The sequence below is a fragment of the Podarcis vaucheri genome, assembly GCF_965113315.1.
Source record: "Podarcis vaucheri genome assembly, chromosome: 13".
Taxonomy (NCBI): Eukaryota; Metazoa; Chordata; class Lepidosauria; order Squamata; family Lacertidae; genus Podarcis; species Podarcis vaucheri.
In genome coordinates this window covers 37,809,687-37,953,070 of record NC_138751.1, presented here as the reverse complement: position 1 = coordinate 37,953,070, position 143,384 = coordinate 37,809,687, and the positions used below count along the sequence as shown (strand labels likewise).

General features: G+C 45.7%; 3 protein-coding genes across 22 annotated transcripts in view; all 3 read right to left on the bottom strand.

Annotated features, from left to right (window-relative positions):
* FBXO47 (F-box protein 47) overlaps positions 1–21,918 on the bottom strand; it is a 22,775-nt gene extending 857 nt beyond the window's left edge. The window contains exons 1-12 of one of the 16 annotated variants that reach the window (XM_082194431.1): positions 21,582–21,916; positions 19,861–19,929; positions 19,631–19,741; positions 16,484–16,691; positions 13,972–14,142; positions 11,071–11,147; positions 10,876–10,953; positions 9,463–9,571; positions 8,807–8,983; positions 5,154–5,300; positions 3,961–4,103; positions 1,813–1,972 (exon numbers count right to left, since the gene is read on the bottom strand). In XM_082194431.1, the coding sequence (XP_082050557.1) occupies positions 1,813–1,972; positions 3,961–4,103; positions 5,154–5,300; positions 8,807–8,983; positions 9,463–9,571; positions 10,876–10,953; positions 11,071–11,147; positions 13,972–14,142; positions 16,484–16,691; positions 19,631–19,690 (1,330 nt within the window). In that variant the 5' untranslated portion in view covers positions 19,691–19,741; positions 19,861–19,929; positions 21,582–21,916. Of the gene's footprint in view, positions 1–1,812; positions 1,973–3,960; positions 4,104–5,153; positions 5,301–8,806; positions 8,984–9,462; positions 9,572–10,875; positions 10,954–11,070; positions 11,148–13,971; positions 14,143–16,483; positions 16,692–19,606; positions 19,742–19,860; positions 19,930–20,226; positions 20,248–20,300; positions 20,365–20,393; positions 20,736–21,391; positions 21,536–21,581 lie in introns of those variants that run through there. The other 15 variants (XM_082194436.1, XM_082194429.1, XM_082194421.1 and 12 more) reach the window with 15 other exon arrangements.
* Positions 21,919–41,992: 20,074 nt separating this feature from the next.
* On the bottom strand, positions 41,993–116,025 carry PLXDC1 (plexin domain containing 1). 5 transcript variants are annotated; one of them, XM_082194414.1, is made up of 16 exons: positions 115,908–116,022; positions 113,082–113,202; positions 111,506–111,808; positions 91,186–91,349; positions 74,714–74,857; positions 71,772–71,841; positions 66,880–67,002; positions 66,059–66,177; positions 65,067–65,166; positions 63,952–64,047; positions 59,915–59,996; positions 55,267–55,327; positions 53,807–53,945; positions 50,081–50,113; positions 48,360–48,520; positions 41,993–46,516 (listed from the first exon to the last, which is right to left on the bottom strand). In XM_082194414.1, exons 3-16 carry the CDS (start codon positions 111,603–111,605, stop codon positions 46,406–46,408), a joined length of 1,503 nt encoding a protein of 500 aa, XP_082050540.1. In that variant the 5' UTR covers positions 111,606–111,808; positions 113,082–113,202; positions 115,908–116,022; the 3' UTR covers positions 41,993–46,405. The 5 variants fall into 5 exon arrangements, with proteins under 5 accessions (XP_082050540.1, XP_082050543.1, XP_082050544.1 ...); XM_082194417.1 differs by lacking the exon at positions 111,506–111,808; XM_082194418.1 differs by lacking the exons at positions 111,506–111,808; positions 113,082–113,202 and having other exon boundaries at positions 115,908–116,025.
* Positions 116,026–119,259: 3,234 nt separating this feature from the next.
* Positions 119,260–141,497, bottom strand: ARL5C (ARF like GTPase 5C). The gene is made up of 6 exons (XM_082194563.1): positions 141,391–141,497; positions 133,202–133,262; positions 129,939–130,086; positions 125,736–125,819; positions 122,420–122,571; positions 119,260–121,123 (listed from the first exon to the last, which is right to left on the bottom strand). The coding sequence occupies exons 1-6, from the start codon at positions 141,434–141,436 to the stop codon at positions 121,075–121,077; spliced, it is 540 nt and encodes a 179-aa protein (XP_082050689.1). The 5' UTR covers positions 141,437–141,497; the 3' UTR covers positions 119,260–121,074.
* Between the last annotated feature and the right edge of the window lie 1,887 nt (positions 141,498–143,384).

Below are 143,384 nucleotides of genomic sequence, written 5' to 3'. Positions count from 1 at the left end.
CAACTTCAATATTTTGAATAAAAACCCAGTGATGATCAAGGATGAATTTGTTTTTCAAAAAGACAAGGAAGTAGAACAGAAGAGAATACAATCACAAATCCCAAGCACAAAAACAAATATATGTTCTGTTAGCTGCCCTGAGGGCCAGACAACACAATGTATGAAACACATTGCTGTGGTTCTGCCCCCCACCCCCAGTAAAGTAATAACTATGAGCTCAGGATTGGGAACACTGAAGGTGCAGAGAGGGTTTTAGATTTTCACAATGCAGCCCTGATAAAAATCACTCCCTGGAGATTGTTCGCTATTTGCCCTTGCTATTGTCACTCCATGACAGCCCTGTGCACAAGTCAAATAGCAGCCTCCATGGGGTTTTTTCTCCTAGACTGTGGTGTGTGTAAGAGAGAGGGGTGGGAGGGAGAATTAACCCTTGCTCACAGGTTCCTAATCCTGAGCCTCCTCGTCATGGCTGCTATTTAATTCCCCACTCCCTGAAAATCAGGTATGCTAAATGCATTATACATTTAATGTTTTGTCTGATTTAGCCTGTAACACTGAAGGGCAGGATACAAATGAGGCTCTTAATCACAGGTCTGTGGGTTCGAGCCCCATGTTGGGCAAAATATTCCTGCATTGCAAGGGGTTGGACTAGATGACCCTCAGGGTCCCTTCCAAATCCACAATTCTATGATCTATTATTAATTCCTAAATAATATATTGTCATAGGTGAAAGACAGTTTAGGTCTCTAGAACAAAGATAGGGAACCTCTAGCTTTCCAGGTGTTGCTGGTCTACAACTCCCATCAATCCAGCCAACATGGCCAATGGTCAGGGAATATAGGAGCTGCAATCCAGCAATATCTGGAGGGCCAGAGAGTCCCTATGCTCATTCTAAACTATTGCAAATACTACTTCCTATTTTATTTATTTGTTTCTTTGTTAAGAGATTTCTGTACCACCATTCCCCAGAAATGGGCACAGTGTGGTTTACAAAAATAAGATAATATGAATTGTTGTTGTTGGCACCCGTCTTTCTCGAGAGACAATGGAGTGCACCTACACGGGTGAAGTCAAACCTCTGCGTTAGGCTCCCTAGTGGCCTCCCTAGGGTGCAAGCCTGAGACCCCCCCTTCTTGGCCTCACTAATGTGGTCCAAAGGAAAGCAGAGCAAGATGTTTGGCACCAGCTTGGCTGCAGGAGTTGCCAGAAGGAGGCGTACAAAAACATTACAATTATTATCATTAATTGCATTATTAAGAACATAAAAATGACTTTAAATGATATTTTGGAGTATGCGAAAGAGGAACCCTAAACTCAGGAGGATGTTTGAATCACAGAGTTAGAGAGTTGAGGAAGACTTTGAAGGGCACCTCACACACACACACACACACAAAAAAAAACACCTGGAAATTTGCTGCTACAGCATCCCTTACAGGGGGCCATCCAACCTCTGCTTAAAACCATACATCCTGATTACTGGTTTTTCCTGTAAAACAATTATAGCTCAACAACCTTCAGGGTGTCCTGGTTTTTACTTTTGGCAACTCTAAAAACCTCTTATGTCTATGATCTAGCAAACCTGCTACGTGTGCTATCTGTCTGACAGAGCTCTCGCTTCAGAGCTCAGCCATTGAGACAATGCATTCAATGAAACTATTTCCTGTACCTAGGCTATCTAATTTGTGTGAAAGGCTATCCAGGCATTTGTGAATTTACATGGAGCAGAGGCAACCAGTGAAACTAGCCGACAGAGACAAGCAGCAATTAAAGAAATGAGCAGGTGACGGTTCTGCTACCTGTAGGATTTCTTACCAGATATCACAGACTGCAGTGCGTCCATGATAATGTGTGCAAAAGAATTCTCCACGCCTTGCAGGAAGTTGTTCCTTTCGCCCGGAGTACTGAAAACCTTGCAGACTTTCTGCATCATTTTAACAGCCCAATCCATGCAGTAGAGGTCCTTCTCACATACCTGGAACAAGAACAGAAAATATTAATGACCATTCCATTGATGGGACGGACAGCAGTTGTTGATCTTTGCTTCCTCCCTTTTCACTTCAAAACATCAGTGATGGGGAATCTATGGCCTGCAGATTGGCCCATCAGCCTGTTTTGCAAAACCATGTCCACCTTTCCTGTGCTTGACGTCATATATGACATCAGGCACAGGAAAGTTCAAGCCATGGCTAAAAGGAAGATGTGTGCTCTAAGTGTACTGCCAATTCTTCCTTTGCAGGCAAAGGTCAGCACTTTCTGTAATTTTAGTAATATTATACCCAGCATACAGTGCTTTCAAATGTTCAAAGTGATTTACATAATCTTTACAACAACCCTGGGAGGTAGACTGGTATGATTATCTTCATGTCGTAGAATAAAGGGCCACTGAGTGAGGTCATGACAGAAGTGAGACCTGAACCAAGAGCTTTCTGATTCATAGCCCAGTTTTTTAGCCACTGTACCATGCTAGCTCTAAGCAGGGATTGGTTTGCTCATTCTTGCATGAAAAGCGGTATCTACCCTCTTCTCCTGTGCAACAATTGAAGGTACAGGAGCCTGTCATCCCCTCACCCCGCTGCATTTGCTTGCCTGACAGTAAAAAGCAGAAAGATGCACTTGTTATCTGTACTAATTTGCCAGACATCACAGAGTAGCTCTGACACATATTGTAATGCAGGCAAAATGTGTTAGATGCAGGGCATTTTGACACATTTTTCGTGTGTGTGTATGTTGGTTGTGTGTGTGTCTGGCGTGCAGATTCCAACTAGCCTAAATGGGAACCAGGCTATTAAGAGAGTAAAATGTAGCTGCAAAACCCAAATGAATTATTTCTCCAAAGAGTGTTGTACAAAACAAATGCTTTCCCTACTTCAGAGCAAAATCGTGCAGTGGGCAATACACAAAGCGACATACTTGGATGCTGCCATAGAAACACCCTAAGGCAGGATAATTAGTCTTGCAGTATTCACAGAGATAATATTAAACTGTCTCCTTCAAAACTTTGCTGTAATTTTGTTAATTTTGGCAAGAAGCCTGAACACTGTAATAGAAAAGCTGGTGCAAAAGGGCCAAATTAAGATGACATTAAACGTCTCTAGTTTCTTCTTCTTCTAAATAACAGCCAACAGAGAAAGAGAAGATAGTAATTAGGATCAATACTGTAGGTCATAAGGAAGAAGTTATCCCACCTGCTGTGGTCTTGATAGAAATATCTCTCTCTCACACCCACACCCACACACCCTGAGCTATTAGGCCTGGGAGGCAGCTTCCTTTGATACCATCTCCTTCCCATGCCAAACAACAGTTTCAAGGAAGAGGTGTTTAATCAAGACTGTGGTGGAGTGCAAAGTGTTGGCTCCTCCTCCCCAAATGCTATTGTGTCAATCATTTCTCCCCATCCCTGGCCATTCATAGCGGCCAGCTCCTAGGGTCCAAGGTCCCTTCGCTCCCCCCTAAAAGATCTGAGGGGGCCGCCCCCTCTGAAGTTGATGGCCATTCCCATTAAAATTCTGTGTGTGTGTTATGTCATGTGATTGATTGTGTGGGGTACGGCTTACCTGCCGCCCCCCTCCAATATTTTATTCAAGTTGGCACCCCTGGCACCCATTATTTTAAAGAAAATGTAGCCATTAAATGCAATGGTCCATTTAACACCATGATTAACAACTGCAGCTCAGTGGTAGAGCATATGTTTTGCATGCAGAAGTTTCCCCCACTCCAGGTTCAATCTTTGGTATCTTGAGGAAGGGCTGGGTAAAAAAACCAAAAACCCAAAAAGACTGGAACTCTGGAGAACTTCTGCCAGCCACTGTCAACAATACCGGGGTATGTGAATGTTCTGACTTGGTATAAGGCAGCTTGCTGTCATGTTTCTATGGACAATGAGTTTGGCTCTTTGATATGCCTTAATTTTTGAAAAAGGTACTACAAGAGAAGGAAAGTTGCCTGTTCATTGCTACTCACCAAAGCCAGGAAAACCACCAGCCTCGCCAGTTCGACAGCTCGACCGTTCACAGCTTTACTAGCCATAAAAGTGAAGCAGATATTGTTTCCACACAAGATAAGGAGCCGGGCACTGTTTTCCAGAAGCCAGTCACGGGGAACCACTGTTATAAAAATAAGATTATTTTTTTAAGATATTCAAAGTATTTTAAAAATACGTCTTCAACTTTTTTTTTTTAAACTGCCTTTGTTAGTTGTATTTCCTCAAGATACAATACAGCACCAATAAAGCACATCTAACCAACAAATCAGATAATAAAAATATGATCTACAAAACCAACCAGCTTCTCAGCCAAGCAATAAAATGCCAAAATCCCAAAAAACCTGGAACAACCTACTGCAGAGAGTAAATAGAATCCAGCACCTCTCTGTCTCCTTTTACAGTCGTACCTCGGGTTGAAGTTGCTTCAGGTTGAGCGCTTTCGGGTTGCGCTCCGCGCTGACCCGGAAGTAATGGAATGCATTACTTCTGGGTTTCGCCGCTCGCGCATACGGTCAAAATGACGTCATGCGCATGCGCGGAACCAGTGAATCGCAACCCGCGCAGACTCAGATTGCATTCGCTTCAGGATGTGAACGGGGCTCCGGAACGGATCCCATTCGTATCCAGAGGTACCACTGTACTATTAAATAAGGCAGACTTCCTCAACCTGGAGTTCTCTAGATGCTTTCCTACATCTTCCAGCCAGCATCTCCTGCTTTATCTGTGTCCAGATCCTCATCTCCCCCTGTGAATGGAGAAAACACATGGTGGCCCCATTGCATCTAGTTTGGCCCTCAGAGCCAATCTGCGTAGTCAGCGAGTCATTCTGAATTGTGAGAAGCATGTATCTTGGCTGAGTGTGTGCACATTGCAAGATGGCTGTGTTATTGCTTCACCTTGTGCCGACATTTTAAGTTTCCCAGTTTGTGGCCACAGCTTATTGAACCACTGCCAAGTAATTGGGGGGGCATGCCAAACTATAGGTCTGGGCACATACTGAAATGTCATGTTCAGTGAAATTATCCTGCCATCCAAGCAAAACACTCAGTCTAGACAGAGTCAGTTCACAATTCATCACCAGCCCTGAGTCATGTGAACTGGCTCTGAATGTGGCTATGTCATAATATTCCGGATTCTTAGGAGAATGAGTAGAAGAAAGGCAGTACTGTACCTGAAAGTTCATCCAACAAACTGATGACATCATCTGCCGTCCACTCTTTTGCTTCTGTGTCATACAGTAGTTTAATGGCATCTGCCAACCCTTTCAAACTGGTTTCGTCTGCTGGACCGTCAGTTGTTTTCTGCCAAACCACATGCCCTGAATTACATTAAGGACAACAGTAACTCAGTAGAGGTGACTGCACAGCACCCTACAAACAGACACACACACATCGACATTGTGGGGTTAGGACTGTGGCAAAATTACCACAACTCTTTTAAAAGTTAAGTAGTATTATAACTAATATTTTAATTCACCCCAAATGGATTGGAAATATAGAAGATAAATGTTGAATTAGGGAAAGGTATGTGGGTTACATGGGTGGTGCTGTGGTCTAAACCATTGAGCTTGCCGATCGGAAGGTCAGTGGTTTGAATCCCCGCAATGAGGTGAGCTCCCGTTGCTCAGTCCCAGCTCCTGCCAACCTAGCAGTTCGAAAGCACGTCAAAGTGCAAGTAGATAAATAGGAACCACTCCGGTGGGAAGGTAACCGATGTTTCCATGCACTGCTCTGGTTCACCAGAAGAGGCTTAGTCCTGCTGGCCACATGACCCGGAAAAACTGTCTGCAGACAAACGCCGGCTCCCTCAGCCAGTAAAGCGAGATGAGCGCCGCAACCCCAGAGTTGTTCACGACTGGACTTAATTGCCAGGGGTCCTTTACCTTTACCTATGTGGGTTACTAAACTGAAAGTGACTGGAAAAGGTTTTTCTTCAAAGTCAGTGTTAATGTATTATAGTGCTCCAGTCCTATTTTGTTCAAGCAGCATTTTGCTAATATTTTAATATTAAAAGATATGTAGCCAGATATGCTCCATATTGCTAATCAGAAGATTGATGGAAAAATTAATGAGGATATGACATGCCTACCAGGAAGGATATATTGAGTGCTGAGTTACAATAGAGTCACCTGACAGTCTACATAACTGTCTACATCAGAACTCTGCCTCCTTAAAAGATGGAAGTGTAGCATTAAGGGCATTTAAACCTGTGTAGGAGATCATGTTACTCTTCTGAACTTCTCAAAAAGAGTCAGACTTTCTTCAGAAGAAAAGGCAAAAGCACTGGGAAAACATGAGAGGGCTACAAGTGGATGAGGATGCCATGTAACCCCCCCACCCATAAAATGTGAGTGAATGAGTCACACTAAGTGCCTACCAATGCTTTGGTGTCAGGTACAATTGACAGCACTTGCTTTTTCACGCGAGGTGACTTTGTTAAGTTTCCTGCAAAACTGACATGAGGGAGCAGTAGTCTATGGGCATGGAGAAGCACTGCTGTAAACGAGACATTGTATTTTGGAAAAAAGAAACATAGCTGTGTAAGAAGACACAGATGGAAAATAATATGGTGGAGGGGTGAAATGACAGGAAAACGAATCTTTCCTCACACTAAACTGTGAAAATCTGTCAAGCACTTTCTTTACTAGCTGAGGCAGGCCACGTCTGGGGGCAATGTGTAAGATGGTGCCTCCCTTGCAAATGCCAAGGTTCATCAATCAAATTGTGCCTTTCTCTTCTCCTAAGGAGAGGGCATGAAACAATTACAATGCCTCTCTACTGCAGCATAAAAGGTCAGAAGCTGGTTCCACACCTAACAAGGAGAGTCTCTTCAACAAGAATGATGTAAATCAGAATACTTTCATGATGCTTTCCCTAATACAGTGGTACCTCGGGTTACATACGCTTCAGGTTACATACGCTTCAGGTTACAGACTCCGCTAACCCAGAAATAGTACCTCGGGTTAAGTACTTTGCTTCAGGATGAGAACAGAAATTGTGCTCCGGCAGCAGCAGGAGGCCCCATTAGGTAAAGTGGTGCTTCAGGTTAAGAACGGTTTTAGGTTAAGAACGGACCTCTGGAACGGATTAAGTACGTAACCAGAGGTACCACTGTACAGTGAGGACTTCTTGCAATTGCTATAAAATTTTAGGGTGCACACACACACGCACACACATGCACACGCGCGCGCACACACACACACACACAATCCACATGTCAGGGAACTGCCATCAGAGGGAAGAGGAGAGGAAAGTCGCTCCAGTGATGCAGGGGAGGGAATTAGCAAGGAGAGAGAGAGAGAGCTTCCCCTGGGGAAAGAAATCCAGGGGACACCAGGGAGAAAGGGGAAGCTGAGAGTAAGGCGGAGGGGAGGCTCCGAGACTCTTCCAGTGAAATCAGCGGAGAGAGCACAGGACCTCCGCTTGGCACGCCCATGCTGCGCAGAAGGCTTCCACGCAGAGAATCTAGGAGGAGACTTGGAGTCAAACAACTTTTATGTTGGAAGAAATTTAGGTCCCGCCCACTGATGGATTCTGCCAGTGACTAAGATAGTCCGTTTCAAGGGCTGTCAAACCAGGGAAAGTTTTAGCTATACGGCTAGCTTGAAGCAGTTTGCAGTTTAAGCACAAGGAACCCCAATTCCCATTACACCACAGAAAACGAATCCTTCTCCCTCCAAAATTTAGGAAATATTCCCTGAAAAAAATTACACATTATTTTAGCACACAGAACAATCTTGGTTCTCCGAATGACTCTAAATATTTCCTCCGCAGAAGAGAAACCTTTCCCAATAATTCTTTCTCTTCTAAATACTTCAAATCCTGCCTTAAGCGCATATTTTGTATATGAATAGGGTGGTCCTGTGACCTGGGCTCAAGAACTAAAGTATTTACCATCTCAAAAGAATAGCCAGACTGCCCAGGTAATGCAATCACTAAAACATTATCAGGTATCCTGGCAGACAGGAGAGAAGCCACACTCAAATTTCTGTGGTAGACCTGCCTCTTTCTGTGATGTATGCATGATGCTTTTTGGGTGGTCTTTGGCTAAGGGGTTGGACAATGTCTAATGTCTTAAAAGGGGCTTGCACATCTTTGTTCTGGGTCTCTCACCTCCTTGCAAGGGGTGGGGGAGGGACTTTGTTGCAACAGAAAAATAAAGATCTACTGTGCTTTCCCTGAATCCTGCCTCCATCCGTTATTCTCTGTCAGGGAACTGCCATCACAGTCAGGAGTGGAGGAAGGGCTCCTGAGCGATGCCGGAGAAGGTCCCAGCAGGAAAGGAGGGGACTTAGTGACCGGGGAAGGAAATCAGCGTTACACTGGGGAGAAAGGCGGGCGGAGGCGGGCTTCGGAGGGATGGCTCCAGGACTCTTCGCCAGAGACCAGCGGGGAGAGCATTGGTCCTCCACTGCCCACACCCACCCTGCGCAGAAGACTTCCGCGCAGGGAGGCTAGGCAGAGACTATCCGCCAAGGAACTTTTATGTTGGAAGAAGTTCAGGAAACGCCCACTGACGGATTCTGCCAGTGACTGAGACAGACGCAGAATCAGGACTGTCCAGCGAGGGAAAGGTTTTTCCAGGCAACCTCACCGAGAGTGGCGGCAACTTACGCACAAGCAACCCCTAATTCCCATTACATTCTCTGACCCATCATGGACTTCGGGGAATCAAAGTTCCTTGGGGAGCTGAACAGCAAAGGCCAACCCCAATTCTTTCTGCAACAAAACATTTGGAATTGCATAGGCAGAATTTACAGGTAGCCTACCCATATATTTCTACCTATGTTATAGATTCTGTGCCTTATTACTTAAAACAGCTTACCATCCAAGTTAGAGGCAGGCCCAAACAGTATATATAGTAGCCGGGCTTGATTTACCATAGGCCATGGCTTTAAAATACGTGTCAGCCAAAATGCCGAATCACTCCGATGAATCCAATGGGTCAAAAGAACACTGCGGTAAAAGATCCTTATCCTCAGCTCCAGTTTTCGGGCACTTCCTAAGACATTAAATCAACATGTAGGAATCAGCCTTGGTACAGAATAGCCCGGTTTTACATTGCTGCAAATAATAGCAGAAAGTGAATTCTGCAGACTCAGGCTACAAGAATATTACTGGCTTAAAACACAGCTAGGTCACAAAATCATAGAATCGTAGAGTAGAAAGGGATCGCAAGGGTCATCCAGTCCACCCCCCCTGCAATGCAACCTCAGTTTCGATTGAAGCTGGCTTGGGGAAAAGGCAGGAAAAGGCAGCATTTTGTAAGAAGCAAGAGGGCTAATGCAGATAGATATGGTTTGTGGCTAATGTTGTGTATACACCGCTTCCTAAAACAGTGGGGGGGAGCACACTGGATGCAAAATAAATGGGAGTGTGTATACAGTCTCAGAGTCAAGGATCTTGCCCTTGCCTCGATGCCTTCTGAATTCAGAACAAAAGGGTTGTAGGACACCATTCTCCCTCACACAGTGTATTTACCAGGTTTGCTGCCGACAACTGTCTGCACTCTCCGGGGTAAATTACTCAACTCACAGAGGAAGTTATAAACCCGATGACATTCTAATTCATCCCAACCTGCTGTTAAAGTCTGAAAACGTTACAGAGAAAAACAAAAACAAAAGTAGACACATAAAGATCACCAAATCACTTTGATAGGTCCAACATCTCTTAGCTGTGTATATATTTTTTGTGTACAGTATTCAAATATTACTCAGTACTGAGCTCTAGTTGCCTGACTCTAATGTCCTTGGGAGGGAGGCAATGAAATTAATGCAAGCAGCCAGGGGAAAGTAGCAGAAGTAGAGGGCTGACAGGGGAGTCAGATACTAATCCTCCAAAGATGAAGAGCTGCATCAAATACCTGGGAGGCAGTGAAAGAGTTATAGCTCTGCCTTTACCAACAACAGGAAGAGAATGAAACCTCAAACAGTAAAAGTATTATGCCATAGAGTGAACTCTTTGCTGCAGAGAGAATATCATACCTTCAAAAGGGAGTTGAGGCTCCTACAAGTAATTTGAGAGCTAGGGACAAGGCAAAGGTAAAGGAACCCCTGACCATTAGGTCCAGTCGTGGCCGACTCTGGGGTTGAGGCGCTCATCTTGCTTTATTGGCCGAGGGAGCCAGCATACAGCTTCCAGGTCATGTGGCCAGCATGACTAAGCCGCTTCTGGCGAACCAGAGCAGCGCACGGAAACAGCGTTTACCTTCCCACCAGAGAGGTACCTATTTATCTACTTGCACTTTGACGTGCTTTCGAACTGCTAAGTTGGCAGGAGCAGGGACCGAGCAACGGGACCTCACCCCGTCGCAGGGATTCGAACCGCGACCTTCTGATTGGCAAGTCCTAGGCTCTGTGGTTTAACCCACAGCGCCACCCGCGTCCCACGGGAACAAGGTAGGGGGTCCATATATCTACACAGTAATACAGGTGGGAAAATTAAGATTCCCAGGACAGATGGAGGCATATTTTTTGTCCATTCCAGAACCTCAGTCATAAATTCAGGTCAGAAGGATTCCCTCAGAAGGATTTTGTAGCGACACTCATTTAAAGCAAATTTTAAAGTTTGCACCAATATTTCCAAAATTACTTCTTGAAAAACAAAGTATCAGGTATTTTCCCCATGGGAGCATCCTCAGTGATCTCTAACAATCCAGTTCTCCTTCTTTCTGTCACACAGTGATTCGGAGAAATGAATGGAATAACACTGACTTCTGATTATGATTTCTATGACACATCAGTGCAATTAGCATTTTGGAAAATAACAGACAACCTCTCTGCTAACTCATATTTTTATCTGTGAAAACAGGTGAAAACCAAGTCCCCAAAACTTTGTTTTCTTTCAAAGCAACCACAGAACCCAAATGCTTTTCTCCCTTAAAGTATCCTTTACCTGTAAAAATACTCCGTAACACTGTAGTCCGAAACAATGAAATGGATCTGAGCAGCCACTAAATTTAAAACAGGAAATCTATAAAGATAAAAGAGGGGTGGAACCTTCAATTTACTAGGCATTTTAGGTAGCATAAGGCAATTTGCATGTGCACATGTACAAAGGTGGGTTTTTTTAAAAAGCTGTTATGCTTACCTCTGAAAGTATCTTGTGTATGTACTTCAATCTCTCCTTTGTAGGTAGCAATAAAGTACACCTTTTTAACAACAGGCCTGCAAAGAAAGAAAAAAGCACACAGGAATGTTTTGAAATATAATATTCTGAATTGTACCGTATTGCCAAACCCTGCACGCCTGTGCTGTTAGGAGCCAGAAGCCCATTTATTTAATAAACTAAATAATAGGCTACACACTGTTAATAGACAGCTAGTTAGGATAGTCAGATGACAATAACTTTCCTTCTTCTGTTTCCAGTAAATCATTTCCTGAACTACCCTTCCCCCTCTAAGCTTCCTTGCTTTTCTGCTGTCACTATACTTCCTTCTTTCTTTCTGATCCTCCTACTTACTCAAATTTTCTAATCCTACTACTCACTGAGAACTGTGTCTTTCTTTCAGGATTGAAGTTTTTGAGCTTTTTTTAGTATTTAAGTTTTTGAGCTTTTTTGGGATTGAACTGCCATAGGGTGGGCCAGATTAGGCCCCCAAAAAGGACTTTGGACATGCCTGACTTAGGCCCTCTAAACAGGACAGCACTGACTGCTCCATACAGCCCTCTGGCACACAACAGGTATTACACAAATGTTTATTATTAGCATTGCTAGTTGTAAATTGATTTAGTTTCATTTACTTAAAATGACTGTTTGGACTTAAAGCCACATCAGCTGGATAAAATGAAAGTGCTCCAGATTAATTGGTTTATAGATCAGTCTATAAGGCTGAAATCCTTTGAGGCCTCTGCCAACTTTGGCTCCTTGTGTTGAGACTTGCATATCAAAGCACCTCAGAAATGGTTGTTGTTTTTAAAAGGTCATGTAAATAGCATTTCAAGCCTTGCAAGAAAGGTTGTGTCAACTGTAATGTGACAGTTACTAAAAATATTTATATTAAAAAGAAATACAATAGAATCTGAAAGTACACTGGGGGAAGCTCAGCTAGCCTTGTCCATCATGGAAAGAAGAGCTTTTGACTTTCTTCCAAGCCATGTTAGAGGATATATTATTCTGAATTATTATGGCATAGCACACAAGGAAGCAACAACAGAGTTGTTTTTTGATGTAGAATTTGGAACAGCTTGTTTGTAGTAGGGGAAAATATTTCTCAGCCAGTGGAAACTTATGGTTTGAATTTTTATTTTAAAAAACTAGGTCAACAGTGTATTGTTCAGGAAAACTGGTAGCGAATTCTGAGTGGGAATGCTGGAAATATATTTGGGGGACAGGCAAAGAAGGCTGAGGGATGAAACTGTAACAGAGCTTTTTTGCTCATTCAGCTGCTGAAACAGAGAACTAGTGCCACGTAAGGGCTAAGGACTTGGAACATAGTCCTTTGTCCTGTGTTCATATCCCTGCTTAGCTATAAAACTCACTTGGTGACCATTTGCTATTCCAGAAGGAGCAACACATTTTGATCATTTTGTAGTGTTGTTTCCCCTGGCCGCCAGCCACGCTGCCTGGGGCTGATGGGAGTTGGAGTCCAACAACATCTGGACGGCCCAGATAACTGTAACTTTTTGTGTACAGTTCTGGTTGCCTTATCTGAAGAAGGGTATTGTAGAGCTGCAAAGGTTTCAGAAAACAGCAACGAAAACAACACTTAGGGATTTTTAGTTAGTTTTTTTTTTTTTTAAGGCAAGTAAGAGAGGACATGATAAAGGTGTATAATATTATGCATATTGTGGAGAAAGTAGCTAGAAACTCTTCTCTCTCTAACATAGGAATGGAACCCAGGGCCATTCAGTGAAGTTGAATGTTGGAAGACAAAAGAAAGTACACCACACATTGTAAAGTATGGAAATTACTCCCACAAGTTATAGTGGTGGTCACCAATTTGGAGGGCTTTAAGAGACGATTAGCAAATTCATGGTGTATGAGGCTATGTTCTACCTCCACTGGGACTCACAAACAAGGGAGAGCACCATTATATTCATGCCCTGCCCTGCTTATGGGCTTCTCACATAGGCATCTGGTCAGTCACAGTGAGAACAGATTGCAGAACTAGATGGGCCTTGGGCTTGATCCAGCAAGGCTCTCCTTGTGTTCCTTTTGTAAAGCCATCTTTCAAAAGTGGGAAACTTGGGTTGCTGTGACCATCAAAGACTTGCTGAACTACATGGGCATTATTCAATTCCTAACTTTGTACATGGAACTGATTTCCCCTTTTGCAGGATGCAGCAAGTGTATGTTACAACTAATGATGTAGAGGCCATCTTGGCTCTGGTCTGGGCCTGACTGACTCCAGCTACAAAAGCTGAGGCTGCGGAAAAAATTCTTGGACTGAGGTGTTGTTGCATGGGTGCTGTTGCAGATGGGCAGGGGGAGGTTGTTGCTTTTACTGATTTTTTTTTGTATCTTTATTTTAGATCTCATAATTAATGTGGAAATTGTTCGATTTGATGTTTTATTTATTGTTTGTGACTACTTTTGTTATGTTGTCATTATCTGTTTTTTCATGTTGTAAGCCACCTTGAGCTTGGCTTGAAGTATGGAAAGGTGGCATACAAATAAAATTATGTATGTATGCATGTATTGTATGTAGTAGAAAGTATTAAAAAGAACTACTGTTCTCCTTTTTTTGGTCTTTCATTGTAAACCAAATAAATTTCCAGCAAAAGTCTTTGAGACTTGAGACTTATGCTCATCTGTTGAGAAATGAACCCTTGTTCACTATATGACTGAAACTGGACCTGGATTAATTGCCATAGAGAAATTACCCTCCTATCCTGCTCAATAATATTTCCGTGTTATTTTAAAAGGATCCAATTTGTATGTATGTTCTTATTCTCCAGTTAACCAGGATCTTGAATCCTGGCTTCTTTTTATTTGATTGAAATCTATTTTTGTGTCCCTAGAATAAAAAAAAATTGTGGTTGTTGTCACCTAAGGATTTGTAGTGTTCTAGCATGGAGTATCCTTTCCTACAGCCAGATAGCTCAGGATTATGAAAGTCCTGCCGCAAAAGCCTTCGGTTTCCTGTAGGAGTTGAGATGTAATTAATAAGGCGGCTGCTGATAGTCTTTGATACCATGCTTAGCATGCTGATATCCTTCACTGAATAAAAGGAGGAAAAGGAAAAGAAAAACACACACAACCATGAGCCCTTATTCTCTAGAAAAACATTGTTGCTTACCAAGTCAATAATTCACTTTATCTTAGACAAAGGGTGGCCTGAGGATTTATTGTGGCCCCCAATGACTTAGTATCAGACCTTCAGAGCCCAGCTAATTTTTCCCGTCACAAGACACAGGCAAATAGCTCTTTTGCCCTTTCCTCTCACCCATGTGAGGTTCAACAGAAACATTTTCCCAGAATCCTTATTATGAACTTCAGGATGCTGACTGTTCCAAGACCATTGTTGCTCTTACAAATTAGTTGACAAGCTGGGCTCCCAAGGTGCTTTGCTCCCCTTGTTGCTGCACTGCTGGGAAAGAAGCAGTAGGCTGGCCCTGAGGAGCAAGCCAAGGAAAATTTTTTGCTTGTTTCCTGGCAGTGCAGCAGGAGCAGGGGGTGAGTGAAGCACCTGCAACTAGCATGCCACTCGCTCACATTAAAACACAGTTTATTTTACTGTATCTATGTTTTAATGTGATATGTGAACCAGGCCGATGACAAGACACAGTTTAATCATGTGACTAAGTACGGTAAGTCCTTCTGTTTCCATTGTTCAGGCTGTGAGTGCTACTGCTTATATATAGTCAAAATGGCACAAGAATAAAAGGGACACAGGGAACCCACAGTTGTGCAGAAATATAACACATCTGGGGTGGAGGCAGGACTCTAAATGGAGGAGGGGAGGGCCAAAACACCCCAGTGAGAACTGAGCATGCTCAGTGGCCACATAATGCTGGGATGACAGTTGAAGAGAAAGAAGAGAAGTGGAATTTGCTGCCAAGGAGTGTGGTGGAGTCTCCTTCTTTGGAGGTCTTTAAGCAGAGGCTTGACAACCATATGCCAGGAGTGCTCTGATGGTGTTTCCTGCTTGGCAGGGGGTTGGACTCGATAGCCCTTGTGGTCTCTTCCAATTCTATGATTCTATGATTTTAAGAAAGATAATCAAGTGGAACAGAATGGCTAGAACCCTGAACAAGAGCAATCTCCACTGCAACATTTTGTTGCAGGCTCCAGTTGTCTTCTAATTCCAGTTTCTTGATGTCTCATAAACAGGAACTTAGCATTTCCGCAATGTTGCTGATTATGTTTCGGCAGCTTTATTACAATGCCTTCCATCCCATTGTCCTCTCTGCCCCTTAATTGTTGGAGCCTTTCTCCCTTTAATTAGTTAAATCTGATTCTTGTGCATATTCATCCATCCACCAAACAGGTATTTTTTTTTTGGGGGGGGGAAGTAATTGTTTCTGACCTTGCACAACCCTGAGTACTTTTCAACTCCATAGAAGCCCTTCTGCACACTGCATAAGATACCGGTATATATGTACAGCAAGCAGGGGTAGGGACATTTTTCATCCCAAGGGCCACATTCTTTTGTGGGCAAGCTTCTGGGGGCCATATACCAGGGGTGGCCAGAGCAATGGGCACACCTCTTACCTTTGTACAGTAGGTTACATTTCGGCCATACAAAAGTCGGAGGTTTCTATACCCACATATACCACACACCTCCCCATTCTCTTTCCAGGCAAGCAAGAGGCATTGCCACAGCTAAAGGCACATTCCAGCCAGGCAAAAGGAGTGAAAGAGGGTGTGGGAAAGAGTTCCTAGGGCTGAACTAATAAACCTGAAGGACGATATTTGGTCCCAAGGCTTGAGGTTCCCCTGATGTATAGACCAGGAGTCTACAGTATAAACTAGGAGTTAACATTTTTTAAAAAACAATGTAGGCACTCTATACTGAGAGGTAAAAACACATACAGTGGTACATTGGTTTACGAACTTAATCCGTTCTGAAAGTCCGTTCTTAAACCAAAGCGTTCTTAAACCAAGGCGTGCTTTCCCATAGCAGCGGGGGACTCAATTTACAAATGGAACACACACAACAGGAAGCAGAACACGTTCTGCTTCCAAGGCAAAGTTCACAAACCAAAACACCTACTTCTGGGTTTGCCGCGTTCTTAATCCAAGTTGTTCATAAACTAAGCTGTGCTTAAACCAAGGTACCACTGTATAAGTCCCAAAAACTTGAACAGCAGCATAGGGGCAATGAGTCCCGAACTAAAACAAGCCAAAGAAGTATACCACAGGACCACTGGTACAAAATACTCTGCATCTCAATAAACAATAACAGATCGCCACTGTCAATTATAAATGAGCAGCCTCGCCTGATAAACCAGACATAGTGGCTTGCCACATAGGAACTGGCAGCCAATGTGGTATGCTGCATTTGGCAAGTGGGGTAGAGCTTTTGAAGCAGATACATCACAAAGCCTCAAATTCTCACCTGGCAGATATTCTAAAACCATCTGAAAGATTTCTAAGGGGAGTGCTTTGAAATCCCCAAGGGTTGACAGAGATGGAGAATCTGCATCCAGGGTGCTGCTAAACTTGCTGGAACGACGGTAGCTTCGTCGATATTTCTGGTTTGGAATCAAGGTATAGCTGGTTCTTGCAGGATATGTCATCCTTCTTCCTCGGTTCATTAATCTAGCCTGAAAAGCGGGAGGGAAATCCACAGTATAGAGATAAGGAAAATGAAATCCACAGGAAAAATGAAAGGGACAATGAGCTCAAGGACTATAAAATGGCATGATTGGTATATATTACACAAACAGGGTAAATGTTGAATTTTATAAGTATAATATACAACACATCAATCATCCTTCCAAATCTATGAGTCGTTTATGAGTCTACTGTTGCCATACATAAATGTGACGTCTCTGAAGTACTAGCAGTTCTTTGTTTTATAGCCAGAAGCTTTTCAGTGAATTTACATTTATTTCCTCTAATCCAGAGAATCACAAGAGCAGCAAATAGCAATAAGCTCACTTCTGCACTCACAGGCATGGAGTGGGCCATTCCATGTCAAGTCATCCAAAGACTTTTACATTACTATTTTATTTTGCTTTCAGTTTCAGTTTCCTAAAAGTAGTATAAGAGAAGGTCCCAGATCTCAGTTTTCTATTTTTTATCTCATCCCGTTACAAGGGTTTGAAATTTCAAAAAATTGGAAATTTTGACAATTTTGGCCTTGCTGGACTACACAAAAACCTTAAAAGCTCAGCCCAGAATTGAGATATTTCAAAACTAAAAATACAAATCTCTTCAGAACTTCATGGGCTTTAATATGATATGGCACATGATGGACTTACTTTAAATTTTAAAGTTACATAATTTAAAATTTTAAAAAGTGATTTAAAAAGTGATATGATTAAACATTTTCATGAGCTTCCTGCAAAATTTCATCTTTGGGATCTCAGTGGAATCACATTAAAATACATCTATTTTTTACATACATGTTGGCCTTATTGGGTTCTAATTAGGATAAATGTCTCTTCCTGGAGTAAAATATAACAGAATAAACAAGATTTCAAACCTATGACCAATATGGGTTTACTATCACTATACTCTAGGCCTCTAGAAAACCTGCTTAGTCAAGACAGGAGCCTAGAAAAATGTTTTGCACAACAAATCAATCATCATAATAAATGATGCTATTTGTGCATATATCTGATTTATTCATAGAAAAGAAAGCATAAACATTCAATATTTCTGACTTCTTTTCTGTCTCTAAATGACTTGTAAATTCTCACAGCTTGAGAACCCATATTTGTTCCAGTAACAGTGCACAGATAATTTTTGAGCCCTTGCACTTTTTGTTTTCTTCTTCTTTTGCAAAATATGCCTCAACAGAAGTACAATATTTGACGGCAGCGTCATTTTTTTTGGCAGATCTTTTTCTCTAGGTATTTTCTTTTTTACAAACAGGGTATTTTGGATTCAGATGATCCAATTTCCCTCCACATAAAGGCTAAAACCTCCAAAGGTAGTCGGGTAGTGGCATCTCAGTAAGAATACCCAAACTTGGCTAAAGCCGCAGCCTACAATGGGAAAAAATGTTTAGCAAATATACATATTCCAGAAGCAACGCGGGTGGCTGTAGTCTAAACCACTCAGTCTCTTGTGCTTGCCAATCGGAAGGTCGGTGATTCGAATCCCCGTGATGGGGTGAGCTCCTGTTGCTTTGTCCCAGCTTCTGCCATCCTAGCAGTTCGAAAGCATACCAGTGCAAGTAGATAAATAGGTACCACTACGGCAGGAAGGTAACCGGCATTTCTGTGTGCTCTGGCACTAATCACGCTCCTCCGTGTGCCAGTAGCGGTTTAGTCATGCTGACCACCTCGGCCTGAAGCGAGATGAGCGCTGCAACCCCATAGTCGCCTTTGACTGGACTTAGCCATCCAGGGGTAATAATAATAATATAATAATATAATAATTTACCTTTACATATTCGAGAAAGGCACTCAGTTTGCATGATTAATTTACTGTGTTAAAGCAGAAGTCCCATCTATGAAAGTTTACTCCAATTGAACTTAGTGTGAATTAACATGTGACATTCTAAAAACACTTAATAAGAAATATTGACCTGAGTAAACTTGCATGGAATTCGGCAGGTAGGCTGTATAAAGGAACTTCAAAATAAGGAATACAAAAGTTAACTTCTTAACTCACAGCCTTGGGAATAACTGGAGAAATTCCAAAGTTCATCTTTGGATTAGAAGATACATACCACCACCTAGCTCCAACAACACCATATTTGCCCAAGTAATAAAATGTTGTTGTTTTTAAAAGATTGCTATGCTGCTTCCTAGTTAAACACTCTCAAAGAAGGTTACAACCAATTAAATATAGCATACAAAATATAAATGCAGCCTAAAACAACCTATCTTTAAAACACAAAAAAGCAACTAGAAAAGAACAATTAATACTCCTTGATTTTGGAGTGAACACTCCTTCAAAGAGCTCTTTCCCCTGGCCCAGCTTCCTGGATGAGAGGTGAGGTGTCCAGGACAGCTTTACTGACCAGGGATTTCAGAGGTATGGTGTTACTACCAAGAAGACCCTGTCCTGTTCACTGCTAACCATACCTCATTAGGAATGGCATACTCAACAGAGTCTCTGCTAATGACTTTGATGACAGAGGAAGGTAGAAAATTAGGAGAGAAAGTGCCCCTTCATATTACCCTGACCAAAACTGTTTAAGGCTTTAAAAGTCAACAACAGTACTTTGAATTGTGCCAAGAAATATACTGGCAGCAGACATACGAAGATTGGTCTCTGAGGCCATTCCTCGACAGTAACATGGGTGCTACATTTTAGATTGGTTAAAGTTTCTGGACAGTCTTCAAAGGCAGACCCACATAAAATGCATTACGGAAATAAAATTTTGACGTTATTATATAATTTAGAAGGTATGTTAGATGGTGACACAAACATTATAATATGGGAAAGAGAACAGTTGATGCACCAGACTTAACAAGAAAAAGGCACTCTGGACAGAAACTGTCAAGCTATAACGCTGGATCCATGAACATTGAAGTGCTGTAAGAACAGGTTGCCCACTCACACTCAAATTGACAGGTTCACCTACCGTCAACAGCTCAGTCTTAGCTGGATAGAACTTCTTTTTATTGGCCTTTATCCAGCTCATTATTAACTCCAGACAACTTGTTCAGGGATTCCAGCACCACCTTGTGAAGAACTGAGGAAGAAATAACAGATTATCATCAGCCTATTGCTGGCAATGAACTCCAAATCCTCAAATTGCATTTCTCAACACCTTCATGTACATGTTGAATAAGGTGGAAGAAAATACGAAACCTTGCAGCAACACAAGGGTCATCTCCCATAGGGCCGAGCAACTGTCTCCAGTCACCTTGTGGAACCTACCTGGCAGATAAGAGTAGAATCATGGTCAAATTTAGACAAGTAATTCAGAAAGATATAATAGATTATACTGAAAACTGCCGATACAGCGGTCCAGAACAATAAACATGGAGACAATAAACTATTCTAGACTGTAAATACATGTGAGAAGCAAGGCATAATATTTCATTTTTGTAAATGTTTAAGATCTGTCACTCTGTTGATTTTTTAAAAAATTGCCGCCTTCCTGTTCTCAACACATTCTAGTTTTAAGTCTGTATTTCTGTAGAGCCCTTGGCCCACATTAAATACTACCAGAACCTGTGGCAATTCTTTGTTTTGACACAACCCCGCAATAATGTTTGCTCTCTCTGAAGTGAGGCACACACACACACCTCAGCCCTCTGTAGCATCCCATGAAGCCCTTGCTATACAACCTGTCAGATCGCGAAGACAGATTAACGACACCTGAAAATAAACGTACATACCAATGTTCAGTGAGTCTCAGTTTAATGCTGTGTTGTGCACAGAGCAGCAATTTGAACCGGCATCTCTCATATTCAAATCCCACCCTCTTGGCCCTCACAGGTGGATAAAATGAGATGAGGATATGCCAAATTCAGTTACAATAAGATACAAAGAGAGAGAGATAAACCTGCTTTAGCTATTTTAACCCTATTTTAGCTGCGTCTCACCCAGTGTGGCTAAAGATAAAAACCTTCAGTTTTGTGTGAGGCAAAGCATATAGACATGCCACAGTAGCGGGGGAGGGGACACCTAGGCCTACTGCCTCAATTTAAAATTGCAGCAGTCTATTTTGGGCTATTTTTAAAAAAAGAATTAGTATTTCACTTTGCAGAGTATTAATGACGGCATTACGGGAGTTTAGGTTTTCTCCGCATATGTCGTTTATCTGAGGGGGGAAATCGAAGGGTGCTCTGTTAAAATACGGCATCTGCCTGCCTGTCAGAATTGTCAGAGTAATAAAATGCTTGTATTCAGAATTAATGAAGTGTTATGAGGAATAACAGCAGCTGTGTTGGTTCCACAGAGCAATAAACAGAGTGAGCGAGAGGCTGCTTTTTATAATTCATGCATTTCCAAGCTTCTTTCTCTTGATTTTGCACATTCCACCTCATGGAAATTTTTTATTTTTTAAAAAATGTTTATAAGTTCGCCACTAGCGAATTTGAAATACCCTAATTTCCCCTAATACATAGATAGATTGTCGTGGGATGAAATATCCTTCCATCCGCCAAAGCATCCATTTTCCAGGCATATTTGAATCGTACTCATTTAAGTATGATTTAGCATCGATAATGTTTTACTTCTCGTCATTCTGAGAATGCTCTGTATATAACTTTTTGTTTGCTTGTTTCCCACCCACCCCCCAAGGTGTCCCTACATACAAAAAAGGTGGTTCTGTCAAAAGATAACACAGCTGTGTGCGCCTGCGTTTATAAAAGCATGGCAGCCCCTCATTTACCACAGGAATGTCCTTTCTCTCAGTAGCAGAGCCGAATTAGTTAAGCCCCTTTATAACATCTTTCAAACTTCCCGCTTTCCCGCCACATACGGGGAATCAGAGATCTCCCGCCTTCCTGTCTGATCACGCCCCTAACCAGGAATACTACTTTGTTTTGCAGCGTTTTATGTGATGTTCTTTAAACACACACCTTCCCCTTCGGCTTGGGACTCGTTCCCCGCCCTCCCTCCTCTCAAGCCGTGCGTGAATTTGGCGCGCTCATTTGTATGCATGCCGCCGGGGGAACAGCTGTGTCGCTTCCCTACAGGAATAATTCCCGAGGAGCGGGTTCGACTCTTTGCAAAAGGGCGCCAAAAGCGACGCCGGCCTCCTCCTTCCCTTGAGATATGTGAAGGAGTGACAGGAGTTTAAAGTCCTGCCTCAGCGACACTTTCCCGTGTCAGGTTCTCTCAGCTTCGCCTCTCACGTATTTGAGGCGAGAAGGGATGAATCCTGACGCATAAAGGCGTGGGAGAAAGGACATCTCCAGAGCAGAGCGCTGCGTTTCCTGACAGGGGTCGAGAACCCCGTTTTTCTTTCGTTTTCTATTAAAAAACATACATATCTTGCATGCATGCATGCGTATACACACACACACATAAATATTGCATATATAGTGCTTTTTTCTGGGGGTTCACGGGTACGCATACCCCTAAACATTTTGTGAGTCTTTGTACTTTTGCCCACATAATGTATTTCTTTTTCCCAATCTGAACTATAAAATGGTGGTTTTCTTGAGTCAAAATGAGAGTACCCCTAAACAAACACACACACACACACACACACACACACACACACACACACAATAAATATATATATATATATATATGTTTGTGTGTATGTTATACGTGTGTGTGTATACACACACACTATATATATATATATATATATATATATATATATATATATATATATATATGCAGGTTTTGGTGTCTTCGGGTGTCTTCCCGTGTAAGAGTCGGGGTGTCTGTGCGACGTTTCGACGAGGTCTCACTCGTCATCTTCAGGCTGGTGCTTTCGGCTTCTTGTTACTGGAACAGAGCAGAATCTGGTGTTTGAGTTCCTATAAATACTGTTGAGGGGTGTGGTGTATAGCCTCCAACGTTCTGGGCAGAGAGGAAGTTCCTAGATTAGTGTGCCTTTTCTTCTTTTGTTCCTTAATTACTTGAGGGATATCTTGAGTGATTTCATGAGTGATATTCTGAATACCACTGGGTGGGTCATTAAGTGTAGATTAGTTGCTAAAGCTTTTGTGTCTTGACCTCTTGAGCTTGTGAAGAGTTTTTCTGAGAAGATGGCTGTGCTGCATTTAGTTGTGCTCTGGCTTGGCTTCGTGTATAGGGGCGAGCTGTGGTTTTGTGCCTTGTGCCAGCCAGATCTGTGTAGGGATTGCAGGGGGGTGCAGCATCCGGAGGTGCCACTATAGTTTGGCTACTGGATGGAGTCTGTAATATGTCTGTGGAGAGGGTCTGGGTTTGGGTCTGGTGTGGTTGATTGGTGACGGCGTTCTGTGTGCCTCTGGTTCTGGTGTCGGTTTTTGTGGGGAGGGCTAATTTCCAGATGTCTGGCAGGCGGGACGTGTCGTCACGCTTGTTCATGTTGTGAGGGTGTTTCTCTATCTCGATGGCTTCCATGATTATTCTCTTGTGGTGATGTTCCATGTTAAAGAGCAATTTGGAATCTGCAAAATTAATTTCGTGTCCTGTTTCTTTCATGTGTTGGAAAAGAGAGGAAGTTTTTTCTTCTTTTTTGACGGCATTCTTGTGTTCTGCGATACGTGCATTTATTCGTCTGTTTGTTTGTCCAATGTACGTGGCTGGGCAGACTTTGCAGGGTATTTCATAGACCCCTTGGTTTTCCAGCTGGATTTTGTCTTTTGGGTTTCTGAGGATATTGGCTATTTTTTGGTTGGTGCAGAAGGCTGTTTTGATATTGTGTTTATGGAGGATTTTGCTGATTTTGTCTGTAGTGCCCTTGATATAAGGAAGGAGGGCCATGCCATTGTTTTCTTCTGTGTCTTGGTTTTTGGGGGGTGTTTCTTTTTGGATTAGCTTCGTAACCCTGTTTTTCTGGTATCCATTGGCGATTAACACATTTGAGAGATTCTGTAACTCAGTTGTCAAGTGGTCTTTGTCAGCCAGGCGTTTGGTTCTGGAGATGAGAGTCTTGGCTACGGAGTTTATTTGTGCAGGGTGGTGGTGTGATTGTGCATGTAAGTAGCGGTTGGTGTGTGTTTTTTTCCGGTAGATAGTGTGTCCTAGGGAGCCATCAGGTTTTTTGTAGATTAGGACGTCAAGAAAGGGGAGTTGGTTGTTGTCTTCTATTTCCATAGTGAATTGTATTTTGGGGTGTAGGCTGTTGAGATGTGTGAGGAAGCTATCTAGTTTTTCTTTCCCGTGTGGCCAAATTACAAAGGTGTCGTCAACATATCTGAGCCAAAGTTTGGGTTTGTGTTCTGACTTGTCTAAAGCATTGGTTTCAAAGTGTTCCATGTACAAATTTGCGATGACCGGTGAGAGGGGTGATCCCATAGGTGCTCCTTCTATCTGTTTGTATCTTTGTCCATTGTGGATGAAGTACGTGTTGGTTAGGCAGTGGTTGGTCAGGTCCAGGATGTATTTGGGGGGGTTGTATTTGTTTTGAATGGCTGTCAAGGCTTCATTAATGGGCACTTGAGTGAAGAGAGATACAACATCGAAGCTCACAAGTAGGTCATCGGGATGTAGGTATTGCTTCTTTATTGTTTCTATGAACTGGAAGGAGTTAGTAACGTGTGAAGCGATGGATTCTGCATAGGGCTGAAGTTGCTTAGCGAGAAATTTAGCGAGATTTTGTAGAGGTGAGCCTATGGAGCTGACTATTGGTCTGAGTGGTGTTCCTTCTTTGTGTATCTTGGGGAGACCGTAGAGTTTGGGGCATCTGGATGATTTTTCTCTGGGGATGATTCTTAGCTGGATTTCTTCACTGATAGGAGAGGCTTTTATTTTGGATTTGGTGGTTTTTTCCAGATAGGTGGTGGGATCTGTTTTTATAGGTTGGTAGGTAGGGTCTTGGAGTAGATTTGATAGTTTTGCTTGGTAGTCCGATGTGTTCATCACAACAGTGGCGTTGCCTTTGTCTGCTGGGAGAATGATTATGTTGTTGTCTTTCCTCAGGTTGGTGAGTGCTTTCTGTTCTTCTTTGTGTAAATTGCTTCTGGGTGGTTTGCTGGAGCAGAGGATGTTGGTGACTTCAAGTCTGATTTTATTGGCTTCATCTGGGTCGATTTTGGTCAGGCTAGCTTCGACTCCGCATATGATGTTTTCCGTGGGGATGCGTCTCGGGGCGACTGCAAAGTTGAAACCTTTGGAGAGTACTTTGGTTTCAGTTGGGGTGAGGATCCTGTCTGATATGTTATGTACTGTTTGTTTCATGGGTTGTTGTGGAGGGTGGCTGGGTTTCTGGCGTTTCTCTAGTTTGTAGAGTTTGTTGGTGTGTCTGTCTGTCTTATGTGAGGTCTCAGTTTCAGCTCTCCAGACGGCTAGTTGTTTGCATTTGTCCCAGAGTGCAGGGTGGATTTTGTTACATAGTTTGAGGTGAAGAGTGAGCAGATCTTTGTTGGTTTGGTTTAGTAGGTATCTTTTCTTATGTATTTCGTTTCTGATTAGGGATAGTTCAGTTCGTTTCAGGATCCTTTCGGTAGCTGGGGTTTTAGAGTGGAATTTAAGTTGGAAGCATGTGGGAGTTAAGTTGTTGTCTCGGCAGTTGCGTAGGAACAGGAGATCACATAAGATGGTGGCTCTTCGGATTTCTAGTTTCTCGTAGGTTCTTGTCAGCTGGAAGGTTTCCTCCCCGTAGAGGTGAGATATTTGCTTTCGTAGATTTTCACGGGTACAGGAATGCAGGTTTTGGTGTCTTCGGGTGTCTTCCCGTGTAAGAGTCGGGGTGTCTGTGCGACGTTTCGACGAGGTCTCACTCGTCATCTTCAGGCTGGTGCTTTCGGCTTCTTGTTACTGGAACAGAGCAGAATCTGGTGTTTGAGTTCCTATAAATACTGTTGAGGGGTGTGGTGTATAGCCTCCAACGTTCTGGGCAGAGAGGAAGTTCCTAGATTAGTGTGCCTCTTCTTCTTTTGTTCCTTAATTACTTGAGGGATATCTTGAGTGATTTCATGAGTGATATTCTGAATACCACTGGGTGGGTCATTAAGTGTAGATTAGTTGCTAAAGCTTTTGTGTCTTGACCTCTTGAGCTTGTGAAGAGTTTTTCTGAGAAGATGGCTGTGCTGCATTTAGTTGTGCTCTGGCTTGGCTTCGTGTATAGGGGCGAGCTGTGGTTTTGTGCCTTGTGCCAGCCAGATCTGTGTAGGGATTGCAGGGGGGTGCAGCATCGGAGGTGCCACTATAGTTTGGCTACTGGATGGAGTCTGTAATATGTCTGTGGAGAGGGTCTGGGTTTGGGTCTGGTGTGGTTGATTGGTGACGGCGTTCTGTGTGCCTCTGGTTCTGGTGTCGGTTTTTGTGGGGAGGGCTAATTTCCAGATGTCTGGCAGGCGGGACGTGTCGTCACGCTTGTTCATGTTGTGAGGGTGTTTCTCTATCTCGATGGCTTCCATGATTATTCTCTTGTGGTGATGTTCCATGTTAAAGAGCAATTTGGAATCTGCAAAATTAATTTCGTGTCCTGTTTCTTTCATGTGTTGGAAAAGAGAGGAAGTTTTTTCTTCTTTTTTGACGGCATTCTTGTGTTCTGCGATACGTGCATTTATTCGTCTGTTTGTTTGTCCAATGTACGTGGCTGGGCAGACTTTGCAGGGTATTTCATAGACCCCTTGGTTTTCCAGCTGGATTTTGTCTTTTGGGTTTCTGAGGATATTGGCTATTTTTTGGTTGGTGCAGAAGGCTGTTTTGATATTGTGTTTATGGAGGATTTTGCTGATTTTGTCTGTAGTGCCCTTGATATAAGGAAGGAGGGCCATGCCATTGTTTTCTTCTGTGTCTTGGTTTTTGGGGGGTGTTTCTTTTTGGATTAGCTTCGTAACCCTGTTTTTCTGGTATCCATTGGCGATTAACACATTTGAGAGATTCTGTAACTCAGTTGTCAAGTGGTCTTTGTCAGCCAGGCGTTTGGTTCTGGAGATGAGAGTCTTGGCTACGGAGTTTATTTGTGCAGGGTGGTGGTGTGATTGTGCATGTAAGTAGCGGTTGGTGTGTGTTTTTTTCCGGTAGATAGTGTGTCCTAGGGAGCCATCAGGTTTTTTGTAGATTAGGACGTCAAGAAAGGGGAGTTGGTTGTTGTCTTCTATTTCCATAGTGAATTGTATTTTGGGGTGTAGGCTGTTGAGATGTGTGAGGAAGCTGTCTAGTTTTTCTTTCCCGTGTGGCCAAATTACAAAGGTGTCGTCAACATATCTGAGCCAAAGTTTGGGTTTGTGTTCTGACTTGTCTAAAGCATTGGTTTCAAAGTGTTCCATGTACAAATTTGCGATGACCGGTGAGAGGGGTGATCCCATAGGTGCTCCTTCTATCTGTTTGTATCTTTGTCCATTGTGGATGAAGTACGTGTTGGTTAGGCAGTGGTTGGTCAGGTCCAGGATGTATTTGGGGGGGTTGTATTTGTTTTGAATGGCTGTCAAGGCTTCATTAATGGGCACTTGAGTGAAGAGAGATACAACATCGAAGCTCACAAGTAGGTCATCGGGATGTAGGTATTGCTTCTTTATTGTTTCTATGAACTGGAAGGAGTTAGTAACGTGTGAAGCGATGGATTCTGCATAGGGCTGAAGTTGCTTAGCGAGAAATTTAGCGAGATTTTGTAGAGGTGAGCCTATGGAGCTGACTATTGGTCTGAGTGGTGTTCCTTCTTTGTGTATCTTGGGGAGACCGTAGAGTTTGGGGCATCTGGATGATTTTTCTCTGGGGATGATTCTTAGCTGGATTTCTTCACTGATAGGAGAGGCTTTTATTTTGGATTTGGTGGTTTTTTCCAGATAGGTGGTGGGATCTGTTTTTATAGGTTGGTAGGTAGGGTCTTGGAGTAGATTTGATAGTTTTGCTTGGTAGTCCGATGTGTTCATCACAACAGTGGCGTTGCCTTTGTCTGCTGGGAGAATGATTATGTTGTTGTCTTTCCTCAGGTTGGTGAGTGCTTTCTGTTCTTCTTTGTGTAAATTGCTTCTGGGTGGTTTGCTGGAGCAGAGGATGTTGGTGACTTCAAGTCTGATTTTATTGGCTTCATCTGGGTCGATTTTGGTCAGGCTAGCTTCGACTCCGCATATGATGTTTTCCGTGGGGATGCGTCTCGGGGCGACTGCAAAGTTGAAACCTTTGGAGAGTACTTTGGTTTCAGTTGGGGTGAGGATCCTGTCTGATATGTTATGTACTGTTTGTTTCATGGGTTGTTGTGGAGGGTGGCTGGGTTTCTGGCGTTTCTCTAGTTTGTAGAGTTTGTTGGTGTGTCTGTCTGTCTTATGTGAGGTCTCAGTTTCAGCTCTCCAGACGGCTAGTTTGTCCCAGAGTGCAGGGTGGATTTTGTTACATAGTTTGAGGTGAAGAGTGAGCAGATCTTTGTTGGTTTGGTTTAGTAGGTATCTTTTCTTATGTATTTCGTTTCTGATTAGGGATAGTTCAGTTCGTTTCAGGATCCTTTCGGTAGCTGGGGTTTTAGAGTGGAATTTAAGTTGGAAGCATGTGGGAGTTAAGTTGTTGTCTCGGCAGTTGCGTAGGAACAGGAGATCACATAAGATGGTGGCTCTTCGGATTTCTAGTTTCTCGTAGGTTCTTGTCAGCTGGAAGGTTTCCTCCCCGTAGAGGTGAGATATTTGCTTTCGTAGATTTTCACGGGTACAGGAATGCAGGTTTTGGTGTCTTCGGGTGTCTTCCCGTGTAAGAGTCGGGGTGTCTGTGCGACGTTTCGACGAGGTCTCACTCGTCATCTTCAGGCTGGTGCTTTCGGCTTCTTGTTACTGGAACAGAGCAGAATCTGGTGTTTGAGTTCCTATAAATACTGTTGAGGGGTGTGGTGTATAGCCTCCAACGTTCTGGGCAGAGAGGAAGTTCCTAGATTAGTGTGCCTCTTCTTCTTTTGTTCCTTAATTACTTGAGGGATATCTTGAGTGATTTCATGAGTGATATTCTGAATACCACTGGGTGGGTCATTAAGTGTAGATTAGTTGCTAAAGCTTTTGTGTCTTGACCTCTTGAGCTTGTGAAGAGTTTTTCTGAGAAGATGGCTGTGCTGCATTTAGTTGTGCTCTGGCTTGGCTTCGTGTATAGGGGCGAGCTGTGGTTTTGTGCCTTGTGCCAGCCAGATCTGTGTAGGGATTGCAGGGGGGTGCAGCATCCGGAGGTGCCACTATAGTTTGGCTACTGGATGGAGTCTGTAATATGTCTGTGGAGAGGGTCTGGGTTTGGGTCTGGTGTGGTTGATTGGTGACGGCGTTCTGTGTGCCTCTGGTTCTGGTGTCGGTTTTTGTGGGGAGGGCTAATTTCCAGATGTCTGGCAGGCGGGACGTGTCGTCACGCTTGTTCATGTTGTGAGGGTGTTTCTCTATCTCGATGGCTTCCATGATTATTCTCTTGTGGTGATGTTCCATGTTAAAGAGCAATTTGGAATCTGCAAAATTAATTTCGTGTCCTGTTTCTTTCATGTGTTGGAAAAGAGAGGAAGTTTTTTCTTCTTTTTTGACGGCATTCTTGTGTTCTGCGATACGTGCATTTATTCGTCTGTTTGTTTGTCCAATGTACGTGGCTGGGCAGACTTTGCAGGGTATTTCATAGACCCCTTGGTTTTCCAGCTGGATTTTGTCTTTTGGGTTTCTGAGGATATTGGCTATTTTTTGGTTGGTGCAGAAGGCTGTTTTGATATTGTGTTTATGGAGGATTTTGCTGATTTTGTCTGTAGTGCCCTTGATATAAGGAAGGAGGGCCAAGCCATTGTTTTCTTCTGTGTCTTGGTTTTTGGGGGGTGTTTCTTTTTGGATTAGCTTCGTAACCCTGTTTTTCTGGTATCCATTGGCGATTAACACATTTGAGAGATTCTGTAACTCAGTTGTCAAGTGGTCTTTGTCAGCCAGGCGTTTGGTTCTGGAGATGAGAGTCTTGGCTACGGAGTTTATTTGTGCAGGGTGGTGGTGTGATTGTGCATGTAAGTAGCGGTTGGTGTGTGTTTTTTTCCGGTAGATAGTGTGTCCTAGGGAGCCATCAGGTTTTTTGTAGATTAGGACGTCAAGAAAGGGGAGTTGGTTGTTGTCTTCTATTTCCATAGTGAATTGTATTTTGGGGTGTAGGCTGTTGAGATGTGTGAGGAAGCTGTCTAGTTTTTCTTTCCCGTGTGGCCAAATTACAAAGGTGTCGTCAACATATCTGAGCCAAAGTTTGGGTTTGTGTTCTGACTTGTCTAAAGCATTGGTTTCAAAGTGTTCCATGTACAAATTTGCGATGACCGGTGAGAGGGGTGATCCCATAGGTGCTCCTTCTATCTGTTTGTATCTTTGTCCATTGTGGATGAAGTACGTGTTGGTTAGGCAGTGGTTGGTCAGGTCCAGGATGTATTTGGGGGGGTTGTATTTGTTTTGAATGGCTGTCAAGGCTTCATTAATGGGCACTTGAGTGAAGAGAGATACAACATCGAAGCTCACAAGTAGGTCATCGGGATGTAGGTATTGCTTCTTTATTGTTTCTATGAACTGGAAGGAGTTAGTAACGTGTGAAGCGATGGATTCTGCATAGGGCTGAAGTTGCTTAGCGAGAAATTTAGCGAGATTTTGTAGAGGTGAGCCTATGGAGCTGACTATTGGTCTGAGTGGTGTTCCTTCTTTGTGTATCTTGGGGAGACCGTAGAGTTTGGGGCATCTGGAAGATTTTTCTCTGGGGATGATTCTTAGCTGGATTTCTTCACTGATAGGAGAGGCTTTTATTTTGGATTTGGTGGTTTTTTCCAGATAGGTGGTGGGATCTGTTTTTATAGGTTGGTAGGTAGGGTCTTGGAGTAGATTTGATAGTTTTGCTTGGTAGTCCGATGTGTTCATCACAACAGTGGCGTTGCCTTTGTCTGCTGGGAGAATGATTATGTTGTTGTCTTTCCTCAGGTTGGTGAGTGCTTTCTGTTCTTCTTTGTGTAAATTGCTTCTGGGTGGTTTGCTGGAGCAAAGGATGTTGGTGACTTCAAGTCTGATTTTATTGGCTTCATCTGGGTCGATTTTGGTCAGGCTAGCTTCGACTCCGCATATGATGTTTTCCGTGGGGATGCGTCTGGGGGCGACTGCAAAGTTGAAACCTTTGGAGAGTACTTTGGTTTCAGTTGGGGTGAGGATCCTGTCTGATATGTTATGTACTGTTTGTTTCATGGGTTGTTGTGGAGGGTAGCTGGGTTTCTGGCGTTTCTCTAGTTTGTAGAGTTTGTTGGTGTGTCTGTCTGTCTTGTGTGAGGTCTCAGTTTCAGCTCTCCAGACGGCTAGTTGTTTGCATTTGTCCCAGAGTGCAGGGTGGATTTTGTTACATAGTTTGAGGTGAAGAGTGAGCAGATCTTTGTTGGTTTGGTTTAGTAGGTATCTTTTCTTATGTATTTCGTTTCTGATTAGGGATAGTTCAGTTCGTTTCAGGATCCTTTCGGTAGCTGGGGTTTTAGAGTGGAATTTAAGTTGGAAGCATGTGGGAGTTAAGTTGTTGTCTCGGCAGTTGCGTAGGAACAGGAGATCACATAAGATGGTGGCTCTTCGGATTTCTAGTTTCTCGTAGGTTCTTGTCAGCTGGAAGGTTTCCTCCCCGTAGAGGTGAGATATTTGCTTTCGTAGATTTTCACGGGTACAGGAATGCAGGTTTTGGTGTCTTCGGGTGTCTTCCCGTGTAAGAGTCGGGGTGTCTGTGCGACGTTTCGACGAGGTCTCACTCGTCATCTTCAGGCTGGTGCTTTCGGCTTCTTGTTACTGGAACAGAGCAGAATCTGGTGTTTGAGTTCCTATAAATACTGTTGAGGGGTGTGGTGTATAGCCTCCAACGTTCTGGGCAGAGAGGAAGTTCCTAGATTAGTGTGCCTCTTCTTCTTTTGTTCCTTAATTACTTGAGGGATATCTTGAGTGATTTCATGAGTGATATTCTGAATACCACTGGGTGGGTCATTAAGTGTAGATTAGTTGCTAAAGCTTTTGTGTCTTGACCTCTTGAGCTTGTGAAGAGTTTTTCTGAGAAGATGGCTGTGCTGCATTTAGTTGTGCTCTGGCTTGGCTTCGTGTATAGGGGCGAGCTGTGGTTTTGTGCCTTGTGCCAGCCAGATCTGTGTAGGGATTGCAGGGGGGTGCAGCATCCGGAGGTGCCACTATAGTTTGGCTACTGGATGGAGTCTGTAATATGTCTGTGGAGAGGGTCTGGGTTTGGGTCTGGTGTGGTTGATTGGTGACGGCGTTCTGTGTGCCTCTGGTTCTGGTGTCGGTTTTTGTGGGGAGGGCTAATTTCCAGATGTCTGGCAGGCGGGACGTGTCGTCACGCTTGTTCATGTTGTGAGGGTGTTTCTCTATCTCGATGGCTTCCATGATTATTCTCTTGTGGTGATGTTCCATGTTAAAGAGCAATTTGGAATCTGCAAAATTAATTTCGTGTCCTGTTTCTTTCATGTGTTGGAAAAGAGAGGAAGTTTTTTCTTCTTTTTTGACGGCATTCTTGTGTTCTGCGATACGTGCATTTATTCGTCTGTTTGTTTGTCCAATGTACGTGGCTGGGCAGACTTTGCAGGGTATTTCATAGACCCCTTGGTTTTCCAGCTGGATTTTGTCTTTTGGGTTTCTGAGGATATTGGCTATTTTTTGGTTGGTGCAGAAGGCTGTTTTGATATTGTGTTTATGGAGGATTTTGCTGATTTTGTCTGTAGTGCCCTTGATATAAGGAAGGAGGGCCAAGCCATTGTTTTCTTCTGTGTCTTGGTTTTTGGGGGGTGTTTCTTTTTGGATTAGCTTCGTAACCCTGTTTTTCTGGTATCCATTGGCGATTAACACATTAATGAAGCCTTGACAGCCATTCATCCACAATGGACAAAGATACAAACAGATAGAAGGAGCACCTATGGGATCACCCCTCTCACCGGTCATCGCAAATTTGTACATGGAACACTTTGAAACCAATGCTTTAGACAAGTCAGAACACAAACCCAAACTTTGGCTCAGATATGTTGACGACACCTTTGTAATTTGGCCACACGGGAAAGAAAAACTAGACAGCTTCCTCACACATCTCAACAGCCTACACCCCAAAATACAATTCACTATGGAAATAGAAGACAACAACCAACTCCCCTTTCTTGACGTCCTAATCTACAAAAAACCTGATGGCTCCCTAGGACACACTATCTACCAGAAAAAAACACACACCAACCGCTACTTACATGCACAATCACACCACCACCCTGCACAAATAAACTCCGTAGCCAAGACTCTCATCTCCAGAACCAAACGCCTGGCTGACAAAGACCACTTGACAACTGAGTTACAGAATCTCTCAAATGTGTTAATCGCCAATGGATACCAGAAAAACAGGGTTACGAAGCTAATCCAAAAAGAAACACCCCCCAAAAACCAAGACACAGAAGAAAACAATGGCTTGGCCCTCCTTCCTTATATCAAGGGCACTACAGACAAAATCAGCAAAATCCTCCATAAACACAATATCAAAACAGCCTTCTGCACCAACCAAAAAATAGCCAATATCCTCAGAAACCCAAAAGACAAAATCCAGCTGGAAAACCAAGGGGTCTATGAAATACCCTGCAAAGTCTGCCCAGCCACGTACATTGGACAAACAAACAGACGAATAAATGCACGTATCGCAGAACACAAGAATGCCGTCAAAAAAGAAGAAAAAACTTCCTCTCTTTTCCAACACATGAAAGAAACAGGACACGAAATTAATTTTGCAGATTCCAAATTGCTCTTTAACATGGAACATCACCACAAGAGAATAATCATGGAAGCCATCGAGATAGAGAAACACCCTCACAACATGAACAAGCGTGACGACACGTCCCGCCTGCCAGACATCTGGAAATTAGCCCTCCCCACAAAAACCGACACCAGAACCAGAGGCACACAGAACGCCGTCACCAATCAACCACACCAGACCCAAACCCAGACCCTCTCCACAGACATATTACAGACTCCATCCAGTAGCCAAACTATAGTGGCACCTCCGGATGCTGCACCCCCCTGCAATCCCTACACAGATCTGGCTGGCACAAGGCACAAAACCACAGCTCGCCCCTATACACGAAGCCAAGCCAGAGCACAACTAAATGCAGCACAGCCATCTTCTCAGAAAAACTCTTCACAAGCTCAAGAGGTCAAGACACAAAAGCTTTAGCAACTAATCTACACTTAATGACCCACCCAGTGGTATTCAGAATATCACTCATGAAATCACTCAAGATATCCCTCAAGATATCCCTCAAGTAATTAAGGAACAAAAGAAGAAGAGGCACACTAATCTAGGAACTTCCTCTCTGCCCAGAACGTTGGAGGCTATACACCACACCCCTCAACAGTATTTATAGGAACTCAAACACCAGATTCTGCTCTGTTCCAGTAACAAGAAGCCGAAAGCACCAGCCTGAAGATGACGAGTGAGACCTCGTCGAAACGTCGCACAGACACCCCGACTCTTACACGGGAAGACACCCGAAGACACCAAAACCTGCATATATATATCCGTATGGCTACGGAGTTTATTTGTGCAGGGTGGTGGTGTGATTGTGCATGTAAGTAGCGGTTGGTGTGTGTTTTTTTCCGGTAGATAGTGTGTCCTAGGGAGCCATCAGGTTTTTTGTAGATTAGGACGTCAAGAAAGGGGAGTTGGTTGTTGTCTTCTATTTCCATAGTGAATTGTATACTGCACCCCCCTGCAATCCCTACACAGATCTGGCTGGCACAAGGCACAAAACCACAGCTCGCCCCTATACACGAAGCCAAGCCAGAGCACAACTAAATGCAGCACAGCCATCTTCTCAGAAAAACTCTTCACAAGCTCAAGAGGTCAAGACACGAAAGCTTTAGCAACTAATCTACACTTAATGACCCACCCAGTGATATTCATAATATCACTCATGAAATCACCCAAGATATCCCTCAAGTAATTAAGGAACAAAAGAAGAAAAGGCACACTAATCTAGGAACTTCCTCTCTGCCCAGAACGTTGGAGGCTATACACCACACCCCTCAACAGTATTTATAGGAACTCAAACACCAGATTCTGCTCTGTTCCAGTAACAAGAAGCCGAAAGCACCAGCCTGAAGATGACGAGTGAGACCTCGTCGAAACGTCGCACAGACACCCCGACTCTTACACGGGAAGACACCCGAAGACACCAAAACCTGCATTCCTGTACCCATGAAAATCTACGAAAGCATATATATATATATATATATATATATATGCAGGTTTTGGTGTCTTCGGGTGTCTTCCCGTGTAAGAGTCGGGGTGTCTGGGCGACGTTTCGACGAGGTCTCACTCGTCATCTTCAGGCTGGTGCTTTCGGCTTCTTGTTACTGGAACAGAGCAGAGTCTGGTATTTGAGTTCCTATAAATACTGTTGAGGGGTGTGGTGTATAGCCTCCAACGTTCTGGGCAGAGAGGAAGTTCCTAGATTAGTGTGCCTTTTCTTCTTTTGTTCCTTAATTACTTGAGGGATATCTTATATATATAAGCGTGAGGGGCAAGGGAGCACGGCAGGATGTTGAAAGCCCCTCATGCTACCTATTACATGTAAAAGGGTCTCTTCCAAGAGCAGCAGCAGCAGCAGCAAAAAATCCTCTGCATTTCTATTGCTGGCTGGCTGTGCACCGGTGACAACTTGAATAAAATATCGGGGCTGGTGAGCCCCACACCACATAATCACATGTTGCGGTGCATGCACACTATTTGAATGGCATTGCCCATTTAACTGGGGGGGGGGCTGTTGGTCCCCTCAAATAGCTTTTTTTTTAGGCAGGGGTGAAGGAACCTCAGGCCCCTAGGAGTTAGCTCCTAAGGGCTGTAGTATCTGTCTCTGTGTGTGTGGATTGGGATTGCACTGACTGTTGCCACACCATTTGCCTTTGGGGGCTGTTTGCCAACGGTCCAAAAAGAGTCTGTGTAAATAGCTTGTACACACTTTATTGTGCAGGATTCATATACACGTATAACTTAACTTATCTGGAGGCACCCTCATGACTTTCTAGGAATCATAAAGGAGCCAACTCCTATGGGATTAGGTCCATTTGGCCCTACCCTAATTAATTTTCAGGTGGGCTGGAAGGCCCCCAAGTTGATGAGCATTGCCATTCAAACAGCGTGCATCATGTGACCAGTTATGTGAGGTGGGGCTTACCTCCCCCCCCCCGCAATATTTTATTTAATTTGGCACCCCGATAGGGAAAAAGTGCAAAAGACGCTAACAACACCAATGCAACAATACAAATACTGAATACTAAATGTTCCTGCAAAGACAAAAAATAATCTGAAACAGCACATGGTATCAACCCTTTCCACACAGGATAAACACCAGTAGTCACACAAAGCCTGGCCTTAAGTGCTGTCCTAATGTTTATTTTATTTGTAGGAGAGAAGGCACTCCTTGATACAGTTGGCTAGGATGTTCTGTGACTGGGATGGAAAACCTGTGGCCCTCAGCTTGATTTCATGCAGTCCTTGGTCTAATTTCATGCGGGTGGCAAGAAGAGGGGAAATGGGAGGGAGGGGAGAGGTTGGCAGAGAGAAAGGCAATTGAGTGGCCAGTGGATCACTCTTTAAAGAACTTCACTTCCTGTGATGCCTTGGAGAGAAGTCATGAGAGTTAGAACATCTTTTTCTGTGGCATAGATTTGGAGAATGTTCGTAATACTTCATCTACCCAACAATTTGCAGTACAGTTTAAAGTGGATGTCTTAAAAAAACACCACTAGAGGTCTCTTCTAACTCAGAATTATGTTAGATCCAGCGGAGGGGAAGTCAAATAGCTAAATACAAGCCTAACTTTTGCAGATGAAAGTATTTACATATGCAAGACTGGATATCCCCTTTCATTTTATGTTCAGCAAACAACCCCTGCTTAATATTTCCTAGCTGGTCTTCTGGGGGGGGGGGTGTGAATGGATGCACCACACACTAAACTCTCCAAAATACTTGGCTCACTATCTTGGTGTCACAAATTGCCTTTTGAAAAAATATGTTTATATATTTTGTTACTGTTTTTAAAAACAATCCAGGCAAATTACTCCTCTGATCTTCCAGGAGAAATAGCGTACAGTATACATAAACTGACCTAGAACTAGGGCAGGGAAAACCTCTGTTGCAGTTGCCAAGTGACAGTTTGTTATATCTCATTGGCTCACTGCTTGCAGCCACTACTTCAAAAAAAGAAGTGGAATTTTACCGTATTATTTAATTCTGTAAACAAGTTCAGCAGATGTTTCCATCTTTCAGTTATGAAAATTGGAAGAATGTGACTTGGGTTCTTACATGTATTAAATAAATGCCAACCTTTACTGATGTACATTGGGAGTTCCTGCTTTCTAACTCATGTTGTGCCCCTCAAGTGATAAGACCATTCCTGCAATGCTGTTGCTAGGAGTTAGGGCCTTTGGTCGTCTTGTCTGCACAGAAGATTCTGTGGCTAGTTTTTTTGAGGGGGTGTTGGTCCATGTTTACAGTGTTTTTGACTTTTGATTATATTCTTTATCTGGTCCCCTCTTACATGAGAAGTTGGGTGATTCTGGGGCAGCTGAGCCGGCCACTGAATTTGCCCTTCCCAACGCCGATTTCTGTTTGTTTTGAGAAACATAACACAGATGCCTGAAATTGGCAAAGGAGCATAGGAGACTATTAGCACACACATGCCTTATTTCTGGCTAGCAGGAATGGGAAGGGTCCAGCCAGCCAACCCTCTGTGTGATTGTTTATTTCACTGCAAGCTCACTAACTGTGAAGCCATTGCATGCAATAAACACCCACCACACTTCCTACATGGTGACATGCATTCATTTTCCTTACTTTTATTTATAATTTTTAGATCCTTACTTTCTTCCATCATGGAATGAATTTAAGGTGCTGTTCACAGCGTTGCAGGACCAGGCATCGGACTTCCCATACCCCAACCCATATAAATAAGAGACCAATCAGACTGAGTTTTGGGTGAAAACAGGCCACAACTTTACTGAATACAGATGAAAGAGGTTTAGCTTGGGCATGGGGCAATCTAAATACTTTCCGCCTGCCTGCTGGAAGTGACGCGTGGTCAATCCCGGTGGAAGTTCCTAAGACTTACATCCAATAGGATGACCCCCGCAGGGGAGTGCCTTTGGCCTTGCCCCCCCTGGCCCTCCCCCCCCCCGTTACTATGCTATGTATTTTGGTGTTTTTACACTGTAAACCGTCCTGTGATCCTCGGCTAAAGGCTGATATATTTACCGTATTTTTTGCACCATAACACTCACTTTTTTCCTCCTAAAAAGTAAGGGGAAATGTCTGTGCGTGTTATGGAGGGAATGCCTACGGGTGGCATACCTACGGATTTCCCTCCTCTAAAAACTATGTGCGTGTTATGGTCGGGTGCGTGTTATAGAGCGAAAAATGCGGTGTGTATATATATATATATATATATATATATATATATATATATATATCCACAGCACTTCAAATTTTAGGATTAAATACTTTATTTCAGCTCTTCTGATCTTCCTAGTCCTGATGGAGTTCTTTTTGATGTGCTTGGCTCCTTTGGAAGAGCAGCATAATTAATTAATTAATTGCATGTTTAAAAATTGCTCCATTGCTTTTTTGTTCCATTGACTGTACTTCTTGGCTTGTATCTTTAATAAAATTCCTGCAAGTTTGTTTGTTTGTTTGATGTCTTACTGTATTTTAATATGTTGGAAGTTGCCCAGAGTGGTTCGGGCAACCCAGTAAGATGGGTGGCGTAAAAATAATACACCATCATCATCATCATTTACTTTATCTTTGCAATAAACAGCAGGATTGTGGCCTGTTTTCCAGGTCTTTGTGCACTGCTTCCTTTGCCAAAGCCTCTTTAAGTCAGATTCCTTTGAACAGAAGATTAAAACATGGACGATGTTAGCAATGGCACGCTTACTGCAGGGTTTCCTTATCACTACACAAATCTATAAAACCAACACACACAGCTAGGCAGGAATCAGAGGCATATTGGCATACAACCCTGTCCAAGAGGATGAAACCCAGGAGCCGGCCTGAAAATAATAATATCAGTTTTGTTTTGGGAGATAAGAATTTCCCCATTTATTGTCGTTTCCCCTTATCTAAACAACCCAGGGATGAGTTTTTGTATATCTATGTCCATGTGCACAAGTAACCAGATGTGAGGAAAAGGGGAGAAAAATGAGTATGATAGCACATTACGGCACCTATCTTTTAAAGAACAATACTCACTGTCTCTTGAGACTTACGACTTTGAGTTCCTGTTTTGAGGACAACATGGAGTTCTCCCTCAACACCCCGCCCTTGCAGGCCTCCAGCCATTCCCCCATGAAGCCAGTTTTCTCCTAGCTAGGCTCCAAGAATGGAAATAAACTCAGGAGGAAAATAACCGAGGGAGAAAGAAGACTGGATGCATGGAACGTGGTGGGTAGCAGATTAGTTCAGCAACCCCCTGTTTTGCATGCTGCTTTTACAGTTGAAATTGTCCCTACCTCCACCCCCCTTTACCAGGTGTGCACACAGGTGACCTGTGTTTAAAGACACAGTCTTTTGCTGCTGGGTCTCATTCTGCTCCCCGTCAGTCACAAAGCAAAGGAAAAGATTCCTCGCCGTTTACCAATGTGACCTGAATGAATGAATCTTTATTTGCTTAACCATTGGCCATAGCAATAAAACAACAATACGATATACAAAGAATAGAAAAATAAAGTCAGTTATATAAAATACATTTTAGGGTTTTGAATCAATAGTCAAATAGTGGATCTTATTTTGATTCACTGGCAGGATTTGAATAAACTTTCACAATTTCATCTGAGTAACAGATATTTCAGATAAATTATAAGGGATTTTATTTTTGTGTAGGAAAAGCATGATACGATAAATAAAATAAATAACTCAGCAGAGGGGGAGTTGAGGCAAGTCCAGAGGAGGGGAGGGAGAATAATTGTAAATAACATGATGAATGAGATTTGTATCATTTCATTCTTTGTTATAAAATTCAATAAATATTCAAAAACAAGCAAGCAAACAAAAAACCTTGCAGACTTTGCTGTCACCTGCTCAAGAGAAAGGACACTGTGGCAGTGGTTGGACGACCCGGAATGAACAATAAAAGATGGGTGAGAATCTCATTCTTCAAGTCTTTGTAAAGAGTGCAAGAGGGCATGTGCCACAGATTCCGTACTGCCATCTCCACAGGGACATACCGTATTGGTAAGCGTTTTGTGTGTGGAATCTGTTGGAATCGTCCTCAAGTACAGCCAAGGGCAATACATTTAATCTTGCGAGAGTAAAAGTGCGTCTATATTTTAGAATTGCTAGGTTATGCAGATAGGGTGCCAGAGAGTCAAAATGGGAATAGTCACACCATGGGCAAACTTTCCATATTGTGGCCAATTTGTTCTGATGCTCGATATCATTTAGGTGCTGACAAATTAGACAGTTTGCTTTACCCAAAGTGAGTAGCTGTTGTGGTGATAAACCACAAGAGTGAGGTTTTGATGTGACCTATGAAACAATCAGGGGTTACAAAAGGCAAAACCAAAACAGATAAAACACACAGCTTTAAAAAATTGTGAAATTGGTCTATTGTCCCAGCCTTTCCCCGCTCTTTTTTTTTTTGATGGAGTGAATGAGATATGAGAGAATGCCCCTGCGAAGCTGATGTAATGCCCCTGTAAGCTGATGTAAATAACAGAAGCTTGCACTCTATTTACTTTACTTTAGAGTGTGAGGTCTCATCTTGGGTGACTAATTTAAAATGAGTAACATGGGATAGAGTGATGTAATCAGATTGGTGTAATAACTCCCCACCACCACATTTTTCAGCTTGGCTGCAAAAGTAGTGTCTCGCCGCAGGAGAGGCTATAGCTATACTTGAAATCCTTGGAGAAGAAGAGAGCTCCATTCTGTTCATCCTAACCCTCTGTTGTCATCTGTTGTTTCCTGCTTGGCAGGGGGTTGGACTCGATGGCCCTTGTGGTCTCTTCCAACTCTATGATTCTATGATTCTATGATTCTATTTGATGCACACATGCACAACTCCAAGTGTGAAATGTGGACCATTTATAAATACGCCATGTCCAACTCCTTGAAAGATTCCATCAACGGTGTCTCCAAAAAAAAAATCACACATTACTTGGGAAGACAGGAGAACTAATGCCAGTGTACTGGAAGAAGCAAAGATTACCAGTGTCAAAGCAATAATTCTTCAACATCAACTTTGTTGGACTGGTCATGTGCAAAAACCTGATTATCGTCTTCCAAAGCAACTACTCTATTCCAAACTTAAAAATGGACAGTGTGATGCTGGTGGTCAACAAAAGAGGTTTAAAGACTCATTCAAGGCAATCTAAAAAATGTAGTATAAACACCAACAACTGGGAAATACTGGCCTACAAGAGCTCCAATTGGAGAACAGTCTTTACCAAAGGTGTTGTGAACTTTGAAGACGCTCAAACTCAGGACAAAAGGGAGAAACGTGCTAAGAGGAAGGCACGCTTGGCAAACCCTCACCTTGATCAACTCCCGCCTGGAAACCTATGTCCCCACTGTGGAAGGATGTGTGGATCCAGAATTGGCCTCCATGGTCACTTATAGACTCATTGTTAAAACCGTGTTTATGGAAGACAATCTTACTCGCCAAAGAAGAAGAAGAAAAGTGTGGGAATCCCTGGACAGAGCAATGGGGTTTTTCTTTTTTTTTTTGGGGGGGGGGGGAGAGGAAGCCACATGTGTGTCCTCAAGGTGTAGACTTGCATGGCTAGGGCTGCACTAACAGTTGCCACAGAAGGTGGTGTGTGAGAGAGAATGTAAAAGGTAAAGGGACCCCTGACCATTAGGTCCAGTCGTGACCGACTCTGGGGTTGCGGCGCTCATCTCACTTTATTAGCTGAGGGAGCTGGCGTACAGCTTCCGCGTCATGTGGCCAGCATGACTAAGCCACTTCTGGTGAACCAGAGCAGCACACGGAAACGCCATTTACCTTCCCACGGGAGCTCACCCCGTCGTGGGGATTCGAACCGCCGACCTTCTGATCGGCAAGTCCTAGGCTCTGTGGTTTAACGCACAGCGCCACCCGCTGAAATCTACATTATAGCTTAATTACAGCCTCCCCTTTATAGCCTTCCAAAAATGGGAGCTAAGGGGGCTGTCAACAACAACAAACAAAAAGTTTGAGAGGCTGGGGTCCCTTCTGTTCCCCTGTAATTTGAGCTTTGCAGCAGGCAGGTGATGGGTGAGACAAGGAATTAACTTAGAAATCACTCTCCAAAGTGGACCCTGGTGATCAGGTGTGCACTGGATACATGTATTGTTTTGCTTTTAAAAACCACCATATGGGCGAATCTTAACAATGAAAATTCTTCAATTTAACACACATCAGTCATGATCTTTGCTCTTTTTTTATTCTGAAAACCAAAGCAATTCCCAAAAGTACAATTAATATTTTATATTATATATTAGTATCAATACTGCATTTCATGCAGACAATCCGTACCAAACATCTTGCCACAAGCTTTTCCACCCCACGCTCCTCAACATTGAATTATGTTGTAAATTCAAGTATACAAGAAAGAAAAGAAAGGCTTTGCATTGTTATGAGAGATAATGAATTTGGTGCTCAGATCTTATTTGCTGTGGACATGAACTGAATGGGTCATTTGACTTACAGGAAGCGCTTGCATGGTTTTTATTTTATTTTGCAGAATTAGATGTGGTCAACACATCTAAAACCTGCAATTCCACATGTAGATTCTTTACCCAGCCGTGAACTTCCAACAGTTACATGGAGACAGCAGTGATTTTCAGGCCAGCATTGAGACCTGAAATGTCAGCCCAGGACACACAGTGTCTGTTTTTATAGTTCTAATGCAGTACTGAAATGCCCCGAAAATGCCTTGTTAAAACTCCTATAAAAGCATGTCTATATTGGAGAGTGGAAGAACTACATCTCAAGTTGTGCTTCTCTTTATTAAATCCTTTCCCCCTACTCTTTGGCTATTTCAACACTGGGAATTATATCTGCGAAAAAGCTACACTTTGTTCACTGCCTTTTACAGGGCATCTGTACAACACTATGAACCAACAACCACCTCTCATGTTCAGCTTCCTTTCCCCACTCAGAGCTCAGAAAACCCAACTTTTTAAAATTCGGTGGAACAGTTGCACAATTTCCCCAGGTGCACATAGCTTGTCACACCGCTATTCTGGCCAACTATGGTCTGAAAATGGCTTCAGCCATTTTCTTCTCTATGGTCTGTTTCTACTTTCTTGAAATCAACCCTTATCACTTTTTTTCTCTTCTTGCCCTAAATTGCAGCAGGGGAGGGAATCATGATCAGGAATGTCATAAAGGAGAAGGGTTTACAGTGGTACCTCAGGTTACATACGCTTCAGGTTACATACGCTTCAGGTTACAGACTCCGCTAACCCAGAAATATTACCTCAGGTTAAGAACTTTGCTTCAGGATGAGAACAGAAACCGTGCTCCAGCAGCATGGCATCAGCAGGAGGCCCCTTTAGCTAAAGTGGTGCTTCAGGTTAAGAATTGTTTCAGATTAATAATGGACCTCCGGAACGAATTAAGTACTTAACCCGAGGTACCACTGTATTTAATCCTTCCCTCACCCACAGACAGTGTACACATTCTCATTTACTCTGCTTCCATTGTTTGGGAAGTGGCATACACAAGACATTATCCGCAATCCATATCCTAGCCTGTATCAATCCTGCCGTTTCTTATGAAATACTGCATTTTGATCTGTTTCGCTCCAAACCAGCTTTGATCCGAATTGAGGAAAAGAAAGACCCAGCTGTGGTTTTAAGCTGGCAATCTGTACATGCCTGCAATGGTCCTGGTGAACATGCACACACTCACATATCTGAGGCTGAGAAAAGGGAAAGGGGCCTGCTCTCTTGACTACAGAGTTTGAGAAGTCCTGGCTCTGAAAGCACAATGCCATTCCACTTACAGCTCGAAACAGAACAGCAGTGGTTGTCTGCTACTAAAAACTGTCCACGTCCGGAAGAAGCCTTTATGACTGTGGTCCACCTTTTGCATAATAGTGCTTGGTGAACAAATATAAGATCCTGTTTGTTTGTTTCTTTCAGGGATCTCTTCTTTGCCACCACCCCACTCTCCATACAGCACACCAGTGGTTGTGATAAATAGGCTAGCATATACCGTATTTTTTGCTCTATAAGACTCACCTTTTCCCTCCTAAAAAGTAAGGGGAAAGGTGTGTGCATCTTATGGAGCAGGCTGCACAGCTATCCCAGAAGCCAGAACAGCAAGAGGGATCGCTGCTTTCACTGCGTAGCGATCCCTCTTGCTGTTCTGGCTTCTGAGATTCAGAATATTTTTCTTCTTGTTTTCCTCCTCCAAAAACTAGGTGCATCTTGTGGTCCGGTGCGTCTTCTAGAGCGAAAAATATGGTACATACTGTCTTGAAAAAGTTCCACTGGGATGCATTGCTGGACTGTGTTGCATCTTATGCATGCGTTTTTACTTTTCTTAAAATTAAAATAAAAAGTCAGGTCAGGGAGAAAACGCCACAACCCTGGTAATAGCCCCATTTATACTCTGCCTGCATCTATAGCTCTACACGGTTATAGAATTATACAAAATCAGTTACGTAGTACTATACATTAGATAATTAGCTCCTGAGGAAACCCCTGGGACAGATAGGCTCAGCCTGGATACGGAATGAAGCAACAACACCCATAGATGCATAAGTTTAGGAGACATGTCTAATAATAATAATAATAATAATAATAATAGTAGTACTTCCTCTCGGTGCTTTTTCTCTCTTTCTCCAACCAAGGCAGCCCGGCTGCTGTGGTGCTCTTTGTGCCCGTTTTTATTTTTATTTTATTTTACCCCAGACCATATGCAGAAATGGCAAAGTACAACGTTTTTGTTTTAAACCAGCCTTCGCCCTCCAGATGTTTGGGACGCTGCCTCCTATCAGCCCCAGCTGTGCTGCCTGGGATTGATGCGAGGTTCCAGCACACCTGGAAGGTTGGAGAAGCCTGCTTTGAACTCTCAGAGCCAAACTCCTTGTTACCTTCTGCACGGCAGTTTACCGACACACATCTCTTCCCTGAGTTTCCCGGTAATTTTAAAGCAGGCGTATCATGCAGTGAGTGTCAACATGCTCCCAGTATTTTCCCGCTTCCCTGCACAGGGCAGTCAATATATGCCGGGAGAGCAGCAAACACCGAATGTGATGGGGTCACATCGCTTGTCCTCAAAATATTACCTGAAGAAATGGGATAAGAAGTGTGGGTCATCGCGGTCTCCCTGCATTGCTGTAACAGGTGAGCTAGCCCTTAGGATACGTGCAAAATTTGCTCAGGCACATATTTCTCTTGTGGCCATACAGATATGCTCGCAATAACTTCAACATCAAAATACTTGTTACAGTCTGACTTTCAATGTGGATTTTTTTTCCCTTGGGAGGGAGCTGGAGCTAGTGGGAAAATCTGGGGCTAGCAACCATGCCTTGCATCACATAGTGTTGTATCCAAATTAGATTGGGGGGGGGGAGGGATTGTCCAGTAGCAGCACTTTCAGGAATGTGTACCAGAATTTTACAAGTACATTTTATCACCCTAACCCACTGGGAAAACATATGGGGTAACCATCATACAAGATAAAGAGGACAGAACAGGAATGTCACCGTTTCCAAGAAAAAATAAGCTCTATATGTGCCACGAGACTCCCTTGAAAAAGACCAGGTCTTGCTTCCTAACTAAAATCTGATTGTTAGTAGGATCAGACAGACTGGGCAGAGAGAATCTGCTTTAATTCCCTCCGTTCCCTTCATTGAGATAAGGTAGACCTTTCTCCTTCTCATTCATAAAGTACTAATGAAACCAATGACTAGAACTCGCTCTTTAAAAAACACCCAGAAAAAGAAAGCTAAGTCATATAGCCAATTGTGAGGTGGAGTTGGTCATTCACAGCAGAAATAAGACAAACCATATTATTGTTTTCAGGGTCTGAGGCCAAGTTTGATACGTATTTTTTCCTCTGGCTGGGGTGATTACTGTCAATTGCAAGGCCTCCTTAATTAATGCTTTCTTTCTCGTGGCTCAAATTTATACCGCTATTACCGATAAATATGAAGGTGGCATTTCAGGCCCAGATTAAGCTCCCCACAAGCCACAAATGTCAGGCGCTGCATCCCGCAAGTGCTGCAATGACACTGAGATATTTGAGGCAGACCAACTTGTTCCATGCTAACTATAATCCGTAAGCATCTCTCAAGGGTTTATTCAGAAGGCAAACGTCAATCTCTCCCACCAGAAGCCTAGATTTCCCCCTACCCTAACCTTTCTTTGGACAGTTTAATGTATTTGCTTTCCCACCGTCTGGGGGCTTAAAAAAATTATGCGTAATACCCTCCATAACACACAGAGGCAAAAAAAAGCATCTTCTTTACCATACGGCTCAGGTGCCTGAGAAAAGCAGGAAGAGTGCAGACTTAGACTTCTTCTCCCTGGCACTGAAATCAGCCGTGGATGGCTACACCTGAAAACAACCAATATGAAGTGGGCTTCTCTGCAATAAAAGCTTCGACTCCATTGTAACTTTCCCCGCTAAACCACCCAGAGCCACACGCTAAACCTGCATGCCTTTTGGGTCCTCCTGTATCCATTTCAATTCTTTTTTGAGGGTCTCTTTAGGTGTTTACTTTCCCCTTTTTGCTATTTCCTCAGTTGTGCTCATCGTGAAACAAACAGGAAACGGGAGGTGACGTTTTAAAGGTGCGAGAGCAATTAAAAAAAGAAGAAGACGCATTCTTCAGCATTGATCCGCTTCAACGAAACCCTCCTTCTCGTGGCCAGATGGCTCCACTTCGGTGTACATCGAGTGGTTTCTGAACTTCATGGCAGGCCACTGGTGCGGTCTCTGCTGTGGCGTGAAGAAAAGAAGGGCATCAGTATGTGAAAAGGGTTGGCTGTCACGATTTGCACACATACACACTTTACATCAGCTTTCCTAAAGTTGTGTGTTTCTGGACCCCAGTTCCCATCAGTCCCCACCAAGCATAGCCAGTGATCAGGGATGATGGGAGATACAGTCCAAAACATCTGGAGTGTAATGACCTCTGGCAGTCTATCAAGCCATGATAAGAAGTAATGACTCTCCGGCAGTTTTAGGTATGTTTATTTACAAAAAGACACATCCAGAGCACGGCTTCTCGCCTACTCGCATTTACGATAGTTGGTCAGTCTGAAATTTCACCCCTCCCACAGCAGAAGGATGGCAAACTCCCGCCTTTCCCCTCTTGCCCTTCCGTTGCCCTCTGATCTTATGCAGTCACCCAGAACGAGGACTGAGAGGCTGGCCTGCCCCCTCCCCACTTCTACTCAACACAGACTCAGACCTCTGCTTATCTGCTGATTGCCTAGCAATGCTCTGGCTGTCTTCCAACTCTCCCTCTTCTTGAGAGCTAACAGAGTCTTCCCTGGGAAAGGGGGTCGACCTGCCCTTCCTCGACTCTGTCAGCCAGGTCACATCTGCAGAGTCAATCTCTGGTTCACTTAGTTCAATTTCTGAGTCAAATTCTTCCCCTGCACTCTGGGGGGCCACGTTCCTGACATAGAGGACCCCAGGTTGGGGAAACCGATCTAGTGATTTCTGATATGTGCATGAGTTGTTGTGCACAGAGCTGTCCTTCCTAAAGATGAGGCCCACAGTTCAGTGGCAAAACTTATGCTTTTGCATACAGAAAGTCCCAGGTTTAATCTTTTGCATTTACAGATTGGGTAAGCAGGTGATGAGAAGGACTTCGACCAGAGACCCTAGAAAAGCCTCTGCCAATCCGTTCGGGGCTGGATGGAGAAATAGGTTGGCCAGGTATAAGGCAGCTTCCTGATCTCCATACAGATCAAAAGGAAGGATATGGCAGCATGCACAGGCACTGCAGAGAACTAACCCCACTGCCTGAAAAATAAAAATAAAACATGGCGGTTTGGCCACACAGAAGCTCTTTGTGTGCATATCAAACTGCATAAAGGGTTCTGGATTGCAGTGATTATCCGGAGGTAAGTTTTATTCATTTTGTATAAATACCGTGTGTATTTGGGAGAGTTCCTTCCCCCTCCCCCTTTCTAATTCTGCCAGATGCATAAATATATTTGTAGAAGTAATATCATGAAAATTACAGCCTCAAAGGTAAAGCCATCACCATTTTATATTCTATATTTTAGTGTCTTCTTCTTGAATAGCACCTGCAAAGATTGCTCAGGTATAGGACCTTAGGTACACTTCAGAGCATCAGAACTGCTGCTGAGGACCCCAAATGGAATGCGGAAAATATAGGACAAAGAAAACTGTGGAGCAGTATTCAGCAAGTACTGAATCTGGTGCTCAAAATTTTATTTTCAAAACAACATGGGGAGGGGGAATTCTGATGCTATTTGGGGTAACATATCAAATTAAGATGGTGCCAAAGAGGGAGGGAACGGGTGAAGACCAGCCTGGAGAGAAGATCGAGGAGATGGGAACCTAAAGGTTTGTCATTTTCTTTCTCAATGCCCAACCATTTTTCAAATTGATTATCTCCAGGGAGAATTGCACTCTGCAGCAGGGAAAACACTTGGCTAGGGATCAAGAGGTGGATTTGGGTCACAATTTTATTTTACTGGCAATCCTCTCAAGTGTTGAGAGAGAAGTGGCTCCTGGGTAGCAATCTAACACCCACTCACCTGGAAGCAAGCCTCAATGGGGCTTACTACGCTGTTAAACTCACCTTAATGAAGAACAAAGCAGCGTGGGATGTAGGGTTGCTTCTGATGTAGATCCCAGCAAGAATAATGGCTGCTATGAGCAGGACTGCCAGCACAATTCCAACAATGGTTCCTGTATGGAGCTGGGATTCTACTTTTTCCGCAGGGAAGTTGTCTCTCAAACCTTCAGGGGAAGTTTTCATAAGGGTTGGGGGGATAATGTGCAAATTACTCCAATACAGCCACAACAAAAGAAAAAAAACAACCCACAAGGATCAGCCAGGCTAGCTTTGTTTGTTCAGTTATCAAAAAGAGGCTGAAAGGTACACCATTTGTGGGTACCATTACCCACAGTGCCTTTAAAGGTAAAGGGACCTCTGACCATTAGGTCCAGCCGTGACAGACTCTGGGGTTACGGCGCTCATCTCGCTTTATTGGCCAAGGGGGCCGGTGTACAGCTTCCGGGTCATGTGGCCAGCATGACTAAGCCGCTTCTGGCGAACTAAGCCGCTTCTGCCACATGACCCAGAAAGCTGTCTGCGGACAAACGTCAGCTTCCTCGGCCTGAAAGCGAGATGAGCTCCGCAACCCCATAGTCGCCTTTGACTGGACTTACTGTATTTTTCGCCCCATAGGGCGCACCTAGTTTTTTTGGGGGAAAATAAAGAAAAAACAATTATTCCCCCCCCCAGGCGCGGGGCTGTGGTGGGGGAAGCCCGAGCTTCCCCTGACCCCAGTCCCCAGAACAGGCTGGTATCCGCAAGCCGTGGGAGAGCTGCACGACTTGACATGAGCCAACAGTGTGACGCGGCAGCTAAAAAAGCCAATGCAATTCTGGGCTGCATCAATAGGAGTATAGCATCTAGATCAAGGGAAGTAATAGTGCCACTGTATTCTGCTCTGGTCAGACCTCACCTGGAGTACTGTGTCCAGTTCTGGGCACCACAATTCAAGAAGGACACTGACAAACTGGAACGTGTCCAGAGGAGGGCAACCAAAATGGTCAAAGGCCTGGAAACGATGCCTTATGAGGAACGGCTAAGGGAGCTGGGCATGTTTAGCCTGGAGAAGAGGAGGTTAAGGGGTGATATGATAGCCATGTTCAAATATATAAAAGGATGTCACATAGAGGAGGGAGAAAGGTTGTTTTCTGCTGCTCCAGAGAAGCGGACACGGAGCAATGGATCCAAACTACAAGAAAGAAGATTCCACCTAAACATTAGGAAGAACTTCCTGACAGTAAGAGCTGTTCGACAGTGGAATTTGCTGCCAAGGAGTGTGGTGGAGTCTCCTACTTTGGAGGTCTTTAAGCAGAGGCTTGACAACCATATGTCAGGAGTGCTCTGATGGTGTTTCCTGCTTGGCAGGGGGTTGGACTCGATGGCCCTTGTGGTCTCTTCCAACTCTATGATTCTATGATTCCCACGGCTTGCGGAGAGCTTCCTGAAGCCTGGAGAGCGAGAGGGGTCGGTGTGCACTGACCCCTCTCGCTCTCCAGGCTTCAGCAAAAGCCTGCATTCGCCCCATAAGACGCACACACATTTCCCCTTCATTTTTGGAAGGGGAAAAGTGCATCCTATAGGGTGAAAAATACGGTAACCGTCCATGGGTCCTTTACCTTTACCTTTAGTCATATGGTCATCCCAGGTGAAACAGGAGTTCAGGGCACACCTCACATCCCCAGAACATGGACATTCCCACACATTTGCATATCCACTAGGCCAAGAAATAATTAGGCACTTACCGTCTTCTGGATTTTGGTTCAACTTCGTATCATCTATAAGTAAACAAAAACAATAACAAAAAGAAGATATAGGCTGGTTTGGCAAAGTCTTTCGGAGGGTTCAGATTCCTAAGTCTGGCTGGTAATCCTGAAAACAAGGTACTTTTCAAAAACATCATGGTTTAAATGTGGTATTGAATTAATGAATGGCTTATAGGCCTGGCTGTGGAGGACTGTGGTTTGGTTTTTTTAAAATTGTGGCATTTAATTGCTCCATCCATCTAACTGCTCGATATTTTGCTTGTTATTGCTGTTATGCTGTGTATGTGTTTTGTTAATGAATGAATGAATGAATAGTTAAAAATTACAAGGGGAACTTTGTTGCTTCCAGATGTGGAAGCATCCATTTAAGAGCATCCAGTGGTTGCTATTCTGCTTTATGCAGGTAGGGAATAGCAACTCTGCTTGCAGACAATTGCAGCCAGGTGTTCACTCACGAAATATAGTGGAGGAGGCTGTGGTGTGTGTCTGTGGGGGGGGGGGAGGGTTAAATAATCCTTTATCCTTTGATGCACTGTGGATCATGATCCCCCACACCAACTTGCAAGGTGGAGGAAGAAACAGATATAAAGGCAATACTATTTGGAAAATGAAGGGTTAACGTGGTCGAGCTGGTTCCTAGAGAGGAGAAAGAACCACAGAGAAAGAAATATTCTGCACATTAATTGCAGATTTGCTGTGTTATGGGTTGCTGAAATGTTAAGCAGCAACAGGACGAAAAGGAAAGGAAGCTGGACAGCTCAGTCGGTAGAGCATGAGATTCTTAATCTCAGAGTCACGCGTTGGGCAAAATATTCCTGCATTGCAGAGGATTGGACTAAATCAGGAGTAGACAACCTAAGGCCCGGGGGCCGGATGTGGCCCAATCGCCTTCTCAATCCGGCCCGCGGACGGTCCGGGAATCAGCATGTTTTTACATGAGTAGAAGGTGTCCTTTTATTTAAAATGCATCTCTGGGTTATTTGTGGGGCATAGGAATTCGTTCATTATTTTTTCCAAAATACAGTCCGGCCCACCACAAGGTCTGAGGGGCAGTGGCTGAAAAAGGTTGCTGACCCCTGGACTAGATAGTTGTTGTGGTCCCTTCCAACTCTATATACCTTTTCACGTACAGAAGTTGACTGGACTGGTGGTTGAATCTTATTTCAATACCAGCAACAGGAAAGAATCCTTCACCACACTTGAGACCAGTTGGCTAGTTACAGGGATGTAGGCCAGGCCATATGATATGCACAGCTCTGTCCTCTCCAACAGAAGGGTATAGCCAGAAGAATCAGGAGAAACAGTCTGGGGGCTACTATCCCAGCATCTGCCGCATGAGGCAGTCATCTCACTCTGTCTAATGGTAGGGCTGGCCCCACACTTAACGTTTTCTTATATCCCTATATAAGGGACGCGGGTGGCGCTGTGGTCTAAGCCACAGAGCCAAGGGCTTGCTGATCAGAAGGTCGGTGGTTCGAATCCCCATGACGGGGTGAGCTCCTGTTGTTCTGTCCCTGCTCCTGCCAACCTAGCAGTTCAAAAGCACGTCAAAGTGCAAGTAGATAAATAGGTACCGCTCCAGCGGGAAGGTAAACGGCGTTTCCGTGCGCTGCTCTGGTTCGCCAGAAGTGGCTTAGTCATGCTGGCCACATGACCTGGAAGCTGTACGCTGGCTCCCTCAGCCAGTAAAGCAAGATGAGCGCCGCAACCCCAGAGTTGATCACGACTGGACCTAATGGTCAGGGGTCCCTTTACCTTTATATCCCTATACCGTGGTACCTCGGGTTAAGTACTTAATTTGTTCCAGAGGTCCGTTCTTAACCTGAAACTGTTCTTAACCTGAAGCACTACTTTAGCTAATGGGGCCTCCTGCTGCCGCCGCGCATCCTGAAGCAAAGTTCTTAACCCGAGGTAATATTTCTGGGTTAGCGGAGTCTGTAACCTGAAGCGTATGTAACCTGAAGCATATGTAACCCAAGGTACCACTGTATGGAATTAGCACTAACTGCATGTTATAAAAGATTAGTATTATTCCGAAGAAGAATACTTTTAAAAAAACCAATCTCTCTCTCTCTCTCTCTCTCTCTCTCTCTCTCTCTCTCTCTCTCTCTCATATGCTTGTGAAGACCGGATTTCTAGCGAGATCATTTGCTCATCCTCTTGTCTGCTTACACAGCTTATTCAGAAAAGCATGAAGTGTTTACTTGGAGAGGTCATTTGAGCAAGGACATAACTCTCTCTCCTGTTTTACCACTGCTCTGCTTCTTTGGAAGGAATGAGTAAGAAAGAAGGAAACATCTTCTCTCCTCTTGTCACTTAACAGCACCCCCTGGAAGAAATTATTTGGGCTCTGCTTTTATAGGCAAGAGGGGAAGGCACAAATGGCATCCAAATAACTAGGATGTCAGCCACATTCATAAATATCATCTCCATTAACTGGTTCCAAGGAGTTGGACTGTAAGGGTAAAAGATAAAAATTGAAAGAAGGCTTCTATGATGTCTTCGCAGCTGGCCTAGATTTATTTCATGTTTCAATTTCACCACCAGAAGAACATTCCTATTATAAACGTACAAGTTTCATCATTTTATCAGTCTCACACCATCATACATACATATGTTATCATCTTTTTCGATAACCTCACGATGCCTTTTCAGAGGGTAAGAGTCCCAGGGAGATTTGAGGCCCAGTAGCATGGTGATGGCTGTTGTGTGTGCATTTGTTTTGTCTCAAACCAAGCTAAGAAATTAACCTCATGCTTTAATACGCTGTTATAAAAATAAAACTATTTCCCTGCCCGGAATCAAAAAGTCAACTGGAAACCATCAGCGTGGCTCTTCCCTCATATTTTATTAGCTCTTTTCAAAGTCAACTCAGTCACAAAAGAATTTTTTCCTCTCCTTCCTTCACTGCTGAAGGGCAACTACTAATGTTCTTTTCTATTTATTTTAATTAGCAGCTTGCGACAGGGACTATTAAACAGCAAAATTGAACTGGTACCTGCTGCTAACCACAGAGGGGAATAGTGGTTTTGATGCTAACCTAGGCATATTATGCACAAGATCCTGGGGAATATGACATAATTTCTCATACTGGAGGAAACTTAATTAGTCTGGGGTGATGTTCTGTTTTACGCAGTCACCATGACACACTGATCTCCACAAGTTAATTTCAAAAACGAAAGGTCTCTGGTCTCTCTCTGGAAGCGATGCCTCCAGCCAACCTAAAATGAGGGCTTGGAGCAAGAAGACCACACTTTTCTATCAGTCTTTTTCCACTCATCCAAATGTTAAATTTAGACATTCAGCGCAATGGGACTTTCAAACTGTGTTTGCACATGTATAGCCAATGCAATTCTAATTCATAACTGTGTGAAAAGCCTAGATCAACTTCTAACTGATTAGTTTAGCTATTACTGCTCACCTCAAGCAAATTTGGTTTTCTCAAGGTGCTGAAAATTAACTAAACTTGTTCATGGATCTGAGAGGATACACAATAATCCACAGCAGGGTTTCCTAAACTTGGTCTCCAGCTGTTTTTCAGACTACAATTCCCATCATCCCTGACCACTGGTCTTGCTAGCTAGGGATGATGGGAATTGTAGTTCAGAAACAGCTGGAGACCCAAGTTTGGGAAACACAGGGGGGGACATCTTCCTGAGGCCTCCCTTTCCCACTCCAACCATAGCAATTGACCCTGGCTGGTACCTTCTGTAGTTAGGCTGTCAACAAAGTGGGAAGAAGAAGTGGTGACGTCTTCTCTGAGTGGTGTGAAGGGACTGTCGCTGGGAGGTGTTGAGTAGTAATGTTCATCGTCTTCAAAGTCAGCACAGGTCTTCTCTTCTAACTAAAACGACAAGCCCGAACCAGTCATTCTGGTGGTGGTGGTGCTTCTTTGTGGATGTAATCTGCCACATGCCATTGACGCAACCATAGCGCATTAGTGGCAGACTTATTTATACTGGCCCCATACGCACATTGTTCAATTTTATTAGTTATTCTGCAATGCTTCCTCAGTGTTGCCACATTACAACACTGCTTTACGGAGGGGTACTCTTGCACAATAGCTCAGCAAAAAGCTCAACAGAAAAACAACAACCAACCCTCGGAATATTTCTGGTCTGAAAAGTTAAGAGGATTTCAGAAGGAGGCTACAGAATGTCCACCAACTCTGTTTTAATCTTAAAAAGAATAATCTTAAACTGATGCAAAGACTGGAGAACCGATCTTAAGAACAGAACCATGAGAAATGGAGAGACACTAAAATGGGCAGATTCACCCATCCCTAGCAGTTGGAATTGCTTGGCTGCCATTTTTTAAAAGTGCATGTCCAAAGTCCGTTTCGGGGGCATAATCCGGCCCGCTAGTCGGTTTAATCCAGCCCCTGTGGCAGTTTACTCCTGGGGTAAAATCCTAAAAAAACCTCAACAACTTTGGTTGGCCCTTTGGTCGCCCCCCACAGCTCTTCACTTCATCAAATCTGGCCCTCTTTGAAAAAAGTTTGGACACCACTAAACACTTATCCATCCAACCATCTCCTTTCCTGTGTTATTTTTTTTGCACTAAGCTTCCTTGCCATAATTTTGCCTGTGCTTTTGTTTTCATTCTTTACTCCCAACACTGTGGACATCGTTGATCCCTCTCTCTCTGCATATGTTCCCATGTGCAAGGGGAGGTATTTCCTAAAAATATTTAGGAATGGTTTGGGGTCAGGTGGGGGGGGGCAAGCTCCCAAAACAACCCAATGAGTACTGAACATGCTCAGCGAGCATGGAATGCTGACGGATTGTTGGCAGGAAAACATGGAAAACTGTGTGGAAGCGGGAACAGAATGTGAGCAGAACAATTTGCTGCAAAATTTTGCAGGCTCCCTTGTGTTCTTTCTTTTCTTTAATCTGCAAACACTTTGGGTTATTATTACGGCTCATGGCCCTGTGTTAATAAGGGCGAATCGACTGAATCTCATTCCACCATTATAATTAATGTTATGGCTATGTAGAAGTGGAATGCAGCCCTTTGGCTGAAAAAAGATTGCCCAGCTAGGACTTTCAGCCTCTTAGGAAATGGGGGTATCAATAGTTTGAAACTCAGAGGTGGGAGACACTGGTTGAGCACGGAGCCAGGGTTGCATACGTTCATACTTTTAAGTACTTTGACTATAACTTTACCTCTTGGTCACAGCCATACTCCAACCACTCTTCACGGTGTCGGTCAAATCCACTGGAACACCTACAGAAAAGAGAAGCGTGTAACCAAGTATGCATCTAACCTACAAATATTGACCCGCTTGGTGACATTTTCACTGCCATGGCTTTCCCAAGGAATAAGTGTGTGTTGTGTGTATTGGGACGATCTGGTATCTTTTTTGCTTCCCTGCACATGTGTTGCTTTAGCAAAAAGTAGAAATGCAGAAGAACTGCACACGATGCAGGAGGAAGACAGACGACCGTGATTTGTTCCCCATGGGAGATTGCAAAATGTTCGATACTTGACAGCTGATGGCCAAAGAATTGATGCTTTTGAATTACGGTGCTGGAGGAGACTCTTGAGAGTCCCATGGACTGCAAGAAGATCAAACCTATCCATTCTGAAGGAAATCAGCCCTGAGTGCTCACTGGAAGGACAGGTCCTGAAGCTGAGGCTCCAATACTTTGGCCACCTCATGAGAAGAGAAGACTCCCTGGAAAAGACCCTGATGTTGGGAAAGATGGAGGGCTCAAGGAGAAGGGGACGACAGAGGGCGAGATGGTTGGTCAGTGTTCTCGAAGCTACCAGCATGAGTTTGACCAAACTGCGGGAGGCAGTGGAAGACAGGAGTGCCTGGCGTGCTCTGGTCCATGGGGTCACAAAGAGTCGGACAAAACTAAACGACTAAACAACAACAACAGGTAAGCCACACCCCACATAACTGATCACATGATGTGGTGCACACACACCATTTTGCGGGGGGCACTCAAATATTTTATGGGGGAGGCAAAGACACACACCCCGGCCCCTAGGAGTTGGCTCCTATGCTAGGAAGTAACCAGGCCTGAGATATGCAAGAATCTTCTCATGCAAAGACATGCACTTATGAAACCTTACCCATTTCACCAGAACTAGAAATACATACAAATTAACTATTTTTCAAGTTAGATGCACCATAGTTCAGTGGTAGAACGTCAGGTTTACATGCAGAAAATCCCAGGTTGAATCTTCAGCATTCCTAGGTAGGCTTTCGAGAGAGTCTATGCCAGTTCGTGTAGAAAGCAGCTTCCTGTGTTTCTATGGGTTAGCAATCAAGGCTTCTTTCAAGTATCCATAAAAATATCGCTTCCTGGAGATATTAAGGAACACAGCCTAGTCCCTTCCTCTAAACAAACACCACCCAGGCTCCTTGGGTTGCTAAAGCATTTTGCGGCTTTTACGGCCTCCTGTTCTCTGTAAGGCGTGCGCTCCCTTCAAAATGCCTACAGAACTAGCAGTAGAAAGCTAGCAATGTGAGCATCTGGCCTCAATTCTGTGTGGGAGGGCTAGGTTATTTTTAAGTATATGGTTTTATAATCGGAATCCCCAGATGGGTGTACTGTACCAGATACACGAACAAGCGAATGTAACAAACAGGGAGACCAAAAGGGCTTTCCCAGAGGAACTGGGCGACTCCATGCCAACACAGCTGGGGCGGAAGACTCTGAAATGTTCCTTCTTGCTGATGGGATTTTCTGTCTCTGCTGGAGAACAGCTTAACCTTACTCTTCAAGAGAGATGGAAAACTCGGGAAACCGCATCCCGTTTGCATCTGCATAGGCTGATTTTGGACTTCAGTACACGGGGTGCACAGTAAGGCAGCGCCCAAAAAATTGCAGCTTGTTGGTTTCCGAACGTTTTGGAAATAGAACGGACTTCCGGAACGGATTCCGTTCGACTTCCAAGGTACAACTGTACTGCAAATCATATTGCAAGTCATCTTGGATATTAAAGACTCAAACTGGGCAGGTTTGAACAATTTGGGGCAATTAAAATGTTAAAAGTTAAATAAACCTTGTGGAGGGAGGAGTGTTAAGGTATAGAGAATTGTACATATGGTTGATTTGAATATGTTATTATTGATTATGTATACCCAATGTATCAGCCGCCTGGGGGTTTTCACTGGTGGTTTTCACTGTTTGTGTTTTGGTTGTTGGTTAAAAATAAATAAAGAAAGAAAATAAAAAATAAAGACTCAAACTGTAAAGACTAGCCACACATCTTGGGCAGCTGGTCACATATCAAATATCGGGGCGCTTTGAGCAGGCTAAGCTGCAGGCAAATGTTGTTGTTTAGTCGTTTAGTCGTGTCCGACTCTTCGTGACCCCATGGACCAGAGCACGCCAGGCACTCCTGTCTTCCACTGCCTCCCACAGTTTGGTCAAACTCATGTTAGTAGCTTCGAGAACACTGTCTAACCATCTCATCCTCTGTCGTCCCCTTCTCCTTGTGCCCTCCACCTTTCCCAACATACTGCAGGCAAATAGGTAAAGGTAAAGGGACCCCTGACCATTAGGTCCAGTCGTGGCCGACTCTGGGGTTGCGGCGTTCATCTCGCTTTATTGGCCGAGGGAGCTGGCGTACAGCTTCCGGGTCATGTGGCCAGCATGACTAAGCCGCTTCTGGCGAACCAGAGCAGTGCATGGAAGCGCCGTTTACCTTCCCGCCGGAGCGGTACCTATTTATCTACTTGCACTGGCGTGCTTTCGAACTGCTAGGTTGGCAGGAGCAGGGACCAAGTAACGGGACCTCACCCCGTCGTGGGGATTTGAACCACCGACTTTCTGATTGGCAAGTCCTAGGCTCTGTGGTTTAACCCACAGCACCACCCGTGTCCTTCTGCAGGAAAATAGCAAACTGCAAATATGACATGAAGGCAGGCAACAACATCGACCCCGCCATGTAGGAATCCCTCTGCAGACAACCGCAGTGCCTGGAGACAGACAGACAGACTTACAGACCATGCATCCACAGCGGTGACCAGAGGAGAAATGACAAGCACAGAGAGAAGCAACAACATGGTGCGTCTGCAGCAGCACAACGGGACACCTTCACCTGACCCAGCTGTAACAAAACATGTCTCTACAGCCACAGCAGGTGCCCGACAGTTTGACTTCACCCCCAAAGGCACACCTCTCCACTGTCTCCTGAGACAGATGTGTGCCAGCTAAGATCCTCCCAAGTCGGTGGTGAGGAACAAGCTATACATTCACAGTAGCATGATGCTTTACCACCTTAGTGCATATGCAGAATTCTCAAATACTGTTCATTTATAATGACACAGAAGTTTCCCACAAGGAATCAAAGTAAAGCAAAAGCTAAAACTTCATTTAAATAAAGCAAAGCCATCCTCCATCCCAGTCGAACTACCTTTCTTCGCATCTGGTTACAACACTGGTTCTGGGCACTGTGAGCAGGAGTGGATTAACTCCCCATTTCTCATGGCACTTCCCACAAAGTCTGCCTGTTGTTTGCTCTGCAAACAGGACACCCCATGCAGCTAAGACACAAAGCCACTAGAATTCTCCTTCTCCTTCTTTATTAAATTTATATACCGCTCTATACCCGGGGGTCTCAGGGTGGTTCACAGAATAAAATCAAGATATAAAACCACAGAATACCTAATAAAAACAAAAACAACAGCCCAATACCACCCCCCACACCAAAAACACAATTTAAAAGGGCATAGGATGTACATCAGATAACCAAACACCTGGTTGGAAAGGAATGTTTTGCCTGGTGCCTAAAGGTGTGTAATGAAGGCGCCAGGTAAACTTCCCTGAGGAGAGCATTCCACAGACTGGGAGCCACTGCAGAGAAGGCCCCGTTCTTGTGTTGCCACCCTCCGGACCTCTCAAGGAGAAGGTACATGAAGAAGGGCCTCAGAAGATGATCTCAGGGTCCGGGTAGGTTCATATGGAAATAATAATAATAATAGTAATAATAATAATAATTTATTATTTGTACCCCGCCCATCTGGCTGGGTTTCCCCAGCCACTCTGGGCGGCTTCCATAGAAACAAAAAATACAGTAAAATATCACAGATTAAAAACTTCCCTGAACAGGGCTGCCTTAAGATGTCTTCTAAATGTCAGGTAGTTATTTATCGCTTTGACATCTGATGGGAGGGCGTTCCACAGGGCGGGCGCCACTACCAAGAAGGCCCTCTGCCTGGTTCCCTGTAGCTTTGCTTCTCGCAGTGAGGGAACCGCCAGAAGGCCCTCGGCGCTGGACCTCAGCGTCCGGGCAGAACGATGGGGGTGGAGACGCTCCTTCAGGTATACTGGGCCGAGGCCGTTTAGGGCCGTTTAGGAAAGAGGTGGTCCTTGAGGTATCACGGTCCTGAGCAGTTTAAGGCTTTACAGGTCAAAAACAGCACTTTGATTTGGGCCCGGAATCTAATTGGTAGCCAGTGCATACTTTCCTAAACTTGCTTTCGAAAAAGCTTGTTACTGAACTGCCCTCCCCACGGAATTTTTTTTGCTACATCGTTATTCTGTCATAGCCCTACATAAGTGTGGTGCAGGGCAATCAAGGCAGGACTTTGGGGCAGAAATACAAACCGGCCGCTCAGTCGAATGAGTACATGGGTTCCCATAGGGATGCCTTGCCACATTTTGAAGTAAGGGACATTGCCATCTAAAGGGGGAGTATCCTTCTTCCCACCCCCCACCCCGAGATCATTAACTCCCAGGGTCTAAAATTACCTAGCTGCACCATAAATGCACCATAAATAGGACAAGTCTAGAGGGAGCTAATTTGGCTCTCGAGGTGCGAATGTTCATCCCTTTCCACATTTGTGCGCCTTACCTCTGCAGGACATGACACCAGCTACAGTTGAAGGTTAGGTCAGATGTCGTGCAAACTTCACAGCTCTGGTGCTGGAGGCAAGCTGCAAAGGGAAAGAGGAAAAGAATCAGAGCTCCAAAACTTGCTTTCCAAAATGAGAGGAGCCAACACAGAGGCCAGCCTGGAAGATGAGCTTTCTGAGTGTTGGATGGCTGGCGACCTGGGAGCAAAAAAGGTAAAGGGACCCCTGACCATTAGGTCCAGTTGTGGCCGACTCTGGGGTTGTGGCGCTCATCTCGCTTTACTGGCCGAGGGAGCCGGCGTACAGCTTCTGGGTCATGTGGCCAACATAACTAAGCCGCTTCTGGCGAACCAGAGCAGTGCATGGAAGCGCCGTTTACCTTCCCGCCGGAGCGGTACCTATTTATCTACTTGCACTGGCGTGCTTTCGAACTGCTAGGTTGGCAGAAGCAGGGACCGAGCAACGGGAGCTCCCCCCGTTGCAGGGATTCGAACCGCGACCTTCTGATTGGCAAGTCCTAGGCTCTGTGGTTTGATCCACAGCGTCAGCCACGTCGGCTACATGGGAGACCAGGGTTCAAATTCCCACTCAGCCACAAATCTGACTGAGTGACTTTGGGCCAGTGACTGTCTCTCAGCCTAACCCACCACACAGGGTTGTTGTGAAGGATTAAATGAGGAGGGGGGATAATTATGTCTGGCACTTTGAGCTCCTGGGGTGGGGTGGGGGAGCTGGCATATAATGTGCAACAAATAAAGTTAGTGCATGCAATTTTTATGCAAATCCGCCCCTCTTTTTTTGGTGCTAAGTGGCCACTCTGTGCCGAAACCTCTTCCCTTGACTGCTGAGAAAGTTTGTGTGTTAATCTGAAACCATTTTCCTCACCCCACCCTGCAAATCTGACCCTACTCTCAAGGTCTTGGCCAGGGACACCCTCCCAGAATTCAAGAGAAATGAGGGAAAGCTGAGATGTTTCCCAACTTAAAAGTAAAAAAACCTTTTGTTCCTCTTTTCTTGGAACAAACTGGTACAGAGCAATCTCTCAGAGTCGCGGCAAAAAGCTGGAAGCACTTGTGATTCTATTCATAACAGCAAAACGGGAGTGTGGGGGATGTATCCCAATCTCCTTCCATTGTGTTGGCAGCGGATTTTAACTAGCCTTTTTCCCTCAGGGAGAAGCATTCGGCATGTCACCGCAGAAAATAGTTTCACGCTGATTTCATCGATCACCCCTCGCTTGTGGTTGGATCCGAAATTTTCCGGCAAGTGTCTCAACATGACTTCCATTCCGCCTCACCTCTTAAGGCCAAACTGGGAGTTCGCAGGGAAGGCATGGACAGCTTAGCGGTGCCATCAAGGCAGGATTTGGGGGGCAGAGATCTAGGGCTCCGCTCAGCGTAATGCGCAGGAGGGGTCCCAAATGTAGTAGGGCTGTTGGCTTTTAACACATTTTTTTTTAAAAAACTTTTTTTTTATTCAAGATTAAAACAAAACATATTATCCAGAAACATATCATCCTTATTCCCCACCCCAAATTTTTCCTCCCTAACACAACCCCCCCACCCCCCAGCTTCCCTCAGTTCCATCTCTGATTTCTCTAAGAATACTGTTTTCTGCATGTTACACAGTCATATAGATCCTCAAACTATTTAGCTGATTATCATCCATAAAAAGTTTGTGAATGTTTATTCAAAGCCAGCCAAGGAGTCCAGTTCGCTTTGTTGCGTCTTCAAATACTTTGTAAAGGGTTCCCATTCATCTCTGAAGTCACAGTTATCCTTGTCCTGTAGCTTATATGTCAATTTTGCCAGTTCTGTGGCTTTTAACACATTTTGACATGATGCGCCTTGCCATCTAAAGCACACTGCCACCTACAAATACCTAGCGGCCCCACTGCAACAACTTTTTGTTTTATGTATATGAAAAAATCTGGTTTTTGTGTGGTTATTATGGAGGTGGCGAGAAAGAAGTATACCGTCTAAAGCAGGCACCCCCAACTTGCGGCCCTCCAGACGTATTGGCCTACAACTCCCATGGTCAGGGATGATGGGAATTGTAGTCCAAAACATCTGGAGGGCCAAAGGTTGTGGGTGCCTAGTTTAGAGCTCTCTGGACGTAAGGTGGGGTATGAAATGCAACATGTAGGAAAATTGTTTCCCCCGTTTCATTTTTAATAGTTACAAGTTTACATATCCACACTTTGTTTGTTTTTTTAATATTTCAGGGTCAGCAGTACTCCCTGCCACTAGAGCTCATTAGGACTTTTTTCTCCTTTGGAATACCTTTAACACTTCCTCACAGTAGTAGTAGTATAGGCTACTTAAACATTGTCAAAAGGAAGGAAGGAAGGAAATTGAAGTACATATCTCCATGAAAATTTGCATATGCATATTATAGGTTTATGTGCAAATTTACAGTTAGAGACTCTAATTTAAATCAGGGTGGGGCAAGAGTTAAAAGCAGGTGTACCAGCCAATAATAATTATTTTTTACCCTTGTACAGGAGACTAGTTTCTACGCACAGAGCTCTCTGCCTTGCAACCTGGCAACCGGAGAGTCATTATCCAATACGCAATTCCAGCTGGGTGAAAAGACCTGAAATGTGAAGCGGGGCCGGTGAAGCATGTGCCCTGAAAGAGAGATCTGAGGGCCACAGAGAGGCCTGGGGGCCACATCCGTGCCATAGACTCTTTTCATCTGATTTTTGGTCCTCATTCCAAATGGGTCATAAAAGACTTGTGTGTGTGTTTTTAACACAACAACGGGTTATTTTCTTCTCCCCCCCTTTTTTACACCATTTCAGAGCGCTTATTTATAGCCTGTGCTGCAGCAGACTGAGCCTGCTGTTTGGGTTGTCATAAAACACCCAACAGATATGGCTTAAGCGCATAACCTTGGCATTTCCCGGACAGGTTTATCCTCCGCTGGGTATTTATGGAGGCAAGAAGGTTTTTGTTTCCCCTGGCATTGTCCTCCTGGGCTAAATGCTATCTCTTTAACCATCCCCTTTGTAATGCATCTCAAGGAGTGGAAGGTACAGAACGTGCTGCTGCGAAGAGTGCTTAGTGGATTATTATTATCATTATTTCCCCTTCTTATTTTTTCATTTCATTTTTCATTCTACCCCTTCTTCATCACAAACGGGGTTACAATAAACCAAGTCCATGAAAAGCCATTGAAATGTTAGAGAATGTGTCCTTTTAAAAAAAATTAATACTGTCATACCTCAGGTTGAATGAGCTGGCGTTTGTCCACAGACAGCTTTCTGGGCCATGGAGCCAGCATGACTAAACCGCTTCTGGCGCAACAGAACACCATGATAGAAACCACAGCGCACTGAAACGCCATTTACCTTCCCGCCACAGTGGTACCTGTTTATCTACTTGCACTGGCATGCTTTCGAACTGCTAGGTTGGCAGGAGCTGGGACAGAGCAACAGGAGTTCACCCTGTTGCGGGGATTTGAACCGCCGACCTTCCGATCGGCAAGCCCAAGAGGCTCAGCGGTTTAGACCACAGTGCCACCCGTGTCCCTGAACACCTGGACAGCTGCGTCCACTCAGTGCAGCGGTCTGAGTCAGTATGGAGCATCTCCTTCCCTTTCTGTGTCCATGTAGCTCAGCATGGTCTCCTTTGATGGAGAGCAGATTTTTTAAATAAAAAATCCTCCAATGTGGCTGCAAGCCACAACACTAATGTAATGTGGAGTTAGGCCGCAAGACTTCAGCAGGGAGGAGAATCTATGCACACATTTCCAGCGTCTCCCTCAAATTCAAGGCTTTCTGCCTTACTCAGCTATGGCTGCAAGTGGGGAAGTGGGAGAAGGCAAGAGCAAACAAACTGAGGGATGCCCTTAGTCACAAAGAAGGAATATGAACAGCTCCCTTCCCTCCAAAACCCCCTGCTAAATGCATCTTCGTATTGTCATCTTTACGTCCAGGAAGGCTTTTCTCACACACATCCTTATCTAACTCATGACAACAGTGCTTGAGACTCCGTGTGCTAGAGGCATGCTTCATAATGTGCTTCCGACTCACTGGGCAAGGGCACAAACTCCACAGCCGAGGCGCTAGTGATCTTGCTGGTGTCCAGCTCCACTCGGTGATATTCGTAGATGGTCCGACGGTGAGCTTCTGCAAAAAAGACAAAGATGGGGTATTCAATTAAAGCCGGTCTCTGCCCTCTGTCTTGTGGGGCGCAGTCTCATATTGCAGTCATGCAGATCTCTGCACAGTTGGTGAAGCTCGTGAGCAATTTTGGAGCACCTCTGGCATTTTAGGAGCTGGGAGAAAGCTTTTTGGCCCCCAACTCCCAATATAGCGGGAGATCCCTGGACAATGTAGAATCCAGCTCCTCCCTTCTTTGGGTATTTACCGTATTTTTCGCTCCATAAGACACACTTTTTTCTTCCTAAAAAGTAAGGGGAAATGTCTGTGTGTCTTATGGAGTGAATGTGTGGTCCCTGGAGCCGAATTGTTCATGGCTACAGCCTGCACCCAAAAAATCATGCACCCAGTGTTGCGTGGAGCCGCAATGGCGCAAAAACATGGTTACAAAGCACGGATCCACATGGATCCTCAGGATTTTTGCATTGGGCTACCTCAAACTCACTGCCTGTGGCCACAGCATGAACCACAAAAATCATACATCCACTGTTTCGTTCAGAATATATTTTTCCCTCCTCTAAAAACTAGATGCATCTTATGGGCGGGTGCATCTTTTGGAGTGAAAAATATGGCATTTACTTGGCCAATAACTAGTTGAGCTCTCTTCTTTGGAATGCATATTCCCTTTTGCTTACTGCACAAGGGGTAGGAGAATATGGCTGGAGGTTGTTGGCTTATGGTGGTAGGCATGTCACTCAGCCCTGGCACTGTCTGTCTAAGATAGGAACCCACCAGAAGAACCTCAGAGGAACCTCAGATGAGCCCTGCTGGAGGAGAGCAAGGATCTATCTAGTCAAGCATCCTCTTCTCCACAGTGGCCAATGATGCCTATGGGAAGCCCGCAAGCAGAACAGGAGGACAATAGCTATCACCCTCTGCGACTCTTCAGCAACTGGTCCTCTGGACTTGGAGCTCTCCAACCAATAAGTCTACCTGTCTAGGGATCCACTCCCATCCTTCTCCTCTTCCAAATAGCCCAGACTCACCAGGCACGCCAGGGGAGGAGTTACGGATCATGAAAGCGTCTGAGAGTCCAGCTTTGACGGGATGTTGTGTAGAACTAATCTCCAGGACAGACATGGGGATCTGGAGCCAGGAAAGGGGGAAGAAGGCTTAGAAAATCCCATCCATGGAGTTAAAGAAAGGTAATTCTACACCCACTCTTGGAGTGTCTCTCCTCCTAAATGGCTAAGACTTTGATGAACTTCTTAGCAGAGGAAACTCTGCCTTTTAGTTCTGTACTGTCATGGGTAGGCAAACTAAGGCCCGGGGGCCGGATCCAGCCCAATCACCTTCTAAATCTGGTCCATGGACGGTCCAGGAATCAGCATGTTTTTACATGAGTAGAATGTGTACTTTTATTTAAAATGCATCTCTGGGTTATTTGTGGGGCATAGGAATTAATTCTCCCCCAGCTTCAAAATATAGTCCAGCCCCCCACAAGGTCTGAGAGACAGTGGACCGGCCCCCTGCTGAAAAAGTTTGCTGACCCCAGACCTATATTTTATCTTTTAACCAAAAGATAAAAGAACATTCACTGACTAGAAGTGCTCAACTTGCAATGGCAAAAAAGAGAGAACAAATTCTATCCCACCCTACTAAAAGATGAACACCAATACAGGCTAGGGCATCTTCAAACCATATTATTCCAATAAAGAGCCAAATGCCTGGGTGAAGAGGAACACGTTTACTTAGTTCCCAATGATGGTTCTAGGCACATCACTCTGGGAAGAGCATTCTACAACCAGGAGCCACCACCCATAAGGCCTATATTCATATGGCCGCCACCACCCCACACCTCCCAGGAGGGGCAGGGACAGACACACACACACAAAGAAGGGCCTCAGATAATGAGCCTGGTTTAGGTAGATTCATGCAAGGAGAGGCGGTCTCTAAGGTATTGGTGTCTCAAGCTGCCTACGGTGTTATAGGACAAAACCAGCACTTTGAATTGAGCCCAGAAACTAACTCCCCTCACCTCTTTGTAGCCAAAGACTATTCTGCCATCACTGTGCAAAGCTGCCTGGAAGTCAAAAGAGCCTCTGTCTTCTTTTCCTTCCAGGTACACTTGGTCCCACTGAACCACAAAGACTGTCCCTGAAGAGGAAGAAGAGCAGGAGAAGGGGTGAGAATATGAGAAGGCCATTGGTTTACCCTAACAGCTGGCATGGGGGCTAGGAACTTGAAACTTCTGCTATCATTCACAGATTCAAGGAAGGAACTCATAAGCCAACTAGCCACGCTCTCCGCTAAGAACAAGGCAGGGCCACCCACTTGCCCATAGATTAGCCCAACTCAGACTTTCCCATCTTGGTGCCTTGTGGACATTGCTGAACTACAATTCCCATCATCCCTGAACAGTACCCTGAACAGTCTAGGGCTAATGGGAGTTATCAATATCATAAGTGTGAAATAAAGGCAAATTGAGTTGGTACTATAGTCAGAGGCGCCAGCTTCTCAACATGGTTGAGGAGGCTTGACACAACATTCTGACATCACGTATGCGAAGTCGTAAGGAGTCAGGGGGCGGAGCTGAATATTGATAGGACCTGGTCCCCTAAAGGGGGGGGGGCTCCAAAGTCCCTTAGCCCCCAGGAGCTGGCTCCTATAACGATAGTCCAGCTATACCTCTCGATTGCAAAACAAACAGACCTGTGCGAAAAGCACCTAAGCAGAGAATTTTGGGTTTTCACATTTTCCTTTGCAAAGTAAAGGCTGGTTCTAGTGTTAAACAAAACGGGAGATACTAAGCGCTCCCAATGATTTTTTCCCCCAAGTCTGCATGTGAAGAGGACTCACCGTTGTCAAAGTATTTGACGGTGGAATTTCGAGAGTAGCTGGGATTGAAGTTTGCCATGAGAGGAGCAACATATTGCGTGGCTGTCAGCATCCGATGAATGACGTCCCCCATGAAGATGAAGCCTGGCAAAGAGACCAAGGGGAGGGGGAGGGAGCCAAGCTATTTTATGTCACCATCTACAATCCTGTTGCCTTCTTCCCCAGAGACTCCTAGGAACCCCAGGGTCACTTTCCAGAGAGCCAGAGTGCTGCCGTGACACCAGTGGAAGCAGATTCAGAACTGCAGGGGCTCTTCAGGATAGCCACAGCCACACACCCTCACAGCCGCAACCCCTCCTAAGAGTACACAACCTTCTAAGCTTCTACAATAATCTTACAGTTATACAATAATAATAATTAGGGATGTGTTGCAACAATCAGTGCATATCTCCATGTCCTGCCTTTCAGCTAGGTCTACTATTTTCTGTACACATACATGGGCAAATGATTTGGAGAGTGGCAATAACTTCTTTCAGAGTGACTTCAGTTGAAAAAAAGAAAAGAAAAAATTAACTGGTTTTTCAAACAAATACAAATACAATAACCATTAAACACTTATCCTGCAGTACAGCTAATGATGTTTGCTTTATCCATTGTCTCTAGACCTACACTTACACATCTGACATTCAAACATATTACTTAACGTAACCCCTCCCCTGAGAATATTGAATGGTTGGTATAGCAAGGTCTGATCACTGCAGATGGTGACAGCGGTCATGAAATTAAAAGACGCCTGCTTCTTGGGAGAAAAGCAATGACAAACCTAGACAGCATCTTAAAAAGGAGAGACATCACCTTGCCAACAAAGGTCTGTATAGTTAAAGCTATGGTTTTCCCAGTAGTGATGTATGGAAATGAGAGCTGGACCATAAAGAAGGCTGCTTGCCAAAGAATTGATGCTTTTGAATTATGGTGCTGGAGGAGACTCTTGAGAGTCCCATGGACTGCAAGAAGATCAAACCTAGCCATTCTTAAGGAAATCAGCCCTGAGTGCTCACTGGAAGGACAGATCCTAAAGCTGAGACTCCAATACTTTGGCCAACTCATGAGAAGAGAAGACTCCCTGGAAAAGACCCTGATGTTGGGAAAGATTAAGGGCACAAGGAGAAGGGGATGACAGAGGACGAGATGGTTGGACAGTGTTCTCGAAGCTACGAACATAAGTTTGACCGAGCTGTGGGAGGCAGTGGAAGACAGGAGTGCCTGGTGTGCTCTGGTCCATGGGGTCACGAAGTGTCGGCCACGACTGAATGACTAAACAACAATATAACAAGGTCTACCTTTTTTTGGAAGGTGTCTCTGTTTGCTGTGCCTTTAATTGCCCTCCTGTGTCTGGTGTGATGCCCAGACGTTGCTGCATCCCATATATTCTTTTTCCATATGTTCAGGGGCAGTAACTTGTGCTTCCCCGGAAGTTTCATTGCACACCATTCCGTGGAAACAGATGCACCTTGCGGCGTTTTTGTATTCCTAAAGGCTTAGCATGCAGAACCACTCCTCCTCAATGCTCTGTGGGCAAAAAGATTCCTGCATCGCGGAGAGTTGGACTAGATGACCCTTGTGGTCCCTTCCAGCTCGGCAATTCTATGATTCCCATGCGTTTTCTCCAGAGCGACCCTAGGAGCCAATCCTCAGTGGCTGACTCATCTCCTGATTGCCTCCAATGGGCACAAAGGGGGAAAAGACTTATTCTCAGCGGCTAAAAAGGCTCCCCTTTCATACTGCTGATTGGATGGCTCTAGGGCAGTGGAGACGGGAACCCTGCGCCGGACGGGTGCAGACACACATCTCAGGACCACTCTATTAGACTGGTCTCAACTAGGGCCAGGGCCTTTTCAGTACTGGCCCTGACTTGGTGGAACACTCTGTCACAAGAGACCAGGGCCTTGCGGGACTTGACATCTTTCCGCCGGGCCTGCAGGACAGAGCTGTTCTGCCTGGTCTTTGGTTTGGTTCAGTCTGACCCTTATGTTTCCCTCCCCTTATGGTCTTGATTTATCAGCTACTTTTAAAATGAGGCTGCATTTTAAATTGCATTTTAACCTGTATTTTAAATTGGTCCCCCCCCCCATTATGTTTTTTACTGTGATTTTATTGGTGTTAGCTGCCCTGAGCCCGGCTCTGGCCGGGGAGGGCGGGGTATGAATATTATTATTGTTAGAATCATAGAATCATAGAGTTGGAAGAGACCACAAGGGCCATCGAGTCCAGCCCCCTGCCAAGCAGGAAACACCATCAGAGCACTCCTGACATATGGTTGTCAAGCCTCTGCTTAAAGACCTCCAAAGTAGGAGACTCCACCACACTCCTTGGCAGCAAATTCCACTGTCGAACAGCTCTTACTGTCAGGAAGTTCTTCCTAATGTTTAGGTGGAATCTTCTTTCTTGTAGTTTGGATCCATTGCTCCGTGTCCGCTTCTCTGGAGCAGCAGAAAACAACCTTTCTCCCTCCTCTATGTGACATCCTTTTATATATTTGAACATGGCTATCATATCACCCCTTAACCTCCTCTTCTTCAGGCTAAACATGCCCAGCTCCCTTAGCCGTTCCTCATAAGGCATCGTTTCCAGGCCTTTGACCATTTTGGTTGCCCTCCTCTGTTGTTGTTGTTCAATCCCACTCAGTTATGAAGCTCGCTAGGCCAGTCGCCATCTCTCAGCCTAACCTCCCTCACAGGGTCGTTGTGGAGAGCGAGGGGAGAGGAACATGCGTCCCCTTTCGCATGCCGAAGAGGACGGGCAGGTTAAACACGCAATGCAACAAATAAATAAAACCCACTTTGCTAGCCACAAACCAAAGGCATCATTGCTCTGGTGGGAGAAGGGGAGGGGAGGTGGGTTTTGCTTCAGCGGCATCGTGGAGACATAAAATCATCAAGCCTTGCTCAGCTACGAGGCAAACCTTTCAAGGCTCGCTGCTGTGCCGAAAACCTACAGACTGCAGGATTTCAGAGCAGAGGGGGCAAGCCATTCCGGTCCTCAGAGCTAGGCTAGCAGCACAGCTGCTGCCAGCTGGGCGGCGGAGGTGACGGCAAGGAAGGTGGAGAAACGAGAAGTTCCAGTAAACACCACAGATAGATTCCAGATGTCGCCACAAGTGGGAGCGCAGGAGGTCCACAGAGGTCAGGAGGGGCAGAAGGATGGGTTGAGGCAGAAAGGTTTTCAGAAGAAGCAATGGGGGTTGTGACTCACGCTTGCTCTGTGATCTGCCTGGTCTCGTGAACACAGAAACGTACGGAGCTGAAGCTATCTTATACCAAATCAAACAATTGGTCAATCTAGCTCAGTATTATTTACACTCTCCAAAAGAGAACATTCCCCGCCGTTCCTGGAAATGTTGGAGACTGAAACTGTGACCTTCTGTGTGTGTAAAGCAAGTGCTCTTCTGCTTGACTGTGGGCAGCCCACGAAGTGACTTGGACATCAGGGATGCCCTCTGGCCGCCATTTGCCTGCCTTCTCTTTCAGCCCCTCATTCCAGAGCTTCTTGAAGCATCTCAGAATCATGGAATTGTAGATCTGGAAGGGACCACGAGGGTCATCTAGTACAACCCCTTAGTATGCAGGAATCTTTCACTCAAAATTGGGGCTCAAACCTACAATCCTGAGATGAAGAGCCCTGTGTTCTATTGGCTGCGCTTGGTAGTAGGGCGGTCACTTTTGCATTGTGAGTGAGGAGCTGGGCATACAGAACTTGCACACAATTTGCATGTGCTATTTTTTATGAATAGATGTGTTATGTACTGAGTTGAATAGGATCCAAATGCAGCAGTCTGATTGGTCCTAGAACAATAGGATTCAGAATGCAGCAGTCTGATGGGTCCTAGAACAATGCAGCAGTATGATTGGTCGCGGCAGCCACCCAATCCAGCTCCAGGTGGAAGTGAATCCGCAACCTGATTGGCCTACAGGAGAATCCAGGAATTAGCCAATCATGTGCAGCCCATTGTGTGAATAATGTATATAAAGCAGATATTTTGGGGGAACTTTCATTCCTCACTACTATGAGCTGAATAAAGAGCATGAAATCCACACTTGACTCCGAGTATATTTCAAGATGCAAGAGCAGAAATTATTGCTATGGTTTAAATAGAAATAAAGTCACATCTCTCCGTAGAATGTGACCAGGTGACCTGGGTGCCCACTAAGTCTGTTGTCCAGGTTGCTGGTGAGCAACATTAAGGCCCCTCCTGCCCTCCTTTCTCATGGTTCTTTATCTCTAAGCTGGACTTGGACTGGCCAGCTTTTCAAATAGAGGGCTGTCCTTGGGGAAAAATAGGACACACAGACACCCTACTTGGAAGGAGGGAGAGGATACGAATGAGAATAATTTCTGGTAATTATCAATTTGCTTTCCTTCTAGGCCAGGAGAGTGGAGCCTTCCAGCTGCTGTTGGACTCCACCTCCCATCAGCCCCAAACACCATAGACCAGTGACTAGGGATGATGGGAGTTGTAGTCTGGAGGGTCACAGGTTCCCCAATGATGTTATGTGGAAAATCCAGGCCAGGGCACATGAGTAAGAGAAATAAATTATCGTATTGCCGGTTCACTTCAGAGTCCCCCTCAATCAACGCTTTCCCCCCATTTCAGGAAGCAGAAATATAGAGCCTAGTCTTGCTGGAAAGGCAACAGTGAGATTGGCCGGAGTGGGGCAAAACTAGGCCCACACTTCCCACCCAAAGTGGCTGCAGTCCAAGCACTTAGGGTAAAGGAATAGGGATATCACAAAGGACGTTGCCATGTTGCTTCTAGTACCTTTGCTACAGGCACTCCTCACCCCCCTCAGTATTCTGAAAATCTTTGCAAAAAACCAACATCCCTTAAACCCAATGTGGTACCCAGTGAAGCTCACCTCCGGTTGCTATGGTGACTTGCCGCAGGTAATGCCCATAGAAGGGGAAGTCAAATGATAGGACGACTCTCTGTAGGAGGATAGATGGGAATAACAGCGTTAAGACAGGAGGCTTGTTGGGTGATATGTTGAGCATGTTCACGACCCCAAATTTCCACAGGGTTCAAGATCAAATGGAGGAACTTGTAAGCGTACAAATATAGGCTTGAGCATTAAGGAATGGTGGGGACGGAATCCAGATTCTGTGCCAAGGAAAGCCAGTAATTAAACTAAATGCTTGCAAATTAAGCAGATGTGCATGTATTTACCTACTGGCATAATTTATTCTGTTTCTGCTCGTCACAGAGAGGGGCAAGGAGCTTTGCAAAATATGGGGGTTGCACCCCATCCCCTCCTCTGGCTTCTGAGAATTTGTCGAAAACTGCAGGTATATTTTCCAGCCCATCTTTGCTGCCATTTATTATGTATATAAAACGAGGCTGAGATTCTTAAGGTGCTGAATCCTACTACACTTGTGTGAGGCTTTACTGGAAGTACAGCTCACATTCCTGGGGTACAGATTTCGTTGGTGGAGGGCAAGATGTTGGCCAAATGGGCTCCCCTTCTCAAGATGAAACCCTTGATGGAGGAGTGCAACCCTTGTGTGAATTCATTCATGCAAATAATAACTGATACAACAAATTCATAAAACTATTCCCCCTAACTTGCAACACTTTATTCTCCATGTATTCCCCTATAATAAAAAGGCTCTATTGTTATGTGAAGTCTCCACCTCCCTCCCCTTGGAAGTTCATTTAATTTTCAGGTTTCACTCAAAATATTGGAGAAAATATGATCCATTTGGGTGGAGGGGGAAAGGACAGCACAGCCAAGATATTGGTGTAGGTCTGTGTTTATGTAAATGTCCCAGACAAAAAACACATGGTGTTAACTCATACAATACCTGCACAACATATGCTAACGCTACAGTGAAGATAAGCAATCTTTCTGTATTTTTCTTTTCTTTTCAGTACCTCTCTGGGATGTGAAGGTATTTTGTTAATTAACCTTTCAGTTAAGGTTTATGTCCACGCTACGTTGTAGTAATACAATTTGTATCGGATTATTATGGTTCCTCTACTTCTATCGCATTTTAGACTGTTTTCAGTAAACTGCTTTGAGCACAAATGTATTTGTAGGAAATGTGGTAATTAAATAAACTGGCTATGACTGTGACTAAGAGTTTATGAGTTTAGAAAAATCAATGGCCAAGGCCTTAGAATTCTGTGAGATGCCTGCACAGAGAAGAATAGGCTGACAACACAATTGCTGATTTATGTTGCTGCTGCAGTTATAAGATAAGCAGATGTTTTAGTATTGATTTGCTGGTCACACCTTGTAGGAGCTCAGGAATGGCTAGTTAGCAGCATAGTGCTAAACCATGGTTTGTTCAAGTTGTTTATTTAACAAACCATGAGTTAATCACAAGTTGTCCTACAGGCAATCAAAGAAACCATGGCTTGTTTCCAACATGTTACTTTGTTTTCCAGCTCCTCCTCCCTTGTGCTTTTGTAGTTCGACGAGTGTCATCATCAAACAAACCATGGTTAGGAAAGGGTGCTGGTTTTACACGTAATACTACGCCATGATTAAAACTAACCAAAGCTCATAAACCAACAACAAATCACACTTAAACTTCCAGTCAGGTCTCACACCTGCTAAACCATAGCTTAACAAACCATAGTTTAGTGTTTTGTGTTATGTGCAGAAATACCTGCTTCTCCCTACACTGATACAGCAGTTAAAATAAGGAGATGTTGGCATTTCAGTCCTCAATTTTTTTTAAACATAGGTAGAGAGAAGCCAAAATATGACAAGATGAAATGTTTTCTAGTCAGCTTTCCCCTGCACCGTAAAATTTTATCTATTTTCTATCAGAAAGTACTGTTTTTGGGGGACAGGAGGCGGGCAGGTGTGGAGGATTCCCTGGTCCTGAATGGGGTAACTGTGCCCCTGAAGGACCAGGTGCGCAGCCTGGGAGTCATTTTGGACTCACAGCTGTCCATGGAGGCACAGGTCAAATCTGTGTCCAGGGCAGCTGTTTACCAGCTCCATCTGGTACGCAGGCTGAGACCCTACCTGCCTGCGGACTGTCTCGCCAGAGTGGTGCATGCTCTGGTTATCTCCCGCTTGGACTACTGCAATGCACTCTACGTGGGGCTACCTTTGAAGGTGACTCGGAAACTACAACTAATCCAGAATGCGGCAGCTAGACTGGTGACTGGGGGTGGCCGCCAAGACCAATGCGGCAGCTAGACTGGTGACTGGGGGTGGCCGCCAAGACCATATAACACCGGTCTTGAAAGACCTGCACTGGCTCCCAGTACGTTTCCGAGCACAATTCAAAGTGCTGGTGTTGACCTTTCAAGCCCTAAACGGCCTCGGCCCAGTATACCTGAAGGAGTGCCTCCACCCCCATCATTCTGCCCGGACGCTGAGGTCCAGCGCCGAGGGCCTTCTGGCGGTTTCCTCATTGCGAGAAGCAAAGCTACAGGGAACCAGGCAGAGGGCCTTCTCGGTAGTGGCGCCCGCCCTGTGGAACACCCTTCCAGCAGATGTCAAAGCGATAAACAACTACCTGACATTCAGAAGACATCTTAAGGCAGCCCTGTTCAGGGAAGTTTTTAACGTTTGATATTTTATTGTATTTTTGTTTTCTGTGGAAGCCGCCCAGAGTGGCTGGGGAGGCCCAGCCAGATGGGCGGGGTATAAATAATAAATTATTATTATTATTATTATTATTATTATTATTATTATTATTATCAAAATCTTGGACACTAATCACGGTTTGGAGGGAAAGGACAACCAAAGAAAAGTGGCTGGAAAAGCAATGGCAGGTTGTTGGTAGCAATGGATACATATTCAGGTAAGCACATAGCCAACAGGTGAAAAGAGATGCTCACCGAGGCTTGCCTATGCGTATTGGAGAGGATTCCATGGACTTTGACTTGGCTCCTGTTGGCTGCTGTAACTTCTACCCATAGTTCCTTGGCTCGTGCTTCACTTGGACCGTACATTCGAGATATATAGTAGTTGTGGTTGTCTTCCTGAGTAGAGAGAAACAGTTGTGGTAACTACAGGCATAAGGCGCACCCATTGCCAAAGCAGTTCATCTTCCATCGAAACATCCAGATGTGTGTGCGAGGGTGGGCAGATGAAGAAGAAGGCGAAGAAGAAGAAGAAGAAGAAGAAGAGGAATTTGGATTTGATATCCCGCCTTTCACTCCCCTTAAGGAGTCTCAAAGCAGCTAACAACCTCCTTTCCCTTCCTCCCCCACAACAAACACTCTGCGAGGTGAGTGAGGCTGAGAGACTTCAGAGAAGTGTGACTGGCCCAAGGTCACCCAGCAGCTGCATGTGGAGGAGCAGGGAAGCGAACCCGGTTCACCAGATTACAAGTCCACCGCTCTTAACCACTACACCACACTGGATGAAAAAGAGGTCAGGGCTCCTGCACCTTTAACAGCTGTGTAGAATTTCAGCAGCTGCAGATTGCATTAAGGATTTGCAGAAGCCTTGTCTTCTTCTGCATCAGGCTACCCTAGTGTTGCACTCTTCTAACCACCTCCCATATTTCTCGGAAATATAGTCTATGTATTTCTAATTATTCTATGTATTTCTCTATTCTATCCTCAGGAATATCTCTGCTGGGTTAGGGAGAATCTTCTCTGTGTCCAAGGGGAAACTGTTGTGCATGCCTATTCGGAAGCTGAGTTCCATAATAATAATAATAATAATAATAATAATAATAATTCCATGAGACTTACTCCCAGACAAGTGTGCATAGGGTTACAGGGTTAGTACTGCATCGCACCAGTCCAAGATCAACTCATACCAGCTGCTATTAAACAACATTTTATGAAGCCCTTTATGGGAATTCTATGGTGCAATCGCCAATGACTATAAATATTCTGACATGGTTTACGTAAACGTTTTCTGTGGTTGAATTGTAAAACTTAAAAAAAATAAAAATCCAGCAGAGGTTCCAGCTGGTTCATGTGTTAATTGACCTGGCAGGCCCTAGGAAATTTTGCTGCCCGAGACCAAGTTCCCCAGTCCATGCAATGGAATCCAACCAGGCTGGCAGCTGTTATCTTATTTCAACACTGGTGGTTGGGACAACACCCCGCAGTGTGCCTCAGGGCATCAGGCTAGTTCAGGGAGAATGGAAGAATGCCCCACTCTGCCTAATGGCAGGGCTGGCCCTATGAACAGAGCATCAGAGTAGAACTGAGGCCTGACCCATACAGACACATCATTTGATCACCATACACTTTGATGTCCAGCAGGTGGAAATGTGTGAAATGATTTCATTAAAAAAAGGGGGGGGGAGGTTGTACCCAATGGTCATCCTACTCAGAGTAGACCTACTGAAGTTAATGAATATGACCAACTCCGATTCGTTCGTTTCAACGGGTATGCTCTGAGCAGCACTATCATTGGACGTGAGGTGATGAGAAAAGAAAGGCAAGTTCTTAACTGTGTGGTGCAGCTTATAGCTTGATGTTGCCTTTGTCCAGTGGTGAAGACCTAGAGGTGCGGCCTAGTGGTTAACAGGACAAAGGGTGTTCACTGGGGCTGATGGGAGTTGTAGTCCCAAGTACCTGGAAGGCACCAGACGGAGGACAGCTGGCCTACAACTATGAACAGAGACTGCCACATGGGGCCTCCACTGTTTGACGTTGCTCCTTTAAACGGCTTGGGAGCAGAGAATGAGAGGGAGAAAAACAGAAAATAGCTTCCATTTGTGTGATCTAGTTATATCTCCCAAAGAGACCACTTTTTTCAAACCTGGTGATGGGGAAAAGGATAGGAATTCTATTTATAGAGAAGCATTTAATGTGGCAAGAGGTTCTCCCCTCCCCCCTATATTTTTTTTCCAGCAAATCGCTCTCTTTCCCTGTAATGTGCAGTGGAGGAGGAATCCTAATTTTCTTGATTTTGGAGGGAGGGTGGAAGGACCAGGCCCTTTCCTTTTGAAACAGGCCTTCAGTTGCTCCATGATCAACCTCTGCATCTTGGGACTGAATTGCTGGGATGCTTTGGTTAACTCTTTCACTGCTCTACAAAGCTGAATGGATAGCTTTATTTGAGGATGCAGAAAAAGGAGCCATAGTGGCTTGAAGGCAGCAGATGTAACATTCACCCAAAAAGGTCTGATGGACAGTGGACCGTCCCCCTGCTGAAAAAGTTTGCTGAATGCTGAGTGACTAACCCACTACACCATTCCTCAAAGTGGAAATTGTGGGCAGGATTCACCTAACAAGTATGGTCGGCAGAGGCTCTGCACAAGATATTCTGCTTGCACAATGGGGCTTTCCCCCGCCCCTCACCCTGTGCACCCCCTGAAACTGGCAAACTAAAATGTGTGCACTGGTGGAGCAATCAACATAGCACGACACTCAATTATTTCCTTCACTTCTATCATGGCCGTTAAATGTATGACGCACCTCTCTTTCAAGTTTTCATTAAAAGCAATTTGTGTTTGCAGCAAGCACAATTTCCTGTGCAAGTGAATTTCCTGGGCTAGCAGCACACGACCTCAAGAAGTTCTGCTTTTGTTTCCATTCAACTTGCTTGTTGTTAAAGATTTCAGGAGCTATTAGGTTGTTAAGTGTGGGGTTGTTATTATTTTGAGTGAGAACGACTCCCTTCTCTCTTCTTTCTTCTAAACATCTATTATAATTCCCCTCTTTCCAAACAGGGATTTTGGACCCACACTTTCACCCTGGGTCATGATAACCCACTTTGACTCCATGTTGCAAAGAGGTCCTGTGGCTGAGCTCCGGCTGAAATGAAGCACCATCTCAGCCAAACTTTGTCTTGGAATGCCACCAACAGATTCATGTGGCCTTCACAGCAGGGGCTGATCTGCCATGAAGGACTTCAGCAGCTTGGCTGCTGTTTTCTTAGCCTGATTCCAATCTTGTTGGGAAAGGGTGTTAATTTCAGAATCTGCCCTGCTGGTGCTTCAAGGCCAGAGCGTTAACTTGGAGGACTTGATCCAGAAAGCCCCCTTAAAAAGAAGAAGAAGAAACAACAATCAATCAATCAATCGCTTTTCTGAAGCGGGGAGGTAAGGATTCACAATGCTTAATTTCCAAATGAAAAAAAAATGGTGGACCTCCCTACTAGCCTGGAAGCCCCTGAATTTCCAAATTGCAAGGCTGCGGAGGAGACTGATGGACCCTGCCACACACCCCAGAGCACATATATCAGGCTTCCTTGTCCTCTTGCTTTGGCCTGCCTGAATAGCCCTCCCAAAATCCTTGCCTTGCAGCTCACTTGCAGCAATGAGCTTAATTCACTTGCAGGATTCAGCAGAACATCTATTTCTGATCCTCAAGGAACTAGTTTTCTTCCAGACACTTCAAACCTCCGCCCCACAAGTGAGCCTTCAGCTTGTAGGTTTAGGGCAGGAGTCAGCCCAATACTTTTTTCCACCTGAGGCAAGGATGGTGCCGGCCCCTCTCATCCCACATGGAGAAGCTGACCAGCCTGGGAATTCAACCTCATTTCTATACTAGTGACGGGACAGCATTTCCCATCACATCTGAAGGCAGCAGGCTGGCTTTGAGGGCACAGGGCACATACATGACTCCCTCATCTCCCTGAAGGAGCCACCTTGCAACAGAGCCAGCTCTGTTTGGGGCTAGGAGTGAATTTGGCAACATCCCCCATCTCTTAGAGTTTGCTGATGGGCAGTCCAACTAATGGGGAACCTCCATGATGGCTGCCCTTAATCACTGGTGCAGGAAAGGTACTCTGCACAAACCCAGAGGCATTCTCTTCTTTGCTACTACTTCACACATTCAAAGCTAAGTCCTAGCACACACACACACACACTGCAAATTCTGGGGGTTAAGATCTGGGAAGAGCCTCTGTTCAGATGAATAGCTTGAGGTATGCCTGGTGTTATAAGAATTTTAAGATCATATATGATCTTATATGATCATCAGCTTCAAATGTGTGATTTGAATATTTGAATAATATATATATTAGATGTTCATAAATGTACCAAGCAAACACATAAAAATGTGTAAACCACATGTCTGAAACCCACAGAAAAGTCCTGAAACCATTTTCTCAAAATGACCTCAAATATTTCTCTGCAAGTTTGAAGGAAATGGGAAATCTCCCCGGTGTCTCTGTGCTCACAAATCCTGCCTTAAGGGCACATTTAAGGTGTGAATAGGGTGAGCCTGTGACCTGGATTCAGGAATTAAGTAGTTATAATAACAAAAGAGTGGCCAAAACCCAGGTATCTGAAGGCAGCCCTGTTTAGAGAAGCTTTTAATGTTTAATAGACTATTGTATTTTAATATTCTGTTGAAAGCCGCCCAGAATGGCTGGGGAAACCCAGTCAGATGGGTGGGGTATAAATAAAATATTAGTAGTAGTAGTAGTAGTAGTAGTAGTAGTAGTAGTAGTAATATTAGTAGTATTAGTATTATTAGTATTATGCAATCAGGTAAATGGCAGAGACAGGAGATAAACAACACACTCAGGATTCTGCTTTAAACTGCCCCCTGTGATGTATGTATGATATATTGGAGGAAGTGGTCCTGGGATACACCCCTTCTGTGATGAATGTATGATGTTTCTGGGGGTGGTCTGGAGTTTGAGAGTGGGCAATTTCAAAGTCTATATAAGGGCGGACACACCTTTGTTCTGGGTCCCTCCTCCCTCCTTGTGTGTGTGTGGAGGGGGAGCACCTTGTTACAACAGCTTTAATAAAGATCAGGCTTACTAGCTGCTTTGCTTCTCGATATTTTCTGGTTGGCCTCTGCTATTTTCTCCTACCGATAGGGAACCTACAAAAGGACTCTATATGGGATCTTGGGTACCTGATAAGGCAAGGGTTAGCAAACCTTTTCAGCAGGGGGCCGGTCCACTGTCCCTCAGACCCTGTGGGGGGCTGGACTATATTTGGGGGAGGGGGGAATGAACAAATTCCTATGCCCCACAAATAACCCAGAGATGCATTTTAAATAAAAGCACACATTCTACTCACCTAAAAACACCAGGCAGGCCCCACAAATAACCCAGAGGTGCAATTTAAATAAAAAGACACATTATATTCATGATTCCCAGACCGTCCGGGCCCCAGGCCTTAGTTTGCCTACCCATGCCATAAAGGAAAAGGAGCATTTTTTCCCTCATAACCCTGGTCTGTGAGGTGGGAAGTGAGCATTGCTTCAGCATCTGTGAGATGTCAAAAAGGGTGCTTGGCCACCCATATTGGCCCATTTTCTCCTTTGTGCGCACAAACACACACTCACACGCTACAAAGCTCCCAAATGTGTTCTCAATAAAATAAGTGAGGGGAAAACAACTGAAAACAGCAAATGCCGGGGATGGGTGGACTTGGCTGCTTTCACACTTCAGCATGCGGTCCATCATGACCTCATCCCTGGATCACGACTATGTCCCAATCCGCCACCTTGACTTGGTTACAGCAGGAATTAAGAAGAGGAGAGAGAAAGAAAACAAGCAGAGGGGAGGGAGAGGAAATCAAGGGAAAGAAAGATTGTTAAGGGGAAATAAGGTAAAGTCTAGTTACGTTTTTCTAGCTGAAAAAGAATAAACAGTTCTTTCTCCCTGCAAGGCGTCACTTAACCGGAAGCAAGGAGGTTAGGGTTTCTATGCTGGTCAAAAGACAGGAGCTACAAAACAAGTTAAAATAACCTCTGATCACACAAAAAATGGAATGGAAGTTTCAGCTGATGCAGATGCACACAGAGTTTCGGCTCTCAGGCCTGACAAAGAGTTCTGTGAAAGGCAAAAGCTTGCATAGACCGTATCAAGCCGATTCAGCAAAGGACATAATTTGATACCTGTGCAAAGCAAGATGGGTTATTTGTTATTCCATTAACATACATTTAGCTCAGATGGTTAGAGCACGGCGCTGATGATGCCAAGGTTGCAGGTTCCTGCAGCTGCATATTCCTGCATTGCAGGGGGTTCGGGCTAGATCAGGCATAGGCGGAAACTGACCTCCAGATGTTTTGGGACAACTGCTTGCATCATCCCTGACCACTAGTCCTGTTAGCTAGGGATGATGGGAGTTGTAGTCCCAAAACATCTGGAGGGCCGAGTTTGCCTATGCCTGGACTAAATGATCCTCAGGGTCCCTTCCAACTCCAGAATTCTGTGATTCTTTGATTCCTCATTATACCCTCCTGGGTATTGTAGTTTAAGCCTCAAAGACAGTACTATTCTTTTAGAAAAAGAGATGCTGGAACTCACCATGATGTCTTATAATGGCAATAGTGTGCAGCCCACCTGACAGGTGTCGGAACTCAGTTCCTGAGAGTTTGGGCTGGGGGGGGAGCTCTGCTCACAGAGCTTCGACTTCCTTGACAAGCTACAGTTCCAAGGATTCTTGAGCATTGGGGATGCACTTAAATGCGCTTTTTAAATGTCTGGACGCGGGTGGCGCTGTGGTCTAAACCACAGAGCCTAGGGCTTGCCGATCAGAAGGTCAGCAGTTTGAATCCCCGTGACGGGGTGAGCTCCCGTTGCTCGGTCCCTGCCCCTGCCAACCTAGCAGTTTGAAAGCACATCAAAGTGCAAGTAGATAAATAGGTACCGCTCCGGCGGGAAGGTAAATGGCGGTTCCGTGCGCTGCTCTGGTTCGCCAGAAGTGGCTTAGTCATAGTGGCCACATGACCCGGAAGCTGTACGCCGGCTCCCTCGGCCAGTAAAGCAAGATGAGCGCCGCAACCCCAGAGTCGTCCACGACTGGACCTAATGGTCAGGGGTCCCTTTACCTTTATACACAGTGGTACCTCGGGTTACAGACGCTTCAGGTTACAGACTCTGCTAACCCAGAAATAGTACCTCAGGTTAAGAGCTTTGCTTCAGGATGAGAACAGAAATCGCGCAGCGGCGGCGTGGTGGCAGCAGGAGTCCCCATTAGCTAAAGTGGTCTCTCAGGTTAAGAACAGTTTCAGGTTAAGAACGGACCTCCGGAACGAATTAAGTTCTTAACCCGAGGTACCACTGTATACAGTATGCACCCCATGTTTATAAGGAGCAATGTCACTGATGAATGTGAAAGATGAGTGGGAAGCAGGGTTTGCCAAACGGCTTGACCTTCTCTTGGCTCCTGGGGCACCTCAAAAAGGACCCATGGCGGGTCCTTCCTCAAGCCTGAGTTTTCATTTCACGACATTCAAAGGGCTGCGTCATTCCAAAAAGCGACAACGTACAGGAAAGGGAGATTGGGGTAAGTCAGGAGAGAAAAGGAGCGTAGCGTTGAAACGGCAGCAGGACTGCGAGTGCAGCAGAGCAGGACCCAAATTTAGTAATGACATAAGAGGCCCTGGTTTCCCCCAAAGAAGCTATAATCAGTCTTACCAATGTCACACCCATGAGCAGGCACATGGCACACACCATACATGACCTACTCCATTCTGGGGAGACACCACCCATCACTGAGTTCCACTTGGCAATGCCTGCTTGGGAGATGCGGGCATGCTGCCTCTGCCAATGTCTCAGCAAAGCCTGCTGAATTCTGCTCTGAGCCAGCAGCCTTGGGCAGCAGCCAAGGCCTCCTGGGGTGCCATTGCCTCCAGCATAAATTCCCTCCTCCTGTTTTTCTCCCAGATCTAGCAAAAGGAAGGTAGGTTTCATTTTTTAAACATCAGGGCAGATTTCCTAATCCTAAAAAGAGTCCAGCTATGGTGACAAGCTGTCTAGGACATCTATGGAGTTTGTTCCTGGTAGTTTTAAAAAGGCCAGTGGGGAAAAGGTCCACCAGGCATTTATTAGAGATGTTTTAAGTTTAGGACATAATAAAATTATGTGCAGAATGCTATCACTTATTCCGCTTTGCGGGCTCCAATTAGAATAGATTAGAGATGTCTTCTAGGGCTGCCAACTTTTAAACTGTCAGCTGTAGCTTGAGTTGCAAGAGTGAGCAGAGGATAATCTTCATTTCCATGAATCTGCCCTTCAATTTATGCTATCTTCAGAGGCCCTGCTACCCAGGCAGGTGTGATTTGTGCAAACGCAGGACAGGGCCTTTTTGGTGGCAGCCCTAATTGCAGAATTCCCTCCCAAAGGAAGATAAGATGGCTTTTCTCTGCAGGTAGGAGGATAATAACTTTTTTGCCCTGCCAGGCTTTGCATAGGTTGAATTCAGACTAAGTTAGTTGCACAAGGTCACATCCACACCTTACATTTGAAGCACACAGCTTCTCCAAAGAATCCTGGGAACTGTAGTTTGTTCAGGGCGCTGGGAATTGTAGCTCTGTGAGGGGTAAACTACAGTACCCCATTCACTGGGGGGATGCCATGTACTTCAAATGCGCTGTACAGGGACGCGGGTGGCCCTGTGGTCTAAACCACTGAGCCTCTTGGGCTTGCCGATTGGAAGGTCAGCAGTTCGAATCCCCGTGACGGTGGTAAGCTCCCATTGCTCTGTCCCAGCTCCTGCCAGCCTAGCAGTTCGAAAGCACACCAGTGCAAATAGATAAATAGGGACCGCTGCGGTGGGAAGGTAAACAGCGAGGGCAGGGATGTCTTCGCCTAATGCACATTACCTGATTTGTTTCCCCAAACTTACAATGCCCCTCCCCATGCCAGCTAAAGTAAGCTGTCATCTGAGCATGTGCAATGACTGTCTCAAATGTACGCACCTCAGCTTGACCATGGCTTATGTTTCCAGATCGGATAGAAGCCAGTTTGAGGGGGTATGCATCAAACAACAATTATTTCTCAAGAAACTACAAGACGGCAGCAACACAGGGGAGCATGCTAGACCACACAGCCATCATCACAAATGCATGGGGTGGACTAGTCATTAGTTCCCAATGTAATCACTGCGACTTGATTACATTGTCCCATTGTTTTGAATGGGAACGAAATCCAACAAACACAGTCTGGGTCTCTAGCCCAATGCTTTTCAATGCTGCGGTTTTGCTTATCTTATCTTCTTCTTCTTCTTCTTCTTCTTCTTCTTCTTCTTCTTCTTCTTGGTGGGTAGAACGTTCTTTTCAAATGTATTGTTGCTTTATTTATTTAATTAATTAATTAATTAATCAATCAATCATGCCTTGGAGCAGGGGTCAACAAACTTTTTCAGCAGGGGGCCTGTCCACCATCCCTCAGACCTTGTGGGGGGCCGGATTATATTTTGAAGGGGGGGGAGAATGAATTCCTATGCCCCACAAATAACCCAGAGATGCATTTTAAATAAAAGCACATATTCTACTCATGTAAAAACACCAGGCAGGCCCCACAAATAACCCAGAGATGCATTTTAAATAAAAGGACATAGTCCACTCCTGCTGATTTCTGGACCATCCGCGGGCCGGATTTAGAAGGCGATTGGGCCAGATCCGGTCCCCGGGCCTTAGTTTGCCCACCCATGTCTTGGGGGAACTCTTTCCAGAGCCGAAAAGGAGTACTGAATTTTCATTTATAAAAAGGGCTTTTAAAGGGCGGCCTTGTTTCCATCTTTCTGCTAATTTCCGCTGATCCAGCAGCTCCTGCTCAAGGCACAGCTGCAGAGGCTGGTTGAAAAGGACCGGCAATCCTTTTCCCCCATGCGGAAGACCCATTGCTGTGCCTGAGCTTGAAATCCTAGCTGTGCAGGCATGTCAACACTTCAAGCCCCCTACATCTCTGCGCCCCACAGCAAGCGATAATGGCTTGAAATCAGGCTGAGCCACTCCCTTTCTCCACCAGCTGATGACAGCTAAGAGTGCGCAAACTGCAAACTTTGCAGCTACGATTGCTGGCGCCACACCACTGAAGTGTGCATCGCGGGTCCTCCCCCCACCCCACCCACCACGCTTCTGCATTGATTTCAACTCATTAGAATTCGCTCCCCTTTCATCTAGACACGGCTCACGCTCTTAATTCCAAAGCGCAGAAGCAATGCACCATTGATCTGAGCTACTCGGGGGAATTCTCTGCTGCTACAATCAAGCGCCTCCTGAGCTCTTCCATTTCCCAACGCATCACAGAGGTGCACGAACCTTCCCACGACCGGTCTGAGCAGAAGTTTTCCACGTTCCCTCTTCTTGCCAGCCATCAGACCATTACAGGATTCTTAGTTAAACACAGCACATAGTTAAAATGTGGAACTCACTCCCACAGGAGCAAGGGATGGCTTTGGGTGGCTTTAAAAGAGGAGCGGACACATTCATGGAGCTAACAGCCACAACAGCTGTGCTATTCCTCCACAGTCGGAGGCAGCAATAATTCTGAATCCCATTTCAGGTGGGGCCTAATTAGGCTGAGAAAATGACATCCGTTTATTTACTTTTATCCTGCCTTTACCCACAAGTGCTTTCAGGGCAGCTAATACAGTGGTACCTCAGGTTAAGTACTTAATTCGTTCCGGAGGTCCGTTCTTAACCTGAAACTGTTCTTAACCTGAAGCACCACTTTAGCTAATGGGGCCTCCTGCTGTCGCCGCGCCGCCGGAGCACGATTTCTGTTCTCATCCTGAAGCAAAGTTCTTAACCTGAAGCACTATTTCTGGGTTAGCGGAGCCTGTAACCTGAAGCGTATGTAACCTGAAGAGTATGTAACCTGAGGTACCACTGTAAATCCGAAGGATCTCACAGCTGCAGCCCTTTATCTTCAGCAGGCATAGGCAAACTCGGCCCTCCAGATGTTTGGGACTACAATTCCCACCATCCCTGACCACTGGTCCTCTTAGCTAGGGATGATGGGAATTGTGGTCCCAAACATCTGGAGGGCCGAAGTTTGCCTATGCCTGATCTTCAGCAGCATTCCTCTAAGGTAGGTCAGCCTGAGAGAAAGTAATTGGCCCTAAGGTCACTTAGAGAGCTTCATAGCAGAGTGGGGATTTGAACCCAGATCTACACCCCCCCCCCGATCCTACTCTGGAACTGCCAAACAGTGGCCTCTTCTTCCTCCTCCTCCAGCACCACAATCGTAATATAACCTTCCACACGGGTTGGTTATTTTTATATATATATATAAATGTAAAGGCTTCCAATGACTCGTCTAAGTTGTCCCTTAGGACCAGAACAGCAGAGAACAAAACAAAGTTTTATGTTCAATGAAATGTGACCAAAAATATCCTTGGCGTAGAGTTTTCAGTGGGCTTACATAACAAAGGGAAGTGTTTGGCATAAGTGTATTAGGAAACACTGGATAAAATGCGGCCTTTGCAGTAACATCAAGGGATATGTATATGGGGGATACAGGCTCAATGCAAATACAGTGGTACCTCGGGTTACAGACGCTTCAGGTTACAGATGCTTCAGGTTACAGACTCTGCTAACCCAGAAATAGTACCTCAGGTTAAGAACTTTACCTCAGGATGAGAACAGAAATCATGCTCCAGCGGCGCAGCAGCAGTGGGAGGCCCCATTAGCTAAAGTGGTACCTCAGGTTAAGAACAGTTTCAGGTTAAGAACGGACCTCCGGAACGAATTAAGTTCTTAACCCGAGTTACCACTGTAATGCATCTGAAATAAAGTACAATGCCTACATTAGGAGTGCCCAAACCCCACTCCAGAGGTCTGGTCCAGTGCCACAAGCAAATTTTTATGACACCTCCTGCCTCAACACCCCACCCATTTTGGTGCTGGTGATATGATAAGAGAAAGCAGGCATAGTGCTGGGCTGAGCAGGGTGGGGGTTAAACTTCCCAGCCCATTCATTGCCTGGCTGCAAACCAACCCCAAATCAAACTGGCCGATTGTTTGATGAGTGCTGAAGGGCGATAACCCTTCTCTTCAGCCGATCTCCATGAATTACATAGCTCCGTCAGTAGACCAATAGACTCTTCATCCCAGGGTCATGGATTTGAGTGAAAGATTCCTGCACTGCCGGGGGTTGGACTAGATGCCCCTCGCGTCCCCTTCCAACTCTATGATTCTGCGATGAGTGGCTCTGCGTGTGAGTGTCCTGTGTTGCAAGCACATGCAAGAGTGTGGGCCATGTCTGGCCACGTCCATTGCTGGCATGTGGCCCCTGGAGGATGGTGCAGTGTCTAGGCCATGGGTAGGCAAACTAAGGCCTGGGGGTCGGATCCGGCCTAATCGCCTTCTAAATCCTGCGGACGCTCTAGAAATCAGCTTGTTTTTACATGAGTAGAATGTGTCCTTTTATTTAAAATGCATCTCTGGGTTATTTGTGGGGCACAGGAATACGTTCATCTCCCCCCCCCAAATATAGTCTGGCCCCCCACAAGGTCTGATGGACGGTGGACCGGTCCCCTGCTGAAAAAGTTTGCTTACCCCTGGTCTAGAGTGTTGGGACTAGGACCCAGTGGCGTAGCGTGGGGGTGCAAGGGGGGCAGGCCGCACCGGGCGCAACATCTGGGGGGGTGTGCGCTCGCTGCCTCCGGAGTCGCCAAAGAGCCTCGGGCGCAGGCTGTAGTGGAGCCCCATGTCTCGCGGAACCGACGAGTTGTGCGCGCGTCCGGGCTGAAGGCGCCCAGCAGGCAGCGGCTCTCAGCGCTCGCCGCGGAGGACGCGCTAGGCAGCCCCTCCTCACAGCCCCGCCTCCGCCGGTGCTGCTGCAGCTGCTGGGCCGTTGCATTTTCCTCGCCTCTCTGCCCCCCTCCTCCTCCGGGCAAGCGGCGTCGTTTGGGCAGCAGCGCCAGCGGCAACTCGCAGGTTAGGGGTTAGGGGGGGCGCAAATTACGTGCCTTGCCCCGGGTTAGGGGGCGCAAATTACTTGTGTTGCCCCGGGTGCTGACAACTCACGCTACGCCGCTGCTAGGACCTGAGAGACCATGAAGCTCACCAGTGACATTTGGACCAGTCACTAACTCTCAGCATGGACAGGGTTGTTGTGAGGATAAGATAGAAAGGGGAAGAATCACACAAACCACCCTGAGCAACTTAAACAAAAGGTAAAGGTAAAAGGACCCCTGACCATTAGGTCCAGTCGTGACCGACTCTGGGGTTGCAGCGCTCATCTCGCTTTATTGGCCGAGGGAGCCGGCGTACAGCTTCCGGGTCATGTGGCCAGCATGACTAAGCCGCTTCTGGCGAACCAGAGCAGCGCACGGAAACGCCGTTTACCATCCCGCCGGAGTGGTACCTATTTATCTACTTGCACTTTGACGTGCTTTCGAACTACTAGGTGGGCAGGAGCAGGGACCAAGCAACGGGAGCTCACCCTGTCGTGGATATTCGAACTGCTGACCTTCTGATCGGCAAGTCCTAGGCTCTGTAGTTTAACCCACAGCGCCATCCGCGTCCCAAAGCAAAAGCTACTAGTAGTAATAATAATAATAATAAATTTTAAAAAGAAAGAAGTTAGTTGTCCCTGATCTGCATGATATTGTTATGTGAGGTGGGGAGCATTGCTCTGGATGATATCCTTGCATCCCTTTCAGGCCTGTGATCCAGTAAGTGTTAGAATCCAGTAGAAAAGGCTGGGGAACCTCTGCTAAGGTAATGGCTTTAGCTGGTCACTTAAGTGCATCTCAACAAATGCGTTAGGTTGCAATCGCTACAACCAAGTGACTGTGCTCTCCAGGGCTTAATGGGTGGGCTTTCCCCCGCACCCCCTCACCTAGTTGCTAGGTTGTGTGTGAGAACGCTGAAAAGCTGAAAGCTAGAAGCTGGAGGGGATAGATATAGATACAGATACCGATACCGATACCGATACCGATACAGAGACATAGATATATTGCTCTGTGCTGGATCAAAAGCTGTAACTAATGGAGAAGTGAGATCTGTCGGGGCCTTAAAGCTACAAGCCCCTCTCTCCTATGCTCAGATTGTATATACCGTATTTTTCGCTCTATAACACGCACCTGACCATAACACGCACATCATTTTTAGAGGAGGAAAACAAGGGAAAAAACATTCTGAATGAAACAGTGGATGTATCATTTTTGTGCTTCATGCTGTGGCCACAGACATGTGATCTGATGGTGAATTTGGGCTGACCCAATGCAAAGATCCTGAGGATCCATGTGGATCCATGCTTTGTAGCCACGTTTTTGCACCATTGCAGCCCCAGACAACAGTGGGTGCGTGATTTGGGGGGGCAGGCTGTAGCCATGGACATGCTATGTTCTCTGGTGGTGAATTTGGGGGTGACCCAATGCAAAGATCCTGAGGATCCATGTGGATCCATGCTTTTTAACCACATTTTTGCACCATTGCAGCCCCAGGCAACAGTGGGTGCATGATTTTTGGGGGGCAGGCTGTAGCCATGGACATGCTATGTGCTCTGATGGTGAATTTGGGGGGGTGACCCAATGCAAAGATCCATGTGGATCCATGCTATGTAACCACGTTTTTGCACCATTGCAGCCCCAGACAACAGTGGGTGCATGATTTGGGGGGGGCAGGCTGTAGCCATGGACATGCTATGTTCTCTGGTGGTGAATTTGGGGGTGACCCAATGCAAAGATCCATGTGGATCCATGCTTTTTAACCACATTTTTGCACCATTGCAGCCCCAGGCAACAGTGGGTGCATGATTTTGGGGGGGGGCAGGCTGTAGCCATGGACATGCTATGTGCTCTGATGGTGAATTTGGGGTGACCCAGTGCAAAAATCCTGAGGATCCATGTGGATCCATGCTTTTTAACCACATTTTAAGTGGGGAGGGAAGGAAAAACACAGAAGGGCTAAGAATGCAGGAGTGGGGTATAACGGGAGAGAGAAAAGGAAGGCAAAAGTTTCCCCCACGCACCCACCCAAGCCAGCCAGCGCTCTCTCTCTCTCTCTCTCTCTCTCTCTCTCTCTCTCTCTCTCTCTCTCTCTCTCTTTCTCTCTCTCCCACCTGCATGTTTTCAGCAGCACCGGAGCACAGAGAGGAAGGAACGGAGCACAGAGAGGAAGGAACGACACTCTGCTTTCCCCTCTTCTTTCCTGGAGGGGAGGGGCTTTCCCTGCTCTTTGTTCCGTTTGAGCAAACACAGTAAGGAAACAGAGAGGGTGGGCAGTAAGACCCTGAGGCAGAATGCAGGAATGCACCCACTTCCTCTTTTCAGGTTTCCCTTTCAGGTTTCCCAGCTCCCTGAAGCGCGGTTTGATTTTTGCCCGATTTTTCGGCTCCAGGGACCACACATTCGCTGCATAACACGCACAGACATTTCCCCTTCCTTTTTAGGAGAAAAAATCTGCGTGTTATAGAGCGAAAAATACGGTACGTGTAAATGGGACGCGGGTGGCGCTGTGGGTTAAACCACAGAGCCTAGGACATGCTGATCAGAAGGTCGGCGGTTCGAATCTCTGTGATGGGGTGAGCTCCCATTGCTCTGTCCCTGCTCCTGCCAACTTAGCAGTTTGAAAGCACGTCAAAGTGCAAGTAGATAAATAGGTACCACTCCGGTGGGAAGGTAGATGGCGTTTCCGTGCGCTGCTCTGGTTCGCCAGAAGCGGCTTTGTCAGGCTGGCCACATGACCCGGAAGCTGTACGCCGGCTCCCTTGGCCAGTAAAGCGAGATGAGTGCTGCAACCCCAGAGTCGGTCACGACTGGACCTAATGGTCAGGGGTCCCTTTACCTTTACCTAAAGACATATACAGTGCTTTTTTCCTTTAAAAATGTTTAGGGGTACTCTCATTTTGACTCAAGAAAATCACCATTTTATAGTTCAGGAAAAATAAATACAGTAAATGGACAAAAGTACAATGATGTTTAGGGGTGTGCATACTCCTGCATCCCCCCAGAAAAAAGCACTGGACATGGTATGTATTAAAGGTTCCCCAGTCTCTGCTGACCTTCATCCTTAAGGAAACCAAGTCCTGGGAAGGCGCTTGGAATAAATGGAACCTCTCCCTGCTCAAAGATTGGGGTGACGTGCCAAAATCTCTTCCTCAGTTCTACCTCTCCTCTGCTTTCCCTACCAGTATTTGCTACACTTTGTTTAGCGACACAGCCTCAAAACAAGGAACATTCCTGTGCGTTCACAACAATGGCTCTTGTGAGTGAGAAGAGACGTTTCCTTTTTTCCTGGCTGTTGTGCTGCCACCTCCATCTGCTGAGCAATTTTGGGGGACCAGAGAGAGGCGGGAGAGACAGAACTGCTTTCTCAGGTAGTGGGGGAGAAAACTAGTTAAGAGTGGGTTTCTGGTCCGCCTTTTGGGCAAAAAAAAGGGGGGCCCCCAAGGCAGCTCACAAAGCTTAACGCAAATACAAAACGCAAGCAATAAAATGCAACTTCAATTCTTGTAAGACAGCGAACTCCCAACATCTTTAAAACACACACACACATACAAAATAAAATAAAAGCCCAAGTGACACCACACTTTGGTTCAGCATTGACCTGGGGGGCTGCCAGTGGCTGATCCCTGCCCTATCTGATCCAAACATGTTTTTCACAAAGTAAACAAGGCTTACTCGAGTCAGAAAACTTTCTGCCCAACTGACACATCCTTGGCTCGCGTGCTGTTCCCTACATGTGACACTCACCACAATCTGTGTCTCATTGTCCGTCAAAGTGTCAATAGCCAGGCTCCCGCCAATTAAATCTTCGCTGATCCGAGTCCTCGTGTCTCTTGGCGAGGTGTCCCGCGTCTTTCTCTCCCAGGAATGAGGTTCTATCCTAACCGCGGAGACATCTCTCTGGGTCCAAGCTGTACGGAGAGGAAGAAAAGCGAAGAATGATTTCTTAGCGTACGAGGAAGGCTCCGAGAAAACAAGGCCACATTCCACACCAGCCTTGCTTCCCATGCTCTGTGAGTGCTTCTGCCTATCTGAATTGTGCCCTTAAACTCTGATACTGTCTCTCGGTTGCCTGGATGGAAAACAGAGAGGGATGTGAGGCTGTCTGCAGGAATGACCCTGCTACACACCTTCTTTCCCTGCCAGCCAAACCTGGGTGCATTAAATGCCCTTCATTGTCAAAAGGACCCTCAGTGAACCACAAGAGATTTATTTACAAGGGCAGATGCCTCTTCCATCCCCCCAAAAAACCGCTGCTTTGTTCTTTAGGTCATCCTTTGTGCATGGCTTTGTGGGGCGGGTTGTTGCAGAGATATACAGTAATTCCTTCTGTTTCCAAACTTCCAAGCAGAGTGCCGGGCCTTATGTAGCCTAAACAGGACCACCAATGGGCAAGAGGGAGGTATCAGGAGGGGAGATCCCAAGGCTTGCAGAAGTACAAAGCCGTCCAATTAGGTCTGAGCATGCTCAGTGGGCATGGAATGCCAGGGTGCTTCCAAGCTGTCACTATTTTTCAGTGGGATTCAATCACATACCGGGAAATCCAGGTTGTGCGATTGCAGTTGGATCAGGAGGTCCAGCACAACACACTCGCTTCCCCCAAAGTTATGACTCTTTGCAAAAATGAAAGTGGTGCAGAAATGCACCGGAAATGCATTTCCTTTGACACAACATCGTCTAACCTCCCTGCGAAGAAATCAGAGCGAATGCATAATAAAGTGCCGTTGTGGGTTAAACCACAGAGCCTAGGACTTGCCGATCAGAAGGCTGGCAGTTTGAATCCCCGTGACGGGGTGAGCTCCCGTTGCTCGGTCCCTGCTCCTGCCAACCTAGCAGTTCGAAAGCACGTCAAAGTGCAAGTAGATAAATAGGTACCACTCTGGCGGGAAGGTAAATAGTGTTTCCGTGCGCTGCTCTGGTTCGCCAGAAGCAGCTTAGTCGTGCTGGCCACATGACCTGGAAGCTGTACGCCGGCTCCTTCGGCCAATAAAGCGAGATGAGCGCCACCACCCCAGAGTTGGCCACGACTGGACCTAATGGTTAGGGGTCCCTTTACCTTTACCTCCATGGAAACGAACCGGGATGAACCCGCAATAAACAAGTCATCTGGAAGCACCCTGGCTGTTTTGGCAGAGGAGAGGACATGGAAAACTGGATAGAGGAAGGATTGGCATGGGAAATTGTTAAGGAGGGCAGGGCTAGGGGCATACCTAGGGGTTGGCCAGGTTGGTCCCCTGCCAATGGTGCAGGCCCGGGTGGTGGTGCAAAAATCATGCCTCTCCACTCTGGCTCGGCTCCTCTGTCAAGGGCTCAAGGGACACGGGGGCACTGAGAAAGCTCCTTGCCAAAGGAACCCAGGTATGTCTCTGGTGTTGACCCATTGGAACTTGGCACTGCAACATTATGTTGCAGGTCTCGCTCATCCTGTTCTGTTCCTTTCCTAAAGCCAGGGATTGGGATTAGTTCATTGACCCTCATGCGCAGCAACAGCAGACCGGATGCCAAGATTTCAGATGTTCAGAACATTTGATGCTGGGATGGGTGGAGGAGAGCTGAAAATGAAGCAAGGGACCCCAAGTCCATAGCCTTTGGAAATAACTGGCATAGTCAGTCCCTGACCCCTGGCATATGGATTTGCAGCAAAGGCATGTATTTGACACACACACACCAACCTCTTCCGGGCCCTTTATAAAATGCTTTTGGCGCCTGTCAAAGTGGTTTTGTCTCTCTCGTGCGTCACTGGGGCGCCTTAGGCAGCTCCAACTTGGCCTCAGTCACCCATCTGTAAAACGGGAATAGCACTAACCCACACCAGAAGGTTGCTAAAAGGGAGAAACCTAATCAGGCCTATGCAGTACTTTGCAAATTAAAAAACGTTATATAAATGGCAATTAGTAGTTGCAAAGCATCTTGTTTATGAAATGCGCTGTATAGATGATTCACGATATAATAATAGCTTACAAAATGAAGGTTTTTCTTGGCACAGAATTTTGAAGGCTTTCATTGGTCTGAAATAAATACATTCGGCGATAACTTTAAAACTCAGTTTTTGTTGCCAGGGGTTATTCCTAGAACATGCAAAACAACCAGACAGCCAACAGTGCCTCTGAGAAAGTACAGATGGCCTTTCTCACTCCCACCCCATATATTTGCATCAAGCAGGTTGTCTGAAGATACATTTTGAGTTAAGAACATAAGAAGAAGCCTCTTGAGAAGGCCGCAAGCGGGGCAATGAATTGCCTCTCCTGAGTTGAGCATCTCTCCTTTTGGTACTAAAACTCTGGCTACAACAAGAGATAGGGCAATACCCAGCCGACATGTATTCAGCCATTACCAGATACTAAACATTCTAAATGAAACTGGTGTACAAGCAATTCATCTTACTCTTCTGAGCAAATAAGGGCCCATTCCAAAGCACAAAGTTCTGGTTTGCCACCTTTTGAAATAAGAAAAGTCACATTACGATCTAAAGAGCACCCTCTCACTATTTCTAGCGCACCAATTGACTCTAGAATGACAGTGAGATAATAATCACAGTGATTAGTGTGTCAATGACCAAGATTTGAACCTCCTTTTTGTATTATCCTTTTTAGAATTAAATTTCCAAAATTTCACGACTTCAAATCGAATAATTACATTGTTTCATAAACTGACTTCCTGCCCACAGCTGCAGTGTGTTTTCGTTCAAACCCTTTCCTACTGCGTTATATATCAAACTCTTCTCTATTACAGAAATTCCTATAATACAGTTCCTTAATAGTTTTTCTACGGCTGCTCCATCTCGAATCTGGCCCGCAAATTCATTTGACTATAATACTTTCTCATATAGTCCATGAAAGGCAGGATTTTGAATCTCCACTGAGTCACAAAACATACAGTAGGTCACTTCTAGACTGCCTTTTCAGGTAGGATTCAACCATAACACCATCCAATTTGTGTTGCACAATTATAGCTGATTTCACAATTACAGTGGTAGCTTGGTTTAAGAACAGCTTAGTTTATGAACAACTTGGATTAAGAACGCTGCAAACCCGGAAGTACGGTAGGTGTTTTGGTTTGTGAACTTTGCCTTGGAAGCAGAACATGTTTCGCTTCCTGTTGAGTGTGTCCCATTTGTAAATTGAGTCCCCTGCTGCTATGGGAAAGCACGCCTTGGTTTAAGAACGGATTTCTGGAACGGATTAAGTTCGTAAACCAAGGTACCTCTGTATAACAATCACCAAAAGGTCAGATTTTTATTTTTATTTTGCAATAGGGAAAGGGACAGGAAAATGCCCTGGAAAGAATGGGATAACACCTGCTTTGGCCCAACGTCATATAACCTCCCTGCAAACAAATCACCACAAATGCTGAAAAAACACCCCGGTTGCCTGGAAACACTTTGATTGAATGACCTTTAGTTCATCATACACTCTCAGCCTAGCTTACCTCAAAGGGTTGTTGTGATGATAAAATTGTTGCGCACAGTGAGGGGTCCGTGTAAGCTGTTAAGTTGTGGGTGAACATATCAGACGACACAGCCATTCTTCAGACAGCTCTTGTTTATTCACAGGCCAGAACTGAACTGAACTGAAGGGTTCAGCCAGCCTGCTTATATAGAGCTCCACTAGAATGCAACAGTAACCATTTTCTGTAACTATCCAATCACCGAACGTCACTTTCAATCCCTTATTTGCATATGTGGACCTGAGTGAAAACTATCTACAGTATCCCCCTGCTGGCCCTGGGTGAGAACTTCAGTACATAACATAAGCTACCCTTAAATTCCTTGGAGAACGGTTGGGATTGAAAGATGCCTTAAGTAAACACACTGTGAGCTCGCTTTTAAAACTTCGTGCATGCGTGTCACCTGTTTAAATCCTTGTAACAGAGAGGCTTCTTCTGTGGTGTGCCAATTTAAATCAAGGTGCTGGCCACCATATCTGCCCACTAGAAATAAGGAACCAATGTCACACAGCAGACATGTTATTCTGGTCTTCCTCTCCGGAACCGCTCCTTCTTATGATGGTTGCCGTGGCATATATTCATCCTAGCCCTGCTTCCTTCCACAAAGCTGCATTTAGGCTGTGGCTTCTAGGAGGGGCCTGGGAATCCAGATGTTTTGCACTGATGCAAAGAGTGGTATGGCAATGGAAACAGGCCCTGGACACTTGCTTTTGGCAAGGGGTGGTGGGGTGGGAGGAAAAATAGGCCGCCATAATGGAAAGGAAACCTTTTCTTTTTCTTTTTTGTAGATCAGACTTTCAGAGGCCTAGCTGGTTTTAAAAAGCATAGAGCACATGAATTGATCCTGGATTATACTGGGCCATCAAATGTTGAGAAGGCTGGAAGCGTCCGCTTTTGATTTCTAAAACGTGAAATGAATATTATAGTCACGTATAGATTGTGTTCCATGTCCTGTCTGATGTGAAGGAACGGTTGGAAGAGCTGGGTATGTTTAGCCTGGATAAGGCTGAGACTGAGAGGAGATGTGATAACCACCTTCAAATACCTAAAAGGGCTGTCACATGCAGAATGGAGCAAGCTTGTTTTTTCCTGCTCCAAAGGCAAGGACACAAACCAACGGCTTCAAGTTGCAAGAAAGTGGATTGTGACTAAACACCAGGAAGAACTTTCTGACAGTAAGGGCTGTTCAACGGTGGGACGGTCTCCCTGGGAGGTTGTGGACTCTCCTTCTGTTCGGTACTGAGTTGAATTGGATCCAAAAGGCAGCAGTCTGATTGGTCCTAGAACAATAGGATTCAGAATGCAGCAGTCTGATTGATCCTAGAACAATAGGATTCAGAATACAGTCGTCTGATTGGTCCTAGAACAATAGGGTCCAGAATTCAGCAGTCTAATTGGTCCACAGGAGCCACCCAATCCAGCTCCAGGTGGAAGTGAATTCGCAACCTGATTGGCCTACAGGTGAATCCCGGAATTAGCCAATCACATGGGGCCCATTGGGTAAATAATGTATATAAAGCAGACATTCTGGGGGAACTTCCATTCCTCCTCACTACTGTGAGCTGAATAAAGAGCATGAAATCCACTCTCAACTCTGAGTATATTTCACCTTTTTTGGCAGTTTTTAAGCAGAGGTTGGGTGGTCCTCTTTCATGGACGCATTAGCTGAGATTTCTGCATTGCGGAGGGTTGGACTAGAAGACCCTTGTAACTCTACAATTCTAGGATTCTAAGTGTGCAAGCCTGAGTCTGTGAATGGACCCTCCGGATACAAATTAAATTCATTCCGGGGGCACGTCTGCAACCCGAAAAGTCCGTAGGCAGAGGCGCCGCTTCTGCGCATGCTGCAAAACCCGGAAGTATACACTTCTGGGTTTGCCGCGTTCGTAACCTGAAAGTTACGTATCCAGAGAGGTACATAACAAGGGGCTCCACTGTACCTTTGCAGCACTTTCAAAGCACATTCTTTCCCTCAAAGCATTATGGGCACTGTAGTTTACCCCTTACCGAGTTAGCAACCCTCAACAAACTACAGTGCCCATAATGCTTTGAGGGAAAGAATGTGCTTTAAAGATACAGTGGTACCTCGGGTTAAGTACTTAATTCGTTCAGGAGGTCCGTTCTTAACCTGAAACTGTTCCTAACCAGAAGCACCCCTTTGCCTAATGGGGCCTCCTGCTGCTGCTGCGCCGCCGGAGCACAATTTCTGTTCTCATCCTGAAGCAAAGTTCTTAACCTGAAGCAATATTTCTGGGTTAGCGGAGTCTGTAACCTGAAGCGTATGTAACCTGAAGTGTATGTAACCCAAGGTACCACTGTATAGTGTGTATACAGCCTGAGAGTAAAAGAGTAGAATATATATATATATATATATATATATATATATATATATATATATATATATGCTTTCGTAGATTTTCACGGGTATAGGAATGCAGGTTTTGGTGTCTTCGGGTGTCTTCCCGTGTAAGAGTCGGGGTGTCTGTGCGACGTTTCGATGAGGTCTCACTCGTCATCTTCAGGCTGGTGCTTTCGGCTTCTTGTTACTGGAACAGAGCAGAGTCTGGTGTTTGAGTTCTTATAAATACTGTTGAGGGGTGTGGTGTATAGCCTCCAATGTTCTGGGCAGAGAGGAAGTTCCTAGATTAGTGTGCCTTTTCTTCTTTTGTTCCTTAATTACTTGAGGGATATCTTGGGTGATTTCATGAGTGATATTCTGAATATCACTGGGTGGGTCATTAAGTGTAGATTAGTTGCTAAAGCTTTCGTGTCTTGACCTCTTGAGCTTGTGAAGAGTTTTTCTGAGAAGATGGCTGTGCTGCATTTAGTTGTGCTCTGGCTTGGCTTCGTGTATAGGGGCGAGCTATGGTTTTGTGCCTTGTGCCAGCCAGATCTGTGTAGGGATTGCAGGGGGGTGCAGCATCAGGAGGTGCCACTATAGTTTGGTTACTGGATGGAGTCTGTAATATGTCTGTGGAGAGGGTCTGGGTTTGGGTCTGGTGTGGTTGATTGGTGACGGCGTTCTGTGTGCCTCTGGTTCTGGTGTCGGTTTTTGTGGGGAGGGCTAATTTCCAGATGTCTGGCAGGCGGGACGTGTCGTCACGCTTGTTCATGTTGTGAGGGTGTTTCTCTATCTCGATGGCTTCCATGATTATTCTCTTGTGGTGATGTTCCATGTTAAAGAGCAATTTGGAATCTGCAAAATTAATTTCGTGTCCTGTTTCTTTCATGTGTTGGAAAAGAGAGGAAGTTTTTTCTTCTTTTTTGACGGCATTCTTGTGTTCTGCGATACGTGCATTTATTCGTCTGTTTGTTTGTCCAATGTACGTGGCTGGGCAGACTTTGCAGGGTATTTCATAGACCCCTTGGTTTTCCAGCTGGATTTTGTCTTTTGGGTTTCTGAGGATATTGGCTATTTTTTGGTTGGTGCAGAAGGCTGTTTTGATATTGTGTTTATGGAGGATTTTGCTGATTTTGTCTGTAGTGCCCTTGATATAAGGAAGGAGGGCCATGCCATTGTTTTCTTCTGTGTCTTGGTTTTTGGGGGGTGTTTCTTTTTGGATTAGCTTCGTAACCCTGTTTTTCTGGTATCCATTGGCGATTAACACATTTGAGAGATTCTGTAACTCAGTTGTCAAGTGGTCTTTGTCAGCCAGGCGTTTGGTTCTGGAGATGAGAGTCTTGGCTACGGAGTTTATTTGTGCAGGGTGGTGGTGTGATTGTGCATGTAAGTAGCGGTTGGTGTGTGTTTTTTTCCGGTAGATAGTGTGTCCTAGGGAGCCATCAGGTTTTTTGTAGATTAGGACGTCAAGAAAGGGGAGTTGGTTGTTGTCTTCTATTTCCATAGTGAATTGTATTTTGGGGTGTAGGCTGTTGAGATGTGTGAGGAAGCTATCTAGTTTTTCTTTCCCGTGTGGCCAAATTACAAAGGTGTCGTCAACATATCTGAGCCAAAGTTTGGGTTTGTGTTCTGACTTGTCTAAAGCATTGGTTTCAAAGTGTTCCATGTACAAATTTGTGATGACCGGTGAGAGGGGTGATCCCATAGGTGCTCCTTCTATCTGTTTGTATCTTTGTCCATTGTGGATGAAGTACGTGTTGGTTAGGCAGTGGTTGGTCGACCAACAGATATGTTGACGACACCTTTGTAATTTGGCCACACGGGAAAGAAAAACTAGATAGCTTCCTCACACATCTCAACAGCCTACACCCCAAAATACAATTCACTATGGAAATAGAAGACAACAACCAACTCCCCTTTCTTGACGTCCTAATCTACAAAAAACCTGATGGCTCCCTAGGACACACTATCTACCGGAAAAAAACACACACCAACCGCTACTTACATGCACAATCACACCACCACCCTGCACAAATAAACTCCGTAGCCAAGACTCTCATCTCCAGAACCAAACGCCTGGCTGACAAAGACCACTTGACAACTGAGTTACAGAATCTCTCAAATGTGTTAATCGCCAATGGATACCAGAAAAACAGGGTTACGAAGCTAATCCAAAAAGAAACACCCCCCAAAAACCAAGACACAGAAGAAAACAATGGCATGGCCCTCCTTCCTTATATCAAGGGCACTACAGACAAAATCAGCAAAATCCTCCATAAACACAATATCAAAACAGCCTTCTGCACCAACCAAAAAATAGCCAATATCCTCAGAAACCCAAAAGACAAAATCCAGCTGGAAAACCAAGGGGTCTATGAAATACCCTGCAAAGTCTGCCCAGCCACGTACATTGGACAAACAAACAGACGAATAAATGCACGTATCGCAGAACACAAGAATGCCGTCAAAAAAGAAGAAAAAACTTCCTCTCTTTTCCAACACATGAAAGAAACAGGACACGAAATTAATTTTGCAGATTCCAAATTGCTCTTTAACATGGAACATCACCACAAGAGAATAATCATGGAAGCCATCGAGATAGAGAAACACCCTCACAACATGAACAAGCGTGACGACACGTCCCGCCTGCCAGACATCTGGAAATTAGCCCTCCCCACAAAAACCGACACCAGAACCAGAGGCACACAGAACGCCGTCACCAATCAACCACACCAGACCCAAACCCAGACCCTCTCCACAGACATATTACAGACTCCATCCAGTAACCAAACTATAGTGGCACCTCCTGATGCTGCACCCCCCTGCAATCCCTACACAGATCTGGCTGGCACAAGGCACAAAACCATAGCTCGCCCCTATACACGAAGCCAAGCCAGAGCACAACTAAATGCAGCACAGCCATCTTCTCAGAAAAACTCTTCACAAGCTCAAGAGGTCAAGACACGAAAGCTTTAGCAACTAATCTACACTTAATGACCCACCCAGTGATATTCAGAATATCACTCATGAAATCACCCAAGATATCCCTCAAGTAATTAAGGAACAAAAGAAGAAAAGGCACACTAATCTAGGAACTTCCTCTCTGCCCAGAACGTTGGAGGCTATACACCACACCCCTCAACAGTATTTATAAGAACTCAAACACCAGACTCTGCTCTGTTCCAGTAACAAGAAGCCGAAAGCACCAGCCTGAAGATGACGAGTGAGACCTCGTCGAAACGTCGCACAGACACCCCGACTCTTACACGGGAAGACACCCGAAGACACCAAAACCTGCATATATATATATATATATATATATATATATATATATATATATATATATATATATATATATATATTAATTATATGAGTTATTGTAACTGGGTGGGAAATTGTTTGACCATCTTGTGCCACACCAGAGCTGTCCTCTCCAACTGCAAAAATGCATCTCAAGAAGAGCTTGGTATCATTGCTTCTGCCATTTTGAACATCAGCATAATATCATTTCCTATTTATTGATTATATTTACACCCGGCCCTACCTCCAAGGAGCTTGCTGCAACAGACACGGTTCTCCACCCCTCACAAAATCACTGCGTACACAACCATATATATATTTTACTCATGGAACCGCATTCCTGCAGAATATCACAGAGTGGCAAACGGCAAGGCGAGAAAACAACAACAAAATATTCTGTTTTCCTTGGTAACGCCTCATGAAAGAAATGCATGATGCGACAGAAGTGACATCATTTGCATTCAGAATTTTGCCACCCCTGCCTCACTTCATTGGCTGCTGTTTGAGGGGGGCAGAATTCTGGGTATGATGATGTCACAACCTTTCTTTCGTTTCCCAATCAAGCCTAGAAGGCCATTTGGCTTAGTCAGTCTCTATGGTTTGGCTGCTTTCCCTCTCATTTCCTGGCGTGAAAATATTAAGCTGAGACAGACTTTATGAAACAGGCAAGCACTGAAAGGACCACGAGACTCATTCCTGCTGGCCACGCATTGCTGACTTTTCCTGTTTACACGGTTTCCCAGCTGAAATTGGGCTGCAGGCAAAGGATCTGCGCGAACCTGGGATGTTTTTAAGTGACGCGGCATGCCAAGTTGTTTTTGACTCAGATAACCTTTGCTGTCTATGAAAAGATGTTCTGGCCTTGTTGACTTGCTGACAGATGTACTAAAATTGTTCAGGTGCTTTCCAGGAACAAGGGGCCCTGAAATTTCGCATACACCTGGACGGAGAAACTCTGCGTACAGAAGGATGTGAAGATGAGATGCATTTGCAGAGCTCCCTCAAAAGTCCTGTTCATTCCTTGCTCCTTAGGTGATGAACAATTGTATGATAGTCGTCCCCCTAGTTACATTTATTTAGTCTGAGTCTCTGCCTATCAGCAATACACCTCTGTGGTCAGTTGACCCTAAGCTTACTAACCAGCAAGAATATGCCTTGATGGATTTGACTGCAATATGACACACAGAAGCTGAAAACAGACTCACTAACCCATCTGCAGCCGAAAAATGTAGTTTCTTTCTCCATCCGGAATCATTAGATCCTGCCAGCCACAATGCTGGGTGTGGTTAATTAATATGCATTTGAAAGTCCGCCCCTTGATTAGGTTATCCACACCTTTTCCTCTCCCTAGGTGAACAAATGAGAAAGTGGTGTTTTCAAATGGACACACTGCAGGTTAATGTGGTAATCCACCTACAATGGACTTTTATTTTCAGATTGAAACCAGTTTCTCCAGAAGCACTTTTCAGGGGCAAAAAAATGCAATAGATTTATTATTATTATTATTATTATTATTATTATTAATTATTATTATTATTTCTATACTGCCCTTCATCCGAGGACCACAGGGTAAAAACACAAAAATACATCACAGATTGCATGTGGACCACGTAGGAAAAAACAAGTGCTCAGCAGCCATTGATTGTAGGATAAGATGGCATGTGTACACAATGGCTGAAGCTGACTAGACTGGCAGCTGTATCTTGCTTCGTGACTGGCAGTGGGATAGCAGCATCATGCACTGAACCTCAGGCTGAGAGCACACCATACCTTTAAAGTGCCTTCAAAGGATATCACCCAGCCCCAAGAGAATCCTGGGAGCTGCAGTTTGTTAAGGGAGCTGAGAATTGTAGCTCTGTGAGGGGGGTAAACTACAGCTCGCAGGATCCTTTGGGAGGGGGCTGCTTTGAGTGTGCTTGCAGTGTGTATAAAAGGGACATGTGTGGCGCTGTGGTCTAAACCACTGAGCCTCTTGGGCTTGCCGATCAGAAGGTCAGCAGTTCGAATCCGTGTGACAGGGTGAGCTCCCGCTGCTCTGTCCCAGCTCCTGCCAACATAGCTGTTATGTACTGAGTTGAATAGGATCCAAACTGAAGCAGTCTGATTGGTCCTAGAACAATAGGATCCAAATTGCAGCAGTCTGATTAGTCCTAGAACAATAGGATTCAGAATGCAGCAGTCTGATTGGTCCTAGAACAATAGGATTCAGAATGCAGCAGTCTGATTGGTCCTAGAACAATGCAGCAGTATGATTGGTTGGCAGGAACCACCCAATCATGCTCCAGATAGAAGTGAATCCACAACCTGATTGGCTTACAGTAGAATTCCGGAATTAGCCAATCATGTGCAGCCCATTGTGTAAATAGTGTATATAAAGCAGATACTGTGAGGGGACTTTTATTCATTCCTCCTCACCACTATGAGCTGAATAAAGAGCATGAAATCACTTTGCGACTCTGAGTATATTTCACTGGCGACGAAGGTGGGATCCCGCTGAGCTGACTGCCACACACAGCACCGCAGCACCGCCACCTGCCGCACCGCTGCCTCGCACCGTGTATCCAGGCTTCAGCTCCGGGACACAAGGAACTCAGAATGGCAACCGACAGCAGCTTCTCGCCGTTCAGCCCAGCATCTGGAGACTGGGAAGCGTACGCCTCCCGTTTCACCTTCCTCCTAGAAGCCAAAGGGGTCACCGACGAAGAAGACGCCAAGAAGAGGACGATATTCTTCAGCGTCTGCGGAGAGGAGACGTTTGAAATCGCCCGGGCTCTCCTTGCGCCTGAAGACGTCGCTACTGTTCCATACAAAACAATAATGGAACAGCTGAAGGGGCACTTTTCGCCGCAGCCCTCAGTGGTGGCTCGTCGAAATGCCTTCTACGCAAAGCGACAAGCCCCTGGGGAAACCATAACTGGGTTTGTGACCTCTCTCCGCCAAGCCGCCCGGTTCTGCAACTTCTCAGAGCTGGAGAACATGCTTCGTGACCGCCTCGTACTCACAGCCCTACACGAGACACATCCAGGGGTAGTAAGAATGAAGGCCCTTGCCAGGAGTTATGTGTGGTGGCCGGGGATCGATGGAGAGATAGAGGCCTGGGTCAAACACTGCCAGGCCTGCCAAGAATCCCGCCCAGATCCCCCAAGGGCCCCAGTCCAGTCCTGGGAGTCTGCCCGAGCACCATGGTCACGCCTGCATGTGGATTTCGCTGGCCCCTTTCAGGGGAAAACATTCTTCATAGTGGTAGACTCCTACACCAAATGGCTGGAGGTCGCACTGGTACCGTCCACTTCCACGTCCGCAGCCATCCGGGTACTACGCAGGCTGTTTGCAACCCACGGGCTCCCTGACACTCTTGTCTCAGACAACGGGACTGCATTTACGTCAGGAGAATTCCAAACCTTCACAACACAGAACGCCATCCGCCACATCCGTTCGGCGCCGTTCCACCCTGCCACCAATGGCCAAGCAGAACGCATGGTGCGGACCACCAAGGACACCCTTCGCCGCATGACGCAAGGGGACTGGGAGTACCGCCTTGCCACATTCCTTCTAGCACAGCACAGCACCCCCAGCTCAACGACTGGCCGGAGCCCCGCTGAACTACTAATGGGTCGGCGCCTGGCAATCAGATTGGACCGCCTTCACCCTGATAGAGCTCAGGATGAGGTAGTGGTGGGGGAAGGCAGGAACCCCCGGACCTTCGAGGCCCAGGACCCAGTGTACGCAAAGAATTTTGGGGCAGGCCCAGCATGGGTACCCGCCACAGTCACCAGGGTCACTGGCCCCGTGTCGTACGAGGTGCTAACGGAAGGGGGACAATGCTGGCGCCGCCACTGCGACCAGATACGGCGACGATTCCCGGGAGAAACCCAGGAGGAGGACAGGTCAGAGGAGTCCCAAGGGAACAGCGGGGCAGTGAGGCCCATAGAGCAGGAGGGGCCAGCAGGAGAGGCAGAATCAGTAAATACAGAGAGGACCCGTGAGGCCGAAAGGACACCGGAACCAGAAGCACGACTGAGCGAGCCGGTTGCGCCAGACCAAACAGGCCCATCACAGCCAGCATCCTTGGAACACGAGCCAGAACCTGGAGCCCGGACCAGGGAACACCCCAGGCCGTAACGCACACGTAGGCCACCGGCGTACCTCGAGGACTATGAATGCGACCTCCCGGGCAGGACTGGAACTTAGAGGGGAGGGGTGTTATGTACTGAGTTGAATAGGATCCAAACTGAAGCAGTCTGATTGGTCCTAGAACAATAGGATCCAAATTGCAGCAGTCTGATTAGTCCTAGAACAATAGGATTCAGAATGCAGCAGTCTGATTGGTCCTAGAACAATGCAGCAGTATGATTGGTTGGCAGGAACCACCCAATCATGCTCCAGATAGAAGTGAATCCACAACCTGATTGGCTTACAGTAGAATTCCGGAATTAGCCAATCATGTGCAGCCCATTGTGTAAATAGTGTATATAAAGCAGATACTGTGAGGGGACTTTCATTCATTCCTCCTCACCACTATGAGCTGAATAAAGAGCATGAAATCACTTTGCGACTCTGAGTATATTTCAATAGCAGTTCGAGAGCACGCCTGTGCAAGTAGATAAATAGGTGCCGCTGTGGCGGGAAGGTAATCGGTGTTTCCGTGCGCTCTGGTTTCCGTCCCGGTGTCCCGTTGCGCCAGAAGCAGTTTAGTCATGCTGGCCACATGACTCGGAAAGCAGTCTGTGGACAAACACTGGCTCCCTCAGCCTGAAAGCAAGATGGGTGCTGCAACCCCACCGTCGCCTTTGACTGGACTTAACCGTCCAGGGGTCTTTTACCTTTACTGTCAGGGAACTGCCATCGGCTCAGAGGCAAGAGGTGGAAGAGCAGTTGTGTTACAGGGAGCCTCCGAAGATCTTGCGAAGCAGTTCTTCCTCTGGCTAGGAGAGAAGCCCGCCTCCAGTGGAGAAGGGGCACAGGGAACAGAAGATGCTAGGGAGAGCCTCAACACCGAGCCTGAGCAAAGGGGATGGGAGGCAAGTCCCCCTTTGCCAGCGCCCACGTTGCGCAGTAGGTTTGCATACAGAGAGAGGAGGAGAAGGATGGGGGTCACACGACTGTTATGCTGGGGAAGGTATACGGACCGCCCGCTCTCAGATTCTGCTAGTGACTGAGCAGACATGGACTTGTGACGCTCTGCACTGTAAGATAGTTTGTACAGATAATAAAGCCTGGAAAAGACAGGTTGGAGTCTTGCCTGTTTGCTCTCGAGCAACCACACCATCACCTGACATTTACCTTTTACCTTGCAGTGTGAATCCTAGTGGATACCTTCATTCAAGACATCTTACCAGAAACCACCCAAAATGTGGATGAGTGATGGGATACCGAGAAGAGGATTAAAGTTCGTGCAAGCTGAAACAACAGGAAGTCAATAGGAATCAGGCTCTCCAGGTTTGCGGCCCTTGCAGAGGCTGGGGGCTTGTGGAGGCCTCTTCCTCCTTAAGACTATGTGAGCTCCCTCTCCTTGAATTCTCGGCTTTCATATCAAGGCAGTGAGTCTCCACGCTTTTAATTTACAGGGTCATAAAGAAAAGCCCACAGACAGTATTCTCCTCAATTGCTCACTAAGAAGTGATAGAATGAAATAACAGTAAAACACATCTTTCTGTTTGTTGTTCTGGCTGCTCTGCATTGATTTCCATCCCTGTTAGATCCTCGCACCACAAACTCTTTGGCTACAGGCCGGAGGCCGCCACTCAAAGAAATGAATGTGTGACTCAACCACAAGGCATCAGAAGGGGAAAAAAATGACAAAGAAATTGTCTTCCTAGCTATATCTAGCTTTGTCTTGAACCCAGCAAGGTCCATTTCTCCGACAGCTGTCTCATGGCGCAGGCTCTGACACTTCTAATAGCTGAAAATCTTAAAAATAAAGGCAGAGCTAGAAGGATGATTCATCTGGTTTCAGAGAGGAGATGCAAGTAGGGGATGTCATCCATGAGCTGTTCCGAAGTTTCCATGGGTATGAACGCATTGCCGCTTTCTCCCGTATGTTCCCACGGCTAGCTTTTGAAGCAGCATACGCACACCATCAGCCCCAATCCTGTAGTTTCTTGAGAAATGTGACTGTTTGGTGTGGGTTTCCCCCCTGAAACCAGCTTCAACTGGCCTAGAAAACTTAAGCTGTGTTCACTTTGTATTTAAGCCTTTGTGCACATATGAACAGAAGGAAGCTTCGTGAATATGAGTTCAGCATGGAATTGCAGAGACACGGAAATAATCCAAGTTATGTGCGTCAGGTGAAAACATCTCCTCCTCCTCTCTGTACAACAATACTGTGCAAATGCGACCTGAAATGCAGGCGGGGACAAGCTCACTGCGTTTTAAGCCCCTAATGTGAACATATCCTAAAAGTTATACAGTAGAACCATGGAACTGTAGAATTGGAAGGGACCCCAATCCCCAGCAAAGAATCTAAAGAATTCCTAGCAAGTCAGGCATGAATTCCCTAGATCAGTGGTTTTCAACCAGTATGCCGTGGCACCCTGGGGTGCCTTGAATGATGGTCAGAGGAGCCATGGGCAACAGTGGCTCCTGTCCCTCTTTCCTTCCCTCCCTCTTCTGATGGCCTCTCGCATCTCTGCCTCCCAAAAGCTTGCACAGCTGTTTGATGCAGCAGCCCTGGCTACAAGCTCCGCAGGCAAATTGTGCCTCTGGAGCTGGCCAGGGGGTGCTGGTTGCCAGGAGCTGAAGCAAGCAGGTGAGGGTGCCCAGCCAGCCAGTCAGTCCACCAGCCTTTGCTGTTGGGGATGGACAGACAAGTCCCAGGCCCCTGTGGGGCAGTGTGAGGAAGCACCTGTCTTTGGGGTGGGCAGCTCAGAGACAGGGGTGGCTACCTGGGGACTCCCAAGGAGAGGGGAGAGGAGGCTGGGGGAACATGCCACAAGGGAGGGTGATGGAGAAAGGGTGAGAGGCTGCCGCTCTGCAGGCAAGGATTGACATAACTGGGCTCCTGAGCACCTCAGGGGTGCCGCAGAAAGAATGTAGTTGGTCAAGGCAGCCGTGGACTCAAAAAGATTCAAAATCTCTGCCCTAGAGGAAGGCAGGCCTAGAAAATAAAGTGACAGTGTGTGGCCTGTTGTCCCCTAAAGCTGTGGTCTCTAAATGAAGGGTGGCATATAAATTTAATAAAAAAATAATAATAAGCTCCCAGCTAAAACTGTTCCACTGTATCATCAATTGTGTCGGTAGCTCATTCACAGGAAAATGACGTTTCTCTCACACAGTCCTTGGATGGTGAGTCTGTTCTCAGTTAAAGGCAGCTCTCCTAATCTAAACTGGTTATTAATTCACTAACCGCAACAAAACACCTAGCAGAGATACAAATTCAGGGGCAAGGCTATGCAATTAACCCAGATGCCAGCGCTATTTCAGGAGCTAATAACATCCTCCATACCATCAGGGTCTCATTCGCCCTTTCATCCCAAAACAGGAAAAATGGCATCACCTGCCAACAGTGCCTTTCTGCTGTCTATGTCGGACAAACAGGTCTGTCTCTGTGCAAATAAAGAAATAAATAGACACAGATCTTTCGTTTTCAAGGGTAACATTCATATAGGAGGGCATTTCAGCATCTCAGGACATCCTGCTGCTGACCTCAAAGTCCTCATTCTTCAACCCAAGAAGCATATCAGCAAATTTGATTAGACTCAGTCCGGACCTAATCAGAACTGTGGGCTTCTTTCCTTCTACTCATGGGAAACTAGTATAACAAAGCATAGCTAAATTACAACGGCTTCTGTGAATTGTTCAATCTGTTCTTACATTATATCAGACCCTCCCAGTGTCACTATTTTCCAGGGACAGTCCCAGATTTACAGAACCTGTCCCGGTTTCTGATTTGACCCTGGAATGTCCCGCTTTTCCTTAAGACCTCCCTATTTTTATTGGAGATTTTTTTTAAAATGGTATGGAGTTATGCAACACCCCTCCCCCCCAGCCAAGGAGATAAGTAACTATACAACTTTTAGGAGACATCTGAAGGCAGCCCTGCATAGGGAAGGTTTTAAATGCTTAATGTTTAATTATGTTTTTATATATGTTGGAAGCCACCCAGACTGGCTGGGGCAACTCAGTCAGAGGGGCAGGATACAACAACAACAACAACAACAACAACAACAACAACAACAACAACAACAACAACATCCTATTTTCATCGGAGAAATGTTGGGAGGGCATGTTATATATATATCTTGGTTCTGCATATGGCAAGTCACAAATTTCCCCCTTGCATTTCACTGCCTTTTGGCCCTACTGCTCATACACAGTGACTGAGAACAGCGCTTTAGGCATCAGATCAAGTGGACTCTAGTCCTCAAAACAGTATGTCACAATGAATCTTAAAGCTGCCACAAGACTGTCTTTTTTTGGAGGGCTGTGTGTTCAAAAAATGTGTGTATCGTTTCTCCAAATCGTACTTTGTGAATGCAACATGGGATGTCTACATGTCTACGACACCTTTCCACTCTATGATGGCTCAGTTCAATACATCCATAGGAGCTCCCACAATTTGAGAACATAAGGAAAGCCTTCCTGGATCAGTCCAAGAACCCATGCAGCCTCACATCCTGTTTCCAATAGTGATCACTCAGATGCCTCTGTAAAGCAGAGCTTGGAGGCAATTTCCCACTGCTACGGGTTGCCTTTCGCTCCCCTAATCCTGTGGCACAATGGGTTAGTGCGCCTGGCTGCTAACCAGAAGGTTGGTGGTTCAAGCCCACCCAGGGACAGCTGTGGGCAGCATTCCTGCACTGCAGGGTTCAGCCTTTCTCAACCTGTGGGTCCCCAGATGTTGTTGAACTACAACTCCCATCACCCCTAGCTAGCAAGGCCAGAGCTCAGGGATGATGGGAGTTGTAGTCCAACAACATCTGGGGAACCACTGGACTGGATGGTGCTTAGGGGCCCTTCCAACTTGATGAGTCTATGAGTCTAACACCCACCCAGCAACTGGTATTCAGGGAATACTGCCTCTGAACCTTGAGGGTCCCATTTAGTTATCCTGCAGTTGCATCTCTTTTGTGCTCTTGGAGCAGTTCACAATTAAAGCACAAAAACAGCCATTAAAAAAATGCCCAAACTACAGATACAACCAGCAGGTGAAATGGTAAGGACTATAAATCCATTGCCTTCAACAACCCCTTTTTAAAGCCATCTACACCTCTTGGCTGTCACAGTACATCTCGAGGCAGTGAATTCACACTTCTTGTCGCTGTGTGCACAGTGCAAACCTGTTTACTGCCACACACGCACACAGGAGGAAACAGATGCACCATCTCTGTCGCTGCACCGACATGCCTGAATCCAGCTTTCATGCACAGAGGAACTGGTCCCCATTCACACCTGCTGAAAAGTGCCCAAGTAGACGCTTCTGCACTTTTACTTCCGCGCACATGCAAAAGCAGCGAGGAAACCGGCGCGTTCTCCTCAGGGCAGCCAGCACGACTCTTGCATTTCAGGCCAGCAACTTTGCCTTTAGCCCAAACTGTGGTCTTAATGAACCGCTCATCTCAGTGATTCATTACAGGCGCTGGCTGCCATTTCTCACCACCCACAGCGAATTTAGCTGGGCAGTTTTGTAACATCAATCTGAAATGCCACATAGATGGGAGTTGGTGGTTGCCATCGTTGTCACACACAACGGCACCTGGTTCTTTGCATAAAGTCACTAGGCTGACAGAAGTACACAAACATACATATAACGGGATCACTGGCACACATGCATGGACTTTTATATTCTGCTATACATACAAGTGCAAGACATCCTGGCAAACGTCAGGATAGAAGAACATAAAAAGAAGTCTCCCTACAATGCTTATCATTGAATCAGGTGGGCTGCCTGCCTTTTAGAAATAATATATTGTATGTGTCTTAAATCTCTGCATGGATCTGATATATATTCTGCTCCAGTGGAGGTGGGCTTGTCATTTAAGCCCCCAGCCAATCAGTGTAGTGCACAGCCAGCTTCTGCCCCAAATACACAAAACCACTTTCTTCCAATGGGTATCCTGGGGCAAAGGCTGTAAGCAGGAGCATCATTTGCCAAGGGGTGAGTCTGTGCAGCAGCTCTGCAGATGAAACATTTGGAGGCAACCTCCCTGCCACATGCTTGTTCAAAAGGGTGATTCACACGGCGAAGCCAATCCCAGGGGGCTCCTGCTGCGGGTTTAAGCACGGCATGCTGGATTTCCAACGCATGTGGACGGCGCAACCCAAAACAACCTGAAGAAAAGGAAACCTTTACAAAATTGGCTGAACCTGGCAAACCACGTCGAACCGTTTACAAAACCGGTGCAAAATTGCCAGAAGCACACGGGCGATTTGATGTGCACAGTGCTACGCAAGAACATTGTGCGCACAAGAATTGTGCAGAATTGTGGTGCACAGCCGCGACCAAGTGCACACACGGGCACCAGCACACCTGCTCACACTCATTGCTGCGAGCACTACCATCTGAATGCACACGCATGTCTTTTTGCACGGATGGAGGACTTTCATATACTGATAATATACCTGTCTGGCATGCACTTACTCTAAACCCTTTCTGTTTTGCAGGTCCAAATAATTTCGGTACACTTGTGCACGTACTGAATCATGTACTCCCTCACCCCTATGCCCACCCAGCACAGCATCCATCATGCTCACAAATGCTAACAGGCTTGCACATCACCTTATCACATTTGATCCTGATTTCGCACACCTGTCTATGCACCTTCACAGATCTGCTCCCTATTCGCCATTGCCTCCCCTTGCATGCTCACACCTCTTCTCAAGCTGCCTGAGCATGCCCGGACCCCTGTTCCACTCACAGCTACACACCCCCACGCATGCTCTCTGCCATACACATCCCTGGCATTCACCCCACTTCTGTCCACACTTGGCACACAGTGTCACACGAGGGTGGCAGTGTCCCCGGGAAGGTGTGGGTGGTACCTGCTGCTCGCCTCTCCTTTGCTGACCCCACAGCCTCCTCCTGCAGCAGCCAGAGCAGGACGAGGGCTCCCCACGAAATCTTCAGCGATTCAGGGTGCATCCCTGTGACCCTCCAAAGCGCCACCTTTTCTTGGCAAGAACTTTCCGCTCTGCCTCCCCAAGCAGTTTCTCCCCTCGGCTCCCGGGCTCCCCCTCTCTCAGCAGTTGCCACTTCCAGGCTCCTGGCGAGGAATGAGCAGATCCCGCAAGATTCTTCCTGGTCTGTGACGGAATTCGACTGGCAGAAAACCCAGCATTTGGGGGCTGCAGCAAGAAACTGTCAAAGCTCAGCTGAGCAGGGCTTGGAATGGGAGGGAGGGGGAGAGACAGAGAAGCAAAGGAGGTGGATGAAACAGGGGGGGCGCCTGCCCTCTGGTGGCCAGTTGGGAGCATAGCCATGCAATGCTCTTCAGTGAGAAATGAATGCAAAAATAGAAAAGGGAAGTCTTGAGGCATTTTCGCATACTTGGCTTAAACCAATTTGCGCCTAAACCGGCCTGCCACACCTGCGCTTCGCAGTTGCTGTCCCATGTGATACAAGTGGGAAAGATGTTCATATCCACGTTTGTCTTGTGTGAAACTGGTTTCCGGGTTGGATCCAGCACCTTAAATGGGCAGGATCAACACTTGAGCTTTAAAAAACAGGGGTGGGGAGGAAATGCTCTCCTTAGTAGACAACTTGGATCAAAAGACATCAACAGGGTGTCGTAAAATTAGAGTTTCCTTTCTGCAAGGCCTTTACGTTGTATTTGGCCCCAGACTCTTTCATTTCCCTGAGACTCAAAAGGGGAACACTGTCACTTCCTTAATCTGTTCTTTATTTCTGGCCAAGCTAGCAATAAATAATAAAGCGTGGTCCTGGAGTTGGTTACAAGTTCCCCATTCCATAATAATAATATTAAATACCCTGCCCATCTGGCTGGGTTTCCCCAGCCACTCTGGGCGGCTCCCAACAGAATATTAAAAACACAATAAAACATCAAGCATTAAAAACTTCCCTAAACAGGGCTGCCTTCAGATTGTCTTCCAAAAGCCAGGTAGTTGTTTATTTCCTTGACATCCGATGGGAGGGCATTCCACAGGGCGGGTGCCACTACCGAGAAGGCCCTCTGCATGGTTCTCTGTAACCTCGCTTCTCACAGTGAGGGAATCGCCAGAAGGCCCTCGGCGCTGGACCTCAGTGTCCGGGTGAATGATGGGGGTGGAGAAGCTCCTTCAGGTATACTGGGCCGAGGCTGTTTAGGGCTTTAAAGGTCAGCACCAACACTTGGAATTGTGCTTGGAAACATACTGGGAGCCAACGTAGGCCAAAGCACTAAAAATGAAGGCAAAATGCCCCTCAACTCTAAAGCTTGCATGTCCCTGAACTCCCAAATATATTGCATTGTATATTGTATATCTCCATGACTGGGGACTCACCCCTTCAAATCACAACAATAAAGTTATTCAGTCAGGGTCATTTGGCTTGCAGAATGCTCATAAATGATGGTGACATCTTGAAATTATTTTTTAAAATGGAATAAGTGGGGTTGCTCACCACAAAATCTGCCCTGGGCCAGGACAAATCATACAGCCAAGTAAACAGGTGAGTGACACCTGCAAGATGCATCGTGTCTTGACCAGAACTTCCTGTGGATACATGGCCTGGAGAAGGGCATCTATGCACAACAAAAATGGCAGGTGTAAATACGAAACCACAAGTAACAAAACCACCACAAAATGTGCTTTCAACTGCATGAATGCAGTGGGTGCCTTTTGATGTAATCTTTCAACGTCTCCTGAAAACTTTTCTGTGCCACTAGGCTTATGCAGGCAACTAAGAAAATATTTCATAGTTAATGTTCTCTGGTATGTCTGGGTTTTTTTAACCTGGATGTTGTTGTTTTTTTGTATGTGTGTCCGTATTTGTGTACAGTTGTTGGAAACTGCTTTGATATTTTTTATGATATTACAAAAATTGTTATAAAGAAATAAATCCAAAAAACGTCTTGCCCTTTGCCATGTAGAATTTCTGCCAGCATGCAGTTGCAAAATGTTCTGGAGCCCTACCAGGAAAAAACACATTGTCATTTCACCATAGAGGCTTAATGAGGATTTGTAGTCTTGAATAACAACTCCTAACCCCTCCGTGGTAATGCCATTTAGAAGATGGGTGTGGAAGAAGATGGTAAGGAAAAGCTTTGCGGCACCTTAAAGATCAGCACATGGCAGGTGCTTTTGTGAACTCAGGTCATAATAAATGTCCCAGTCTGTAAGATGCCACAACACTCTTTGCTGTTTCTCCTGCAAAACAAACCGTCTCTGGAAGTTGTTACCATGGGTGCAGAAGTGGCTCATTCACCTATTTGATGTTTTCTGCGACACAATTAGTCACAGCGTGGGGATGTTTTGGTGAGTTCTCTTCACAAAGTGAAGCGAAGAGAAGGAGGAGGCGGAAGAAGAAGAAGAAGAAGAATTGAATGACTAGGACATGAATGAACTATAGCATGGGGCCTAGCAAGTAACAGGAGCTAATCCTCAAGAAGAAAAGCTGGAGCACAACAGCTCACCAGGAAGCTACAGCCGCCATCTCCTAATCCAAGAATGGTAGGGCAAGCAGCAGATAACTACTGTTTTGATACATGCATACAAGACTTCGACATGGGAACATGGGGAGAGAAGGCCTGGTCTTTGCACAAAGAAGGATGAGCACAAAGGACACTGCCTGGGACTAGCATCACATCCACACCAAACGTTTAAAACCCATGGCTTCCCCCAAAGAATCCTGGGAGCTGTTGTTTGTTATGGGCTTTGGGAATGAAGTTCATGACAATTTTTGCTCCCATCACACCACATGGATGGAATAGGATGCCCCTATTTTCATTGGAAACAGGCAGATGGCCTTCTCCATAGTGGCGCCTGCCCTGAGCAGGGCTGGGTTTAGGTTTGATGAGGCCCTAAGCTACTGAAGGTAATGGGGCCCTTTATACCGGTATGTCCAGCTGTCCTTTGTCAACAACAAATTGTTGCTGTTTTTTGTGTTGAATATACGCTATATGGTAATTTATGGACCTAATAGGCAATCAGTCCATGCAGAATGTAGGCACCCTATATATAGAAATGAGCAAACCAGTGATATTTTAGGGAGCAGGCGGGGCCCATGACTTACATCATAGGAGCCTACACAACACAAAACACTGTTGCTGTATGTAGGTTTTATTTTATTTGTTATCTTATATTTATCTTATATATATATATATATATATATATATATATATATATATATGATTCTTTATCTTATATTTTGGAAATGTACATCCAGGGTTTTTTCCTTTAATTTTTTTTGGGGGGCCCAAGAGAGTGGGGCCCTAAGCTATAGCTTGTTTAGCTTATACGTAAATCCAGCACTGGCCCTGAGGAATGCCCCCCCCCATTCCGATGTGAACTATTTGACTTTTAGAAGACACGTGAAGGCAGCCCTGTTCAGATAAGTTTTCAATGTTTGATGTTTTATTGTGTTTTTAATTTTTTGTTGGGAGCTGCTCAGAGTGGCTGGGGCAACCCAGTCAGATGGCTTGTCATATATATACTGTAATAAAATTGTTGTTGTTATTGGAGAAATATTGGAGGGGATGCCGTAGGGCTCTCTGAAGGCTGCCTCACGACCCCCACTTGCCGCGAAAGCGATGGAGAGAACGGCAGGGCTTTAAGTTTCTAAATAAATAGACTTCTAAATACATCTACTTGTAGCGTCCATTCTGCCTTTTCCTTCAGAGACAGATAACGGAAGGTCAAATACCTGAGTTTATGCTGTGACATCCGCCCACCCATTTGTACACATGGTGCAGATATTTTTAATAATAATGGCAGAGAAGCCATAATTGCCATTATTGTGAGGGCCTAGGGAGGTTGTGCGATGCCTCCCCAGCTGTTGCCATTAGCTACAGGCTGCCTTCGAAGTCTCAAATGGACATAGCGGCTGAGGAAAAAGAGGGGTTATTAGTTGGGAGGCGGGGAGTTGTAGAGCAAGTGGTTGCAGCTCAGAGCTGGAAGACGCGCCAGAACGTAAATATCGACAAGTGGTGCAATAAATAAATAGCCATGTGCTATTTTAGGAAAAAAATAACACAAAAACTAACGGCAGCCAGGGGACAAAAGATAAAAGGACTCATTTGAGGAAACACGTGAAGCATTAATTTATTTATACCATGTGCACTAGACTATAGACATTTGGAGCTTGAAAATCTGGAAACACTGTGAAGGAAATATATGCAGGAGAAAGGAAACTGTTACAGGCGACATTCCACTTACGCCATCTAAAAAGCCTGCAAACAACCTCTTAAGTCTCTGGAAACCCGGGGGCGGGGGGACTAGCAGGACTTACCAGACAGGCATGAATGGTGGCAGTGGTGGCTGTCAGTCAAACTCCGCCAAAAAAACCCCAAATTCCACCACAAACGTTCCCTCCAAACCTCTTTTCCCAACCTTCAAAACTCTCCCCAGACCTCAATGGTTGCTGCAAAGGGTTCTGGGATTGCAGTTGCAAAGGCTTCTGGGATTGCTAGCTGCTTTCCTGGCTCTTTTCGCACCCTTTTCGTGGTTTAAATTGAATTATTTATTTCCCTGCGCCATGCCTATACGCAGTCATGCGCCTAAATGGGGAGTCACCTATAGTTACTGAGGTGGCTTAAGCCTGTTAGTGACTCTCGTTCTTTGCATCTAATTGGTTTCATTAATTTTTTTTTTTAGTTTTTACGATGAGAGAAAATTTAAGAAAGATTCTTTTGAAAAGTAAAGCCGGGGGGCCACCAAACTATAGAGCAGTTCACAACGAGCATATGTTGCGAATACCTCTGCACTTCCTTTTCAGGTGCTGAATTGTGGTAAATGTGTCATGCTTAATATCCCCAGGGGCCGCCCCTAGTTCTCAGGTTTGGGCCCTTAAACCTTGGGGTCTGGGATACTCCTGACCTGACAACCCTATATATTGCTTAATTCTGCCACACCTGCACCTCAAACCGCAATCCCAGCAAAATCCACTTCTTTAAATAATACTGAGAGCTGAATCTTATGCTCTGCTTAGAGACCTGAACCATTGTTATTATTATTAATTTTTTACAAAGCTTCCAGACCTGAATACATTTCTCAACTGGTAGTCTCATGGCTTTTTTTTTAGCCAGAACTCACTGGAACTCAGTTCCAGCACTTCTCAGGTGGGCGCCATTGTCATTATAAGAGAACAAGAGTTCATGGTGAATTCAAGCACCTCTTTTTCTATTAAAAAATAGCATTGGGTAGACTGATAGGCTAAACACACAATATGAGGGGAAACATCCCGTTATCATTTTATAAAAGCTTTTTGCACTACTACGAGTGAGGATAAAGGTGGGGTTTTGCTCCACAACACCCAAGATGGCAGCCGGACAGTAGAAATGTCATGTAGTTCCTAGTTCAAAAAATGCAGGAACAGGCAAGGTGTGAAGCGAGATTTGTGATGGTGCAGATGAGCACTGGGTCAGCCCAAAAGCCTCCTGGCAACTCAAAAAGTACTGGTACTTTCTAATTATAGCAGAGCAGCCAAGACACAAAAGGAATAAGGTAGTCAGTGTTCTGTGTTAATATTTGTTTTCCACATGTTCTTCCTATAGTGAGGCTTTGATATTGACTCAAAATAACCTGCCAAATATTTGATTACAGATCCCCCATTGTAAAAGATCTGAGCAGCCTTGATTTTCATGTTTTTCCAGGGCTACCAAGTTATCCTGTTACTAGGGCCGCCCCACCCATGAGGCAAGATGAGGCGACTGTCTCAGGCGGCAAGGTCATCAGATCCTAATGTCGGTGTTGTCTTTCTCCGCACTCCTCTGCTTGTCCTTGATGCAGATCTTCCCAGGCAGGGAGGGAGGCACCATTTTGAGGTTCGCCTCAGGTGCTGAAATGTCTTGAGCCAGCCGTGCCTGTTACATGACCAGGGATGAGATTAACCACAAGCAAGGAAGGCAAGGCAAGGCAAGAACAGCAGCTTTGCATGATGCAAAACTACACAGTGGAATACCTTCCTAATAAGTGGTATGCAAAGTTACAGCATTGCAGGACCCCCTATGAATTCTTAGTGGCCTGAGAGAGATTTGGGGTGGGCTGGTGGGATCGAGAGACTTTCCCTACCAACAGGTCGTCTTTCTGCATAGCTCTTTCTTCACAAAATGAACACAAGACTGACTGAAGCCCCTGAAATACGTTATATGCCAGCCTTCCAAGCCCCAGTGATGTTTTGGACTACAACTCCCATCACCCTTACTAGATCCAGGCTCTTTTGGATGAGACCAAGTTCCTAGATTCATTTCAATTGGGATCCAGGTCTGGCTTTGGAAAAGGACACTACTACTTTGGTTGCCTTGTCCGGAGAGAGATGGGGAATGTGACCTTGTTAATTCTACTTGATCCCTTCAAAGCCATCAACCCTGGTATTCTTCTAGAGCGAGTAGAGTTGGAAGGGACCCCAAGGATCATCTAGTCCAACCCCATTACGAGGATGGAACCTGCAACCTTGGCCATCTGAATTGGGAGTAGGTCATCCTGCCTTACTTTGCAGACGGGTGTCTCCTGAGGGTGGGTCTTGGTCAGCCCAATGAGTCCTCTAAGGTAGGCTATCACAAGGGTTGATTTTATACCCCATGCTAAGTTCTAATTTAAATTCTGGTTGGGGTCCTCTGGGGAAGTTGGACTGCCTTGCTATCAATGTGCTGGTGGCATGCAGCACGGGTGGCGCTGTGGTCTAAACCACTGAGCCTCTTGGGCTTGCCGATCAGAAGGTCAGCGGTTCAAATCCCCATGACAGGAAGAGCTCCCGTTGCTCTGTCCCAGCTCCTGCCAACCTAGCAGTTCAAAAGCACGCCAGTCCAAGTAAATAAATAGGTACCGCTGCGGCGGAAAGGTAAATGGTGTTTCCATGCGCTCTGGTTTCCGTCATGGTGTTCTGTTGTGCCAGAAGCAGTTTAGTCATGCTGGCCACATGACCCGGAAAGCTGTCTGTGGACAAACGCCGGCTCCCTCGGCCTGAAAGCGAGATGAGCGCCACAACCCCATAGTTGCCTTTGACTGGACTTAACCGTCCAGGGGTCCTTTACCCTTTACTTACCATTACTTCTCCTTTACATCCCCAGATGTGACAATGGATGTGCTAGACTGGCGTCTACGCTCAGTAATGGACTGGATGAAAACCAATAAACTGAAACTAGATCCAGGACTGCCTCTGGAAGCTGTGCAGAAATTGAAGCTAGTGCAGAATTCAGCAGCCAGATAGCTGATTGGGTCCAGGAGAGGACCTCCAGGCAGAGGTTTGGAAACAAGCGGAATAAAAGGCAGGCTATCCGCCTGCCAGAAGACTGGCCTAATCACAGATGCTCCAGATGGCAAGATTAGTCTGCTCAGAAAATACGGTTTGCCACAAGCCAGTTTTAAGATTTGATGTACCAACCTGAGTTATGTGCTTCGGATTAGGCTTACCAACCGTAGCACCTGTAGGGTTCCAGGCAAGAAATGGCTGCGATGCCACTCTGCAGCTGCTGACACCTGCAGGTGCAAGTTGCATAGGACCTTGATAAGTCATATGATGCTGTGGTGGAGCAGGAAGTCACACGCAGTTGTGGCTTGGGTCGATACGGGGCAAAGGTTTTGCTTGCAGGAAGATCTGGCAGTAAGTAGCAAGTCACGAGTGTGCAAAATATAAGGACACATTTAATAAAGAAACGTTTTAATTAAAAAAACCCCCTCCAAACAGATCGTGTCTGGAAATATTAAAAAGAAACCCCACAATGGGAGAACGTTTAAAATGTGTGAGAGGGAAATCTTTCTCTGCTAAAACACAGCAGAACTTTCCAGTTACAGACTACATAATTCCTGTACCTTTATAAAGCATATTGTACAGCCTCCAAAGGTAGATGCCATTTACCACACTGGAGAAACTGAGGCACTACGTGTAAGTTTCTATGTCTTGGCCTACACATGCAGCAGCATGTGGTGGTCACACAGTTGAGTCGCCAGGATGGACTGCACCATTCAAGACTGCATCCTAAAATCACACTTCTGAATGTATTATAGTTGTAAAACTCTACACAAATGGAAAACTGGTTTAGCACGCAAAAGGGCTGTGCCAGAATATTCTCTCTCATATGTGAGTTTTCTTTGGGGGCGGGGCGGGAAAAGGATTTTTAAAAAAACACGAGGGATGCCACTTTTGAATATCCCCTCATCTGCAGTCCAAAATGGTCCTGTTTGCTGTACTGCCTCATTCTGCTACATGCGTAAAGCACATTCACAAAAACTGCATATTAATTGCAAACGAAAACAATTGTTTACAAGGCGTACAGTCGCCAGCGGGTTGTGGCCGACGAAATTCAACAGAGCAGTCCCGTTGAAATGACGAACCTAAGCAAATTATGTGCATTCGTTTCAATGTGTCTCCTCTGAGTAGGAGTAACATTGGGTACAACCAGTCATGTCTAGTCTGACCCCAACCTCTGTGGCTTGCAGCAGGGGTTTTGTAGGCTCTCAGGACCGGGCAGCGATGGGGCTGAGTCACATGTGAACTCTTGTTCCCCATTCCTCCAAACTCTCCTGGTGTTTGCACAAAGGTTTAAAAATAAGCTTGTCATGCCGACTTAGCAAATTTTTCTTCCTTGCTTAGCTTATGATGGTAGCGGTTGACCTTTTTCCCCACACACGAAAATTCTGCCACTCTTACTGGAACTGATTTCTGCGTATACCACAGCTTCCTACAGATTTCATGTCCCAGACTTGCCTTGGCACGCCAAGAGAAATCCCCCCCAGAAGATGCAGCCGAGACAGCTCTTTCTCAATCTCGGCAAGCCAGGTTCGCATGCAAAAGGAAGGAGGTCAGGACTCTAGCAAAAACGGCTTGGAAGAGAAGCACCAAAGAGCAACTCAGTGCCCAGATTGTTCTGTCATCTACTTATCCACAGTGAAATGGGAACAACCCTTTGGGAACACAAAGAATCGGCTCCAGAAGTCTCTTCCACATCTTCTCAATGTGGGAAGCACAGCCCGGGTATGTCAGAGCCCAGAGCGAAAGGTCAAGGTATATGGTTTGTGTTGATCCCACAATCAGAAAGCAAAGCCTGTTTCTTTTTCAGGAAGGCTGAAGGCACTACTTGATTTTTCGATGCTTAGCTCTTTCATAACCTTTCCCCACCCCAAACAAGGCTGACATTTTGAAAAGGTGTGCTTGAGCAAAGCTTTTAAAGTTTTCTCCCTTCCGCCATGCCGTGAAGAATGGTCCCTTTTCGTAAGGCAAAGTCGGTCCAAGAAGAAGCTCCCCTCCTCCATCTCTGCAGGCACAATTCATAAACGCTTTCTATAATGGTCCATGTTTTAAGAAATGTATACAATCAAGTTCTGTTGGCTTTGGGAAGAAAGGTGGGGGGGAAGTGTCAAGGTCCAGTAAGTCCTGAGTGTTTGTAAAAAAACCCAAATGGAAATAAATACACGGACAAGTTTGTTTTTCCTCTTCCCAAAAGCAGCTTTGGCTGACGTCACTTGGCTGCAACTCTAGAAATCATCCATTCTAAACCAGCTGGAAGGCTGCAGGGAGCAGAGAGGAAGAGTTAGTGATGGGGAAATCACAAAGCCAGTAACCAACCCATATTATCACTACTGTCTGGCAAGGGACAAGTGCCCTGTCTTCCTCCTAATTTGTTCTTCTTATCATATCTCCATCCTAAGCCCAGACTGAGGGTTCACCCACACTGCCCTCCTACTTTCCTTTGGGCAAACGTGCTGTTTACCAAACATTAATCAGTTTTTCTGCAAACTGACATTTGTTCCAATTCAGTGGCGAACTACAGAAAGCACGGAACAAATGGAAAACCTCTTGGATTCTTACTTTCTAGGCCAACGACAAGCAGAACTGAGGATGACCCCTGAGTCAAAAATGGTGAAGCCACATTATCAGAAATAACAAATGTTGACTAAAGTGGGGGACAGAACGGACAATATTTTTCCATTAGAAAAATATTAGGGCAGTCACCGGATTAGAGAAACCTCCGATCAGTTATATGAGTTTTCACGGATTACAGTAAACGAATTTATGTTCGTAAGAGAGAACATATCATTCCTCCTTCTGTCCCACCCTTTATGTCTCCTTTGCCCCACAATCAGGATGCAGATTTGTAAGAGATAAAAACACTGGTGCCTAAGACTTAAAGTCCCAGGATCCTTTGAAACAAAATCTGGGCAAAATTGGTGAAGTAGCAAAGGTTTATTGAAAGAAAAAATGGTTAACACGAGCTCTGCTAAATTTGCAAACCTTGTCAAAGTCTATACATCCTATTATTCTGCAGGCAGTTGCTTAAAAACATCCTTTTAAAATGGCTAAGTTATGAATTGAGGTCTTTAGACCTGCAAAGCATTACTAAAAGCATCCTTAAAATTATAAAAAAAAAAAACACATGGAAAGGCAACATATATCTCACAATATTTAAGATGGCAATTGTAACTTGAAATTTCTTTTATATATAAATACTCGTGTGTGTGTGTGTGTGTGTGTGTGTGTTGTTTTTTAAACAGCTGGTTTTGGACAATTAAAACAATTTTAATGCACAAATTAAGAGTTTTAGCACTAGAAAACACCAAAAAAGCACCAGATCTTGGATGTAAGAAGATGCATCGTTTATTTTGTTTTACTGTGACAGGAACAAACTGCCGTGAGCCCTTGGATCACACATTCCTCCCTCCCTCCTCTAGTGTTGTTGCAATTAGCTACACCTTGTCATTTCATCCAGACCTGACAAACGTGGCTAATCATATTTTTTTGATAGTTTAAAACAAGCCCATTTCAAACCAGAGATTACGAAACTGGCCTAAATGGGTGGTACTCACCCCTCTCCTGTGAGCGCGCAACATCCCTGAATATGCCACGGGTGGTCTTTGATAGAGCTCAAGGTAAGAAAGTTTGAGATCTCAGAGGTAGACATGGAATTTTTGACATCCTGCTTGTTGGCATAAATCAACACAGCTGCATTACGCAGGTCCTGGGGAGAGGAAGAAGAAAATTCCCCGTTTACGTCCAACTCTCTGACCCACACTACTGCCCACCCAAAACCATAAGACTGAACTAACAGCTTAAAGATATGGGAGTCACTCCGTAAAAATAATAATAATAATAAAAAATCTTAGACAGCCAAATTAATATTTGTAGTAACCAAATGTAGGTCCATCTTAGGACACCAGAAGATAACGTGTGCGAGATACACATTTGAACTCTGTGTACCTGCAGCATTTGAATTATTTGTCTGACCAGCTTCTGTAGAGCTTAGGGTGTCAAAATCCCCACTCAGCCATGAAGCTCACTGGGTGATTTTAGGCTGTTCATACCAGTTGTGACTTTACCTGAGGAGATTATTATCTAGCCAGTTTACCTGAAGAGATTATTATCTAGCCAATTTGCCTTGAATTTACCCGAGGAGATTATTATCTAGCCAATTTGCTAACCAATATATGGGGGGGGGGCTTTGTCAAGTGCTTTGCTGAATACAAGATAAATTACATCCACAACATTCTCACAATCCACTAGCCTAGTAAACCAATTTTTAAAAAGGAGTAAGATTAATTTGATGGGATTCAGTCTTTACAAATTCATGTGAGCACCTAATCACTGCATTGTTATCAAAATGCTTACAATTATAGACTTGCTTGAACATCAGTTCTAATATCTTTTTCCTGGTGTCAAAAGTCAGCCTGACAGGCCTGTAGTTTTCCAGATGTTCCTTTCCTCCATTTTTGAAGATTGGAACATTGTCTGCCTCCAGTCCTGTGGCATCTTATCCGTTTTTCAGGATTTCTCAAAGGTGATAGGAAAAGGTTCTGAGAGTACACCAAGAAGATCCTTCAATACAACTGATCTGCTCTGAACTCGTTTAAAATAACTAGGTATTTCCTGGCCGCCTCAGGTGTGGGGAAGCTTTGGCCCGCCAGATGTTGCTGAACTACAACTCCCATCATCCTTTGTCATTGCTAGGGGAGTTGAAGTTTAGCAACATCTGGAGGGCCAAAGGTTCCTGACTTCTGATAGAGATGTATCACCAAGCACCTTAGTGAATATTTGGCCTCTTCCCTGAGGCAATTTGTGCTCAACTGTCAAGCCTGGTCTACACACGCAGGCAGCAGAATGAGATGGCAGAATGGAATGCGTTATTCCAGGGTGGGGAATGAATGAACGAATCTTTATTTGCATGGGGATAAGGCCGCTGCTTGCCATGTGAAGACTCCCTGCAAAGACTCACTGGGGAGGAAGGCTCTGGCACAACCTGCTGCCGGCTAAGCTAGCTTTCTACTTGTGGGGTGATTGTTCCAGAGCAGAACATTCAAAAATGAGATCCTCGTCCAGTCTGAAATAAAACAGTTCGTTCGGACCACCACAGAACTCTGCCATCTCAATGGCCACGTGCAAGTCAGGCCTTTAGGCAGCACTAGTCCAGCAACTTTGGTGGAGTTGCCCCAAGTCCAGAATTTCCCGGACATGGCCGGAATACAACAGTCGGAAGCAGTGTCTGGGTGGAAATCGCTGAAGTGTCTGGGAAAATCTGGACATATGGCAGCCCATGTTGGTAGTGTAGTTTTTGGTGAATACAGTGGTACCTCGGGTTAAGTACTTAATTCGTTCCGGAGGTCCGTTCTTAACCTGAAACTGTTCTTAACCTCAAGCACCACTTTAGCTAATGGGGCCTCATGCTGCTGCTGCCGCCGCGCTGCCGGAGCACAATTTCTGTTCTCATCCTGAAGCAAAGTTCTTAACCTGAAGCACTATTTCTGGGTTAGTGGAGTCTGTAACCTGAAGCGTATGTAACCTGAAGCATAGGTAACCCGAGGTACCACTGTATAATTAAAAATAGATCAAAAACTCCTCTCTCTTTCTCTCTCTCTTGCCAAATCGAGAGAGAAAGAAAGAAAGAAGATAGATAGACAGAGAGAGATAGACAGACAGATAGATGATAGAAAGAAAGCTCAACAACTTTGCCCCCCTCCCAAAAGCTCAACAAATTGTCCTGATTTTCATTTTTTGAAATATAAGAACCCTCAACTTTGGTTGTCATCAAGCATCATTGGCTCATGGTTAATACCATATTTTTTGCTCTATAAGACTCACTTTTTCCCTCCAAAAAAGGGAGGGGAAATGTGTGTGCGTCTGTCAGAGCTGCTACCAGGTCCCAGCTCACATAGGACCACGCCACACAGCGTCCACTTTAAAAGAGTCTTTATTGAGTTACAGGTTTCATTTCCGAACTGCAGCGTGCAGCTCTACACCTTCTGCCCTAGGTCGGCGAAGACCCATCTGAGTCCCCGCCTCTTGCACACCAGCTTAATACCCTAGCCTTGCTCCACCTCCTTCGCCTCTCCCTACGTCTCTGGGTCCTTCTGCCCCCCTGGGACTCCTCCCTTCTACTCTCCTCTGACGCTGACCCCCCTGATCCTTCCGCTTCCTTTCGGCGGGCTTTGGGACCTGGCTCACTCTCCGGGCTGCTTACTGCTCCAGCTTCCGCTGCATTTGAACTTGGCGCGCGCGCCCAACTCTCTACTTTCCTCTTGACCGTTGCCTCGCTCTCTGAGGAGGGCGTGACCACCCCTGACTCGTGCCCTCCCTCCTGCTGACGGCCTCCGGAACCCGATGCCTGGCTGCCTTCCTCCCTGCTGCTCTCAGTCTTGAGCGTGGGTCCCGACTTCCAGCTGCTGCTCTCTGAATCTCCTCTGTTCCCTTCCTCCTGGGGTGTCCCCCCGGATCCCCCCCTTGCTCTGCTCACTGGGGCTCCCTTTTGGGAGTCCTCTGACTCACTGCTTAGGCTTGGAGATCTCGGGTCGTCATCATCACTCATTCTCCCTTCGGCTTCCTCCCCCTCGCTCTCTGTTTCCACCCTTCTCTGCTTCTCTGCTTCTGAACCCCTGACAGCGTCTTATGCAGCGAATGCAGGCTGTGCAGCTATCCCAGAAACCAGAACAGCAAGAGGGATTGCTGCTTTCACTGCGCAGCGATCCTTCTTGCTGTTCTGGCTTCTGAGATTCAGAATATTTTTTTTCTTGTTTTCCTCCTCCAAAAACTAGGTGCGTCTTGTGGTCTGGTGCGTCTTATAGAGCGAAAAATACGGTATACAGCTTGCAAAACAGCCTCACCTCTGTCTGCTGTGTGGCCCGGCAGACTCACCTCATGAGCAAGCATCTTGTACAGCTCCTCTTTACTCACTGTCAGCCTCTCGCGGTCTGTGCTATCGATCACCAGAATGACAAACTACAAAGGAAGCAGAAAGCACCAAAAGCTATGAGCTCATCTCGGCAACAGAACCCATAGTTATGGGGCTGAAACCTAAAACCTAGTAAGCCTGGGTGCTGTTGTTTGATCCCTATCAGGAAGCTCTCCCCCCCACCCCCCACCCCCCAAGGCCCCACTTCTGTGGAAAGACCTCCCTCTCCTGAAGTTCTCCTAAGTCCAGCTTTTTAGTCTCTCAAATGGCATGTAAAAAAAATGAGGCAATCTCCTCTTCTACACGATGTTCTGGGGGCTCCTCCAAACCCCTCCTGGGCCAGTTGGGGGGCGGGCGGGCTGGAGAAAGCCCCCTTGTGGTAGCAGAAGACCTTGCACCTCCAGTTTTTGTTTTCATTTGGATTCGTTTGGGGTTTTTTTTATTGTACAGTCATACCTCGGATTAAATGTGCTTCAGGTTGAGCGCTTTTGGGTTGCGCTCCGCGGTGACCCAGAAGTAACGGAGCGTGTTACTTCCGGGTTTCGTCGCTCGCGCATGTGCAGACGGTCAAAATGATGTCACACGCATGCGCAGAAGCGGCGAATCGCGACCCACGCACGTGCAGATGCGCAGTTGCGTGTTGCGTTCGCTTCTGGATGCAAATGGGGCTCTGGAACAGATCCCGTTCGTATCCAGAGCTACCACTGTACTGCATTATGAAAAAATAAAATTTTATGGAACAAGAGGGGAAAAGAAGAAGAAGAAAAAATAACATAAAGTTGAGCAAAACCTCAAAAAAGCCAAGGAGTGGATGGCAGAGGTCATGGCTGAGCTGGAATTTGGTTATAGGCTCTGTATAGCTCCTGGCTCTGCCACTTTGAAACACTGGAATCTGCCCTATACAAAGTCAGAACAGTGGGTCCATGTAGCCATGTCTACACAGGCTGGCAGCAGCTCTTGGGGTAGGGGTTCGGATAGGAGTCTTTCCCCATCACAACTTGGAGATATGGGGAACTGAACCTAAGACCTTCCACATTAGGGTTTCCCAAACTTGGGTCTCCAGCAGTTTTTGGACTACCATTCCCATCACTCCTGACCACCAGTCCAGGTACCGAGGGATGATGGGAGTTGTAGCCCCAAAACAGCTGGAAACATAAGTTTGGGAAACCCTGTTCTACATGCAAAGCAAATGTTTTACCCCTGAGCTACGGCCCTTCCCGGTCGCTTGCCATAAACAGCATCAAATTTATGCAATATACACATACAGAAACAAAAACTGCTCAAGGAATTACCAAATTAAAATTTTGTCGGAGGGGTAGGGAGAGGAAGAATACACAGGGCCATCGAGTTTCCTCAACTTCTCCCATAAGCGATACATAATTGGTGTGAAAACTGTTTTAAAAAGGGGTGAGGTTTATTTTGGGTGAGTGGATTGTCTTGCTTTGTTGATTTGGTGCCTGGACAGAAACTGAGAAAACACATAGACGGTGGTTGGGGGAAACGAAGGGGGCGGGAACATTCTGCTTCTAGAAATGTCAAGAATGTCCTCTTGGCAGTCAAACGGACGTGTCTCAGCCTGGCTTTGTTCTGCCAGAGCAGATGGAGAGCTGCGTGTGACGCAGACAGGGCTCAAGTCTCGTTCCTCCCAACAAAATATTATTTTAGCCTCATTCCCAACGACCTGGGAAGAAAGGCTAGCAAAGCCTAGCTAAGCATGGGTTAGGGAAGGTATTTTGCAGTGTAAATATGCCAAGAGGGATAAAATAGTAGACAGAACACGGCTATTTGGGTTTGAGACAACTGTGAATACCGTTAGAGGAACAAGGAAAACTGCCTTTGACTGAGTCAGACTGTGAGTCCATCTAGGCTGGTATTATTTATACAACATGAACAGAACGCAACCCGCGTCTGCACGTGCGCAGGTCACGATTTGCTGCTTCTGCGCATGCGCATGACATCATTTTGAGCGTCTGCGCATGAACGAGCGGCGAAACCCGGAAGTAACCCTTTCCGGTACTTCCAGGTTGCCGCGGGACGCAACCTGAAAACGCTCAACCTGAAACAAACGCAACACGAGGTATGACTGTACAATAATATACGCAAGCATACAGCACAAGTAAATATCATCTTCCCTTAAAATCAGATCAAAGTTATAATCCACCTTGGAACTTCTGGGGGTTCACTCTTTTTTAAATTTCAGCTTGCTCAAATTAACACGTCGCCTCTGCAAACCACTGACACTTGGGTTCAAAATTACTGTGTGCATTTTCTACGCTGGAACTTCAAACAGCGCAAGTTGAGGGGGCAGATATTTCTGTTCATCAGATAGCAGGTGAGTCACGATGTCCTGAACTGGCCTCCAACTACATTGCAACGTGAGACAATTTCCAGGACAGGCAGTGCAGAACACAATGAACTAAACCCATGACACCAGCCTTCCAAACTTGCACTAGGTCAGAAATTGGTCCTTCCAGCCCAGTGTCGTCTGCAGCAAGTTGGGGAGAAACTCAAGCCGAGCCACCTCATTTGGCCTAAAAGGAAGTTTCGGCCAAGCCATGCCCACAAGCCCTAGAGATGATGTCAGGTGTGGCGCAAGCTCCCTGCTGAAAGTCCATCAGCTGATGTGCCTTTGTAACTATGCAGGTGAAGGAAAACAGGTCACCTGATGTCATTGTGACATCAGGTACAGTGGTTCCTCTGGTTAATAACTTAATTTGTTCCGGAGGTCCGTTCTTAACCTGAAACTGTTCTTTACCTGAAGCACCACTTTAGCTAATGGGGCCTCCTGCTGCCGTCACGCCGCTGCCGCTCGATTTCTGTTCTCATCCTGAAGCAAAGTTCTTAACCCGAGGTACTATTTCTGGATTAGCGGAGTCTGTAACCTGAAGCATCTGTAACCTGAAGCGTATGTAATCTGAGGTACCACTGTAATTGACAGGCAGGGGTATCATCTGTCTCAGCTCTACCTGGTATACCAAACCTGAGATCTTCCACATGCAAAATATGTCCTTCACTGAGTTATGGCTCTTCTCCAGCCAGAATTGTTAAGCAGCCACTAACACCTAGATCTCACAAACAGCAGGCCAGGAAGCTGTGAATGGACAGCAGCACTTCAGGTTGGGAGTGGGAGCTCACAAGACTGAGTGCAGCACAACTAGCCTAAGGCAACTTAGTGAGCTCATAGTCGAAACATGATCTGTAGCTCAGCCTTAGTCACTGTCCAAGGCAGGGAACCTGGAACCCTAGTTTATATTGGGAAGGAATTGTCTCCCAGGTCTAATTGGCCAGTGACCCTAGAAGGGCACTTTGAGTCTTCTTCTAACTGCACATGGCTCAAATAATCTGCATTTCTTTACAGGCACCTTTTTCTGTAAAACACCTAACCCTCTGCTAATCTCACCCCAATCTGGATGGAACAGGTTGCTTCGCAGAAGGTGAATGGGTTGAGAGGATCATGCTTGCATCCAGGTAGGTAGTTCAACAGGGAGATGTGATATCTTGTACGGCAGAGGGTCACTCATTCTGGATCTTCTCTACGCTGCAATATTTCTTTTCATGGAATCAGAACTGGGAAGTGCCTAAAAGGTCATCTAAGTCCAGCCCACTGCCAGTCCAGAAAATCCACTTCTGCGACAGCATGCCTGATAAAAGCTGGCCACCTAGCCTCTGCTAATAAGGCAGAGCATCTTCCAAGCTCAAGCAGCTTGTGCCATTAGGAAATTCTTCTAATGTTTAGTTTAACTCCCTAATTTAGGTAAAGGTAAAGGTACCCCTGACCGTTAGGTCCAGCCGCGGACGACTCTGGGGTTGCACGTTCATCTCACTCTATAGGCCAAGGGAGCGAGCCAGCGTTTGTCCGCAGACAGCTTCTGGATCATGTGGCCAGCATGACTAAGCCGCTTCTGGAGAACCAGAGCAGCGCACGGAAACACCATTTGCCTTCCCGCCAGAGCAGTACCTATTTATCTACTTGCACTTCGTGCTTTCAAACTGCTAAGTTGGCAGGAGCTGGGACCGAACAACGGGAGCTCACCCCGTCATGGGGATTTGAACCACCAATCTTCTGATCGGCAAGCCCTAGGTTCTGTGGTTTAGACCACAGCGCCACCCGCGTCCCAACCCCCTAATTTACTTTCGCCTTATTTGGCTGAATCCATGCAGCTCACCTCTGTGTTGGAATAGTAGGTGTGCCAAGTAGACCTCAAGGTTTCCTGCCCACCAATGTCCCACATCAGGAAGTGTGTCTTGCGCAGGACAATTTCCTCCACGTTGCTGCCGATTGTAGGAGATGTGTGCACGACCTCGTTCATTAGGCTGGAAGGAGATCAGAGAAGTAAGCCGCCTGAGCCCTCAACAGCTACCTCGCCACCCTCCAACCTGCAAAAATGAGCTGGGCTTATGAGACACGTTGGCCTTCCTCCCCTGGCTCTGATTAACAATCTACAACATCTTGGAGATGCTGGGAAGGCTTGTGACACAGGATTCCTCAACCCGAATCTCTATGGAAGTGGCTAGACTACAACTCCCATCTTCCCTGGCGATTGGCCATGGTGGGTGAAGCTGACGGGAGGCCACCAACATTTGGAAGGGTCCAGACTGGAGGGTAAGGCTGATTTCCGGCAACAATAACCCTGCCTTGGCATTGGGGAGCTGTGCAATACAGAGCTCTGTGCAATACACTTTGTGCAATACACAAAGGCCAATGGGAAAAGGTTGTTGTGGTTGTTAAAATTTGTATACTGCCCTATACCTGCAGGTCCCAGGGTGGTTCACAAGAGAAAATCACAATATAAAAATACAATACACATTTTTTAAAAAACCTCAAGAATTCCCCCCTCCCGAACACATTTTTAAAGGGCATTGGATGTCAATCAGCCAAAGGCCTGGTTAAAGAGGAACATTTTTGCCTGGCTCCTAGAAGTATACAGCATAATGAAGACGCCAGAAGAATCTCCCTGGGAAGAATATTCCACAGCACAGTGTCCAACTCAAGGCCTGAGGGCTACATGTGGGCTACATGCTGGCTAGGGATGATGGGGGCTGGAGCCCAGGAACCACTGGATGGCCAGAGGTTACCAATCCCTGACCTACATTAAACCAAAAGGGAGAGAGATTTACGGACTTCTAAAATGAGTGTAGGATGGGGAAGTCCTCCCAACAGAAAGCACTTTGTTGATTTCAGCTGAATCCCTATTAGGTCCTCTTAGATCCCAGAATGCAGATTCCTTGAGGTTTAGCTGATCTCTCTCTCTCTCTATTTTATTTTATTATTTTATTTTATTAATATTTCAGGTACAGTGGTGCCTCGCAAGACGAAATTAATTCGTTCCGCAATTCTCTTCGTCTTGCGGTTTTTTCGTCTTGCGATGCACGGTTTCCCATAGGAATGCATAGAAAATCAATTAATGCGTTCCTAGGGAAACCGCCTTCAGACCAGGTCCGGGGACAGTCTGTCCCCGGACCTCTTCTGAAGGCTGGGGGGGGGACAAGGGCTTTTCTTCCCACCCCCAGCATTTTAAAAAACCCTGGGACAGCGGAGGACTTCTCCGCTGTCCGGGCGATCTTAAAATGCTGGCGGGCGGCATTTTAAAATCGCCCCGGACAGCGGAGGACTTCTCCGCTGTCAAGGGCGATTTAAAAGCCCCTGGGAAGGCAGGCAGGGGGGACAAAGACTTTTGCCCCCCGCCAGCCTTCAGAAGAGGTCCTGGGGGCAGCGGGAAGCGAAGCGCTTCGCTTCCCCGCTTCCCCCCGACGTCTTTTGCAGCAAGGGGCTGCGGGGAGATCGCTATCTCCCCCCAGCCCCTTGCTTCAGAAGAGGTCCTGGGGGCAGCGGGAAGCGAAGCGCTTCGCTTCCCCGCTTCCCCCGGTCTTTTGCAGCAAGGGGCTGCAGGGAGATCGCTATCTCCCCCCAGCCCCTTGCTTCAGAAGAGGTCCTGGGGGCAGCGGGAAGCGAAGCGCTTCGCTTCCCCGCTTCCCCCGGTCTTTTGCAGCAAGGGGCTGCGGGGAGATCGCTATCTCCCCGCAACCCCTTGCTTCAGAAGAGGTCCTGGGGGCAGCGGGAAGCGAAGCGCTTCGCTTCCCCGCTTCCCCCGGTCTTTTGCAGCAAGGGGCTGCAGGGAGATCGCTATCTCCCCCCAGCCCCTTGCTTCAGAAGAGGTCCTGGGGGCAGCGGGAAGCGAAGCGCTTCGCTTCCCCGCTTCCCCCCGACGTCTTTTGCAGCAAGGGGCTGCGGGGAGATCGCTATCTCCCCCCAGCCCCTTGCTTCAGAAGAGGTCCTGGGGGCAGCGGGAAGCGAAGCGCTTCGCTTCCCCGCTTCCCCCGGTCTTTTGCAGCAAGGGGCTGCGGGGAGATCGCTATCTCCCCGCAACCCCTTGCTTCAGAAGAGGTCCGGGGGCAACGGGAAGCGAAGCGCTTCTTCCCCGCTTCCCCCGACGTCTTTTGCAGCAATGGGCTGCGGGGAGATCGCTATCTCCCCGCGGCCCCTTGCTTCAAAAGAGAAGACCCGCTGTCCCCGGGGGCAAGCTTCGTTTTGCGAAGCAAGCCCATAGGGAAATTCGTCTTGCGAGGCAACTCGAAAACGAAAAAACCTTTCGTTTTGCGAGTTTTTCGTCTCGCGAGGCGTTCGTCTTGCGGGGTACCACTGTATTGTCTTTGGGTACAAAGAGTTGTATTCAGCTAAGTTCTAGTGCCACCCATAGTGAGTGCTACCCATAGTGAATTCAGTTGCACCATTTAGGTACAAACGACCCATATCTGCACGTCACACAATACTGTGAACAAGCAACATGCAAATGTACACTGTCTGGTCACTTCTACTTTGCTCCTTTACTGGGTGTGAACAAGAGAAACTAACCAGGAAGCCTTGGCTTCCTGTTATGTCCAAATCAGTAATTGTCTTCTCCTTATCAAGCAACGATTATTAGTCAGTTGTTGGGTGCTATCAGGAAGCCGAACAAACCATGAGTCCTGGTTCAGACATAACAGGAAGCAAAGGCGTCCTGGTTTGTTTCTCCCCATCTAGTGAGAAGAAAAGTGGGAGCAACTGGTCAATGCGCAGCAGGCATTGCATCAAGATAAGAGTGGATTTTTGCAATGTGCTGCAGACATGGCTGCTCCCCTCCTGTATGAATCTCCCCGTGCGTGAGGCACAGTTTAGCCCTGACATTTGAAACAGGCTCAGTCTTGCACCAAGTCCCAATGCAACCTGCATATGCACCATACATCTAAAGCACATTTAAAGCAAACTCCCCCCGCAAAATTGGAGTATACTCTTCACAAAGCTATCATTCCCAGCAGCCTTAAACTACAGTTCCCAGGATTCTTTGAGTGGTTGCGTTAAATGTATGGTGTGCATGCTTCACAGAACCCCTCATATCTAACCAGTAAGTTGAACATAAATAAAAATTCAATGTGTGATGGAGGTACTCACAACTGGTAGAGGATGGTGGTTTTCCCAGCATTGTCCAAGCCAATAATTATTACTTTATGCTCTGGAGGGGAACAAAACAAAGCAGATGTTCAAGATCTTGATAAACAAGTTTCCAAGGAAAATACAGTTTGAGATTTATTTAACTGGTCCATACACTGAACTGTGATCGGGGAGTTGGAGAAAAAGTAAAGTTGAAGGGTAGCTTTTTGCCCAATATCACCAATGAAATCATGCATGGGGGGTGGGGTGGGGAGCACAGCCTTATATGGATCTCTGTTTTTATGGACTCAGCGGGTAGTGCTGTGGTCTAAACCACAGAGCCTCTTGGACTTGCTGATCAGAAGGTCGGCAGTTCGAATCCCGGTGACGGGGTGAGCTCCCGTTGCTCTGTCCCAGCTCCTGCCAACCTAGCAGTTCGAAAGCACATGAAAGTGCAAGTAGATAAATAGGTACCGCTCCGGTGGGAAGGTAAAAGGCGTTTCCGTGCACTGCTCTGGTTTGCCAGAAGCGGCTTAGTTATGCTGGCCGCATGACCCGTAAGCTGTCTGCGGACAAACGCCGGCTCCCTCTGCCTACAGAGCGTGCAACCCCACAGTCGCCCATGACTGGACCTAACGGTCAGGGGTACCTTTACCCTAGAATCATTTGCATGCACAACTTTAAACAACAACAAAACCTGTACAGTGGTACCTCAGGTTACATACGCTTCAGGTTACATACGCTTCAGGTTCCAGACACCAGAAATAGTGCTTCAGGTTAAGAACTTTGCTTCAGGATGAGAACAGAAATCATGCAGCGGTGGCGCAGCGGCAGCAGGAGGCCCCATTAGCTAAAGTGGTGCTTCAGGTTAAGAACAATTTCAGGTTAAGTACGGACCTCCGGAACGAACCTGAGGTACTACTGTAGTTGTTTAAGAGATTTCCAGGGGTGCCCCACTCCTCAGAAATGTCATGGGCCACTGCAGTAACACTTTGCTCTTATTACCAAATTTAGACTCCACACATGTACCAAACATGCTTATTCACAGCTATTCTGAAAGTTCTACCAGTCTGAGTCAGTCATCCCAATCAGGTTTCAACTTTTGACTACTAGAAGGTGAATGTGACTTTTCTCAATCTCTTCCAAGGAACTCAGAATGGCATATGCAGCCCCACCCTCTCTAAGGTGATCATGCATCTTACTTCCTCAGCCTCTATCGGAAGGTATACTGTATTTTGTTTGAAGGGTTGCCTATCTAAGTCCAGTTGAAATGTCAATCACCCCAAGAAGGCAGAAAGGGGGGAGGGGGGCTGAACCTGCCCATCATCAATAGTTAGCAGCTAGAGAGTAGACCGAGCAGTGATGTTGGGTTCTCCTGATGAAAATCTTCCCCGTTCTGGCAGGATGGACTGAATTTCTATTTAAGTTACAGTAATTCTTTCTAGATTTGCATCTATACCATAAATGTGCATGTGCTAATAGTGTGTGTGTGTGTGTGTGTGTGAGAGAGAGAGAGAGAGAGAGAGAGAGAGAGAGAGAGAGAGAGAGATGTTTCCTAACCTTGCTTAAAGAAGTGCAAAGTGCCCCTTTTTCTGCACACTTTCAAAGCAGCAAACTGAAAAAGGATGAGTTAGGAATGGAAGCTGCATGACCCAAACTCTCCTTGGCAGCAATGGCAGTAAAACAGAAACCTATCATCCTCTAGCTAGCGTATTCCCCTGTGCACAAGAAGACTACCGCCATGCTGCCCAAGTTTGAGCGACAAAGAGCAATTCAGCATTCTTATAAACAGGAACAGAAAGTTTTTTATGCAAAGACGCTCAATTGTCATACATGCATAACCTTTTGCAGCTGAAACAGTGGCTATACATGAATAGTTTGACTGGAAGACAACGAACAACAGGCATAATATGTCCTGGAGCATCCCAAACTCAGCTTTTTCCCATGCCAGTGTGTTCCTCTCTAGACATCCTTGTGCAACTGCCAGGGCCCCATCAACCCAGCCTTGCAACCCCACACAACCCAGTCTTGTATCCTCACACAACACCCCAGCCTTCTGCTGGGGAGCTGTCATTACAAATTACTGACAATGAATCAAACTCAAATAGCAACTGTTTGGCACAGATCAGAGGAGCACCAAAACTGGAGAAACTCGCAGTGATGTACGAGTTCCTCTCTCTGTTTCTATGGGTCCGGCTCTGTTTCTATACTTCCAAAAGCTGTGGCATCCACATCGACCAAGCAATCTTTTGCTATCGCACATAACACCAAGCTATGGTTTACGAAACCTTAGCTTAGTGTTGTGTGAATCCCGTCCAGCCTCTTTAAGTGTGGTGTCTTTACTGCCAACAAAGGACCCTTGTCATCCCTTCCAACTCTACAAGTCTATGAAAACCATGACCTGAAGCCATGGTTTGTTCTTGGGTTATGAACCTTGATTGTTTTAACTGTGGCATTATGTGTGTGACCCCAGTAGCCTTCCATAACCATGGTTTCTATGACCACCCCACCCTAGATTTTCACCAAACTACAAAGGCATAAGGTAAGAAGAGCTGGGGGGCGGGATCCAAATTTGGGGTAATTAAGCCATGGTTTGTTTGGTCACCCATATGATGAGTTGTGGTTTGTTTCAAAACAAACCATAGCTTAGTATTAGGAGCCAAGCAAACCAACATGTGGACTGCAATGTGTGTACTCACTTTGTCATCCCCTTTTTTCATTACAGTGGTATCTTGGTTCTCAAACTTAATCCGTTCTGGAAGTCCGTTCCAAAACCAAAGCGTTCCAAAACCAAGGTGCACTTTCCCATAGAAAGTAATGCAAATTCGTTCCAGACTTTTAAAAACAACCCCTAAAACAGCAATTTAACATGAATCTTACTATCTAACGAGACCACTGATCCTTAAATGAAAGCCATAAACAATGTACTGCAGACACACAATCAATTAATCTATCAATAGTTGAACTGGGTTCCACACAGTCACAAAAACAAAAGAAAAAGAGCCTCAAAAACCAAAACACAAAATAAAAGGCAAAAACAGACAGACCTCAACGTAACACTCAAAACGGAATTGTGGCACTCAAATCGGAAGCGTAACACTCAAAACAGAGCATGTTCAGCTTATGAAAAAAGTTCGCAAACCGGAACACTGACTTCCAGGTTTGCAGTGTTTGGGTTCCAAGTTGTTTGAGTACCAAGGTGTTTGAGAACCAAGGCACCACTGTACTTGCCCCTTGCATTACCAAGAACCTTAGAGAGCTCAAAGAGGAACCACAATTCGAACTTAAGCTACAAGGAAGCAAAGACTTGGAAGCAAACGTTGCATTTCCAGCAACCCCCAGCCAGTGTAGCAAAGGCATCAGAGCACACAATTGTGGAGTCCAAAGGATGCCTGGAGCAAGGGAAAAGTTTGGCACAAGCTGCATATGGCCTTTATACTTCTTTCTATTCCTATCAGCAAAAAAACCAGGTACGAACGGAATTTCACTTTCCTCCGTTCCATCCCTTGGGCACTTTAGAAACCAACTTTGCAGCAGAGTACACAGAAGAAATCGGGACACAAAACAAACAGGTTGTACCTGGTTATGGCCGAGGTTAAAAGCCAAGACTCCAGTGAACAACTCCCCACCCGACAAGTGTTTTTAGTTCATGAACATTTCAGGAAAAGTTTGTTTTACGCTGCAAGTTGTAGATGATAATCTGTCTCTCCCCATCTCCCACATACGGCTAGGGTAAAAATTCCATATATGGCCAGATTAGGTAACAAGAAAGGCTTTTTTGTTGTTTTTGGCCAAGAGCCATGTTTTAAAATATCAGCTCCCTACCTATTAAGAAAGTGTTTGGTGGCTCCATCAGATAAACAGTTAAATTGCTTTCTGGAGAAGGAAGGAAATTCTACTGGAAGGTAAAGAATCAACACAATGGAAGAATTGGTTTTCTCCAGAGACTTATCCCAAGACTGGCCTCACATAACAGACTCCATTAGTGGTTTTGTTATGTTCTGTGGTATTTTATGCATTACGACTTGCTGTTACTTTAATTAAGTGTAGCTTAGTAATTCTTTGTTGCAACTGTCAAGTGCAAACTGTTCAATTATTATTTGCTGAAACTTAATTCTACTGTTTGCTTTATTATATTCTAACGGACGGTCGAATATTGCTTTATTCGATATACACATGTAGTTTATTTTAAAGTTATGATTTTATTATAACTTGTTTGCCTTGGCTCAGATTGTTATGAGGTGTGTGGTCTTTGCTGTGTATTTTGTTGTTTCTTCAGCTTATAAATCGCCTTGTATAGAAAGGCGATATGCAAATTAAAAGTGAAGAAGTGAAGAATTAACTCCATGGCCTCAAACGTCAGAAATAACACATGAGGCATGTATGCACACACACACAAACAAACAAAAAAATGGAATTAAGGAAACTTTTTCAGCCAAGGGCCACATGTGCTCATACAGAGCCCCCCAGGGCCCAGATGCAAACGAGGTACAGTCGCACCTTGGATCCCGAACCTCTTGGTACTCAGACGTTTTGGCTCCCGAACACCACAACCCCGGAAGTGAGTGTTCTGGTTTGCTAACGCTCTTTGGAACCCAAACATCTGCTGCAGCTTCCAATTGGCTGTAGGAAGCAGTGCCTTGGTTCCCAAACGTTTTGGAAGTCCAACGGAGATTCCATTTGACTTCCGAGGTACAACGGTAGTCTTTGTTGTTGTCATTGCAACACAAGCTAACACAGGGATGCCTACATCAGGGATGAAAGGCCTGTGGCGTTCACAATGATGCTGAACAACAGTACCCATAATTCCTTGGGCCATGCTGGCTAGGGGTGATGGGGGCTGGAGCCCAAGAACAGCAGGATGGCCAAAGGTTACCCATCCCTGACCTACATTAAACCAAAAGGGAGAGAGAACGACGGACTTCCAAAACAAGTGTAGGATGGGGAAGTCCTCCCAACAGAAAGCACTTTGTTGATTTCAGCTGAATCCCTATTAGGTCCTCTTGGATCCCAGAATGCAGATTCCTTGAGGTTTAGCTGATCTATCTATCTATCTATCTATCTATCTATCTATCTATCTATCTATCTACCGGAAGCGGCACTTTGGTTTCTGAACGTTTTGGAAGTCGAACGGACTTCTGGAACGGATTCCGTTCGACTTCCGTGGTACAACTGTACAGCAATGGATGAGACTCTTGCCTGCAGTAGGCTAAATTCCAGCGGCGCAGAAGCCAGAGGTTTCAACAAACAAATCTCTCCATCATTGCAAGCAAGAGGCATCATCACACTTCAAAGACACATCTAGCTAAGGAAGAGCACCCAGGGAGGGTGAGGAGCAGGGCAAGAGAATGTCTAGTTGCCAATTTGGGGCAAGGCGGCTCCAATGTTTTATTTTCCAAATGATGAACTGGCTGTGATTGATTCTCAGTTAAACATCCGGCTAGTTCAGACGACAACCTTGAGCTAGGTTAAGAGCTTTGAGAACTTCAAAGAAGAAAAGACGCTTGATCCAGGAACAGCCCACATATATATTTGGCTATTATTAATAGCAACTGCTCCTGCTCAGGCTGCACAGAAAAAGCATTTTGGTTCCAGAAATTCATTCCGATCGTGCAGATAAAATATAACGGACAGAATTCTACAGGATGTGGTGTCAGTGGGTAAAAACAGTCCCGATCCAATGATCCCCAAATGGTGGAGATGTCAGGTGCAAAACACACCTGGCTAATTTCGAACACTGACAGCCTCCTTCAACCTGGGGCTTGGGACTACAAACTCCATCAGTCACGATAACATGGCATTGCTGGTGGAGGCTGCTGGGAGCTGTAGTTCTGAAGGACTCCAGTTTGGAAAACTGGAGTTTGGAAAAAGGCTGCATTCTCTGGCCCAGGACAGTTGTTGTTCAACACATGCACACGCACAGACACACACACCAGTTTGTAGCACTTTGAACAAGTCTGCCTGCACACATTTTCAGGTATGCGTGCATCTTACATGCAGGTTTGTGCCTGCTTTGTGAAAATATTCACAGGAAAATATTCTCCTACTAATACATGTGGTCACAAGTGTTTCTACAGGAGTGTGAAGGAACCTCTGCATATAAACGTGTATTTAGAAACGGAAATGCAAAACTTGCCAGCATGCAAGTGGTGTGCAAGACAAGAATCTCTCACAAAGAGGTCTTTATCACTTCCCACCCCCCAAGGTCTTAAAAGGCTCTGAGCAGAAGCGGGTTTTTCATTGTCAGACAAAAGGGCCCCACCAACATGAAAGATGGTCTGAACAAAGGATGGAAAATCCTCTGGCCACCAAACACCTGCCTGAGCTAGCGAGCTGTACCAAACACAGACAAGAGGGGCTGTGCCGTCCCCCTCACACAAAAAAGAAAACCTCTGAACCTTCCACAGTTTCCTGTAGTCACCAGGAGGAGGGTGGTAGCTTCCTCCCACAGCCAACACACATTCCCCAAGGAAATGGATTTGTCTAGAACTTGTCCAAACTTTTTTCAAAGAGGGCCAGATTTGATGAAGTGAAGGGCTATGAGGGCCGACCAAAGTTGTTAACCTTTTTTTAGGATTGAAATTGTTGAGGGTTTTTTAGGATTTTACCCCAGGAAATAAGCTATAAACTGTCACAGGGGCTGGATTAAACTGACCAGCGGGCCGGATTCGGCCCCCAAAACGGACTTTGGACATGCCTGGTCTAGATCTTCTTGCTCTATTGTCCGTCTGGATTCAAACGGAAAATACACAGAGAGGTACAAGAGCTACAGGTTTTCCTCCTCCCAATAACTTCACATTTAAACGCAGCTGTCAAAGGCAGCCTTTGCTCGCTCCCTTATCCCATCTGTTCCCCAACAGACTTTCTCCTCCTCTGCATCTAAGACACAGACACACACACACACACCAGACACTTCACACACACCCCAGCCTGCCCTCTTAATAACACATATCCAGTCAGTTTTTTTGCCCTCACCAGACAGAAGTTATTTAACCTAGCAAGCGTGCCAGGCACATATTGAGTTATGCATACGTCAGCTGGCTCTGTACACCACAGCCCACAAGGAAACATGAAAGATGCTAATTGCTTCAGAGAAAACGCTGCATTATAGATGATCAACAGCAACGTCCCTCCAAGCTTTCAGGATCAGTCACCCTGTAGAGTTGGATGGGACCCCAGGGGTCATCTAGTCCAACCCCCTGAAATGCAGGAATCTCAAATAGATCGTTGGATGGCAGATGCCCATTCTGCCTCCTGCTGCTTCATAACATGGAAATCTCTTTCCACCGATGACACAATTCAGGCACCACACACACACACACACACAGAGAGAGATAGAAGGCTCCTTCTGCAGGGTGTATTTAAAGCAGCATCATACCACTTTAAACAGCCCCCTCCCAAAGAACCCTGGGAGTTGTAGTTTGCTAAGGGTGCTGAGCAATGTCCCTACTGTATTTGCTTCACAAAGCTATGAAATGGTCCACCCCACCCCCCCTTTCACAGGGAGTTCTGGGAATTGCAGATCTGTCAGAGAAACAGGGGGTCTGCTAACAACTCTCGGCGCCCTTATCAAACTACAGCTCCCAGAATTCTTTGGGGGGAATCCATGGCTGTTTAAAGTGGTATCATCGTGCTTTAAATGTGCAGTGCAAACGAGGCCACCGTGCCAACTCTCTTTGCACCCAACTTGCAGGAAAAGCCATTCTTTCCACAGCAGCCCAGGGCTTCTTTCTTCTGGTGTGTTGAAAAGGTCAGGGCTCGTCTCCCCCTCCCCTCCATTTCACCCTCCCAGATGGCCTTAAATTCCTTGAAAGGGGACGAGAAAGGGAGAGAAAGTGACTGAAGAAAAGACACAAAAACAAACGCGGAGAGAAGGCGAGGGGGGGAAGAGAGATGAAGGCGAAACTGACGAGAGGGGAAGAACAGAGAGGAGCAACTCAAGAGAAACGAAGGCAGCCTAGGAAGAAACCAAAAGAGGAGAGCAAAAGGAAGCAAGGGGCTGGGGGGGGGGGACCCGCCAGGGAAGGAGAAAAATCACACAAAGGAATGGAAACCAGAGCGAAGTCCATAAAAAGAGAAAGGAGGATGGATGCAAAGTTTGCAACAAAAGAGGGGGGAACAGGGAGGAGGAGAAGGGAGGCAGCGGGGGGGGGGCGAGGCAAGGTGCAGGGGCGACGAGAAAGCGTGGGAGGCGCGGGGGGGGTTCCTACCGCGGCTTCCGAAAACGCTCAGCAGCTTCGCGAAGAGCTGCCCCATATCGGAGCCCCGCAGCCGCCTAAGCGAGCCCTGTCCCCAGCCCCGCTTTATAGCCTCGGCCGGTGACACGTCCAGGGGAGAGGCGCGCCCGCGCTCCGGCTCCGCCCCCTCCTCCTCCTGCGCGCCTCCCTCTCTGGAGGGATTGTATTATTATTATTTTTTCCAAAGTGGGGGAACTCCTCCGGCGCGAGGGAGCCCCGGGCGAGGGCAACTGTCTGAGGATGAGAACGGCAAATACTGGGGAGAACGGCGCACGGGAAGGGCAAAGATCTTTTCCGGGTGGGAGGAGAGCATGTGCAAAGTGCTTTTGCTCCGGGCAAAGCGCGGGGGCTCGCCCCCCTCTCTCTGTCCTAGAAATCAACTGCTAGGAGTCTTTGCCTCCCCCCCATAAAATAGTTGACAGCATCTTAAAAAGCAGAGACATCACCTTGCCAACAAAGGTCCGTATAGTTAACGCTATGGTTTTCCCAGCAGTGATGTATGGAAGTGAGAGCTGGACCATAAAGAAGGCTGATCGCCGGAGAATTTTTTTTTAATTACTTTTTTATTCAAAATTAAAACAAAGCATATTATCCAGAAACATGTCATTCTTATTTCCCCCTTTTTTCCCACACTTACCAGGGTTGAGCATTGTGTGTTTCCCCGCATAATCCAAAGTGCTGGTATCGTTGACCTTCACAACTCTTTGATCATGATCCTTCTGGCTTTTGGGGTTTTAAAGCAGGAGGTTATCGGCCTTTTAGGGCACATTGGCAAATCGGAGAAACTGTCATAGGCACCACACAAATGCTACAACTGTTCCCTCCCCAGCTGTACAACCCACACCAGGAAAAAGAAAGCAATTGCTGTTATTCCAACGGGGGGAGGGGGGGACTTATATTGGCTAATGGAACCTGATTTCAGTAGGAGAAGCGCTGGCAAATCATGACTTTTTAAAAAATCATTTTTATTGATTTTCCAATAAAAACATCCAATCAACATATCCGAATCATAATCCAATTAAAAATAATAAACTAAAATAAACTAAAATTTTAAAACTGACCAAATTGTAATCCAAATTGTAATTATTACTTTTTCCTGGCTCCCCAAAGTCTGGGCAAACCATGACTTTAAGTTGCCACAAGACTCATATTTGGTTTCGATATGAAAGCTGACTAGAAGCATAGAATCATGGAATCGTAGAATTGGAAGGGAACCCAAGGGTCATCTAATCCAACCCGCTACAGTGCAAAAGTCCTGCCATGGTAATGTGTGCATTAAAGTGCCACAGGGAGACATCTGGCAGCTGACATCTTCCTACACTAGAGTAAAGGTAAAAAGCTAAAGAACCCCTGGATGGTTAAGTCCAGTAAAAGGGGACTATGGGGCTGCAGTGCTCATCTTGCTTTCAGGCCGAGGGAGCCGGCGTTTGTCCACAGACAGCTTTCCCGGTCATGTGGCCAGCAGGACTAAACCGCTTCTGGCGCAACAGGACACCGTGACGGAAACCAGAGCACACGGAAACACCGTTTATCTTCCCGCCGCAGTGGCACCTATTTATCTACTTGCACTGGTGTGCTTTCGAACTGCTAGGTTGGCAGGAGCTGGGACAGAGCATTGGGAGCTCACCTTGTCACGGGGATTCAAACCACTAACCTTCTGATCGGGAAGCCCAAGAGGCTCAGTGGTTTAGCCCACAGTGCCACCCGCGTCCAGAGTAGGAGGCCCTGTGAACTGAAAAGCAATACTAAATAAATGAACTATAACAATACACTGTGGTTTACTCTAAGAGAGAGAAATTCAGAGAGGCCCGGATCGCTTCCTGCTTTTGAGGCCCCCAAGCAGTCATTAAAAAAAAAGACAAAACACTAAACCAAAAATCTGATTTTTTTCTTAAAAAGAAAAAACCTTTCCCCCCCATGCTTTTTCTGTGCACATGCACTAATTATTGGTCTGATGGGACATGTTT

Coding starts and splice junctions, on each gene's coding strand:
- PLXDC1 (XM_082194414.1), bottom strand. CDS start 111,605: ATGCACCCTGAATCGCTGAAGATTTCGTGGGGAGCCCTCGTCCTGCTC. Junction 91,350..111,505: donor AAAGGAGAGGCGAGCAGCAG/GTACCACCCACA, acceptor CTCTCCGTACAG/CTTGGACCCAGAGAGATGTC. Junction 74,858..91,185: donor ACAATGAGACACAGATTGTG/GTGAGTGTCACA, acceptor CTCTCTACTCAG/GAAGACAACCACAACTACTA.
- ARL5C (XM_082194563.1), bottom strand. CDS start 141,436: ATGGGGCAGCTCTTCGCGAAGCTGCTGAGCGTTTTCGGAAGCCGCG. Junction 122,572..125,735: donor ACAAGATGCTTGCTCATGAG/GTGAGTCTGCCG, acceptor TCCTCTCCCCAG/GACCTGCGTAATGCAGCTGT. Junction 121,124..122,419: donor TGCGCGCTCACAGGAGAGGG/GTGAGTACCACC, acceptor TGCTCCCTGCAG/CCTTCCAGCTGGTTTAGAAT.